This window comes from Myripristis murdjan, chromosome 4 (genome assembly GCF_902150065.1).
Source record: "Myripristis murdjan chromosome 4, fMyrMur1.1, whole genome shotgun sequence".
Lineage (NCBI taxonomy): Eukaryota > Metazoa > Chordata > Actinopteri > Holocentriformes > Holocentridae > Myripristis > Myripristis murdjan.
In genome coordinates, this window is record NC_043983.1 from 30,320,008 (window position 1) to 30,464,186 (window position 144,179).

General features: G+C 41.9%; 2 protein-coding genes across 7 annotated transcripts in view; both read left to right on the forward strand.

Annotated features, from left to right (window-relative positions):
- Window positions 1-34,893, forward strand: part of mcf2l2 (MCF.2 cell line derived transforming sequence-like 2) — a 146,561-nt gene extending 111,668 nt beyond the window's left edge. For 2 of the 5 annotated variants that reach the window (XM_030050507.1, XM_030050509.1), the window contains exons 28-31: window positions 1,307-1,402; window positions 8,530-8,628; window positions 12,959-13,068; window positions 17,720-17,839. In XM_030050507.1, the coding sequence (XP_029906367.1) occupies window positions 1,307-1,402; window positions 8,530-8,628; window positions 12,959-13,068; window positions 17,720-17,839 (425 nt within the window). Of the gene's footprint in view, window positions 1-1,306; window positions 1,403-8,529; window positions 8,629-12,958; window positions 13,069-17,719; window positions 17,840-30,947 lie in introns of those variants that run through there. The other 3 variants (XM_030050508.1, XM_030050510.1, XM_030050511.1) reach the window with 3 other exon arrangements.
- A 15,351-nt stretch (window positions 34,894-50,244) lies between these two features.
- On the forward strand, window positions 50,245-109,933 carry ect2 (epithelial cell transforming 2). Of its 2 annotated transcripts, XM_030050398.1 has the most exons (26): window positions 50,245-50,597; window positions 52,240-52,406; window positions 53,500-53,579; window positions 59,249-59,338; window positions 60,667-60,849; window positions 62,765-62,854; window positions 64,206-64,313; window positions 66,257-66,330; window positions 68,909-69,039; window positions 70,346-70,461; window positions 72,942-73,004; window positions 74,389-74,611; window positions 79,777-79,901; window positions 82,872-82,991; window positions 83,406-83,474; window positions 86,270-86,380; window positions 86,625-86,721; window positions 86,987-87,068; window positions 88,428-88,506; window positions 89,970-90,089; window positions 92,260-92,398; window positions 94,992-95,146; window positions 96,728-96,835; window positions 98,214-98,348; window positions 101,813-102,392; window positions 108,085-109,933. In XM_030050398.1, the coding sequence occupies exons 2-25, from the start codon at window positions 52,274-52,276 to the stop codon at window positions 102,353-102,355; spliced, it is 3,174 nt and encodes a 1,057-aa protein (XP_029906258.1). In that variant the 5' UTR covers window positions 50,245-50,597; window positions 52,240-52,273; the 3' UTR covers window positions 102,356-102,392; window positions 108,085-109,933. The 2 variants fall into 2 exon arrangements, with proteins under 2 accessions (XP_029906258.1, XP_029906259.1); XM_030050399.1 differs by lacking the exon at window positions 101,813-102,392.
- The last annotated feature ends 34,246 nt before the right edge of the window (window positions 109,934-144,179 follow it).

The window sequence follows — 144,179 nt, forward strand, 5'->3', positions numbered from 1 at the left end:
CACTTTCACACTCACACACTTATCCCGCCTGGTATAAGCACATTTCTCTGTTAGTGGCTCCACTCGTGCAGTTTTGACATTGATTACCTTACACGAGAGCACTTCAGCGGCGGTTGTTGACCGTGAAAAGGGTTTCTCGCCTCTCCCGTCCAGATTCCCTCACAATCGGTTCGGGGATTCAAACCTGCGCTCGCAGACGGCGGGCACTCACGGCTAACACCTCCGTTATTTAAAATGCACCGCTGTGCAGCTGCAGCGGCACGGGGACGGAGGACAGCTGCCGTTCACAGGTCCAGGCGTGGCTGCTGGCCACCACCGCCTACGCTGAGGAGTTTTAACTTCTCTGACTCACTGCCTCTCTTCAGTCAGAGTGTGTTTCCATTGTCACGGCTGCAACAGCAACAAAAATTGTGGAAGAGGTTTCTAGTCTCAGAAAACCCCAAATTGTATGATGCCTCTATGGCGGCGTACAAAGATCTAAATGACCATATGGGCCCGTCTTCCTCCTCACACCTGCTTTGGTTTTGTTGAACATGAACATGCAGATTCACACGGCAAAGCTTGGCATTGTGGCGATATGGCGCCCGGTGCATCTTCAAAGTCCAAACCCTAAAACATCCCCGCGTGGCAGAGCCTGCACGGTGCTGCCTGCCAGCCGCTGTCTGCAGACGTTTCAGACAGGGGTCCTCGGTGGTTTTCATGTGACAGGCCCCCCCCTCATAAATATACATTAAACAGAGCGACCACAAGTGTAAGAGCTTTCAAAGTCCTTTACATGATGAAACTGCCCTTTTTTCCACTTATAACAGAGCAATGTTTTATATGCTGGTGCAAGGTAAATCTACAAGCAGTCAAGTACAGGTAACTGGACTTGGACTGACCTGAGCTTTATCCTGATGATGTTTAGCTCCTCGATGGCTCTGAGGAAGCTTCTCACTCCAAGTCCAGTTGTCTTTTATGAATACTTGTAGACAAACCAGTTACGGATGCAAGTCATTTTCATTTGTGGGCCGACTGTAGGGACGATAAAACGATTGTAGTTGATTTAGCATTGAATAGCACAACTGGCATTAATAGACCATTTGTACACATCATCATGTGCTGCAACTCACTTTCCTTGGGACGTATTGGAACCATCTCCGGGGCCCCCTGGAGGTCCCCGGACCCCAGTTGGACAACGTCTGTTTTAGGCTTCTGTTCTGTAAAGCTAACACCTGCTGCTTCCTTCCTTTCTGCTTCCTCTGCTGTACTAACACTCTCTGCCTCTCTCTCTCTCTCTGTGTCTCGCCCTTCCTCTCCCTCTCAGCCGACGCTTCAGCCGGCCAATCAGGGCACTCGGCTGCTAACGCTAGGAAACGCTTCACCTTGCAGGGGCTGTCCAATAGGAGGTCTCTCCCCGCAGGTAACGGCATGACGCCACGCCCGCCGGCGCCTGCTTGAACTTGTCATCGACTTCATCATCTTCAGTGTCTTTGCACACCATTACCATAAGCTCTGTGATCACCATCATCACCATCATCATCTTCACCGTCACTATGGATATCATTGCCATCACCATCAGTGTTTTATTTGAATGATAATCATCGTCATCGTCATCATCATCATCACTGAGTCTCCCTTGTCTCGTCTTCAGCTCTCCGGTCTCTGGGATGTAATCACCGCCATCACTGCGCCCTTTTTTTTTTTTTTTCCCTCGAATATTATATACATTTTTCTGCCGGTGTCTCTCGTTGTCTTCAGGCTGATCTCTGCGTGTCCCGGCGCCGGCGGTGCCGTGGCATAATAAAGGCCACATCTCCCTCTCTTTCCGCTGCCCTCCCTTTATCTGTTCATGTCAGCATCCTCTGCCTGTCCCCCACACGGCAACGAGGAAACTGTGATTCAGGAGCGAGACGGAGGGAGGGAGGGGGCACGGAGGACGAAGGAGAGAGAGAACATCTAAAAGACAAAGATGCAGGAGGAGAGAGAGAAACAGATGGACACAAAGAAAGGGAAAGAGAGAGAGAGAGAGAGAGAGAGAGAGGGGGGAACTGAGAGAGTGTCCCGGCCATGGTGACACCGCGGCAAGGCTAAATTCTCCGGCACAGAGCTGCGCTAAATGTCAGCCTCTAATATTCAAGCCATCTTGACATTTGGAAGCGTATTAACATTTTTGAAAGAGGACAGGCCTCGGTTCCAGGTTGCACTTCCCAAGTCGCGGCGGTCCGGCCAGTCTTCGAGCCACACCGAAACTTAATGAGACGGGGCGGGAGGGAAGACAGAGAGAGGCCTCGGATACGTTTTCTGCACGTTCGATAACAACGGCCGCATTTACAACCGCACAAAAATGCGACTTTTTCCACACTGCAAAAACTCAAAATCTTACCAAGAACAATTGTCTTATTTCTAGTCAAAATATCTCATTACACTTAAAATAAGATAAGATAAAGATAAGATAAGATATTCCTTTATTAGTCCCACGGTGGGGAAATTTCACGTATTACAGCAGCAAAGTGGATAGCAAGATATGAAGCATAATTTACACTATAAACAGTATATGCAGATAATAAGTACCAAAGAGCAATATAAACATTATAAACAAGGAATGTAGAATGACATGATCACCTAAGAAATAACTTGTTTTTTGACAATTTTTACTTGTTTCAGGTGAATTTTCAATTTTTCCACTGGCAAATTTTGCCAATGAAACAAGCAAATTTTCAAGCGAAAATTCACTTGAAACAAGTGAAAATTGTCTAAAAACAAGTGACTTCTGAGGTGATCATGTCTTATTTTAAGTGTAATGAGATATTTTGACTAGAAATAAGACAAATATTCTTGGTAAGATTTTGAGTTTTTGCAGTGCAGTACACAGATTAGCACAAGGGAGGCTTTTGAACCTCGACAGCTATGCAGCACCACAATCTAATAATCTAACGCGCCGTGTAAATGACACATTAGACGCAGTAAAACCTCATCTTTGGAATAAAACAACACAATCAAATCAGTGTTGGTGTTTTCAGGTCGAAAATGTGACTTGTGCCACCCTCTGCATGGTTCGCCTCTCCTGCTAATCAGGTTTTTGTTGCACTGGCTGTTCAAACAGTAATGACAAAAAAAAAAAAAAGAAAAGAAAAGAAAAGAAATAGCTGTTTTTGTCTCATTTTTTTGTTTAGATTTTTGTTTTCACTTGTTTTAAGAAACATTTAAAGGCTGAACATGAAGCTTGGTGACCTGTAAAGATGGAATTTTTTTTATTTTTATTTTTATTTTTATTTTTTTTTTGCAGTGTAGTGTACAAGCACATTCACGGTCATTTATCTCTCTCTCTGGTTTCCACTGAGAGAGACACCATCAGCTGCTGGAGCCGCCACGTCGATACATCCAGTCTTGTTAGCATACGACCAAGGCCTCGCATTGATTAGTCATCTGGGTGAACATGAGAGGAGAGAGAGAGAGAGAGAGAGAGAGGGAGAGAGAGAGAGAGGGGAAGGAGATGAATGGCTTTGCGTACTTTATCCTCCATCCATCTCCATTATCGAGCACTTCCTTCGGTACTCTGCAGACACACACACACACACACCCACACACACACACACACACGTTTGAGTCACTAAACTTGTGAGGACCTTCCAGTGACTTCACTCTTCTCGTAATCCCAAACCTTAACCCACACATGCCTAATCTTAACCTTTAACCTAGCACTGTCATGAGTAGTACTTGAACTAATCAGTGATTCACGCCTCACTCATTAGTGTAATTACCACAAACAAGAAAGACCGTCGCTGTGTGTCATCTTTGCCTCAGGAAGTAGAGCCGAGTTTATTGGAAATCTGGTTTTATAATTTGGATAAACGCCCGGTGTCACTACCTGTTCTGCACCTCCTGCCCGATCCGTGTCTGTGTGTGTGTGTCTGTGCGTGTGTAATTTCGCACGTCGGCCTCAGGGGAAAACAAAACGGTTTGCAAGCCTCATCGGAAATAATTAACAAGAAGAATTTCATATTTTACCATGGGTTATGTCCTCCGGAGGAGTCACGGGCCTCTTTTTGAATAAATCAATCGCACACGCTGTGATGAATTTTTCAACAAAGCTGATTTACTGATATCTGACTGACTGCTGTACACGTCCGACGCCAAATAATCTCTCTCTCTCTCTCTCTGATTTTGTGAAGTATGTGCTGTGAATCCACCGCAAAGTCAAATGAATATTACGCACACTTTAAAAAAAAAAAAAATTTAATAATCTTGACTAGTCAATATTAAACACAGAGGGTTCAGGCCATACTAAATACACTGAGAAAATAATCCTCGGTCTATAATCTGGACCTCAAGGAAGCGTCACCGCCTCAGTCCACGTCTTGTGCACACATGCCGTGCAGGTACTGAACCTCAGGTGGGTGTTTGAGACTATTTGAGTTAAACTTTTAGGCGAAAGTCCGCCTACTCTGCAGAGGCACCATGCACCCCACCTCTGACTATATATACACTCCTGATCAAAATCCTAAAACCAGTTGAGAAATTACAAGAATTTACATTTTGCACTGTTGGATCTTAAGAAGGTTCTAAGTAGAGCTTCAAAATGCAAAAAGAAGAAATGGGAGTGAGACAAAAAAAAAATTGAGTAAGCAATTTATTGCAAACAACCATTAAACTGAAATAGGCTGTTCATCAGCTGATCAAAAGTTTAAGACCACTGCCTTTAAAAACCCAAATCTTGGCAAAAATGTGGATTCAGTGTCATTTTCTGTCAGGTATCCACACTGTCATGACCTCCTGATGGGAAAGGCAAAAAAGCTTTCTTGATAATCACCTCAAAAATTCGTTAAAATCTATATTATGATATATAAAACATACTTTAAATATAGACCTACTGAAAAAACTTAAACATTTGATTGCTCTCATAATGAAAATAATAATAAAATAATAGTAAATAAATAAAATAGCAATCCAAAAATGACCAAGGCACTCTGATGCAGGTCGTTCATTACGTTTGCATGCACACGAGAAACCAGATTACTGTGAATATCCGGTTTATGGCAGGAAGGTGTGTAACCTGTCCAGAGGTGCTCTCTCGTCATCGACGCTCCCTGCACTTGTGAGCGCACGCTGTCGGGATGTAAAGAGGCTTCCTCGGTAGACGGAAACAATTAGTGGCTGTTAACCTGCAGGTCGAGGCTCCAGTCCCTCAGCGGTTTAATACGTGGAGGGATTCCCTCGGTGGGACGTGATGAAGGACACCTCATCCTTGGAAGGAGCCCCCCCACCTGGATCCAGACACAGCTTCGGTCTTGCACGTGCACATCACGGATCGGGCGGTGCAAATTAGCACTTACCTCCAGCATGGTCTCATTTGTTTATGGCAGTTATTCCAAGGGGATCACGGTTAATTTTACCATGAAATATTGATGTTGGCTACACATGGTGCCCAATCCTAATCCTAATCCTAACCCTAAACTCACCCTTTAAAGTGCTCAGTTTTCCCTTCTCATCTCTCGACAAAGACAGGAGTGCAGTCTGGTGACACCCGGTCCAAAAAACCTCAGATGATTTATCCTGAGATTACCTCCTAAAGGGACAGTTCACCTGAAATACAGAAATACATTGTTTTCCCCTAATGCGTTTTATCCATGCAGGTAGTTTCTGTGTGATCTGGCGAGGGAGACAGTGATGATTATAAACCTTGCCAAATGGGTAGTTTTGGATGGCTGATAGGTTGTATTTTGTGAACCTCGAACTATATATATATATATTAAAAAAAAAAAATACTTGTGAAAAACTCAGAAACAGTTCTTTCCCAAATCAGTGACTTAATACCGACATAATCCACAGACCTCGGGGGGAAGTTGGAAATTTTTTTATTGCAGAGAAACATTGGCAGACTGGAGTGTGTATCGATCCGTCTGTGAGTTCACACTCCTACAAGGTGGACAGATGCAGTTTGACAGTGTTGCTCGGCAGAAGTTTATAATGAAATACTTCCAAAATGGATAAGGCAAATGGTCTAGACGGATGGATGGATAGAGATAGAGGATAGAGAGATAGATTGCATCAGGGTAAGTAGGACATTTTTTTTTTTTTTTTTTAGTTTTCAGGTGAACTATCCCTTTAATGTCATCAGCTGCCAAATGTTGCTGTGAGCCAAAAGTCACTGAAATTTAATAATCTCCCTTAACAAGTCATTTATTTCAGTATCGAGAGTTAAAATCAAACTTTTCTCAAAACAACAATATTTCTGTTAACTCTCGCCTCTCCTTACTTACTGTCGCTGTCGGGGTTAAACTAATTTATCTCTTTGTGGATATAACAGACCAATATCTGCCTTGAATGCAAGATATTAGCATGTCCATGTCTTCAGATAACAGATAAACAGTGACATCATCCCGCACAAGTGGGTGTAAATTTAAAATTTCAACCCGAAAAAAATTCACAAATCTTAAAACATCCTCTCTCATTCTCAAATAAAATTGCGTCTCTCTCTCTCTCTCCCAAACTGAGCTCCTGTTGGTTTTTGCTCTTGAAAATGATTATGTCCCGCCCAGCAATACATAAAATCAAGAAAATAAGAGTCCATGCAGGCTTTGAATATTTTTAAAGTTGTTTCAGCGGTTCTTTGTGTTGCATTTGCAGTATTCGGTCTTCTTCTTGATTATGTATTTGAACGTGAATGTAAAAAAAAAAAAAAATAATAATAGGTTTACTCTAGTAATAGTTTTCTTATTTATTTTTTTCAATACTAATTTTCAAATTTAATGATGTTGAATATTGGCACAAAGTGTTGGCTACCGGCAGCTTCAGTGAAAACCCCAGATGCTACTCTCTTCTTTTTTTTTTTTTTTTTGTCGTATTATGTTCTTATCGTGCAGAAAAGTGCCGCAGCAGAAGACGCTCTCCACCGCTGTCAGCGCGCCGTCTGTCGGAGGAAGAGTTTTGTCGAACGAGTGTCATGTTCATCTTTCATCCCTCATTTCATAACAGACTCTTCTCATGTGTTCAACTGATACAACTGTCATTATTAATGTAGCAGTGATATGATGTTTGGAGGTTGTAGTGCCGTGTGTGTGTGTTTGTGTGTGTGTGTGTGTGTGTGTGTGTGTGTGTGTGTGTGTGTGTGTGATAACGGATTTGGAAATCGGACGGGGGAAATTGTTCACCTCGTCTAACCTCTCACTGTTTTCTCTTTCTGTTTATCTTGCCTCCTCTTTCATTCCTTCTCCTCCTCCCTCTCTTTCTCTCTCTCCCTCTATTGTCGGCCCCTTTATTGTTTTATCGTTCAATCTATGTCTCTCTCTCTCCTTCCTTCACTCTCTCTCTCTCCTTCCCTCACTCTGTCTGTCTCTCTCTCCCTCCTTCCCTCACTCTGTCTGTCTCTCTCTCTCCTTCTCTAATTCTGTCTCTCTCTCCTTCCCTCACTCTATGTCTGTCTCTCTCTCCTTCTCTAACTCTATGTCTCTCTCCTTCCCTCACTTTATGTCCGTCTCTCTCCTTCCCTCCCTCTCTCTCTCTCTCCTTCCCTCACTTTATGTCCGTCTCTCTCCTTCCCTCCCTCTCTCTCTTTCTCCTTCCCTCACTATGTCTCTCTCTCCTTCTCTCCCTCTCTCTCTCTCTCTCTGTCTCTCCTTCCCTCACTCTGTCTCTCTCTCTCTCCTTCCCTCACTCTGTGTCTGTCTCTCTCTCTCCTTCTCTAACTCTGTCTCCCTCCTTCCCTCCCTCTCTCTCTCTCTCCTTCCCTCACTCTGTCTCTCTCTCCTTCCCTCTGTCTCTCTCCTTCCCTCACTCTGTGTCTATGTCTCTCTCTCTCCTTCCCTCTGTCTCTCTCCTTCCCTCACTCTGTCTCTCTCTCTCTCTCCTGCCCTCACTGTGTCTCTCTCTCTCCTTCCCTCACCCTGTGTCTGTCTCTCCCTCCTTCCCTCACTCTGTCTCTCTCTCCTTCCCTCTGTCTCTCTCCTTCCCTCACTCTGTGTCTATGTCTCTCTCTCTCCTTCCCTCTGTCTCTCTCCTTCCCTCACTCTGTCTCTCTCTCTCTCTCCTTCCCTCACTGTCTCTCTCTCTCTCCTTCCCTCACTCTGTGTCTGTCTCTCTCTCTCCTTCTCTAACTCTGTCTCCCTCCTTCCCTCCCTCTCTCTCTCTCTCCTTCCCTCACTCTGTCTCTCTCTCCTTCCCTCTGTCTCTCTCCTTCCCTCACTCTGTGTCTATGTCTCTCTCTCTCCTTCCCTCTGTCTCTCTCCTTCCCTCACTCTGTCTGTCTCTCCCTCCTTCCCTCACTCTGTCTCACTCTCTCTCTCTCCTTCCCTCACTCTGTCTCTCTCTCTCTCCTTCTCTCACTCTGTCTCTCTCTCTCTCCTTCCCTCACTGTGTCTCTCTCTCTCCTTCCCTCACCCTGTGTCTATGTCTCTCTCTCCTTCTCTAACTCTGTCTCCCTCCTTCCCTCTCTCTCTCTCTCTCCTTCCCTCACTCTGTCTCTCTCTCCCTCCTTCCCTCCCTCTCTCTCTACTTCCCTCACTCTGTGCCTATGTCTCTCGCCCCTCCCTCACCCCTTGCTGGCTGTAGAGCCGGCTGTTAAGGAAGCAGAGGTCCCCCGGCGCTTCTCTCTCACCTCCTCTCTCGCCTCCTCTACCTCCTCCTCCTTCGCAACGCGGCGCACAAAAGGTACCTGATTGGCTGCGGCCGGCCACGCTCTCCCTCCATTCACTTGTTTCTTTGTCTCTCTTTTTCTCTTTCTTCTTTCTTCCTTCCTTTCTTTCTTTTTTTTTTTTACTTTCAGTCACACTCATTCTCTGTATTTTCCAATGCAAACTGACACACCTACACAAACACACTCACACACACAGTGATGTTTCCTCTGTGCACTCTCTTTCTCAGCGATGTCACATGTCATATGACCCAAATTAAAGCAGGTGTGAGTCAGTAATAGACATCTACACATTCCCGGGTTTTATTTTGAAATTTGACCAGCTGCCCTGCGTCGTTCCTGTGGCACTTCAATTCCTCCCTGTCATAAGAACGAGAGCTTCGCTGGAGCTGCGCTGCTCCAAAATGAACGAAGCAGATCCAGAGCGGTAAATGACTCTGATTCTGAGCGGCGACACAAAGCCGAAAGTTTGTTTTGAAGGATGCACAACGGCACACGTCCATTTTTGGTTTCACTTTCAACACGCTTTCCACAGCACTGGCTCTGTGCCACCCTCTAGGCTCAATATGGGACCTTTATTCTGTACTATATGCAGCATAACACAGAATAAAGCATTGGCAGACCAGGGGGTTGGTGAGGATGTTTGTGCTGTGTGCAGTTCACTGGTGTTTTGGACATTAAGGGGACACTTCACCAAAAATACAAGAAAGAAAGAAAAAAAAAACACTTTTACCCTTAGTGCAGTCTATCCATCAAAATAATCTCTGGGTGATTAAGCGAGAACCACCACATACATTAAACCCTATAAATACACATACATAGAAACCATGCTGTGTTGTTTTGTGCTTTTTTTTTTATCCTTAAAGACCTCATCCTCGTGCGATTCACATCACTTTCAAATGACTCAGTATGATCTGTTCTGTGAATTTATATCATGAAGATTTATTTCCTGTTTAAAAGGTGAGGACACTGAGTTTCCTTGGTTCTACAGCATCTCTGTTTCTAATAAACTGAAAACGTTCCTGACAATATTGTTGATCACGGACAGTCCTGACAAAGCAGCCTGTTTGAATTGAATTGAATCAGCGGCGACAACGGAGCGGGGGCAGATATAAAGTCAACCTAGGCAAAGTCGAGAAAGGCCATTTTCTCATTACGCGCTCCCCATTTATTACTCTCTTGAAATTTATGAGATGCATGGAGAAAGTCAAGGCTTCGCCGGGAAACGAAACAATCTAATGAGGGGAAAAAAACCTGAAAACGAACAGAAATACCTATTCTTTTGAAAAAGCGACGGTGAGGAAATAGGAATTTTGATAAGATGACATTTGGAGCATGGGGTGACATTCAAAGTGGCAATACAAGTGCAATTTACTGTAGGAATGCAGATGAGAAGTTCATTTTCATCGGGCAGAGGGAAAAAAAGAATTACAAAAACGAGGAGTGCTATTGAAGTTTCCCTTGAACTCCTTCCATTCATTCTGCTCTCTCCTTTTATTTCTCATATTTCTCTTTCCTCCCCGCAATCAAGCCTATTTCAATAACTTATGACTGATGAGAGCAGTGCAAAGCATATTGGCTGTCAAGTGCTGAGCGAAGTCGGGAATGTGATCGTGACTTTTTGACCTCCGCTGTTTCTAAAAAATCTTCGACCTCGCTCGCCGAAGCCGAACAAAGATGAAACAGTCCATTTGCACTCCCGGCATCACCGCCGCCATTGTATGCGCCATTTGGATTGCCTGGTTTCACCCCAAAAGCACCCGACAGTTCATGAGTGCAGAGAGTTTTGATACGGTTGGAAATCAATTTTATTTTCATTTTTTTTTTATTTTGCTTGCACATATGAAATCAGACCAGTAACAAAAAGAAAGAAAGAAAGAAAAAATAATAAACTGGAGGCCTATGCAGAAGATACAAACACAATGAACATATAATAATTAAATAAACGCCAAGGTCTTTTAAAGAAAAAAAATAAATAAATAAGAGAAGAAAAATTGGACACAGACGTGAAAACGAAGAGAGAAGAGAAAAAAAATCCAGTGACAATACGGTACAACAGAGAACTCGAAAACTCCCGTAACTAGGTGTATATATGGTGTACATAGTTATACTTATCCATATGCTTAATTTCATATTTCTGCATTTATTATTGAAGGATCTTTGTAGGATTAATGCATATATTTTTACATAATGCACATTATGCACATACTTTTTTTTTTTTTTTTTTTCACAAATATCTATCTATTTCTTATTTCATTTTCTGTTTGCTTATGTCTTTATGTATATTCCTCTACTGAGAATTTGAACGACTGCAGCTGACCCAATTTCCCATCGTGGGTCAGTAAAGTATTTTGATTCTGATTCTCAATTAGGATTCAGTTTAAAGAAACCAGATCAGTTGACTAGACTTCCTGAGGTTGAGTGAGGTTTTTTATTATTATTATTTTATTTTATTTTGAAGGGATAGTGTTTTGCAGTGTTTAATATGATTGAAGACCCCAGTATTTGAGAGAAAACAGGCCATGAGTAGTATCACAATATGAAAGTACTTATGTTTGAATTAACCCCCCTGATCCCAGCCTCGTTTCCTCCACGCTTCACTGAAACTGTTCAAAATAGCGTTTGCTGTGTCTGACGTAAAGCTTTTGGGAATTCACTGTCTCTTCACATGCGCCCCCCCCCCCCCCCCCCCCCTCCCCCCTCGGCCAGGCCCCCTCTCGGCTGGCATAAAGACCAAGAGACACGAGATAAAGAGCGATCCCACTCCCTTCGGTTATGAAGGTACGCTCACCTGCAGAGGCACTAATGTGATGTAACAGGCTCCGTGCATGCTGGGCCTGCAGCCTGCTGCTTGGGAACTCAGGTCCTCCTCCCTGTTTTGGTGAAGCGACGACTGATGTTGCATGTGTTGTTCACCGAGTGTGTGTGTGTGTTTTCCTGCTTGTGCACCGACTCCTGTTTTTCCGTCTTGCCTGCCCTGTTTCGGTGTGTTGTGATTTTTATCTTTATTTTTTTGCTGTGACGTTCGGTTTAAATGTTGCACGAGCACCGAGTGAAAAGATAAAATCAGATAAAATGATTTTCTCTGGGTTTTTGTGTGTGTGTGTTTTTTTTTTTTTTAGTAAAAATGTGTTGTGGATTTCTGCATGAGTAGACCGGTGGTGCCGCTGTGTTGTGGAAGCCTGAGTCACTCTAGATACGTTTTCTTCGTGGGTTGTTTCACTCAGTTTATTGTTTTTTTTTGTTTTGTTTTTTTGATGGTTGATGATGTTGTGAGCTGGTCCTTTGACAAGTGCACATTAAAGCAGCTGGTATAAGGCGTTTGGCTTTCCACCCAGATACGTTGCGTGGTGCTATGGCCGCCGTCAGGAAACGTCAAAGCATCACTAGCACTTGTGCCACGGCGGCTGGCGGTACCTCCGCCGTCCCTCGATCCACCTCGCAACCAGGTAACAGCAGCAGAGCGGGACAGACTACAGCCACATTTTGTTTCCTTATGTCTGTGCTCTTTTTTTTTTTTTAAATATTGAGTTTCACTCTGTCTCGACTCTGATAAGCAGGTTCACTGTGTTTGGTTTGATTTTTTCGGTGTTGGGTTTTCTTGTATTTGCCTCTGTGTTTCATTGTTTCAGCGTTCACTCTGTTCCTCAGATGATCGTGTGCCTTGGAGGAATTATTTCTTAATCATCTTTTTCATGGCACATGGGATTCAGTCCTCAGTGTTTTTTTTTTTTTTTTTTTTTTTTTTTTTAAAGACACTGTTTGCCTCAAAATAACAAAATGAGTCACTGCTGTGTCACTTGAAACACTGAATTTTGTCGAGCCACCAAAAACACACATGGGCGGAAACCATTGTTCACCCCGAAATGAAAATTCAGTCACTTTATCAGCTTCTCCATCAATCAAAACTGCACTGAAGCGACTTGGACAACCGCATCGTCCCTGCAGCTCCTTCTCCAGACTGATGAGCTCAACATGGCCGTAACTTTACAGACCCAAGAAACGCATCAAATGTCCATCAAATTCCTCCAAACCGCTCATGCAGCAGAATCCAAGAGTCCTAAAGCCATATGCATTTAATTAACTATCTCTATGCTCTGTCACTAAAAACGCTTTGTAGTACAGTACAGAATTATTTAGTAATTTTTTTCATTCTGTGCTGCAAAAAATGACGAGCTATAGGAAGTGATTTTACATCCCTGCACATGGACGTTGTTTTGTTGGCTTCGAGAAAATTCACCCATTCGTACGTACCAGCAGCTGCCCGGTGGACTGGTGATATCCGTCCCTGGTCATGAGTGCATGTGCATGGTTAACACGGTGTGTGTGTGTGGTGGCTTTCCTCAGGCTGGACCCAGCGGCGTCTGCCCTCCATGGACACAGAGGACTTCGAGACGATCCCCTCCAGCGCAGAGGAACTGTCCAACTCCTCCGAAGAGGAAGGAAGCAATAAAAATGTAGGTCACGCCAAAATCCTCCTCGATATGGGGCATTTCCGGGTCGGAGGTCGAAATTTTAGTTTTTAGTTTTATTCAGGTAGGACACATAGGAAGCTTTCTTTGATGGTGCCTACTTTTGGCTGATTTTGAAGGAAGCACACAGAGCTAGATGGAATAGAAAATCCGAAAATGCCTGGCAATGTCAGCTAAGAAGTAGAAAAAAAAAAAAGATGGTGGATTGGAACGTGGAAGCCCCCCTTTAGAGAGGAAGGTTTCCCATGTATGACCTACAGTTGTGGAAAATAACACACATCTGACACTGTTAATACATTTTATATGAAAATTGTTAATACGCTATTATCATATTCATACATTTTAGTCCAGTCGCTTTTGGGAAACCGGTTGAAGTTTCCTACCGACTGGACAGAGCGTCCTGGACAATTAAAAACACAATAAATACCCACAAAAAAATAGTTGATGAGGAGACAAACAAACAGAACACGGTTAAAATGAGTTAAACCCAAGAACAAGAGCAGTTTGTAGTCATGATTTTAGACAAATTGGTACCATTGTGTTGTGTTTTAATGGTTTTTAATGTCCCGAGTGTGTGAGGCTCAAAAACTGAGACCAGTTTTCCCAAATACAGTGTTACAACTTCAAGCATTAGCCAGTCACATCATGACAAAAAAAATTAAAAAAAAAAATAAAATAAAATGAAATATGACGGCAAGTTGCCATTAAGGGCTTCATGCATCAACAAAAACCAAAGTCTATCATCAAAGCCTTACTCTTAGACTAGAGATGGCCACCCAACGTTTCAATGGTGAGGAGAATAACACCTGTAATAAATGTTGGAGGGGAGGGGTGATAAACGAGGGGAGTCGAGGGATTTAAGAACAGCAGTAATCTCACCATAATCCAAAATGGCCAAAAGGACACAATCGATTATCTGCCTCCCAGTAAGCGCTGGAAAATGTGTTCGTTTTTCCGCTCTTCTACTCTTGTGTGCTTTAACTTTTAGAGATAAGACACACATGTAGTATTCCTTGATAAGATTTTCAAATGTGAGAAATTTCATCCCGAACCGACCCAGTCCTGTCCTGCCGGGCCCCCGTCACGTTCGGCCATAAATCATTCTCCGGTATCACCTCCTCCTCCTCCTCCTCCGCCTTGACAGCTCTCCACACGTCCCACGTTTCCTCGCCGCTCATCCTTCACATTCCTCTCTTTTCTGCTAAATCCCTCCCCAATCCCCCTGAAAGAGGAACCTTCCACTGCTTAATTATTTCCCATCGCTGCGTGTCTCGTTAGCGGCGCGCGCTGACGACTTGACATTTAAGAAGCGAGGGAAGAGAGAGGGAGGAGAGGGGGGATTATAGCGGCGCAGGTCTATTGGGTATGTCAGGCTTTCCAGCTCCATTATAATCTGTATGATGTACAGTAGAGAGCTGAGGATCTCTCCATAATGGCAGGCGCACACACACACACACATATAAACACTTAGGCATGTAGTGCACACACACACACACACACACACACATACACACACACTGCTGCAGTCACATTGCAGCGGTGGCCAAACCGGATGTTCACATGAGAACCAACTCTACCTGTCCGTGCGACTTGGCGATGAAATTTGAATGAACAGTCACGCAGGCGATGATCCCTCTAAGCCGGCGGCGTCCCGGCGACCAAACAGCACAGCGGCTGATTTCAGAGATGAGTTCCTAATCTCTGGAGGAAGTCGCCGCCGATCAATGAGTTCGGCTACTGTAGCGCCGTACGTGGAAGGGTCAGAAGTCACTTTGAGGTCACGGTTCACGTTCCTTAATGCCAGTCACATTTTCCCATTGAAAATGCCCTGAAAAAACGCCCTCGTCTAATATTGGGGGTCTAAGCAAATACACATGTATTGTACTTGCATATGTTCCGTGCTTGAATACAGCACACTTCCCCCACTCTGGCACGGTTGGAAGGGGTGTGCTCCAGCACGGTACGGGCGTTCATGCACGAGCACATGCACGGTCATGCACGCAGCGGGCGAACGTGGATACAACGTAAATCATGCAACTTTCCTCCTGCCTCCGCAAAATCGATTAATGCGCAGCGCGATTACCGGCGAATGGCTGCGTCGCGCAATCAATAATCAACCATGTTGTCTGTGTCGCTGTCCATGGTGCTGCTGCAACCGTGTATAAACAAAAGTTGATCTATGATGAAAGGTATATATGGCAGTCTGTGTGCACCGAGGCACCGGCCGGTATCAGGAGGGCCGGCCGGTGTGCGCCGCCACCCGCTTGAATGTAGCGTCCAGCTGACATGCCGCTCCGGCTGTCAGTTGGACGCTTTCTGAAGTTACCTTAGAAACTGTCGAGGTAAATAAACATCCCTTAACTCCTTAACCCTGGCCATGAGTGCAATGTGAGACGGTGGCGGTCTCAGAAAGAAGAGCTAAAAAAAAAAAAATGCCCACAGCCAGAGAAGGGCTTTTCGTGGTCCACAAACTGGTCGATTCAACGAGACTGACAGGAGGGTGTGCGGTTTTGTGAATGAGAAACGTAGTGAAGGACTGCCCGTTACGAGGGCTGTGATGCAGCAGAAAGCACTTGAAGTGGCCACAGAGCTCAACATACCCCGCACTGAGTTCAAAGCTAGCATGGGCTGGTGTTGCAGAATGCAGTGGCGGATTTAAGAAATTTGGGGCCCAAGGCAAAGGCAGGCATGGGGCCCTCTGAGATGAGAGGACAACACACAAAACAGGGGCCCCGAGACACACATAATATGATAAGCATTCTGCTGGCATTTTAGCAAAAGTATTTTAATCAAAAACATAATTAATGTGCGCAAATAAGTAATAACTGTATTAACCATAAGTGTATGAGGAGTTTTATGGGGCCCTCAGGAACTTGGGGCCCTAGGCAACCGCCTAGTTTTGCCTAATGGTAAGTCCGCTCCTGGCAGAATGTCTATATAAAAAGTATTTTTCCAAAAAAGGGTCTTGAAAAAGAGGGGTCGTCTTTTATTCGGGTCAATACGGTATCTATTACAACCATATGTATACTTCAATACCATCTGTATATTTCATATTTATTACCATCTGTATATTTCACATTTCATATCTCATATTCTTAGGTTAGTCTTTATTGTATATTTTTAGTCTTTATTGTCTTTATTGTATATACTTCTGCATCTATTCTACTCTATTTAACTTTATTTTATGTTTCTATTGATGCTGCTGTAACATAAGAATTTCCCAGTTTGGGATCAGTAACAGTAAATCTATCTATCAATCTATCTATCTATCTATTAAAGGCACAATTCACATTCAAATGCTTAATTCAAATTCAAATTCAAATTCAAATACTTAAAAAAAAAAAAAAGATATTTTCCCCATTTTACCCCCTAGTGTGGAGATGCCAGAGATATCCAAATCCAGTTTATAAGCAGGCCTCAAGATGTGCAATCAGCTAAATGAGAAGTTTCTGTGATAAACTGATAAATTAATGATTAATGATAAATTATGATGAATTAAGTCATTAGAGCCAGCGCTACAAACTGCTCATCAGCTGGAGGTAAAGCTGTAACCAGCAGGATCATCGTTGCTGCACTGATTAGTTTAGCAAACCTGCTGTCAAAAAAGCGAAAGGCTGACACAATTTTACACAAAGGATAAAAAGGGTAGTTGTTTTATTTTCTTTTGGGAGATTAATGGCAAACCTATACGCTATATGTTTGTTGCATTTCTCTCTTCTGCTTTGTGTGTTTTGTCATGTGCCATCCTGCAGATTCTCATTGATTGGTCGGCTACAAATTGATTGATTTAAAATAGTAAATCAGAAAGAGGCCTACAATATCCATGTGCTGACTTGAGTCATATTGACATTAGCAAAAAAAAATAAAAATAATCCAGCCCTCGTGAAGGTCTCATTTGAATGAAGGAGACCCACTACCTAATAGGAGTCTCACACCCCTGCCCCACTGCAAAAACTCAAAATCTTACCAAGAATATTTCTTATTTCAAGTCAAAATGTCTTATTTCTAGTCAAAATATCTCATTATGCTTAAAATAAGACATGATCACCTAAGAAATAACTTGTTTTTAGACAATTTTCACTTGTTTCAAGCTAATTTTCACTTTTTTCATGTGAATTTTCATTTGAAACAAATGAAAATTGTCTAAAAACAAGTTATTTCTGAGGTGATCATGTCTTATTTTCAGCATAATGAGATATTTTGACTAGAAATAAGACATTTTGACTTGAAATAAGACAAATATTCTTGGTAAGATTTTGAGTTTTTGCAGTGATGCAGAGAGTTTCTGTGCGATTTGGCAAAGTTTCCAGTCGTCTCGTTTCACCCCAATGTAACGGGGCGGGATGGGAGCTGATTTGTGGAGCTCAAATTGTCAAGAGATTACATGTGGAAAAACTCGACAGGAAAAGCTCTTTGCAACAACAACAATTCGTAAATATCTGACAGTTGGAGCTTCACCAACGAATACCTACTCAGCTCCACGGGGACGCTGGGAGACAGGGAGGATCAGACTGGAAACCTCAACAAATCACACAAAACTGTACTGTTAGACTGCCCTCGGGGTAAGTGGGATTTTTGCTTTTGCTTTTGCGCTGTGGTGAACTGCTCCTTTAAACATGTCCGCCGTGTTCTGCAGGGTGACAGCGGTCGTTTCCGAGTGCAGCTCACCTACGAGTCCCGGGCAGCGAGGGACCTCTCCCTGGAGTCGGGAGACCTGGTCCAGTTCCTGGAGGAGGCGGAGAACGGACACTGGTGAGTTCCCATTGGCTCGCCACGGGACTTTGGGGGTGTCAGTCGGCGAGCTTGTCCCCGCCCACTCGTCGTCCTCGCATCGGCACAGCGCTGCGTTTGAGATTGTCGACTGAGCGGGTCCCCATGTGCCTGTTCAGGAACGTTTTGTTCCCAGAGAAAAGGTGAAAGTACCACATCTTTCCAGTTTGTCCCAGTGCAACAGGAACAAGCACGTCCCACAAATAAACTGACTTGGCACTTCTGCTTTATTTAGGAGGCACGTGTGGAGCGTCTCGTTCACACTGCGTGTCCTCAATAAACTATAATTGCTGTGCGAGTCGTCTGTTTCTGCTCTTATTTGTGAAACGTGCTACCGTTTCCTTTTCTGGGCTCGCCCATTTGATATTTTTGTCCGGGCGCTCGTCTGTTGTCGAGCCACATTCTCCTCCTGCCCAACAAAAGGACCACAGTCTGCCTCTGACTGATTATCATTTTTTTATTGATTTCTGCTTACTTTTTAGCTTCGGTCTCAGTCCCAGGAGTTATTGTAGCGTATCACTATGTGCTTAAGAAAAATGAAAACTCAGCCTATTAACGTCTATGTACTTTCTTTTTTTTTTTTTTTTCTTTTTTTTCCCATGGCTGGCTGTAGATAAAATATCTTGCTCATCACATTGTGGCATCAGTAATAATGAGTCAGTGGTGAGGAAGGAAGGGGGAAGGAGGCAGATGTAGGCAGGAAGTTGAAACGGTATTTAAAGCAGCATCGGACTGTTATCACGCAGGACGCATTATTCTCCTACACAGAACGCAAACTGCACTTCTGAGCATCGCTTCGAACAGAGAGAACGAGAGCTCAAGGGGCGCGAGGAGCATTACAGCTCTCTGGTTGCCATGGAGCAGCCTAAGCTTGGTAACCTGAGGTTAAAAAAAATAATAATAATGTGAAAATAACAGTCGACCAGAGAAAGTTAGAGAGAGGAGGAGGAAGACGAGGAGCTCATTGATGATCGAGGATGTAGGTAGACTTAATACTGCTCATCTGGGAAATGTGTGCACTCTGACGTTCATGCAGTACGAGCCACAGAGTATCTACATGTCCAACTTGCACAGGGCTGGGTCCCAAAACACACCATGTCCAAAATGCCAGGCTCATCATGTGCAGTGTGGAGGAGAGACACGTCTTCTTTGACCAGGCCATGTGAGACCAAGGCCTTAAGAGGCGCATTTCTATGCAAAATACTGCATTCACAATGAGTTACTCTTTGATATTTATAATTTGGATTTTCCGTTTAACTTATTATCTCATCCTAGGCAGTGTCATTCATTTAGCCGCCATGATGACCCATCTGATACAAAGTATTACAAGATAGGAATGGTTGTCAACAAATCCTGTTAATTGTATGGGCATTATGCAAAGTGACCTAGGAAAAATTGCAACACGGAGAAATGATTAACTGAAAAAAATATTGCAGGGGATTTTGTCAAAAAAAAAATAGGTCGCTTCCCACACAATTACCGGTGTCACTCATTCCAGAAATGCAGGATCCTTACAAGTTGTATCTCATTGGAAAGAGGACGAATCAGGCTTTACAACGGTATAAGATAAAACACTATTGGGTATAAATAAAGGGGAGAAATTATAGACTGAAAAAGCGGTGCAGAACTTTTTGCCTAGTTTACATAAATCATTGTTTTAACATGGCTGTCAATGGGAAATTGGGACATCACCTATTTCAGCATTTTTCAATACTTTCCACCACTGGGATTTCTTAGGACTTTTGATATGTTACAACCAACATACTTATGTGACTAAAAAGTTGAAAGAGTTTCTGTTGCAATTTTTCCTAGGTTCAGCCCCTTTTTGTTACAAAATGCCTATACAGTAAAGGGACACCCTTTTTCCAACTTTCCAGACTGAGAAAAGATGACACTTGAACCGAGCTAGGCTAACGACTCCCATAGATTTCAAGTCTTTATGCTAAGCTAACACAAAATGCTACCTGTAGGAACCAAACCACTGGATCTTGGGAAGTTGGAAAAAAGGGGGTTTTACCCAAAACGTTGGACTAATCCAGGTGGGTGCTGGTAATATGTAACAGGAAAACTGTACAAGCACTACCTCTTAAAATGAATGAATAATTACATTATCAACCTCTAAAACACTGCATTTTTGTATTCTCATGTTGATGCAGAAAATGATGCAGTATAATGCAACAGTTTTGGTGCCAACGTATTCCCACAAGGCTAAGATTTCATTGAAAGTCCAGCTCTGAGATTATTCTTTGATATTTATCATTTAGATTTTCAGTTTAACTTATTATCTCATCACAGGCGGTATCATTCATTTAGCTGGAATGGTTGTCAATAAATTCTGTTAAAGGGACAGTCCATCCAATATTTTGGGCAAAATACCCTTTTTTCCAACTTTCCAGACTGAGAAAAGATGACACTTTAACAGAGCTAGGCTAACGACTCCCATAGATTTCAAGTCTTTATGCTAAGCTAACAGGAAATGTTACCTGTAGGAACCGAACAATGGATCTGGGGAAGTCGGAAAAAAAAGGGGATTTTACCCAAAACGTTGGAATAATCTGTTAAATTCCAATAATCCAAAGGAAGGTCAGTCAACCAGGTGCTGGTGATATGTAACAGGAAAGCTGCTGAAGTACTACCTCTTAAAATGAATTAATAATTACATAATCAACCTCTAAAACACTGCATTTTTGTATTCTCATGTTGATGCAGAAAATGATGCAGTATAATGCAAGGGTGTCGGTGCCAATGTTTTCCCACAAGGCTAAGATTTCATTGAAAGTCCAGCCCTGAGAGTACATTCTGACTTCTGTTGTCAGGCATATTGTCTCCACCTCCGCAGTGGCCCCCGTCCTTTGAAGAAGAAAGGTGTGAAAGTGAAATACAGCCGGTTGTCCACTCTGATTGCTTCTCCACAGATAAATTACGCAACCCTGATTAGCTCCGTCTCCCCGCGAGAGAGTCAGGGGCCCGTTTTCACCGTTAAACAGGCGGCGGACGGCGGTACAAGTCAGTGTCGCGGGATGACAGACTTTTCACAAACGACGCTTAATTTACCGGCCGCCGCTCACTCCTTGATTGCATTTTCGAAACATGTCATCGCTTTGAATCGTGCCACTTGCAGCTCTAACGAGATTACGGCGTGTTTTCAACCTAGAAAATGTAGCTCTTACGGCATCACCAGAATAATCAGAGTAAGTTGCACGCAGTACTTTTATATCTCGGGCTCTCTTTGCTTTCCTGTGCAGGGATCTAGTTGCCTGATTCAAGGATTAAACTGCGGTTACAGTTTCCCTCTGGCACAGAAAAAGGGTTTAGGCCAGACAAAAAAAAGACCTCTGGGTTCCAGTTCCCGACCGAGTGTCCCATTTAACCCCCGAGTCAGGTTATTTTATTGGCCTCTGTGTAAAAATAAAATAAAAAAATAAAATAAAGGCACTATGCGACCGAGTGTGACCTTGTTGGCGTTGGTCAAAATTTAAGCAGGGCTTTTATTTTGATGTATGTTGCACTCGCCTTATATGTGATGTTTTCGCGTAACTTCGGAAAATAACTTCATGGAATCATGCGCCACCGACAGCACTGGCTGGAAAGAATGGACTTCCGCACGGTGTGTGTGATTTGTCCTCACAAACCACCAGCGAAAATAATCCAACTATAAGAGAAAACCTTTGCCGATGTAGTGAAAGAGGTGAAGAGAGAGCCAGAGACACCTCCCTCTGCTAGTAATAACGCTGCTCCGTCCATTAAAAAGGTGGTAACTTATGCAAATATTGAATTAATTATATTTAAGAAGCAACCCATGCATCGCTTCCGACAATAAAAAAAAAGAATAAAATAAAATAAAATCCCTACCTACCCATCCTTCCCATGAATAAATAAAATAAAATAAATCCCCCCTACCCATCCTTAAAATCCTAAATAAAATACAATAAATTCCCTACCTATTCATGCCCTTAAATGACAAGGAACCGGAACCCAAGGTATTTTTTTGTTTGGCCTTACCTGTTTTTCATGGGATGAGGGGGGGTTTGCATGTAAGATTTGTGAACTCATTTATGCCCAACGCCATGGCAGTTCAAGTGCAAAATGACTCTTCTTCCACACAGCAGAGGCTCACATGCATGTGAGCGATGAGGTGCGAGGAGGGCGATTACTAAAAACAACGGGGGTGTCTGTGTTTGCTGGCCGAACAAGTTTCACGAATGTTTGTCTGCTTGAAAATGACATATCGAACTCAAAAAGCCGTTGCAGTCATTCTGTCCCTGCACACAAAGCCCTTCTATTTGGAGTATGATTGAGCCCTAACGCAGAACAAAGAGAGGAGCTGTGGCTTGGATCTATTTTTTTCTCACTTTATTCTCTCCGTGCTGACTTAATTACGGCTTTTTATGTTTTTTTTTTTTGTTTTTTTTCCCCACTGGTGACAAAGTGTGTTAGACTTTTTCAATGGTGCCTCATGCTGTTTCAACTCTTTTGCACTTTGTTAACAGGCAAAGGATTTTCTCCAAAGGCTTTATTCGCTAGACCGAGTGGCTAAAATATTGGGAGCACCTGCTTTTTCCTGTGAAAAAAAAAAAAAAAAAAAAAGATTGATCTGGTGAATCCAGGTGGAAGCAATGACCCGTTATCGATTTCATCTGTTAAATCCACTTCAGACATGAACCGAAAATGTTTGCAAATGAGGTGAAGTCAGATAAAGCGTTTTTTTTTTTTATTTTTTTTTTTTATAAGCTTCAGGGCAGTTGACACATTGCTCAATCCGGGGTGCAATTCAATTTCACGAGGGCACACTCCATTTACATCGCATCAAAGTTTGAGTCAGCCAAGAGGAAAAGAAAGCCTTCAAACTAGTTTAAGTGGACCGCCGAATCCTTTAAGATATCCTGAGGAGGCGCAGGAGAGGCTTGAGACAGCGTTAGAGTGATACAGCCATCTCTGCTGCGAGGCAAGTGAGAATTATGTCATGAGAAGAATTATGTCAGAAATGATCAATAATACACTGATTGTCTAAGCTGAACTGTTGTAATGTGACATTTTGAGCCGTGATCACCAGCATTACACACACACAACTAATATTGAATATTAATAATGATGATAATAATAACGTCATCTTCATCATACTACTACTGCTATTTTTTTTCCCAGCTGAATCAGATTTATTATTGATTCATGTTATGTTAAGAGATTTTTTTATTTTTATTTATTTATTTTTTTTTATTATTATCATTATTCAACATAGAAAGCAGCCTCTGAACATTCAATAGCAGGAACATCTGCTCAACAACAAAATAATAAAAATCTAAATAAGGTTGGGCCACAACAATTATTACAATTATAAGTATCCATGATTATCACAGACAGACAAAGAAAAACACCTGCACTTTCATACAGCTTTTTTTTTTGTTTTTGATTTTTAACCCAGCCCAACACAACCCATCTCCAGAGATCATTCTCTAAATTTCATTATTATATTACAGAGAGGATATTTCAGTACGTTCGATTGCATAGTGAACAAAACGACTCCAAAAGACAGACAAAGCAAAACAAATCAAAACAAAACAAAACAGAAGCAACTCCTATCACAGTTCTAGCAATGCCGAGTGCTTCCTTAATAGCATTGAGTCTAACCTGGTCTGCCCGATTCATCATAGCAACAGAGAGCTCCATAGATAAAGCCTCTATTAATGAGTGATTCCACTGTTGTATAGAAACAACAACCACTACTAATAATAACAATTATGATAAAAATAATAGCAATAATCATTATATTTAATATGGTTTTAATGGCAAGTGTTGCTGTTCAAGATGAGTAAGCATGTATTCATCCACTGTGCAGCCTCCGCCTTCACCTCCTATGGAAACTGGGAAAATAGTCCCTGGTGATTCAAAACATGTGATCGATTCTGCATCTTATTTTGTTCGTCACGCTGCACAAAACCGCCCGACTCGGCCACACGTTATATAAAGATTACTCAGCACTGTCGCAAGGTCTCGTTTTCTCAATGTGGAGCCGCTGCTAATGGCCTGCCAGCACTCAGCGCTGTGGTGTGTGCTAAACTGTTAGCATGGAGCTGAATATATAAAGGGATAATTCACGCTTTTCCATCTGTTGATTGTGTCAGGTCGTGCCCACCCCCATTTACAGTAACGCTATGGGTCACAAAGCCAGGGTGTAAAATTATGGTGGTTTGAGCTGTTTTTTTTTTTTTTTTTTTTTTTTTTTTGAAGGAGAGTTAATGGGCTAAATGGGAGATGGAAACGCTTTATTTGCATAACGATGAGCCGGGGAGCGATGCCTCTGTCAGGCAGCAAACACGACGGCGGAGGAGACGCGGCGCTGCTCGGTGAAATGTTGTGATCTGCTCTGAGCAGGTGTGTGTGCCGTGGATCACCTCCCTTACATGAGTAATCAATAGCCTGTTAATTTACCACAGAACTATAAAAGAGCCACGATAATATGTTGATTTGTAATACTAACATCATTTGAATGTATGCCCCATGCAGCGGTGAAGGAGGGACGGAGTGACCAAATAAATAAATAATAATAAATAACTCTGAACTTGAACTTGGAGGCGTTCTGTGACAGGAAGCAACCAGCATGACGATTCACATAACATCGTTTTTGGAAACCCGCATTAATTCGTAATGTCTTATATCAAATATTATGAATGCGCTTAAAATATGCAGCACATTTGAGATGGAAACCCAGCCACTGTAGTGATGTTTTCAACCAATCCATCACTGTTTGTTGTTTTCACCTCTCAGAAAAAAAACTTAAACATCATAGTTACACCAGTTTCTTTCAGAGGTGTGTACACTGCCTCATAAACTTTAACATGCTTATGCCTTTGACAAATATCCTGAACCCTTTTGCGTCCGCCTTGTTTGAGTTTGAATTGCATCAAAATGACAGTTTTCAAGCTTTTTATGATGTTTAAGCAATTATCAAAATATGAGGTACCTTAAAGCAGCCAGCAGAGGGAGTACGTCTGCAGTTTTCTACTGGAGGATCTTTTGGTGTCCGTGTTCTCGTCATTTTACGAATAAACTCACCAACAGGACCAAAAAAAAAAAAAAAAAAAAAGAACGTATTCCTTTAAAAATTGATTTATTATGGTGTCTGTACTTTCATATATGGAAAGTTTTTTTTTTTTTTTCTTTCGTGCTTCCTCCCACGCTATATCTCCAATCCTCAGCCATACAGCGGCTGCCCTTGTTAAAAGCCTATCTGGAGTTTGGCCCACATTAATCAATTGAGCCTGAGGGGAGAAATGAGAATAGAGGAATAACTGCTCTCTCTCCCTCTCTCTCTCTCTCTCTCTCTCCCTCTCTCTCTCTCTCTCTTTCTCTTGCTACAAGGATTAAAGGCTCACTCCACTTCATTCTGAATTAAAATTTCATTCACTGTAACATTATCCCGATGGGGACATAAAAAAGAAAAAAAAAAAAAAACAGAAAAAAACCCCCAAAAACATGTGACTAGAATGGTCTATGGCCAAATCAGGGGAGGCAGTTGAACAACACAATGCCTTCAGATGAATAATAAATCTCTTCATTTCATTCGCCACTCCACCCCGCCATCTCGCCATTCATCCGCTTCCCTCACGTTCCTGCACAAGAAGGGTCGCTGCGCTTTCAGGAAAGAAAAAAAAAAAAAAAACAGGCTCTTGAATCCGAGGCTGAAAGGCTGTTTTGGTTTCCTGCGAACTCTCTCTCGCTGCGTTTGGTGGTGACTAATACTCCGTTAGATAAAAGCTCAACTTAAAAATGCTTTGAATGTGCTCATTTTTTTTTTTTTTTTCCATCAGCTCATGCATATTTCAGCCCCTAAAACCGTCTTCTGTCGTCTGCATCTATGGGTTTTTGGCACTAAAAGGTCTCACTCACACTCATCTCCGCTCGTCTCGGCCCGGCTCGTCTCTCTTCCTCACTCGAGGAAAATGAAGAATTCATAAGTTCTCCCTTTTTTCTTTTCCTTTCCATTTTTTTTTTTTGTTAGATGAAAGTTAATATAGAGCTGTGTAAAAGTTTACAGGGTGAGACTGTGTGTGTGTGTGCACGTGCATTCATAGGCACATGTGAATATGAAGGTGTACAGCTGGATATGACGTGTGTGTGTGTGTGTGTGTGTGTGTGAGTATGTTGAAATTAATGGGGCAAGGGTGTGTGTGTGTATATCTTTGTGTATATGTGTGTGACAACTGCTGACAGATGCATTTTCCAACACAAGTTTAGTGTGCGCTTCACACCCCGAACACACACAAACACACACACACACACTGTCCCCACCCCAGTGTGTTTGCTGTTGGCAGTGTGCACTATATTTGTATCGGGGCCGAGAACACATTAGCACATCCAATTCTGTCCTGCCAGCACACTAAATCAGAATATGAACAGAATAAAGTGGGATTTTCTTCACTCTGATGCCTAATGTCGGAGGCTGGCAGCAACCTGTTATCTCCACAAAGCCAATTTTCGCGAGGTGGGGGCGTCCTGCTGGCTCAGCCGGCCGCGGCCCGCACCACATGACCCCGGCGTCCTGGACTCGCTCCGTGTCGTCCTCCCAGCCTTTTTTTTTTTTTTTTTTTTCTGTTCTCTCTCTCTAACACGACTGTCTAATAAGGTTCAGAAACTGGCAGCGTTATTTTTATGACGGGCGGCCAGGATTCAAGAAGTAAAAAAAAAACATTCATTTTCCAAATTGCAGTATTACATGGCGGCCTGGTTTTATCATTTCTTTAAAAAGAGTATATTTATTGATTTCATAGCATCAAAGAATTAAAAAAAAATATTTACCTTCTTTTCCTATTTTCCCTCAACACCAAACACATTGTCCACACATATAAAAAAAAAAATTAAATAAAAATAAATAAAAAATCAAAAATTAAACAAAATTAAAGCACACATACAAAAGTAATAATAATAATAATAATAATAATAAAAGAACTAACCAAAACACCAAAACAGAATCAGATAGAACAAGGGTAGCCTGGCATAACAAAGGCATAGCAGCATATTATTATTGTTATTATTATTATTATTATTATTGTTAGGTCTCTTTTGAGAATGAGACCCCATGTCTCAACGAGGTTACTTGTATATAAAGGTTAAAATAATAAGAATAATAATAATAATAAAAACTAAGACCTCCATGCAAATGTACCTGCAATATAAGTGGAAAAACTTAAATGTTATGTTTTTTTTTCCCCCATGTGTGCCAGAAGTCTCATTACTCCCCAAATCCAGTGTGAAACTGTAGAGGTTTTTATAATTTCTACCACCTGGATGGGCATAACACACTTCTGGTTGGATCATCATTAAAAAAAAAAAAAAAAAAAGTCAGACATACAAGACTGTGTCCATAATAACTTTAGGTGATAAGTCAGCTATAAGCCCGAGTGTAGAAACAGCCAATCACTGAGCTTTACATTCAGCTCAGGCCGGTGAAATTGATCTGCTACTTTTGAGCAACTTTATACAGAGATGATTGACCTGTTTCAGCAACTTTGGTATATATTATCAAATGCATTAGAATATAGTTTGTGGCATTAGCTGGTGTCTCAGCCATAGTAACACTCAATGAGACACACTGCGAAGGAAAAAAAGTCATATTTATTGATCTATGACACACTTTCAATCAGCTGGCTTTGTTCCAGTTCTCTCTCTCTCTCTTTCTCTCTCTCTCTCTGTGTCTGTGCGACCTGAAACCGAGCTCGGCAGAATCAATTACGCCGCTCAGTGAAACGCCTCTGAGCATCTCTCTTGAACAAACCTCTCGCCAGAATCTTGATTTGAGACTCCTCGCCGCAGCCGCAGATGCACTTCCTCGTCCCGGTGTCAGGCTGTGCGGCGCGAGGCTGGGGCCGCACGCCGCCTCAAACAGAAGAGCTTTGCCACCTTCAGATGTCGATGTTCGCAAGTCACATGGGTGTACAGCGCGTCGGTGCCTCTCTCTCTCTTTCTTTCTTTCTTTCTTTCTTTCTTTTTTTTTTTTTTTTTTGTTGTTTGCTGTCAGGCTGTTCTATTTTCAGTGGCTGTTTGCAGAGAACAGTGACACCGAGACTTGTGCTGCCCCCCTGTTGCCATCCTGCTCCTTCAGGCTACACAGGAATATGCAATATATATTCAGTCAAGGCCTGTTTAGAGACCTCAGGATGTTTATGTGCACGGTTTAGGCTCTATAAGCTGATAGAGCAACTGTTAATATCAATTTCATGCAGGCTAGTTAACCTCCAGTCCATTATTTTTCACATTGCAGGGAAGAAATGCCTCCATCACTGCAAGACAAATAGATATCAACTTCTGTTGGAGACGCAAACAGAACTGAGAGATGCTCATCCCAGCAGGGTGTAATCCATCGTTTTAACCATCATTTGTTGCAAAATAACGAGCCACTTTGCTCACGACGGGCTTATCTCTTACCTCGGTCTTTCTCAGAAGAATGTGTAAAATGAAGGTTTTTCTTTTTTTAAAATGATTTAAAGCTGCACCATTCAGTTTTTATGTCTTATCCAAGCCTAAATCACAAAGCGGTCACTTGTGGGAAATATTCGCCGTGCATAAAAGTGATAAAGTGAAACTGGAAAATACACGTTTTACGAGTGTATAGGAAAAAAAAAAAAAAAAAAAAGATTAGAGCCTAACCGATATAGCTGGCTGATATTATTAACGATTATTGACTCATCATGAATATATTGGTGTTGGGGTGTATGTTGGCTGGTATGCAAAAAAGATCATTTAAAAACTGTTATTATTATATTGCTTGTCCAATTGACTCCTTTGTTTATAATACTTTGTATAGCAGAGCAGAGTAGACCAACATATCTTACATCAGTACATATCTTTAGTGCAACTTTTTGAATACCAAATTTCATGATTCCTTGCTACAAATGTGCTTTTCATGTGTAGAATAAATATTTATATGTCGGCCAGCATTTGCTCTATTGCCCCTTAGGCATCCTTTGATGTAAAGCAATCACAGTCTTGCTGGTTGAACATGACAAACATCACATAATGTACATGATGTCTGAGTACGTCTTCCAAACTAAAACAATCCGTTCTCGCTGCCGTTTGGGCTGCCAACATGAGAAAATTGCATAGTGCAACTTTAATGCTTAAGGTAACAGCATCATGTTATTGCCTGCCATAATGATGACGTGCAGATATCTGTGTTTTGTCCTGTGAGCGAGTGAAGAACCTCCACCTCCACCTCCTGTGTTTCATGTTCTAGGCTAGTCAAGAACCTTTTAACAGAGGAGACCGGGCTGGTCCCGGCCAGTATACTGCTCACAGCATCTGAAGGAGGTCCCTCATTAAGTAACAACACTGGTACTCCTGACTAACAACCACCAGCCGCGGCCTTGCTGCTACACACTCTCCCACTCACTCACTCCTCCCTCCCCTCCTTTGCTCCTCCGCCGGTTAGTCGCTCCCTCGCTTCCTTGCTCGCTCACATGGCGGTTGGGGCCGGGAGCCGAGGGACGGGGCGGGTCGGGTCGGGACGGGGCCGGGGCCGGGCGGGCCGCTGCTTTGGGAGAGGGCGGGACGGCTGGACGGGTTTCAGGGTGGATGGAAGGACGGAGCGGACGGGGATGGAAAAGCTTCTGGCTGTGGAGTTGAATAAGCAGAGCATGATGTCACGGATTGCAGCACGCTCCCTGTGCGACTCTCTCTCCTCCATCTCTCCCTCTCTCTCTCTCTCATGGAAGCTTAGAGTGGCTGCAGGAGCAAAAAAAAACTATATTTTGTAGGCATGAGATGGTGTTGCATGAACAGCATAGAACTCGTTCCCTCAATTTGTTCATTTTGCGTGCACAATTTACACATGAATTAATCATGTGCCCACTTTAATAAAGTAAGCATTTAATTGTCTAATGAATTTGAATGCTTTGACTGATTTGTTTATTGTGGAATGAAGATATATTCAGCCACAGCAGGCTTTTGACAAGAAACTATAATCTATGCACATTTGTTAATCAAGTTTTACCTCTGCTGAAAAAAAAAATAAAAAAAATAAAAAAATAAAAAATCATGGGATAAGCTCTCAAGGCATCACCTGTTAAAAACACTGGCATGCAAGGCGAGTCAGTGATGAGGATAGTTAGAGCTGATTGGCTCGACTGGAAGGATGCTGCAGACTTTATAAAGTGTTTTTATATGAAACTTCCAGCTCTGCAAAACCAACAACAACAACAACAACAAACACTGTGCAGTTTCACTACCTGTGCACGTTTTATATCTTTATGCAACTTGAGGGCATGTTTCCTCTCACAGTAGCGTCATATGTTCAAGTGCATAATTTTACCACAAATATATATATATTTTTTTGCCTGCAGGCCGGTCATTCTCAGGCTTTGTACTCTCCCTCCCTCTCTTTCTTTCTTTCTTTATTTCTCGGTCACACTGCTCCCGTGCCTCAGTGTTGCCTCTGTCCTCGATCCATCTCGCCTCCATCTCCTCCCTTTCACGTCGGCTTGAAGGCTGGTCCTTGACGTGTTCTAGTCCCGGCCTCGCTTGTTTTTGTTATGGAGCTCTGCACCCCCTCTTCAAGACAAGTACACCCCCCCACAACGCACACACACCTCCACCCCTCCCGCCTCACCCTCTTCCTATTCCACTCCTCACTTGACCCTCCTTAGCCACCCCCCCTTCCCTTCTCCTTTCCCTTTTTCTGTCTTGCCTCTGAGTCTCTGAGGGGTTTTCAGGCTGAAGGAGAGCAGAGCTCCATGCATTGGCAGTTGACCTGCAGTATTTTGGCTTCGTGGAACCCATTTACAAACAGCGCTCTTTTACCTGTCTGTTTTGATTGCCCTAGTCTGCCTTCCCTATAATTCTTTATGCACTCCACTGGCTGATATTGTTGTAGATATTGAACGTCTCCTTGTTTTACACTCCTATTAAAGCGGCATTGTTTGGTCTGTTATGTTTTATTGCCGTTGCAGCCAAGCTGTGCATCCCTCCTTCTCGAACGCTGTGTTTGAATGCCACACGTTTGCCCACATGCACCTCGTGCCTGTTTGCTGTGTTACATAACTTGATGCTCTCTTGAATCCAAAGTTGGCACTGACTCCTGCGCTTCTTGTTATTTTTTGCAGATATCTTCAGTGATCTGTGCAACGCGGCGCTGTCGGACTCGGACGACAACGAAGCCAGCACCTGGGGCGACGTGTCTCAGGACAGCAGATAAACATGGCCGACTAGTTTAGTTTTTCCAATGTAGTTCACCATGTTGGACTACGAACTTGGCTTCTTATTGTTATTTCCACTCCATGTTGGATCATGGACCTGGCTGACTACTGTAACTGTCTGTAGTTTTCCAAAAATGGACTATAAGTGTTACTGACTGTTGGTTTTCTACTGTCGCTCTCCATGTTGGACTGCAAACATGGCCTGTTGTTGTTTTTCAACTGGAGTTTTTCATGTCGGACTCACTTTAGCTTTTCTATGAACCCTCTGGACAAAAAAGCTGGAACCTAAACAAGCCTGAATGCCACAGTGGGAAAGCCATATAAGATCCTCGATTCAAGGAACTACAAGTAACCAGCTCTCATCCTCGGATAGCTCACGCCGCGACTGGATGGATGTGCTGCAAACAGAACTGAACATCCCACGTCTGACTAATGCCGACGATGTAGTGACAAAACTGCAAAGTCCATGTCTGAGTGCTCGATTTGGACACCTGAGAAACTCAAATCCCTTTTTCTGAGTGACTGAGTTGAATAACCCGAGGAAGGGAGAAAAAAAAAAAAAAAAAAGCAACAAATTCCATGTCCTGGTTGTGAAGTAGGCCTTGGCAAGTTGCCCTCTGTCGCTGCTAAGCTGCACTGAAGCAAAAATCGGAACATTTTCAGACCAGGTTCTGCCTCTGCCGCCCTGCTCGAGCTGCTGAAGCCTTTCAGGTTCAAACTATAGACACTTAAAAGTAGCTATAGTCTCCAGAAGAACCTAGAAGTTGACTCGCTGGCCTTTTCGGCGCCCCCGGTAGGACACCGACGTCGTGGCGTCGCATTACCTTTGACAGTATCACCTGATCTCAAACCCTGTAGACTTGCAGAATCACCTCTAAATGTTTTGAAAGGTGCGTAGTTTGTGCACAAGGGGCGAAAAAAATAACTCAGTACTCTCTACTCTGTCGGTAACTTGATTATATTCTCACAGCTGAAGGATTAAATAATGTTCAGCTGTGAGATTTTATGTCATGCCAGTAATAGTTCTGGGGAGATGGGTTATTTTGAAGTGAAACCTTCGACACGCACACACACACACACTTCAGTGACCCTGCAGTGCCTTCTAGCTGCACGTCCACTGGTTTCATGCAACTGTCGATCCAACACTGTGAGGACAGATGAGACGTCGTCCCTGAACACACATAAACGAATGTAAAACGGCACAGCAGCGTGGGTTAGAGATGTGTCGGTGACGCCCTGTCCAGCTCCATTCTGCACATACCTGAGGCCTTTTACGTGTGCTCAGGGTCGACGCCGCCGGCCTGACGCCTGGTTTCCATTAACAGCAGCGCTTAACAGTAGCAAACCAATAAAATACCATTTTCTATGGAGGAGAGTTGCTGCTACCTGCTGCAATCATCTGCAGCAAGAGAGGGAGAGAGCCTCTGGTCAGCTTGAGGGGTCAGAAATTACCGGTTAGCATATGTGGCCACGAAAAGAAAAAAAAAAAAAAAAAAGGTTATGAGAGAAAATCTAATTTGGACAGTTTTCTTCTACAAATTTGTTTTTTTGAAACAATGCTCCTAAATGATGTGTTTTTTTTTTTCCAGATTACTGTTCAGACACGCAGAGAGGAAAGCGGATGAGGGTGGCCAAATCGCTCTTGATGGAAATTAAGCGCTCTTTCAGTGCATCTCCTCTCTGAGTGAACGGCGTGGTGGTTTAAATCATGTTGCAAGATACAGACTTGTCTCTGTGACATATTATGGTATTTGGACCCATCTCCACCTAATGGGATTTTCACTAGCAAGCGCTTTGAGCATAATTCACTCTTTGATACGCTGCATGACAGTCACTATCTACGGGCGGGAAGCATTCAAGTATTCTCTTTTTGATTTGTGTGCATGTAAACACTCTACCTTATCTGCATTAGCTCCGATAAGATCCTATCCCGGCCATCGGGAACCCCAAATATGAGTTTGTCTGGATGCTGAGGCGTGCACACGGCTCATTCTGCCGGCGTTTGCAGCGTGCACAAGCTCAGTTTGCGTGATTAATACTCCGAATATTGCATTCATTCATGCACGCGGCGGCTATTTGTGATATCTCTTCATGTCCTGTTGATTTATCCCCGCACTCAGTTTTCAGCTCAGAAGGTAGCAGCGTTCAGACACACAGTCCATCACAGACCAGATTGATTGTATTCTCACCTTGAAACTCCTTGAGGGATCCGAGCGCTCGGCCGTCCCGCTGAATCCGAGGGGACGGCTCGGCCTTTTCGAGCGGCCAGTCCGGTTCACCCCGTCCTCCCAAAAGCCCTCACACCAGTGTGTTTCACCTGCTGAGATATCAGACGCCGGGGTTATGAGCATTCGTTAGCAATTCGCGAGCAACGCCAGTGCAAGTCAGCTGGACTGAAAACCATTTCTTTGACAGATCGCACTTAAGTCCTCTTTATACAGTAAAGTATGTTGTGGGGGAGAAAAAAAAAAAAAAAATCAGGGACCTGGTTGGCTGCGAGTGATTTTTCAGGGAAATGCTTTTTTTTTTTCAGCAAGCAGCACCAGGGCTGTTTTTCTAATATGGGCTTCACTCCCGAGAGGAAAATAGCTTGTTTCTAAATAAGCACCGAACTCTGAACATCAGGCTCCTTCAGAGGCGGGAGACGAACAGATTTTGTCAACTGTAAATATACATCAGTATTAGTCTAATATTGCATATTTTTTTTCTGTAACTACAATATATACTACTCATTTTCTGTATGATTGCTGTATTGCTGTATACCGTTGTACTTCTCGCAGCTTTTTGGCACGTGCCTCTCTTTGCATTTCGACTGGTTTACCCAACACACTCCAGACTGATCTACTGAGGAATCCTGTCAAACAGCAGCACCTTATTTACCAAGACACATCTTGCCATGAGAAGTAGTAGCCTGACTGTTTTCCTGTTTGCAGCGGTTTAGATCACAGCTCCGTTTATTCTGCAGTTGCACCGGAATACTTGCATTAGTAAAAATGTGAAGAAGCAAAAAAAAAAAAAAAAAAAAAAAAAAAAAAATCTACCAGTTTGCCACCAAAAGGCACCTGAACTTTACTGAATAGATGCATGTCACATTATTAGACTTAGTTACAAAAAAAAGGATTTCTGTTAGTGTCTGCAAACAACTTTAGCCTATATACATTTTAGAATATATAATATTTTGTGATGGTCTAATTAGACTTTATTTATGTAATTTAGGGAGCTGCAATTGGAGAGGTTACCTTTCAATTATCTGTATCAGAAGTCCACTAAAGGTCATATGTACTTTGATATTATTCAGTCTGACTGTAATGAAACACAAGCCTTGAATATTCTGTATATATTGTGTATTCTATCTTAAATGAAAAAAATCATATTGTACCTTTGTAAAGAAAATATTTCTACTGTACTGCATCCTGCTGCATTTCCCTTATTATAGAATGTATCAAGTGTGTATAAAGTACAATCTGTCATTGTAATGTACATATTTAAGACCTCGCCTTGCTTCATTGTGATAATATGCATTTATGGACTTTGTCATCCTGGTTTTTTGTACTTTCGACAGTGTTTTCAGACTTTAAGAAAGGCATGCGTATTTCCGATTTGATATATAAATATATATATATATAAATGGCACACTTAAAGGTGCCAGCTGTAGCAGTTTGTGTAAGGCCGCGGTTCCCATAAAGCCCTGCTGCTTCCTGTCGCACGGAGGATGTTGCCAGCTTGATGACAGTCGGTGTGTGATCTGGCCTGGCGAGCTAACCTGAAGTTGAAACTATGCTGTTATAAAATAGTGGATTTTGGAATAAAGTTCTGTATGGATTGAAAAAGTAAAAATGATTCGTAAAGAGGATCAGCATGTTGGAGGTGATTTTTTTTATTATTTTTATTTTTTTTTCCATCTGCCAGAAGCGGCCACAGGTTTTTCTTTTGCAGCGCCGTCATCGGGAGCTACGAATCAGCGTCTTTTGAAGAAATACGAACGTGATTTTTAGGCGATGGTGACGGTGAGAAGCTACAGTGCAGAAAATTGAACAATGGCTGCTGTTGAAGACGTCAGTGTTGATGCAAAAACCCTCCTCGACTGTCCCAGCTGAGTCAAAACACTTACAAATCAATCTTCATTCAGCGTTAAACACCGTTAACCATGGTGCTATCACGTATTCATAAACCATTTTCGTATTGCTGACTTTATTGTATCATTTTTTTCTCCTTTTAAGCAAAGATTTTCCTCACAAAAGCAGCAAGAATTGAATAATGACAGACAGACAAGTCAAGTCAAGTCAAGTCAAGTTTATTTCTATAGCACATATACAACAGCTTAGCTGAACCAAAGTGCTTCACAGTAAAAATAAGTGCACATTAAAAAACAGGTGTACAAGCGCGGATAAGTGCTTCACAGTAAAAACAAAAGCGCAGGCATAGGTAAAACAACAACAACAACAAAAAAAAAAAAAAAAAAAAAAAATTGCAAAAAAGTGCATTGAAAGAACCAGAATAAAATACAAGAGAAAGTCAAGGGAAATCCAGTCACCTGCCACCCCGAGTGGTTTGAAGTGAACGGAAACAAAATCTTAATCCAGCTCACTTCTCGCCAAATCCGACCCGGTGACATCCAACGCTAAGCCCAGCTGAAACGTCCTCTCAGGAGTGTTTTCTGCTGGATTATGTTTTAAACAAATTCAGCGATAACCTTTACCGTTCAGCCCGTGTGGTTTCTCAAACGCTTCTGAAGCATTCTCCACTATTATTTCTAATTAAAGCCCCATATGATGATAATTTTATCTCCTGCGTGTCCCCATGAAATCTATTTGCCGGTTCTCAAAAGTCGGGGAAGTGAAAATTAAATGAAATTATGAGCATTTGCATCTCATTTCCCTTCTATTTATTTATTGCATCGTTACCGGCTACGACATTCAAGAAAGAAACGTCTTCCAGCCAACGTGGGGCCGATCACAGAGCAGTCCCCGTACGACACCCCCGAGTTCCCAGTCAAGCTTTTTTTTTTTTTTTTTTTTTAATGTTCAGCGAATAAGAGGCAAACGCACGGATCTCACTCGGGCTGTTTGTAGCAACAAATTTAGTGCGCCTGCAAGACGGTGGGAAAACAATGTCAGTTTGCTATCTGCCGCACAAGAGATTGAACCCAAAGGATTGCCTTACACTCAGCGAGCGAAGGCCCTGAGACAGAGAGAGACAGAGACAGAGAGAGAGAAGGAGAGAGAGAGAGAGAAACTGTCGAGAATAGAGGAGATGTGATCTTTTTCCAACATCGTGCTGTGTTCTCTATCCCTCAGACAAGACTCGTGTCAAGAAAAAGCAGCGTGTTCAAACGAGACGTTATTAAAGTCTGTGCCAGCAGGCGGTGAAGTCGCTCGCCGCCCGAGCCCCGCCTCCCTCCCCCCAGCCCGGTCCCAGCTTGTTTTAGGATGATTTAAGCCTGTGCTAAAATGAAATGTAATTATTTAAATATGCGGGAGGCGGGAGAAAGAAAAACAGTAAGAGAAAGAGAAAGTGAAAGAGAAAGAAAAGGGTGGGGGGGGCGAGAAGAACATGTCTGTCCTTTCGGTGGCTTTTTCGGTGCCGCGGCCATCAAAGTGATAAGTGCAAATGACAAGTATGTGATGAAATACATGCATTCTGGCGTATTTCTGTTCTTTTGTCAGTGATCAATGGCGGCTCAGGTACGCCGGAGCAGCTCCTCTGCATCATTACGATTCTAGCCGGGCCTCCGCTGCTCCGTCAAGGGGAAGGGAACAAGCTATTAAAGCCAGACTTAAAGCATAATGTATTCTCTCTGTCTGTGACTGGCTCTGACTCTTTTTTTTTTTTTTTTTTTACCCACTGCCCCCAAATGAAATCATAATTTAGAGAGAGAGGAGATGTGTGTTATAAAGTTTTAAATGCTCCAGATTGTCGGCGTGGCCTCAGACACCGGTGACACCGAGATGAATTAGGGCTGCTTTTTCTTCCAGGACCTTATGCGTGGACACGCCGCCTGAATATTACCGCTCGCTCCTTGGTTTTCGTCGTCTCCGAAATGGATTTAGCCCACTCTTAATCCAGCCCTCACCTCTCCTGCACGTCGGCAGCGGCAACAACAAAAACATGATATTCAATTTCCCCTTTTCTGCACTGAAATTTGTTTTCATCTGGTGTTATTAACTTTCACAGAGAGACTCTTATTTACTGTCTCTAAAGGTAAATACTCGCGGGCACAACCGATACAGGATTTTCGGTTCTAATACCAACTGGAGATGAAAATCATGAATATTTGATGCGTAATACTTTATTTTCGTGGTGCATTTGTGTCCCCAAAAAATCCCTCTCTCGACCAAATCCTCAACAAGGACAAATATACGCAGGTTTTTGTCCAGAGTGGATCCTCTCAGTGATCCACTGTGTGCTAAATCAAACACCCAAAAATTAATCAGCAGTCTTTTTTTTTTTTTTTTTTTTTTTTTTTTTTGGCAGAAATCAGTTTTGCAGTGTAAAAAAAATGTAGATAGCAGTATATCTGTGAACGGCTGGTATCAACTCAGAATGTTGGAGTAAATGTTTTCCTGGAGCAGAGGAACAGATAACATGTTGAATATTTTCTGCAGATGAAGAGAAGAAAGATGCTGCTGCAGCCATTTAAGAGTGCATTTGTACTGTGGAGCATTTTTCTGCCTGAAACCTGCTCTCCACCTCACGACGGCCTCTTTTCCTAAAGATCCTGGAGCAGAAACCGAGCCGAGACGTAGGCCTGGACCTGGAGCTCAACATGCAGAGCAGAGTCGCTTATGTTAATCAGTGTGATGCTAAAATTAGGGACTGTAGATAATGAATGTAAGACAATTAGTTCATACCTTTGCCATCCTAGGAAAAAAATAGTGCAAGCCACCCGGGATCAAAATCTGACTAAAGAAAAACAGCAGTGACTCTAAAGCATTTTACCTGTTCAGACAGTTTCACATACGATACAGCTAATAATTTCACATAAAATACAGTTAAAATAATTCATTTCTTTTGATTATTTGATTGTTCACAGGTCTGGGGGAAAAAAAACTAACTAAAACTAAAGAGGGGAACTCACTTTCTCATTTGTCTGAGGACAGAGCATTTTTGTGAACGCCTCCGAAAACAGAGACTGGGACATCAAATTGATTTTTATTTAAATGCAAAAGTTAATCACTTCCATATGAGTCTGCATTAAAATGAACTCATTTATCCCTAGTCTAAATTAGACAAAATATATAGAAATCTAATTAGCTGCCGACAACCGGCATCGAAGACAGATTTACTTAAATGCATTCTTTACTATTCATGTCCACTCTTGTTTATCAAATATAAAAGTGCAGATTGGTCTTTTGGAGTCTCTGCTGCGGCAACGCCTGGTAATTTGTGCATAGCTAAAAGACATCCAGTTATTTTTGATAGAATACCTCAATATCTATGAACTGGACGGGAGGAGACATGATCATTAGTCGACCCGCTGAGGAAATTGATTTTTTTTTTTTTTTTGGTAAATACAGGTATTTATTTATTTCATTTATTTAACCAAGAAAGACTCACTGAGATTGAAACTCTCTTTTACGAGAGCATCCTGCCTAAGACAAGCAGCAGCAGCAGCACAGATATCAGGGTTGCAGACACACAAGAACATATAACAAGTTACAATAAAGTATAGGAAATAAATTACTGGTCATTAAAAATCTAAAAATTCATCAGCCATCATCACAAGTTGTCAAAGTCATGGATCATAGAGGGGAATATGAATCAGTCAAAACTGCAGCCAGATGTGCCTGCCTCCAAATCGTTAAGGATTACTTATCTAAATGTACAGGGTGTCCACAAAGTCTCTTTACAATTTAAAAAATCTATTACAAAAGCAATTGATGAGATATGTTAATCAGATTTGAAGTTTTGAATCACATTGGACATCAACGACCTGAAGCAAAAGATCATTGATGCCATTGCCACCACTGATGAGGCTCTGCTACAGCGAACATGGCAATTGTAATAATTTCCACAGATTTGTCTATTCATTTGCTTTTGTAATAAATTTGTTAAATTGTAAAGAGACTGTATGGACACCCTGTATGTAAAGAGACCGGCTCCTGAAGATTCGGGTCATTTTGCAGCTGATTCCAGCAGAGGGAGCGGCACTTAAACTCCATTTTTCCCACCAGTTCAGGACGGACTTTAAGGACAGAAAGCAGGAATGAGTTCCTGGGAGAGAAGGCAATAACTTCCCGTACTTTTCTGAAGTCTTACCTATAGATGTAGATCCATAGGTAAGATGGAAGCAAACCAAGAGTGGCCTTGTAAATAAAAATATGCCGAGCAAGTATTTGACATGATATTAATGGTGCTGAGCAACAAGTTAATTATGGATGTTATCTCATTCCTGCAGACACCCAGCAGTTGTGGGTAAAGCCAAAGCACTGCAGTCTGTCCCAGCGAATAAGAGTAGCTTTAATTTTTTCAGGTCATTTGCAAATTTAAAGAGAAATGAGGAGGATTTGTTGGTTGTGGTTTGTAAACACAACATCCAAAGTTGACCCCTCCTCCCTGGCTAAGCTCACTGCTGACAGCGATATTTGTTTCCTAGGATGGCAATGGAATCAAACGCCTGCCCAAAATATAGCATTGCTGTCCTAGGAAAAAAACTTCGGCACCTACCTATGCAAAGAATAATTGGCCAATTCCACGTCGGTCTTTATCCTCATCCTCACTCTTTCTCCACTGTCATTGTGGAATGAGCTTTATCTGCTTGTTGTTTTGTTGCACTATATTCCCTTTTTTCCTGTTGGATGCTGTGCTCGATTGGGCACCACACTGCGCTGTGATTGGCTGGGAGCTACACATCCACTGCCCAAAGGCCAACACTAAGAAGAGTCCCGAGCTCAGCCAAACAAGAAAATCCAGGCAGAGGGCGGGGACTCTGCAGACACACACACCAACACACACTTCTAGTGGCTCAGAAGTGATGATTGAAGTGATGAAGTGAGTATTATTTGTGTTTTTTTTTTTTTTTTAGGAAAACCCTACTCATCCTGCCTTTGAAGACTGGGACAACTCAGGTCTTGCGTGCTCTGTACACACCTCTGATCTCATGTCTGTGAAGAAACAGGTTGTGATTATCAGCTGAAGTGTAACCGCTGAGGGAAAAAAGCTGATTGGCCGGTGAAGCGGGACAGGAAACATTAAAGCCAGCCCAGCTCTGATGAACGAAGGTTAGGGGCAACAGGAGCGATGACTTCTGGAGGCAAAGTCTTTCTCCAGCGTCTTGAGTCTGAACGCAGAGCTGCTGGGACCTGAGAAGTTTCTCTCTACTGAACAACAACCCTCTCTCTGTCTTCCTGTGTGAGCTCAGCTGAGGAGCCATGATGTCGCTGCATGTGGCTGCATCTCTCCCTCCCACCGGGTCTCTTGCCATGCAGATCATGCCACATGGTGATTTGTCTTCATTTTCTTAATGGATAAGGTTAACAGAGCTGGATAGTTCATTATTATCATAATGTGTGACTGTTTGGGGCCAGGCCTCCCAGTCAACAATTAAACCCATCACGTCATTATATAAACAGCCACTTGGAATAATGGATGATGAATCAGTTAAATGGCATCATTGCATAATTTAAATAAGGTAAGGTAAAGTGTACCCCACTCAGTTTTGATACATTTATAAAGTTTTCTTTTTAAAGTTAATTACAATTGTGATTTTTTTTGCGTGTTGTGAAATACTTTACCTTTTGAAAAAAATGAACAGCTGTAAAGACTTTTAATTACAGCTTTAATTCTAGTGTGAAAGACAGACACTAACCAAGATTGCATGAGATGCATACATATACGCAACACAAATGGACACACACACACACACACACACACACACCTACTCACATACATATTATCTCTGTTATCAGTGCTAATCAACAGTCAAATGATGTTAAAACCTACAAAAGGATTTCAACTGAGGTTGGAGGGGTTACATGCAGCTATACAGTGACTATTTAAACAAATTACAAATGAATGAATAAAATTATTGCCTCATTGTTTCTCAGCTGTTTTGAATATAACATCTTAAACTGAAGAGAAGCTCTTCTGAATTTTCATGCCAGCTGGACTCCTGCTGCTGGAGAAGTCCTGTCACGTCAGTGGTCACTTTTTGTACTGAATAATACAGTTACTGTTAGAGATATACTGGACTTCATTTAAGCTCATTTTTTACTTCCACAATCTGCAGAAGCCCTCAAATCATGACAGAAGCTGACAAGGCAATTTGGAGCCTAATGGTGAAGATGGATGAGGAGTTCAACCTCAGCTCCTGCGACTCCAGGGGAGTGAGGTGTGGCTTGTCCTCACAGAGCTCCAGTCATCCACCAAGCTCTTGTGTGTGTGTGTGTGTGTGTGTGTGTGTGTGTGTGTGTGTGTGTGTGTGTGTGTGTGTGTGTGTGTGATGCCTTTACAATTCCACTCGGCAATCTGAATTCTGAAGCCACTCTCGGCCGCAGATGCACTGCAGGATTATGCAGTAGAGACTGAAAACCATATCAGTGAAACAACCAAACCCAAAAAGCAAAATGGTTACAATGTTTATAGACCTTTACAGTTTTTTCTGATTGCTTTGGCACTAACTTTGAAACGATAGGCTATTTTTAGCCAAAACTCTGTACACTAACCACAAAACCTTGCATCAAACCAGCAAAGCATTATACATCTCTTGCAAAAGCAAACAATTATTCAAACTCCTTTTAAAAAAAATGTATTTTTGCATCAATACAACACACAATAACCATCATTTGAATAAGCAAACACAGCAACAAGTGCACACTGATAGTATAAATTTAGAAAACTCCTTCTCCTCTTACTTCTTCACCTCCTTGTCCTCTTCCTTCTCCTCTTCCTCCTCTAGTGCTCACCCCTCTTCCTCTGTCCAACATCGGCCTCCACTGTTGCCCAAACCAAATGTTTACCTGCGGCTCAAGCTCTGATTTGTAAATTACCTCATTATTTAAAAGCATTTTCACATCTCTAAATATGGGAAGGCAAATTGGCAAAGTAGTGTAGCAATGTAGTGGACAAAATAAAAGTGTGTTATAAAATTACAAAAGTGAGTGTAAAGCAGAGAACGTGCATTCAGTTTGACTGACTCGGTAAATGCATCGGCCACAAGTGTTAATAGTTCCAGAGAAAACTGTATTAGCTCGGGTTTCATTAGTCCACATCATGGTTCATTCACAACATAGGTAATACCAACATTTAATACCAGCCTTTATGAGATTTTTTCATTATTTTTAGTACATTAACATCAGCTGTGGTCTGCCACTAGGGGGCAGCTCTCTCGGCCTCTATAAAATCCACCTATACCACCATTGCTAATGTAACAGCGGGGAGAATTTTATATTTTAATTTTATATTACAAGCCCTACAAGAAAGAGCATTACCTCCTGCTGCCATAGCTGAGGGATAATCAACCCTAAAGTGCATCTGTGCTTAAAAATCAAGGACAAGTCAAAAAGTTTCTTTCACTTTCTCTGTCGGTGTAGATTAAGAAGCTAAAAAGCATGCGTGCAAGTGTAAAAGTCTCAGGCGGTCAACGCAAAGGGCAAGCAGAAGGACGCTGACTTGTGCCGGAGTCATCAAGTGCCTCCATAGTGCAGCTAATGGCTACTTCCATCAAGACGGGCCGATCCGCTGATTGTCCTCTTTTCATATGCCGAGGTCAGACGGCTGTCCGCTGCCTCCTCTGCAGGCTGCCGCTGCCCCTTGTGTGTCCAAGCATGCAGACATGGACTGAAGGTCTCGCTCCCCAAAAATAAATTCACCGTTGCATTGCAGTCGGCCTCTATATCAGGCCCATTTCTCGCCCAAATGAGCTTTATTGGCATCAGTGGAAGAAAGTGATTCAGTGCACCACGAAGCAAACAACACTTTAAATTTACAGTAGAAAGGAATATATAACGTAATCAGTGTGTGTGTGAATAAATGTTGCAGGGTGCACAAAATTTGACGCAGGGGATATAATGAGGTGAGGAAATTAAAATACAAGCGTCGCTGATTGTCTATTTCCCCTTTTTGCCTCATGTGAACTGGTGACTGTGCACAATGTACGGGTACAAACACACACACACACACACACACACCGACGCAGACATATGGTAAAAAGGAGTGCGTCTGCAAAGTTTTGCATAAATAGAAGAGACTAGATCATTTGCGTGTCCCAAGAAAACCCCCAAAAAGCCTTTAGAGTCAACAGTTTCTAGCCAGGACGCCCTTGGCAGATGAAACCACTTTTGAAGGTCCGGCTTTCATGGGTAAATAAACGGTTTAAAGAAGCGATGAGGAAAATGTTGTTTTAGGGAGGAGACTGCAAACACGGAGTAAGTGAGAATATCTCAGCCGGTGCCCAGAGATTCCCAGCCGCGTAAAAGCTGACACTTCATTTAGTCAAGGTGGATTTTACAAGCCTGGCCCGGCCGGATGTTCAACCACCTGTTGGAAAATGTGCCGGTGAGAGCTTTAATGCGTTTTGGTGTCGTGATCAAATCCTTCCAGAGCATTTGCGAGGATTTAAATTTGGAGTTTGGATCCAGGATTGCAACAGTTGTGGAGGATGTTGCACCACATCAATGGACTCTGTCAACTGCATTTGAGACTGTTTTTTGTTTCTTCTTTTATTTAAAAGTCCAAAATATGTAGAAATAACAGACAAACACTAGTCTGAATTTCAAAATGTGTGTTCCAGATGCCGCTCTTTTCTCCAGTGTTGGTAAAATTTATTTATTGCTACAAACTCCAAAATAATGGCCTTACTTACTGTCTAAATATATAATAGCAACACAATGTCACTTAATATGAGTTTCTCACACACAGTGCAGTCTTGTATGTTTCAATTATAGCCTGTCAAGTCTTGTGATCACTGCATTTAAAGGAATCTTCCAACATTTTGGGAAAAATTGGATAAAAAATCAACTTCCTTTTTTATTTCAAAGATGTGTATTTCAAATACACATGATACATTGTGCAAATAAGACAGGTTCAGGGTTGCTGTAAGGTTTATTTTTTCACTTTGACAGAGCCAGGCTAAAACTCCCATAGACTTCAAGTCTTTATGCTAAGCTAACATGAAACGCCACCCATAGGAACTGAACCATTGGATGCACAGGGGTGAAAATGGTATTGAATATCTTGTCTCAAGCTGGGTAAGACGGATAAAGGGTATTTTGCCAAAAATGTTGGCATATTCCTTTAACAATATATTCTGCATACACTGATGCAGCAATAAATAAAAAATTAGCTAAACTCTTTTGATCATCACAAAACAAACAACTAGCAAAACAAGGAAACTTTAATCCTATTTCACTGCAGTCTTCATTTACGAGTTCCCCCCCTCATAAGAATCTATCCTCATATAAGTTACATCTGTCTGACACTATTTATGATGTTGGGTGTACTGTAACTTTACATCGTTAAGATTTACCTCAGTCAGCAAAGGTGGATCAACTCTAAGCTCCACTCCACAAATAAAAAAAGTGTGTGTAAAAGTGAATTCAGCTTGATTTACTTTCCACGACATCCCTGTGTTTCTATTCTGTGATGCTCTTCTAAGGGAAATCTAATGTAGTAACTGTTTTCTGTGTAATGAAATGCGAGTCGGTGCTGATTCCTTTCCATTCCTGCAAATAACACCAAGTAGAAGTGAGATGAATCTGATTAATTCTTGAGAAGGGGCAGCAAACTGTCACTGTCCACTTTTGTGTGTGTGTGTGCATGCGTGTGTGGGTGTGTGTGTGTGTGTGGGCAGAGACCTGAGCTGGAAATGTAAGCAAAGGTTTGAGGAAGTGTAGAGGGGGTGAAGCTGGATAGAGGGGAGATAAGGCCTTGACAAAGCTCTGCTCCACACAGTGAACCTCCTGAGGCCTGAATACAGAAAGACAGACAGATTGTGCGCCTGTGTGTGTGTGTGTGTGTATGTGTGTGTATGTGTGTGTCAGAGAGCAGGAGGAGTAGGCCGACAACCCCACGAATGCAGCGAGCATACTAAACCATCCACAGAAGTGAAAGTAGAAGAAGAAGATGAGGAAGAAAAGGAAGTGCTGGAAGTCAGTCTCCCTTCACTCTGTCCTCCAGACTGCAGCTACCTAGAGGGCCCAGGTGTGTGTGTGTGTGTGTGCATGTGTGTGTGTGTGTATCTTTTTTCACTTTGTGTCAGCCTGATTGCATCATTCTATGTGTGTATGTTTGATTGTATAGGTGTGTGTATGCCCTCCGTCCATCCCTATGAAGACCAAACACTGGCTGCTCAGAAAAACTCTGTGATGATGTTACTAGCATCTCTTTCTTTCTTTCTTTCTTTTTTGCTTTTAGTTATCAGATATCTTTATGTTATGATATGAAGACTTTGCAAACAAAATGAAAAGATCAATATTCATCTCATTGTGGCGTTAAACCTCTTCAACCCTATTGTTCTTCATCAAGAACCTGGAAAGGCTCCGATCGCCCATCAAATAATGTGATTTATATCGTTACCCTTCACTCATGCTTGTAACTTCAGTATCCTGAAGACCTATGTCATCTTATTTGGCTGCTGTCGGCAATGATTAGTAAGTTAGTGGTTAGAAACTGTGATTTCCACCGTCGATTCAGCATGCCACAGGTGATCAAGCAAAGTGATGGCACTAAATAGCCGGGTTTCCACTGTCTTCCCATTGTGAGCTGGGGCTATCTTAGGGCTAAATGGTGCTTATGGCCTCAATCTGCAAGAGCAAAAAGGATTCGCATTTCCACCGTTGCACCTATAGCCCCGAATTCCTGTGTCGGTGAAAATGCACACGCGTTGGAAGTAGAAAGTGAGCGGTTGAAGTCTGCAAAAACCAACTCCTGCAGAATGGAAGATTTTTTTCTTTCCTTTAGACGCCACTTTGTGCGTTTGCCCACCTCGCGCTGAGACCTCTTTTTTCAGTTTCTCACAAACCGGCCCCGCTGTGCATTGGATCCCCAGCGCTGCCAGCTCTCTCACTATATATTGTATAACATCCTCATTTCTCCTCATTTCAGCAACACCATCGATTTGACGTTAGGCGCTCTCCTCTCCCCAGATAGCGAGCAGAGCCCCGAATGTCCTCGTTTGACCAGGACTGTCGGTTGTTCTCCGTTTTTCTTTTCTCTGTTATTTTTGTCTGCTACAAAAGCGAGCTGCTGCGCTGACATCTGTACTTATCAGCCGCACCCGTCTCCCCGCCCAACGCCAAGTACGTCCTGCCTCTGACCTTCAACTCCACCTCAGACCTCCGTTAGCCCTGCTTGGCCCAAGGGGTATTTGGTGGGCCATTATCACCTGGGAACTGGCCCCGACAGCCCCACCGAGGCGCCATCAAAGACCGGAAGTGACAATAGGATCGCAGCTGGCCTTAGCACACACTGGCACGCCTGCATTTGGTGCAAAAGCCGGGTAATGAGTCCAGAGCTGATATCCAAGACACAATAAGCAAGCAGATTCATATTCCATCTCTGGACTGTGATTTCATCTGCAAAATCAGCAACATATTGGTGGATACTGTCTTGAAATCTGTCAAGAAGTATGAATTCAAAAACATGATTGTGAACTTAAGGCAGCAGTAAAGCTTGAATACTGTGACCGGCTGGGGACTTTATTCTGAAATCCATTTAAATTGTTCTGTTATCACCTCTTGCTATATGCATCTTTTATCATTTATTGTATCTTAATCAGTGCTTAGATGGAATAAATGTCTTTATTTAGCAGTAGATGTTTATGGTTTTAACTTAGGTGTCTTAGGTGTTTTGTAGGTTGTAAATGTTACTGTATGAGACTTTTTCACTTTTTCAAATCTAGACGTGCAGTACATGTATATTTTAAATGCTATCTGCTTAGTGTCTGGCCCCCTGTGCTCAAGCATCAGACAGCTTATTAGAGTGTCCCATTTCACATATCCCCATTATGTCTTATGTGATTGTGCTTATATTTTAACTGATTTGTGAATAAATGGATCTGAACTGAGCTGTGCGGTCGGGCTTTGCTCACTCCCACAGAACTTTATTTTAAATTCCGGTGGTGAAGATACCAAATAAGTCCTGCCGAATTTCAGGGAAATGTGTATAAACTGATGCACAGGACATATCGATGTTTTCTATTTGATGTGATGGTACAGCCATAAAACAAAGGCTCTTCTGTTTAAATATTTCGCTCAATATCAGTGGGATGCAGCTTCAATGAAGCAACCAGCAGATCCAGAATATGCATGAGACATTGTCCTACAATATGGAAAAAAAAGCTTTTTTCTAGTTTAAAGTTGCATAAGGGGAAATTTAAGGGAAAATCGGGGTTTGAGTGGTTAAGGTTAGATGAGGGCTCGGACTTCGTGTAGGGTTAAAATTAGAATTAGGTTTAGATCATCATTAGCCATGCAGTCTCATATACAAATGAAATATACGACCAAATAAGGGATTTCCATGTGTAGCATATACAGTATGTCTATATAAAATGCCAAATTATGAAATGTATTTGAATTTGGCACATTTTCATACATATATGTTTAACATAATATGTTAAACATATATTCTTCCTCAGACTGAGACAAGATGTTCGGTATCATTTTTCCACCTCTGTACGTCCAAGGGTTCGGTTACTATGGGTAGCATTTCATGTTAGCTTAGCATAAAGACTTGAAGTCTATGGGAGTCGTTAGCCTAGCTCAATCAAAATGAAAAATAAACCTTAAAGCAACTCAGAAGCTTTTTTTTTCAAACCCACATGATCCACTGTGTAAACAAGACAGCTTTAGAGATGCTGTAAGATTTATTTTTTCACTTTGACAGAGCCAGGCTAACGACTCCCATAGATTTCAAGTCTTTATGCTAAGCTAAAATGAAATGCTAACCGTCGCAACCAAACCACTGGACATACAGAGGTGAAAATAGTGTTGAACATCTTGTCTCAGTAAGTCGGAGTATTCCTTTAAAAGGACAATATGTTGTTTTCATGGATGCGGTTACACATGTATGATGGCCTATACATATATAACTATACTCAGAGGGGTGTGTGTTTGGCTGATGATTATATATGTAACAGATTTGACATTTCTTGGGTGTTTGGGGCATATATCTTCATATAATATATTTCTGTTTGGGATGGTGAGGGTTAGGCATTAGGATATGAATACATGGACCTCAGAAGTACAGTAATGCAAACCGCGTGTGTGTGTTTAACCGGTGTGTGTGTGTGTGTGTGTGTGTGTGTGTGTGTGCGGAGAGGGGGGATCAGACGCGCTAACCTCAGGCAGAAAGGCTGCTGTCTGCCTGAGAGGAATTCATCATCAATGTCTGCCCTGGAACTGACTTTTGTTTGGCGATGCTGTGGAAACAAAAGCCGGTTCACAGAGCTGCGGGCCTTTCACAGACGAAGCTTTACTCTTCCTCACAGAAGCCCCGTGGAAATGTGTTCTTCACCTCTCCTTTACTTTGAGAGGTGAGATCCAGGCACCACACACATATTTTATTATTGATGGGGTTGGTTTGCAGCTACACCCGTTTCAAGCCGGGGGTTTGAGTCACCTGCATAAACAGGGCTTGCTGTCTCAGCAGTTGCAAAGCAAAGAGAGGCATTGTTAAAAAAAAAAAAAAAAAAAAGGGCTGTGGTTATTGTGTAGTAAATTTCAGAAGGATGCTATGCAAAGATCACAATGAAACTATAAAAAAATATAACATCCTGAAGGGATATTTTAGGAATATTACAGAGATAGCACAGGAGATAAAAAAAATACCATAAAGCACAACATGGGTGCTATAAACTCACTTCTGAGTACCACAGAAACACTATAGCTCAGTCCCTGTAGGTGTATTAGAGTGAGACCACAGAAAGTTGAAAACACCATATGTAGGAATAATAAGGTCACTACAAACCAAACACTGAGTACCACAGGTGCACTATAGGAATATATAATTATGGGAATAAATTGGAATAACATACTGACTTTTCAAGGTCAGCGGTGTCACACATCGGCTCGTTGCAGAGGGGAATATGTGAGGATGCAGGAATAGCCGGGGCTAAACGAGCCACTTCTGCAGGGGAAAATGCACGGCCCATTTTGTACAAGTGTTTGCACAGCACTGATTTTGTTGCTTATGTTCAAATTAAGTGCATAATCTGGATGAAATTTAATCTTGGGTGATGAATACATTTACGAAAGAGACACTGCAACCCGTTCCATTGCTGCTAACCTGCCCAAATTCTGCAGCCTGCCTGTCATCAGAGTGCACACTCCCTTCCTGTGGTTAAACTACTACCTGATACTGTGTTTGCCCTCCTTAGTGTTGCCTTTAAGTGCTCCTCGTAAGCTCAGACTTCCTACTTCTCTAATCATAAATGGCAACTTTTGGCCTCAGATGCAACTGCTTTTGTTGGAAAGAATAAAATCAGCCTTATAAAAACTGTCTTCATAGCTGGTGTTTTTACTTTGTTGTTTTTGTTGTCGTTTTTATTGTATTTCAGCAATCAAATAACAGAGGGCTACTTTGTGCTACAGCAACTGAATGAACAGGAACAGTGAAGTCATTCGTACATGTTAATATCATATACTCTGATTATTTGAAGACATTTGCAGATTTAAAGGCAGACTATGCAGGTTCAAATGGGAGGGCACACCATGTTGTTTACTAATTTTAAGGATGAAACTGAGGAAATATAAAACCCCTAAGGTTCATGCCAGGACTAACAACCCATAGATTTTATGTCATACATTTTAAAATACCTGTCTTGATGTGACATGTTCACAAAAATCATAAACAATGTCTCAAAATTATCTTATATTTTGGGTTATGATAGGTTAAAAGAGATGTCCTGAACTTGAAACTGAGATATTTTTAAATTATAAATATATTTTTTAGGGACATTTATCATTCTTTAAGGTAGGTTGTCCTCCCATTTACAACTGCATACTGTACCCTTAACAAAAAAAAAACAAAAACAAAAAAAAACATAGTCCATATTATTCACTTTCCGTCGTATGCGTATACGGAGTAATATAAGTATTTCCGACATGCCGTGAAGGCCGCATGCCTTGGCAGCTCCGTCAGGGCGCATCGTGATTTGAATGAATCGACCAATCACCGGCCTCGCTGCACGGAAGCCACGAGCTTTACGCGCCTCTCGTCCAATCAGAGCGCGGCCGCGTTGTTTGGCTTGCTTTTTTGAATTGAGCTCTAACAGCAGGCTGACATCTTCTCTGGACTACAATGAATCAGCTGTCAACAAACTAAAACAAACTAGACGGATTTCGACAAGTTGGAGCGATAAATCGCAGCAGCGAAGCTCAACATGCATTAAATTGGTACTTATGAGTTTTTTCGGACAGATGTTATTCTCTTAGAACGGGCTTTGCGGGATTTTTCCGAAGAGTTTTTGGACCGAAACTGCCCTCCCGTCCCGTCCGTACTGCTGGCTAATTAGCTCGTTAGCTAACCTGGTTAGCAGCGGCTTCTTCAACCAGCCAGTTTACCTCGGCTATAACTTCTTTTGTCGACTTTGTATCATCTACCAACCACCAAAACCAGTCGGTAAGTTTGTTATACTCAACTGGAAGACATAACGACACCACAGTAAACACGTAGCCAAGGTTCTTTAGCTAAGTTAGGTTAGCCAAGGTGGACTCCATGCTCAACCTAACAATCCCTGCGTTCCAAATCGCATACTTATACTTTTTACTTTTAGTATGTACTGCAGCTGCCCTTACAAAGTATGTAGTTTAGTATGTATTGGGACATACTAATTCTTTTTTTCCCTACTAAATAGTATGGTAGTATGGGTATTGGAACGCAGGGAATGTCATCAACCCTCTCCTGTTATTGTCACATTCACACCAGCAAAGTTACTGAGCACAAACCAGTGCTTCTTCTTCAAACTTGCTCTGAACACTGTGAGTGTGCCTCTTTTGGTTTCCAGTGGTGCACCCTTGGACTTACTAACATTACTTCTGTTGAAATTGTTCATATTCCTATCTTTTTATAATCCTTGTTTATAGTGTCTATATTGCTTACTGCTATTTATCATGTGTATACTGTATATTTCTTCTAAATTTGCACATTGACCTACCTCTATGCACATTTTATACACCCATGCACACGGTTTTTTCTGTTTTTTTTGTTGCACATTGCTTTTTGCACACTGGGTTGTACTTAGGTTATTCTGTTGTACTCAGATCTTATTCTGCTATACTTAGATCTTATTCTTTATTTCTATTTTTTTATTTACTTAATTTGTAATCTGTGGATACTGCTGAAGAAAATGTGAATTTCCTGCGGGATGAGTAAAGTATCTACCTACCTACCTACCTACATACTTTGTATCCTCTTGGCTTTCATGTCCCAGTGTTGTTTATTTGCATATAGAGTTGTTTATTTAAAAATAGGGATACATTCCAAAATGGAAGTAACATTAGCTCAAATAAAGTTATAACAGTATATATTTTATCTATTTCTTGTTTAAATTTGAGTAGGGACAACGCAAATTTACATAGCAACACTTTTGCTGATTTACACAAGGGTGTGAAGCTGAGATTGTAGCTAGTGATAGTTTTCTATTTTCACCCCTAGATGGACTTTTTGGGTGGAGGAACATGTAAAGATCAATATTCAGATGCATCCACACACACACATTCACAGATTTGACCCTTTATTCAAGAGTATATTCCAGGATTAATGCATCACAGTGTAGAAAAATGCATGCAAATAGATTTATACAGCCTGGCTTTTAATTATTTTTTAGGTATCCTTATCTACACGCTATATTTGAGCCCAGGTGTTAGACACTGTAGTTTCACTTTTTTGTCAACTTTGGTGGGACATGATTTGTGCAGCGATTCCATGGTTTAGTCAAGTCTAAAAGAGAGGCTTTTGTCGACCTGCCCTTTTTAAAACAACCACGCAGATTCAAAGTTGCTGCATAAACTTTATCCACAGTGCCTAGTTTTGCCAAAGTTAGCACAGTTCGCAAATCCATCACATTCTTTCCAGTTGATTTGTCAGACTTTTTAGGCAGCATTTCTGTTTCAAGTCATGCCAAGTTCCTTCTCTTGCGTTTCGTTTGACAGTTGTCACCCCTCTCCTCTTCTTCCCCGTTGCTACAATTTCTTTCTCCTCTCTGCCTCGCTGTGTTCTCTCCCCGTGTCTCTCTCTGTTCGTTCCCTCTAACTTTTGATAGTTTGGACAGTTTGGTGTCTCCTTTGGTTCCTGCCATGGCTGACAGCAGCATAGTGACTTTAGGGACAGCTCGGAGTCTGCTGGTGGATTCGTCGGTCTTTGACTCGAGGCTCGCCGAAACCACCAAGGACCATGTATTTCTGGGCCTGGCATCTGAAGACGGGGAAGGTGAGCCGGCGAGGGTCATCGCCTTTTCTTTTTCCCCCTCCTCCTTCTTTCCCTCACAGTCCAAACATTATCTTCTCATCTTGTAAAAGACAGGGCAGATACAGCAAAAGTCACCTACAGCTTCAGTGTAAATGTATAATCTGTCTCCACTCCCACCCCCATATCTTTCTTTTTCAAACCACTGCCACCATCTCCTCTGTATTTTAACTCCTCTGTCTCCCATCCTTGCTCCCCCTCACTCTTTTTTCTTTCTTCTCTACCTTTTACATCCCATTTCCCCTCTCTTTGTCACCTTCATCTGTCGATATGCATAGAGAGGCAGAGCTATAAGCAGCAAATAACACGTCGCTGCTGTGCACAGCTTGTGCTGTCCTTGCCTTAGGTTCCCACCCAGACCTAGTTTTAGCTCTGTTTTATATTTTTTTTTCTGGCCTGACACAATGCAGCCTGTATCGAGCCTGAAATATCTGGCTGTCAATAGACTATAAAGCGATAAGAACTGATAACTTCATAAGGCCAGCAGGCATAATAACAGGCAGGTAGCAGCTCTGGTTAGTAAGGTGTTATGTTCAAGTAGCACCCATATGGCTCCACTCTGTTTTGAAGGGTTTGAAATTAACCTTGGCCACCTTTTTGGAGAGTTTGTTCTCTGTATTTTCTAATCTAGAGAAACCTCTTTAGTGCGAAGAAATCAAAGTGTTTAAAAGCCCCTGTAGCCAGATGCAGGAAAGTTACTTTCTTGCCTTCGCCTGTGCATTTAGCCCACCCCCCGACCCTTCGCCCTCCTCAATCTCTCTGCAACCTTTTCTCTCCCCTCCCTCTCAATCAGTGATACAGGTCTATTGGATGGCTGTAACCCCAGGCTGTCAGTCAAAATGAGAAAAAGCCTGATCTGTTCTTTTGTATGACCCGTTTTCACATTACCTCCTGAGACGGCCCGCTTCTTGATCTGTCGCCTTCCCATTTCTCTTTGTGTCTGTCTGTCTCCCTCGTTCCCTCGTTTGCCACTTTCTCTCTCCCTCTCTCTCTCTCTCTCTCTTTCTATATCTGTGTTTAATTCATTCTCTGTCTTTCTCTCTCCTCTCTGTCTCAGATATGCTGCCCAGAGTGGAGACCAGGGTGGTTCTGGTGGGAGAAGCAGGCAGAAATGGAGCGCTGGTCAAAGCGCTGCAGGTACATCATTCCTCTATTAGCCCGGGAAGGTCCGCTGTGGTCCATTGCCTTCTATTAACGTGGCAGTCCTCCGTGATCTGGGGGTTGTCAACATCACTGCTCTGGAAAAAAAAAGAACGATCCCTCTGGCTTTGAAAAGTAGGACGTTGAAAGTAGGGTTTGACCATTATAGGGTGTGAAGGCTGATACCGATGTTTTTGATTTGAAACTGCCGATAAATGATACTTAATGCTTGTACTTGGTATATGTAAAGTCAGTTTTCAAAAAAATATCACAAAATTGACACAGGTTCAGTGTTTCCCCAGTATTTTATTCTGGTCAGGGTGAAAAAGTCTGAAAGAACGTTTATGCTGTGGCATACTGAACTATCTTTTGAACCCCGGGACAATAATAGTATTACTACTAATAATGATAATAATAGTTAAATAACATGAAGTATACTTATCTCGAATCTCAATAAATTCCCATCACAATCAAGTCCAGTAAGGATTTCTGTCGCTAATAAGTATTAAGTATTAATTAATTATTCCGTACATTCAGGTCAATAAATATATAATCAATCAAACTACATCATACAACCTTGGACCATATTGAGTGGCTGCAATCTTATATTTTTGACTTAAATAAACAATTAAATGTTTTATATTTGATTTGATTAAGAACTGATTAATGAATCTCCATGTAGGAACTTTCAAGCAGAAAAACTGAAACTAAAACTCTCCTCAGCTGAGAAGCTTAAAATGAAGTAACACTGCCAAATTGTGAGGCAAGTTTTTTTTTTGGTTTTTTTTTTGATGATAAAGTATTTCAGATTTTTCTGATTATGTGTCCCCCAGCATGTGGGTGGAAATGGGCAGGCAAAATCCAGCTTCAGGCTGTGTACGTTTTCACTGATTCCTTTGTAATTTTTCTAAAAATATAAAGCCACTTTAAATTCAGCGCTTTGTCCAGAGGTGGGTAAGGGAATGAATAGTGTACGATTTGGCTCAAATTTGGCTTGGTCCTCATTTTGGTGTTTTTTATCATCGCTGCACGCAGAGGAATATATCTCTGTAAGTAGCCACTCCACAAGGATTTCTACACTTGTAGGTGTATTACCTACGAGATACTACAAAAGGAAAATATATATATTTTTTCCTTTATTATGGAGTTAGATTTTCAAGGCGTATGTGTGTGTGAGTTCAGTTTAGTTACACTCTCCCCACTCCATCTTATACACACACAGACACACACACACCTGCCTGTGTGTGGAGATAAGGCACACTAATACAGGGGTCTGGGAGTAATATTTGGCAGCCTGCAGAGCCTTCTCAGACTAGAGCATTAAATTGTAGCTTCTTCATAGAAATGAGTGGTTTCTGATTTTGTTTACAGCTGCTGGCTGTGGCTGGTGTGTTTACATCCCAGCCATTCTCTCCTCCATGACTTCCGTATTATCACTCCACCAGAGATTATCAGCTCACCCGACAGCTCCACCATGGTTAGAGGGTTTTTCATAGTATTTTTTTTTCTTTGCTTGTGTAAAAGGAGTGATTTCAAAATTGAATGGAAAAATCTGTCCGATCCGGATTTCTTGTTATCGCAGACTAGAGGGCTTTAGGAGATGTGATGAATGAGGAAATTTGTCTGTAGTTTGAGGAAAGCCATCAACCAGCTACACACTACAGGATGTACAGCAGATTTTCCCAGTCCTGACATCTGGATGGGAAATGCAGCCCCTAAATAGAGCTGCACAATTAATCAAAAACACATCGAAATCACAGCGTGGATAAGTGCAATATCCAAATCGCAGCAGCTGAGATTTTTTTTTTTTTTTAAAGGTTAAATGTGATGGTTTACTATTATAAATGAAGTGTTGTGGAGCTGCAGAGACACCCTGGCCTGAAAATCATGTTCTCCAGAAGGAAAAATAAAACATTATGGTTTGGTGCAGACTGATACAAAAATCACATCATCCTTATTTTACTACTGTTTTTCGCACTAAAATTGCAAATACTACCGCAATCAATATCTGTAAAAATAATCACAACAGAGTTTTTTTTTTTTTTTTGACTCATCGTGCAGCCGTAACCCCAAATAACTCTCGATTACAAATGAAGTTTTAAAATTAAATGGTTATTCAGTCTTAATATCACGAGAGATCACAGGCTTGGTCAGCAAAAATTATCTGCTCATATGAGAGGTTTAAAATTCAGTTTGCACAGACTAAACTGAGCTGCCTCAATAATATCAAACATGTTTGATATTTATGATTTATGTTTGATGCTCATCTGCGAGTTTCTGAGCATTGGTTTACAGACAAAATGAGAATTTGTTATGATTCTCGATCGAGTGAAATGTCTGCAAGTCACAACTTTTGGTCGATCAAATTCACACACAGTGAGGTTGCCTTGATTGGTCTGCACAAACCATGCGATACAAAAAAAAAAGTGATGCAGTGCGTCTAGGCATGAGATGATATGCTTATTTCACAATACAGTCGATAAATGATATATGCCTGTAATTTGATATAACCATGATACAGAGTAACAGAGAAAAACTCTTTTTTTTCCCCCCTGAGTCAAAAATTGCTCTAGCGATGGGTTTGACCTGCTAGAATGTAAACAGTTTAAATATGTTAGTCATGACCAAGTGCAACCCAAGTGCTACATTTTCAGGGGCAATCCATCCTTATTTGGGATTATTACAGCAGATTAATATGAGGCTAATTTCACAATTCATTTTTCTGCCCCGTGACACACACTGTAACATTTTTCTATTGTGGAATATTGAATTTAGATGTGTCGCCCCACCCCTGGCGTCTCCAAAATTGGTTGGGATTTAAAAGTCCTCCAGGGTGTCTGCAGCATTACAGCAGGTATGATATTGGAGCAGCCCTCAGTGACAGTCCATTTGGAAGTGCACTCGGTAGATAAGCGCGGCTCGTCTCACCAAACCGTCTGGACTCATACTCGGACCGATGTAAAACGGCACGAAGTAGGTGGACAGCTGTTACCGCCGAGTCTGAGCTTATTTATCCCCGCGTGTCTGCTCATCTGTCAGTGTACCAGTCTTGTTCCACTCCTCCACTGTGACTTTGAAAGGAAAGATTTGCGAGAGAGCAAAGTGTCACAACTCCATTCGAGCTCAATTTAGAGGCCCAGAGGGCTCAGCTTCGACTCGAGGAGATGAAACAGAATCGGGCTGCGGCCTGTCTGTCAGACCTCGGTGTTTCACACAGCGTGGCAGGATCCTTCGGCAGCAGGTGCTGTGTGTGAAATGTTAATTCCTCTTTTCAGTGTGTTAAAACATTGATGGACTTGATGTTGTTCTTACATTTTGCGTGTGTGTATATGCACATGTGTCTAAGTAGGTCATATTTTGACTGCCTTTCATTCAGTTTTCAGACCTGTCAGCCTGCATGTTTTTTTACGTCGCAGCTCTGCATTTTGACATCAGAGTGCACAAGGACAAGTTGATATTCTAAAACAGGCCAAAAGGGCACTGATTTTTATTTATGTTTGTTTGTTTTGTTTATTTATTTGTTTGTTTTTGATACCAAATAGCGGACAAGCGTGAAAATGAAACAATTGATGATCCCTCTTCCTCAGATTCAGTCTCAGTCTGTGGCTTGCTGGTCTTTCTCATGTAGATCATGCAGACTTAAAGGGCTAATTCACCCCTTTTTTTTTTTTTTTTTTTGAAGACCACACCTGCCTGCTCCAGCATGGTTATGCATGCATGGTACCTGCTTCTGCCAACAGCACCAATATAACGGGTCCACCATCAGCGTGCAGTCTGCCCCTACATATCCCCTCCCTCGCTGTGTCATATGTAACGTATAGCCTCAACTTTAAGGATTTGTGAAAGATTATACAAAATGCAGCCCATCACAGACATCAAAATGAGATTCATCAAATAGCCTTCAAACTATTTGATCTTTTAAGCCATTCCGCGCACTTGCCATGCTGTAGGCTTCCTGTGTGCATGGTGGAACTGGCTGGACCGGAAGTGTTCAAGAGTCAGTTATGAAGTCAAGCTACCATCATCCTCTATGTCACGGTTGTATCCCTCCATGTTGCCTTCACTGGTCAGATAAGATAAGATAAGATAAGATAAGATAAGATATTCCTTTATTAGTCCCACAGTGGGGAAATTTCAAGCATTACAGCAGCAAAGTGGATAGCAGAATATGAAGCAAATTTACATTATAAACAGATAATAAATAGTAGCAAGCAATATCAACACTATAAACAAGGAATATAGAAAAAATAGAAATATGAACAATTTAAACAGCAGAAAATAACCTAAACCTGAGGAACAACACATGACAAGCAAGCAGGCTGTTCATCAAGACAAGCTATGGCATGCAGTTGGGGAACAACTTCCAGCCTGTGACCAGCCCGCAAGAAACAACAACAACAACAAAAGTGTGCTTTACATGCCTGTGTGTGCCGGCCAGCAGTCCTCAATTAAAAATCCACAACACCCATATCTTTTGCGAGTCTCACGAGTCGACCCGCGCTGTGGAGATCGGTACCCACGAGGCCAAAAGCTCAGCATAACGGTGCACAGAAATACACACTTTTCGTGCTACCAATCGGGCAGTTGTAAGACAACAGGTAGCCTCACAATCAGTCCATTATTTTGTACAGTCTGCGATCTGTGTCAAAACAAACTCAAAATTTCTGAACCTCTGAGATAAAAAAGGGGGGAAAAAAATTACCCAGGCAGACTGGCCAAACATTGATATACAAGAAATAAATACACAGGTGAGCGTATTCATGGGCGTGTTGTTGTGTATACCATCGTGTGCGCGTGCATGTGTGTGTGTGTGTGTACACGCTCACGTACGAGGCATATTTCTGTGTCTTTGAGTATTGCCATGTGAAGGTGATTTGGAGGCGCGGCGGCAGACTAAGTGCTGCTAGGATGACTTCCTCCGCGGGTCTCCTGAGCCCCGTCACTTCTGAAGGCTTCCTGCTTAAATCATCTATTTCTCCCTGCCAATCTGCAGCGCAGCCACATCCAAAGACGTCCGCCGACAGCTCCATCAGAGCGCTCCCGATTGCCTGCCTGACCGCCCGCCGCCGTTGCTCAGTCAATCCACCGAGAAAAAAAAAAAAAAAAAAAGACAGAGAGAAAGAAATAGCCCCCCCCCTCCTCCACACACACACCTCCCCTTCCCTTCTCTTTCTCTTCTGCCTCCCGCCTCCCATACCCCCCACCCCTTCCAAAAGGGCTTTGAACTTTTAGATTAATTTTTACCAGAACTTTCTCCTCTTCCACACCCCCGCCCCCCCACCTCTCCACCCCTCGGGCGTTTGATATTTGTTTGAAGTCACTGCCTTTAGGCGTTGCAAGGACGCAGACCCCGCCTCTCCCTTCCCTCGCCTCCCCCTTCCAGCATCCCTGCACTCCGTCTGTCCTCTCCTCTGTCCTCCTGGTGGGTTAATTTGTCAGAAAAGTGTCTCCAGCTCCTCCACTTTCACTCTTTCTTTTTTTTCCCCTTCTCTTTTAGCCTCTCAACCCCTGTCTTCCTCTCTTTCTCTTCCTCTCATTTCTCTCTCTCAAACAACCATCCATCCTCCTCCCTCTCTCTTTCCTCCTCCTCCTCCTCCTCCTCCTCCTCCTCCTCCCCTCCTAGCTGCAGTGTTTGACATCCACTTCCTGCTGCTTGGTTTTTACAGGCCATCAGAGTAATGGAGGTACCGGTGGTAAAGATAAGAGGAGGCGAGCCGGGCGCCGAGGAGAAATTGATAAAATCTATAGTCAATATGGTACAGTACAGTGTCTGTCCTTCTGTGTGACTGACTGACTCGTTGACGGGGACCTTGGGGAAGTGTTGCATGAGAGCTAACTCACACTGGGTGTCCAATCATCGTGCATGGCCAATCCACACTGGTGATGAACTGATTGTTTGGTGAATACCTGATTTATAATGTAACACTTGATATGCAGAGGGAGAGACGCACTCAAACGTCAATGCCAGTGGCTTGCAGTCAGACCTCAGAGGCGAGCCGAGCTGTGGCGCCGAAGGCTTTCAGCCGCCGGCTTTTTGATTACTGAGCCTTATTATAGAAGTTACAGTTGAAGGCAGGTCTATGAAACTGGATTTACAGACGGTAAATTGTATCGGACAGGCCTCGAGATGTGATCAATAGTGAGGTCTGAAGGCAGCTAAGAAGCTTTGATTTTTGAGTGTCACCTCCCATTAACACGCAGGTGTCTAAAGCGATATGGATCCTAACGCTGTAATAATGTATGTGATTCTAACTCTGTGTGTGTCCCGGTCCGTCGATGCCTCTCAACCCCTTTTTTTCTTTTGTCCTCTGTCACCTAGTGGAACTAATTCTCCTGAGGTAATTTGTTTTACGAGCAGGTTTACAGGTAGCACGCGTAATTTCACCCCACCGGCTACAGCCAGCTCTGCCTGTATGCAGCCTGGCGCTTAGTTTGTGATTTAATTTCTGCTCTCCGTTATTGAAGTCATTGATTCAAACAGCTCTACTCTGATTCAGAGTAACGCTTTCTCTCATCAGAGAGGGCGGCACCGATCGTTTCACGCAGCATTGAACAATTTTATTGCTCCGTGGGTTTGAGTATGTCACTGTGAAGAGAGTCAGACAGAATATTGTGTATATGTGTGAGAATGAGTGAGTCTATGCTACTATAAAGTTTAAAGGCCTCTGCAGCGATATAAAGAGTAGCCCGACTTTGGCACATATGCGCTCTGAATGACATATTGTTGTGCAAAGAGAGGATCGGCATCCATTTTTCAGAGCTTTTTCAATCTTTAAATCCAGTAAACTTGGCTTAAAAAAACTAGAGTGCTGCTAAAAAGCTAGTATGAACAATGATAACTTAACTGAAAACAGAGGGAGGGTACAACAGAGCTTAGTTTTGCACAAGTATAAGCTCATCAGTGATATCATCATAAGTGTAATAATTAATCAAAGCCCCTCAGTTACCGACAATTTGCAGAGCAAGAATATGAGATTGTGATTTTTTTTTTTTAATATATTGTTGTTTGTGTGTGCATCTTTTTTTGCGTTTGTCTCTTTTACACCCACATTTCCATGACTCCTTAACGCTGATTCTTCTTCAGGACATCAATACTCCGTTCATAATGACGGACAGCGTCCAGGAGTTTGGAGACGGAGAGAACACCGATTTCGAGACGGTGTTCGTCCTGGCAGACTTCGATTCTCCCGACTACAGCTACCTCTACAAACGGGACAACCGCATCGTCGGGCCGCCCATGGTGCTGCACTGCGCCGCCAAGGAGGAGGTTAGTGACGGACTCACAGACGCTTTCCCCATAATGCAGCGCTCTCTTCAGCTGTTGCAGGCCGGATGCAAGGATGAGTGATGACTGAGCAAGTCTCAAATATGTCTACTTAAGGCAGAGCTGAACATTTATGCAAAGCAGATGCAAATGCCTTGGATTGTGCAGTATTACCCCCCCAAAAATGGGGACAGGACCAACAGTGGTGAGGGTTTTATTTACTTATGTTGAATTACGCTATTTGCACTTTATAACTGTAAACTGGACCCACATCCATGCTCAACAGGATAAAGAGACATATTTTGATCTCATTTTGAAATTATCTCCCTAAACAATAATTTTCTAATGTTCTTTATCTTGCGCTGCCCTTTTATAGTTTGAGAAATGTCATCTATTGTGTTCAACTGGAAATGAATTATTTTTGACAGTTAAATTTTTTCTTATTTCATCTTATTTTCATTTTTGGAAGGCAGTTGTAGAATTAAGACTGTTTCAAAAGTTGCATTAGTTATCATAATATTGTGATAATTTGATTGGGTCTATACGTTTTTGATAGATTGACTGACACCACTGTAATTTTCCTGTTTGTTGCCATTCAGTCAGTCAAGTCAGTCAGACTTGGTAAGTGGTTTCCTTTCTTCATTAGTAATAATGGCAGTTTTCCAGTTGGACGTGTACCACTTCTAAATAAAGAAGAAATATGGAAATTTTCCCCAAATCTGAACACAGCCCTTGAGCAAAGCAAAGAGCTTCTAAAACATTTTCATCCCGGGATCCAGATAAAGAATTCAGCGTCGCCATGAATCTCAGGCTCGGGAAAAATCTGTCAGGTGAGGAGGATCCACCAGAGAGCGGCCCGACATGAACCGAGCTTTCAGAGGCAAAGTTGCAAAATACATGATGACTGTCTGAACACATGATGATGAACAAGAGCCGCCTCTGTCTGCCGCGCTGTCTGTTTGACAGAGGCTTCAGACAGGGCGCTGATGTCTTACATGAGCAATATGCCCTGTCTGCAGCCGCTATCAACAAGACAGAGAGCGCTCTGCACATTTGTCAGCTGAATACAACACACATATTCACTTTCAGTCTGCACCGAACAGCACGATGAAGACGTATGCCTCTCGATAACAGGGGGAAAGGATGTTGAGCTGTTTTTCACTCTTTGATCCCTATCTGTTTTATTTTTTTATTTTATTTTTTTAAGCATGTGATAATTCAGGTTACTGTGGTCTTTTTTTTTTCTTATGAGTGTCTGCATGCATAAAAAAGTCGACAAGATAATAACAAAATCTGCTTAAATGTTGGAATTGTTATCTGCTGAAGATGTTTTGTCACTGCCTGTGCTCACTGAGAGCGGATTGATTGATGTGTTGTTCTGTTCTGACTGACTGTGGGCTTTGTGAGAGGCACAGATTGCATTCGTGGTGTAGGCTGCAGCTACAAAGACCCAGGAAAAAAAAACAGATGTATTTATAGTTTTTGATAGTTTATTGCCTTTCATAACATTGCGTCATTTTGAAAAGTTAACACAGCCAGCTAGCAAGTGCTAATTCAGTGGCATTGATGTTTTGCAGGTCTCTTTTCTGAGATGATCATTTTTCTAATTTCAAACAGCAGTTGCAGCTAATCTGGTCTCATTGGATAACTACTCAATTTCTCCATTTTGCACCGGCCAAGCAAAACAAAATCACATCAGCAGTAAGTTAGAGAAGTGCAGAAATCTGGTTGGCTGATGACAAGAAATGACTGCAAAAAGTTTGTCCGAGTTTCCCTGCTTCCTCAGCTCCATAGAAAACCACCGGACCTCCACTGACTTGTTAATTGAGTCGCCCGCAGTGTGAGTCACATGCTATCAGGCATTTTTTACAAAATCCTCATTTCATGCTCAGTTTTTGCTGTCCGTCTCCCTCCCCAGCCGCTGCCGTTCTCGTGTCGCCCTCTCTACTCGACCACCATGCTCAATCTGACGCTGTGTTTCACCGGCTTGAGGAACAAAGAGGAAATGGTGAGTTCACTGACTTCAGGGGATGAGATTAACAAAACAGTGCAGGCTTTGCTCGACCTGAACACACATGTCAAAGAATCATAGAGGGCATGGCCGCATTACTAGAGTATCTTGCGACTGACACAAAGATCGGTTTTGTGATGTTAGTTTCAACAGAAAACTCTTATATTAATCCTTATCATTTTATTTGTCAATAACAAACAGTGTTACACTACTATCAAATATGATAGTAGTGTAACACTGTTTGTTATGTTACTTTTGGTTAACACCCTTGAAATTGGTGATAGTGTCTTTTTACCCTCAGAAATCAGGATAATCAGTCCTTCCACCTCTATCAAAAAGTGAACTTTTCCACCACTCTTCACTAACAAGGGCGACTTGAGTTTAGCTGACAGGATGATGAATAATTTGGCTTGCATTTGTTTTTGTTTTTTTGTGGCAATTCAACTAAAATCTCATAAATAATCATCATAATTGTAATAATAAAATGATAAGCAAATGATAATGATAATAATGTCAATCAATTATATTGCACTTTTCTAAACAGTTTACTGCTTCACAATCAAGAGTCAAACATCTTTTTTTTTTTTTTTTTTAAACTTAATTCAGTTATTGAATTATTTAATTCAATACACTAGTCATTTCTGTGATTTCTTGATATTTACAGTATATAGCGCACTTCATGGTGTTCATGGTTCTTGGTAGGGATGCACGGTGTCTGAGTTTTTGCCGTTATCTGATATGCCGATATTATCCAACTCTTTTAGGCGATGCCGATACCGATACAGATATATGCAAATATTTCCTCCACCTAATTGCAGAGAACATCAAGTCTCTCCTGCAGTGGAATTAACATTTTATAATTATGCCCGCTCTTATTGTGAAGGCCAACTGTCAGATGCAGGCATAAAATACAGTGCTTTTCAAAATGTACGCATTCCACCGGTCAAAGTAAGAAAACTACTTCAACTTAGGTTATGTAAAACATGCCATATTTATTTTTATGTAACATTTTCTTTCAAGCAAAACTACTGAAACAGGTTTGGATGATGCTCTGCCTGAGGAAATCCTGACAACAGGCTCAACCAGGGCAGATTTGACCTGTTTCACAAATCAGCATTTCATATTAGCCGATAAAAAGCTGATATTGGCTGATATCGATGTCAGGCCGATATTATCCGACATCCTTTGTTCTTGGGAACCAGAGAACAGCGATACAGCGATACCCAGTGACTGAGAACAACTGGCACAGCGTGGTCATTTGAATTGATATTATTTTGAATTTTACCTGGACGTTTGAGTTTCCTGTCGTTTCTGAACTTGTCCTCGGTCTGTTTTGTTCTCCCCGCAGAAGAACTTGGTGAATCTGGTTCATCACATGGGCGGGACGATCCGTAAAGACTTCAGCACCAAGATTACTCACCTCATCGCCTACTCCACTCATGGAGAGAAATATAAGGTCGGTACATGCACCTCAGCGCTTCCTTTTATTTCTTTCTTTTTTTTTGTTGTTGTTGTTGTTGTCTTTCTTTTCTATTTCTGTTTCGTCTCACATTGCAGAGCATGTGCAACACAGCAGTACTCACAAAAAATCAAACCACACACACACACGCACACACACACACACACACACCCCTCACCCACATATCCGCCATCCACTATACTGAAACCAACCATCAGGAACGGATGATGTAAGAATGATGTTTCTTGTGATATATATATATGTCTATCTATCTATCTGAACCCACAAAATATATTTAATAGTATTGTAGGTTGTTGGTATATTTGATATTTTTTCAAATTGTCTCTAACGAGGGTTTGATAAAGTGTGTGTTAGTGTGCTGAAATGGTACAACGTGGCCTCTTGTATTAGCAAAGTAGGGGTGTTTTTACATACTGATTTTATATTATAGATCCAGGAGTCGAGCAAAATAAAACAAGTATCCGCTGTCTGTGTTTTCTGTTGCACAACTGGAGTACAAAACCGGCACAAGGACTGTCTGGGACTTGTCTGTCCGAGCACTAAATACATATTTAAATCAGCTTCAGTGTAATTTTTTGTTCCTGCGTGTGCTTCCGCATTTGAGTGGCGGCGTTAACCGGCAGGACTCATGTGGCGTTAAAGGCAAACTCCTCGATTTTGGTCATATGGAACAACATCGCCCCTAGAATCAAAACTTATTAGTAAAGTTTCATAGCTCCATAACCATCTCAGTTTTTTCAAATCAGTTCTTAAGGAGTCTATGTTTGCACACCGTCTAGCCCGAATAAAAAGACAGCCCTGATAATTACGGTTTGTCTCATATTTGGACCACTATGATAGTGTCAGTGTTCACACATGTACACCTCCAAAAACTGAGATGGATATTGAGCTGCGATGAAAAATACACCCCAGTGCTGATATCGACTCCTGTAAAACAGCTACAAAGGAAACACAGGAACACAGCAATGCCCTCATGTCATGCCATTAAACAGTTCTCTGTGATGTAGGAACGCAATTATTTTTTTTAGTAATGGTCTTGATTAGGTTTGTACATCACACTTCCTGTGTGTGTGTGTGTGTGTGTCTAAACCTCTCTGGTTGAATAAACAGGGTATATATCAGATGTTTTTCCCAACCTAGCCTGAATCCCAGTGTGTCTTGGTCTGATGTCAGAAAGTGGTAATTTCATTCCCTTGTTGGATCCTTTTTAAACCAGGTTCAATACATGTTCTTTTTTTTCCCGTAGGGGTAGATAGAGATGGATGGATGAATAGTTTGATTCTCGTTATTCTGGTGGATTCTCTCTCTGCATGGCTGAGCAGATGACTGGAGCTGTAGATCCTCCTATCATTTCTTGGCAATGATTTTCTGTTTGTTTGTTTTTGTTTTTTTTTCCACCTCTCCACTTCCCCTTTTCCTCCCTGCAAGTCTCATGGAGTGTTTTCCTCCAGCAGCAGCAGAAGAAGAAAAAAACAACAAAAAAAATATAAAGTGGTTAACGTTATGACAGGCAGTCAAAGCTGTTTTCCATTTGAAAGTATGATGCTTGCTTAAAACAGAATTGAGAATATGAGTGGTTTCAACTGACGAGTCTCTTTTTTTTTTTTTTTTCCTGTTATGCCTATGATGGAAACTGTACCTGGCTCCTTCTGTATTTGAGAGTTTCAGAGAGCGGCCAAGACTAATGGAAAGAGACTTGGAAGATTGTTATACAGTGAGCTTTGACAGCAGAACATCTTTGAATGTCTTTTCTCGTAAAATTGTATGTAGTTAAGCTTTTCTGTGCAAGAATTTCTCTTGTTGTGTCTGCCTCGCCTCATCCATCTGTTTATTTGTCTCCCTTGCTTTCTTGTTACCTTTCTCGCTTTTTTTAAAAATGTATTTATTTTTAATCTGTCTGGGTGTGTTTTCTCTCTCAGCTGGCGGTGTGCATGGGGACGCCCATCGTCACTCCATCGTGGATCCACAAGGCCTGGGAGAGGAGGGATGACATGTGAGTTCAAAGTCCATCCTGCTGAGTGGGAGGGTTCATGAAGGGCAGGTTTGCAGCGGTTTAAGGGTTGTGCACAGAGAGGACGAACTCGCATGAAAAGAACGTGACACACAACGCGACTACAGCTAAATCTAGAGCTGCAGCAATTAGTCGAATAATCGTTTACTTAATGGCCAACTGTTTTGATAATTGACTGATTGTTTGGAGTAATTTTTAAGAAGAAAATTTCCAAATTCTCTGATTCCAGCTTCTCAGTTGTGAACATTTTCTGGTTCCTCTAGTCCTCTGTAAAAGTAAATTTAATACCTTTGGGTTGTGAACTGTTGGTTGGGATAAAACTGACATTGGAGGATGTTACTTCAGGCTGTAGGAAACTGTGATCAACATTTTTTTTCACCATTTCACGGAACAAATAATGGATTTTTTATTGATTAATCGATAAAATAATCGGCAGATTAATTGATAATGAAAATAATCATTAGTTGCAGCTCTAGTTAAATCCCAGCATCGTATTAAAGCGAGGACAAAAAGGGCAGCGTTTCACTGTTGCCATGACAACACGTGACATTGTGGCCAGCTGCTTGCCAGCAGTAGGTGTACTTGCTATGGATTAATGTTCTTCCTGAAAATGAGACATTTTTTTAATCCCAGGAACTGGACATGTTTTTAAGGTATAACTTGATCTGCAGTCGTTGGTCATGTTTCAAGCAACACTAAGTGCAACAGGGAGAAATATACATAAAACTACAGGTTCTCAACCTTACCACTTAATTAATGATTTTTAAGGCGAAGGATGTTAATCAGCATTAGAATGAACATAATGTAAACTTTGCTTGCAGCTTTAACTTCACTCTAGCTGTGAGGAGTATGAAATGTGAAGTTGCTTGTGTGCAGTCTGCTGAGAACAGCCTCGTGGAAGTCATATTTGACAATTCTTCGTCCTATAAACACACAAAATTTCACTACAGCAAGTAATTTGGCCTTTTCAGAGCCATTCTACTAAGTTTAGGCAGATTCTAGCAGAAGTTGCTGGTGCGAGCCTTTTGAAATAGCCAAAACAATGTTAGATATAACAGTAAAATCGAGGATCGCTCAGAGTTAACAGAACATTTGTTTATTTTTACGTCAGCATTTCAAACATTGTGAGAGTCCGCCGTACGCCGACCTACAGCTCGTGTTGACAAACAGCCAAAACAAAGAGCAGGACGCCTAATCTCCTCTTTCCATAAACTCTCTCTTTTACCCTATATTCACATGCATGCTTTTTTGCACACACACATTCTTTCTCCTACTTGACACATACTCCTTTTTCTACTGCTGCTTTGTATACACACAGACATGCAAACATAATCTGACTCTCACACACACATGGACTCACACACAACATTTTCTTGTGATAGTGCTACAGAATACACACATGCACAGGCTTTTTCTAGCACATGCAACACAGCTGCTGCTACGTAGACATGGACATACACACACACACACACACACACACATCCTTTCTCTCACACCACACACAGCTGTTTTGAATGCCACTCACTTACCTATAATGTGAAGTAGAACAAAATTACGGCACTTTGTGTTTAATTATAAGAAGCTTTCAGTGTGTTGCACCGGCACATGCACACAGCTGTTGCATTTGTTTTAAGAAAGTAAACTTTAGGCTTACATAACTTCCAAAGATTGGCCTATTCCAATATGTTCCAAATGTTTGAAAAAAAAAAAAAGTTCCTAATAATCGCTCCACCTAATTGGATAGCTTCCTGCTGTAACTGAGTCATACGTCCCTCTGTGGCCTATGGCAGCTTTTTGATCTTAAATCGTGAGGCTGTGGATGCAGACGCTGCCGTCCTCCCACATTTTTGACCATTTGTGTGTGAATGTTTGTGCTGCCCTTTCTTTTCTTTTTTTTTTTTTTTTGATTGGTTGCCTTTTCTAAAACCAGCCATAATCAGCGATGCTGCATCTAGGTAGAAGGTGATCAGGTGCCGTTCATATACAGACAGCGACCGACTGCATTCTGTCAGAAAAACTCGAACGCCAGTCGTACTCCACGTTTTAAAAACAGCAAGACAAGTTGCAAGGTAAAAAGGAGGCAGGTAAATGTTTACATAGGGGAAACGTTGGGTCAGTGTCAGAGACCTTTCTGATTGACTCTTCAGCCTCCGTGATCACAATACTAGAGGGGAAATGGAAATCCAGTTGTGCTGATATTGTGCTAAGTGTGCAGGTTAGCAAACAGCACAGAGCTAGATGTGGTAAACAAACATTCGTCCAAAAGTATAAGACATTCAACCCGATGAGGCCAAATGAGCAGCAGGTCACAGTAGCACTGGCTTTCTTTCGACTGGTGATAGCTGATTTGGTGGTGAAAATCATCATTATATCTTTTTGTCATAATGACGATGATGATGTCTTTAATGTTGAGTAGATATTGCTGAAATCAACCATTTTGATCATTCAGTCTAATTCAGTATGTCACAATTCACTTTAAAGTACTTGGATTGTACCCACCTGTCAATATGCCGAAAAGAAATTTTGACATTGAAACTCTTTTTGTTCCTCATCCGTTCAGCTCGTTCCACGCGGGAGAGGAGGATTTTCGTACCGAGTTCAAAGTGCCTCCATTCCAGGACTGCGTCCTCAGTTTCCTGGGTTTCTCAGATGAGGAGAAGGCCAACATGGAGGAGAGGACGCTCAAACACGGTCAGCGCTGTTCCATAAAGTTTCATAGCTTCATGGTTCCTGCAAGTTTCAGCAGCATTTGTGATCGGTGGTGTCATTTTGGTTGAAGTTCCAGCTGCCATTTTTTTTTTTTTTTTTTTTTGCAGATGTCGATTCTCCAGTCTGAAAGATTTTTTGAGATTTCTGGATTGCATTTTTGGTGTGTGTGTGTGTATGAGATATATGGCCAGCATTGATATATGACATTTCCTATCTTCTCTAACAGCAGTGGCACTGTTCTACCTGTGGAAAGCCACCTCGCTGCTGAATGAATATGAGAAGTGCTCGCACGCTTTGATCCTCTGTGCAGAAGTAATTTCCAGCAGTGAAATAGAAAAGAAATTTACCCTTGTTCCATGGCCAAATGTTAACAGAGTGTAATTTGTTTATTTATCAGAATACAAGACAAGCACCATATGTGTATTCTCATTTTAGGAAAGATGTTTGAATAGGATACAGTTGCCTTGCAGTGTTGTCAAAGGAATACCTTCACATTTTGAGGTTTATTCCATCCTTTTTCTTTACCATGCACCTTATGGGGGTGTTACAGTCCTTTACCTACCCTTTTTTTTTTCTTTAAAAAAAAAAAAATCAACATTCTTCCCATTTCTCATGGAGAACATAATGAAAACCACAGGCCCACCGAGATTGCTAGTTATTGTTTGCCTCGGGATTGTGAGTAAAAATAACCTTTTTTAGTTAACTGAGGTACCAACACAGAAAACGGGGTCACCACAAAATTGACGATGAAGAGAAAACACCACGCTGTGCTATAGTCTTAAAAATGTCAACGCAGCCTTGAAGATCTCTTCCGGGCACATAAACACGGTGCGGAGTGCAAATTAAACATTAACCTTCAAGGCTTTCTTTAAACTCCACTGTTTGTGTTGACTTTTAATTTCATTTTTTTTTTTTTTTTGCACTTTCAAATTTGAAATGAAAGCACAGCACAAGGACTTTCCAGTTCCCCCTGATGCATCTTTAAGGCCTTTGCTCAAAATTGAAACATGGGAATGCTTTTTTGAGTCTTGTGCTTGTTATGTATCAACTTTTGTACCCGGCATAATGTTCTTGCGTTGATACTTAATTTTTTTAATTTCCATTTATTTATTTCACCTTTTACACCTGTGTGTGAGTATGATTGTGTGCACATGGGTCTTTTTGTCATCCATTCATGTACATATTTGTTGTTCATGAATATACAGGTTTTATTTGTCATTGTGATGGACGTGCTCACACATCTCTCTTTTGTCTGTCGTTGTCCCTGTGTGTGTCGTTGGTGTATCAGGTGGCAGTCACGTCGAGGTTGGCGATGACAAGTGCACCCACATGGTCGTGGAGGAAAACTCGGTGAAAGTGCTGCCTTTTCCTCCCCCCGAGAAACTCTTTGTGGTCAAACAGGAGGTAGGCAAAGCAGCTTCTCACTCTCCTTTTAGAGAGCCGGGAGTGTTTAAAGGCTTTTTCCCTTACTGTTAAACTCTCAAGAGGCCATTCCAAGTGTGTGTTTTTTTTTTGTGACCACTGACAGGAAATTGTAAACTGTATTGAAAGCATCCATGTATAATGTATATTCTTTGAATCTTTTCCTCACATGTGAGATTGCCAATGTAGTGCTTGTTCCTCACCTCGGGCCTCTTCTGCAAATGTGGTCCCGTCATTTTTCTTTCCTGTTCCTGAAGGAATTTATTTGGACTAGTGCTGTCTTTAAAAATGACTCAAAATACATTCATAGCAAAAGCCTTAGGGGAGGCTGCTCAGTGTCGTAGTGCTGGTCGATGCCGAGCCGTTCAGGATTCAGCGGCTTCCTCAACAAGAAAAACGACGGTAGTTTTGGAGGAGGGGGGAGTAATAACTTCCTGTAATTACCACCTCTCCGGTTGGTAGTTAGATTTCTTCAGTACTAATGCAGGGCCAGCCTCACTACCTCAGCTGCCTTTAGTGTTAGCTAGGAACAACAGGAGGTTTTGGAAATTCAGGGAATTTTGGGAAGTTTATTACTGGACATGGAAAGTCAGGGAATGAAATAAATTCTTCGGACAAGTCTTGTGATATCATGGAGTTTTGTCAGCCTCATTTTTAAAGAATAGTAACTAGTTATTCATTAAAAGCAATATTTATTTTCCCTTTTGTTTACGTTATGTGTACCTCCCACACAATATGATTTGTTCAAAATTGTGGTCAAGAAAAAAAAAGCCTCATTTTACATGCGTACGGGTCATTGAAATTAAGTGGGAACCCTGGAAAAAAAAAGCTTGAAAACAGAGGAATCCTGCATATTGAAAAGGCTCAAAGTCTTAAAATATGTAATTTGAGACTTTTTCCACCAGACAGATAACAGATAACCAGACAGAAATATTTAACTTTATTTTATTTTATGGAGATACCACTGCACGTGACAGATTTGGTGCATTATCCTGTAATTTCTTTCTACATGCCCATTTCCTTGTGTCCTTGCTGCCCATTTCACATTTTCAGTACTTTGATTAGTCAGTTTCAGTTAGCATTGGGTTGAATCTGCCAGCTTTGTTTCTTTATTTATCCGTATTTATCATTAGGTATCATTACAGATGTCTTCAATTAGTTTTTGGCTTTCTAAAACCCGCAGATGCTCTGATTGCACATGACAGGTTAAGAGTTTATTTGGTGAGGGGAAAAATGCAAACATGTTTTGTTGATACTGTGTTCTTACTCTTTTTTTTTCTCAATTTATTTGTCTCAGAAGAGGTAATAGTATTACCACTCAGTTTTACTGTAATATGAATATGGTGTCGTTGAGTTTGCTAGACAGCCTCCTCCAGTGGTTTTTGAACCAATCACTCCAGGCATCAGAAATTACTTTTTTTTTTCTTGCCATTTACCTATTTCTTTGTTTTCCTAATCACATTCTGAGACGAACAAACCAAGAGTATGTTTACTCTCTCTGGGTAAACAACATTCTTCTCAGAGTCTGGGTGGATTGATATTGAAAAGAAAATGTTAAACATCGCGAGGAGGGAAAACATGTTTGCCCCTTTACTTTGAGTAAAAGTACTTTGACAGTAAGCCGCCTGGCATCTCAGAGTACATCAACAGGCCTGTGCAGTACAAATGAAGCAGAGTTCAGCTCAGCTCCCGGTGGCAAGCAGGTTTGACACCCCCATGTTACCAGTCGAGTGCTATCTTGACATTTCAGAGTGATTGGTATACTCAAAGGTCTTGGAACAGGCAGACACAGACAGACCGGGGACCAAGAAAACATGATGAATCCTCTCATTTTTTTCCCCCTCCTAAACAGAATGCCAAATGATCATCTGATCAGGATTCCTTTTAGGTTAAACCTCAATTTATACAGTCTCTACCTTCCCTCTCTCCGTCTCCTCTGTCGGAGAGGGGGATCAATAATAGATTTTCCCTTCCAGCGGATGAGTAATTTGAACCAAGGTAGAGTGGTGGTTTAGCTGTAGTCATAACCCCACAATCAATACAGTCTTTTCTTGACTGCTGCTTTCATTGGTTGGGGGACAGCGTTCACATGGTCACACAGGTTAGAGCTGTTGATGGAGATTTTTCTGTTTCCAAAGCTTTAACTTATATCCTGGTTTAAGATCAATACACTTTTCATACTTTTGATGAACCAAGACTCATTTCTGCAAACCATAGACTTTTCTAAATTGAATCAAACTGCCACTAAATTGTTATTTCTCAAACAAAAATGGCCTCAAGGGTGTAGAAAACTGAAGTGGCCTTGTAAGCTTGACATTTTTCAAAAACTCTGATGGAAAATACATATCAATAAGGTACCAATAGATTTTTTTTTTTTTTTTTTTTTTTTTTTTTGCTTTTCTACCCAACCCTATCTTCATCTATGGATTAGTCAGAAGTGTTGTTCTCCCTTTCTGTTGCAGTGGTTCTGGGGAAGCATTCAGATGGATGCGCGAGCTGGAGAGTCCATGTATCTCTATGAGAAAGTGAGTAAGACCAATTTATGTGCACACAAACACCCAGAATACAGTACAGACAAACTTATATAAACATTGTAGCTCAGGCATTTTCATAGACACATCAGGATGAACTCATTCTCTCTCGCTTTTTAACACACTCTAAAGCACACACACTGCTTTTGGCACACTGAAGGCCTTGCGAAGTAATAGCTGGTTTGCAAAGGCATCTCCAAAAGTAAAAAGTAAAATTAGTTTGGAACCTGAAGGTTTCAGTGTCTTTAGCAAAAAAAAAAAAAAAAAAAAAAAAAAAAACTTGTCCTCACGCGCTCTCAACATTTATCTTTCTTGTCTGCAAACCCTTTTATTTCTTTCTTGCACTCATTCCTTCTTTTATTGAGTTTTTCAATGGCCAGATAATTTGAGGCAGAAGCCAAGGGCCTCATTTCGAGGAGCCAAATGTCTCTGGTTGAGGCTGCGCATGTTAGTGGATGCCCTCTCACCAGATGTGTTGTTTGGGCTTAAAGTCGCACAGTCTCTGAAACTTTTTACAGTTTGCGTCTTCCATAGCCCCTGAAGGGTGATTTGTCCCCCTTTTTTTTGTCTGTTTTTGTGCTGTTCTCCAATTTCAAAGGTGAAATAGTGCAATTTAGGAGTTTGGGTGGCAGGTCTTACTTCTATTACACCATTCTGAACATAAAAACACTGAAACTCTAAAGGTATTTGAACCCCTTGAAGAAACAGCAATCCGTGAGGCTACTGCTTATTGCAGAATTGGTCATATATCTTTTTTGATATCAGGGTTTTGAACTCGATTGGTGTTTCTAAACAGAGGAAAAACACTTTTTATCAGCAGTATTTTTTTTTAGGTTTATTTGGAGTTGAGTGTCAAGGGGTTTATTTGACATTGTAAGTGTATGCTTACATTCTTATACCCACAATTATGAATCTGACTATGGCTGCATTTCCATTCAGCTGTCAGTGAACATTATGAAAACATTGAAATGCTTAAAAAAATCAACAGGACAAACATCTTTTAAGAGTTGATTAGCATTGGGCAGGCTGTTGTTAATTGGTTTTTGGAGTCAGACAGTGTTTGTGCAGTATTTCTCCATTTTATCTGGTGAAGAAGTAGAAATGCAGTTTGCGATATTGTAGTGCACCAAATAATTGACATACAACCAAGATGGCAACATGACATTTCTCAGAGGTTTTGGTGGACAGATATTTTGGCAGACAAAATTCAGAATGTCTTAAGTCATTTTTGTTGTGTTTGCAATAACATTTAAACATTTGGATTGTTTGTGCTAAGCCTACATTTTTTTCAACAAATGCAGCTTCACTATGTATCTTTTTGCAACTCATCTTTGTTTATTTCTGTTTTTATCTGGCTATGATCTGTTGTCTGTCTCAGAATGACAGCCCAGCGATGAAGAAGGCGGTGTCCCTCCTCTCCCTCACCACACCAAACAGTAACCGAAAGCGTCGACTGAGGGACACGTTGGCTCAGCTCACGAAGGAGACAGAGATCTCTCCCTTTCCTCCGCCACGCAAAAGGCAGTCGGCAGAGCACTCCCTGTCTATGGGCTCTCTGCTGGACATCTCCAACACTCCCGAGACATGCAAGGCCCTGACAGGTATGACGGAATGAGTTTCCCAAATTTTCCCTCAATCCCTATCAGGAATGAGCACAAGAAATCAATTACTCATTCTCATTCTAATTCTCAACTTCAGTAAAGCCACATATCCCATCCAATCAAAAGCCATTTTTTTTGGCGGCAGCAGCAGCAAAAACATTTCAAGAAAGCTGATATTTGGTGATTCCACCTACCAATCTCACAGCAAGCTAGTGGTTAATAACCTCTGTATGCCCTACGCCAGAAAATTTGGATATCACGTTTCCTTCCCATAAACAGCTCCAAACTTTTAAAGCAAGGCAGTATTTTTTCATGTAATGTGCTGGTGCATTGTCTTATTTCTTTCTTCTTAAAGTAAAGTCCTTTTGTAAAATAAGCATACATGCCTTGTGCATATTTTAAGATTCTTACCATTTATTGCAACAGGTTGGTAGGTGTTTGTAGGTCATTGAAGACAACTGCATTACACATCTTCTTATGTAGAAATTGCCAGTCACTGCATGAGAGTTGTCAATTTTCATGGCGTTCCTGATGGAATATAGTTGAATACGAAGTCAAGGCTGTCTTTATTAGCTCTACACTCTTATTTTGGTGAAGCAAAGACTCAGAGCTTTCATGTTCAACTTCGGCAACTAAAATGATACTGCCAACATACTGATCACTATGTTTTTTACCACAGTCATTAAGGAGCTGCTGTTTACTTATGTGCAAAGCATCACACCTACTGGCTCGGTCAGTATTTTATAAAAAGGAGCACACCTACACTCGCATGGTAAACATGGGAATCTGTCAGCTGTCTGCTTGGCATATCAGAAATGTTGAGGGTAGCTAAGAAGAAAGAGACTGACAGACTAAGTATGATAGGAAGGGGGTGTGTGAACGAGGAGAGTCTACAGCCATGATATCACTCTTTGCTCTGCTTGACATCTCCAACACAATGGAGAACTTTGAAGGACCTGTCCAGTAAGGAGGAAGAGATGAATAAAGGTTATCACTGTCCTGGCTGAGCGTGTGCAGGTTCACGGCTTGAAATCTCCACACTTCTGAAAAAAAATGTTGAAAGCTGCGTTAGTTGAAAGAATCAGGTCAGGGGACAGAAGCATTGAAGAACAGAAGAATAACACAGAGAAACACAAAGGGGGACGCCTGATAAAGAATTGTCTTCTGTGATGGGTAAAAGAGAAAGGACACGGGAAAGATGAAAAGACTAGGTCCTCGGTGGCACTCTGATGAGCTCACTGCTTGACATCTCCAGGCAAGAGCCTTGCAAATAGGCAGTAATAGAGAGGGTGATAAAGAAACACAGAGGGGAGACTGGTAAAGAGATGCAGAAAGACAGTCTCAGTCCCGAGCAACACTGTCTGCTGGCTGACTGCTTAATGTCTTCAACACACCAGAGACACCCACGGCTCTGGCAGGTGAAAAAGCAAGAGATGTATTGAAAGACAGCCTTGGTCAATGGGGAGCTGATAGCAGCGGAGCAGACAAGGAGAGAATGAGCCAGGAAAGAACGATGAGACAAAAAAATATGGCAGAATGTCAAAGTGGATAGGGAGCCAAACACGGGGAGCTGCAGTGCATTTGGTTTCTTGAGTGCATCACAGGCGTGACGAGTGGGCTTCATTGGCATGGCTTGATGGAGAACCTAGTTAGAGACCTTGACCAGGCTACCACTGACAATCTGATGGCTGCATTAGCAGGCGGTATCTGCTGTAATCAGCCAGCTCTGTTGGGGCCACTATCGGGCACAGTGACAGGGTTCCTCACTCTTGTTAGTCTTTGGGACGAGTGAGAAATTGGATTGCCACTTACAGGGACTGATGTAAAACCGCAACGAAAAGAAAATGTTCACCTTCCAAAAAATTTGCAGAAGTCAGTTTTTTTTTTCCAAATCAAACTCCACAACTTGTACTTCCTTCAGAACTATGTATTTTTATTGGTTACTTACTGGTACATCATTAGGTGTACTCTGAAATTGCACTCATCAGATTTCCTGTGGTTCGTACTCGACTTTTATAAAACAATCAGTAAGCTGATGATGCCAGGTAAAATTATGTAACTATCCACAGGAGTTTCAATTCACAAAACGTATTTTTGGAAAATGAACTTGTAAGTGAAAGAACTCATTAGCAAGATGTGCATTAACAGCTTGCTCATATACGCCCATCCACACCATGTATTTTAAGAGCACCGTTTTTTTGATTTCCTGACACAGAACGAGTTATATTCAGTTAACAGGCTGTAAGATGCTAAAAATGAATTGACTTGTTAGAGTTTCTAATATTGAGAGGGGTGCTTTTGATTACAGTTAACATTCTCTTCTCCACAAGAGTACAGTGATAAGGTGATCTCATTTACATTCCAGATGACAGTGTAGAAAAAAGTTCAATGAGACAAAGAAGAGATGCTCGTGTCAGGAATAGGAAGATGAGACGAACGAGAGCCAGGGAGAGGAGGAGGAGGAGTAGGACAGAGTTGGAGGGAAAGAAGTTGACTAATCGGTGTACAAGCAACCTACACCAGCAAGAAGAGGAGGAGGAGGAGCAACCAGAAAGCCATACAGGTCAGGGTGCACCTAGGAAGTGTGAATATATTGACGCTATTATCAGATATCAAGTTACTCCAAAGTTATAATAGGTTGTGAAAGGATGAAAGAAATATTCAGTTGATAAAAATTAATTATATTGTCTTTTGTTCAGTGACTCCAAACACCTTGTTTGGGTTCAGAATCGGGCCATCCTCAGAATTGGATGTGGTCATAGAAAATGTTAAGAATGCATTCATCATGTTCAGATCAAACAGAGGGAATCCTCTTATCTTTGAGACAATGCTAACACTGATAATAAAAGTAATGATCGTCATTTAACAATTTGCCAGACAGGAGAATAAAAATAAGGGGTTATAAAGGGTTAAAAAGTCTGTTGTGTAGCTGGGGGCCCTAAAAGTTTTCAGGAAAATCTTAAAATCAATTCTAAAACTAGTGGGCAACCAGTGAAGAGCTGCTAAAATCTGTTATGATCCCTACTTCTTCTGATACCTTACTGCTACATTATGCACTAGATGCTGCTGGCAGAGGGAACTGTGACTCGGGTAGGTATGAGAAAAGACTGAAGAGAGGCGACCTTTTCAAGGACAGCAGACACAAAAAAATAGAAATATTTTTAACTGATAGACGACAGACTGTACAACTCTCTTAGCATCAGTGTTGCTTTTAATCTGACTGGAGTGCGTTCAGGCAAATAGAACAAACTCAGATTTATTTTCATGGGGGTCGAGGTAATTTAGTAGCATCAGTAACTCAATGTTACTCTTGTAAAAACGGTCTTTGTGTTACTTTGAGATGCTAGAATCTCATTGTTTCACTGATATGTATATGTGAGTGTCATCTGCATAACAGTGAAAGTGAACTTTATGCTTGCTGATGGTGTTTCCAGGCAGAAGCAGTGAAAGGACTAAAAATTACCCTTGGGGAATACCATATTTCAGATTAGCTGTAGAGTAAAAAGAGAAAGTTACATTTACAATATAAAGTTTCACCCAAGCCAGAACTCATCAGACTTAACATTTGTGTACATAACTTTTTTTTTTTTTTAATTAATAATTTTAATTTTTCCAGGGGGTATAATATAATAGCTACAATCAGAACCGGAGCTTTATGGCACTTGATGTTGTTGTTCTCTCCTAACTAGATCCTTGCTTGTGATGAAGAAAAATCTCAAATGTATGTTGCTTTGGATGAAAGTGTCTGGCAAATGTGAATTGTAATTAATTGTAATGATCTCATTTGTGAAAAAAAAAAATCTTGGTACAAATAAACCAATCACCTCAAGGACAGGCCATTAACTTAGTCCAGGTCATATCCCGGAAATCCCTGTTTTGTTTTGTTTTTCGCTTTAGTGAAAATAGTAAAGTAAATGTGTTTTTTTAGTAGTTTATGATAACAAAATTGAATGGGAATGTAATTTATTCAGGGCAACATGTAAAGGTGCACATATCCATTTAACAATTTTTATCCTGAAATAATTTGAGGCAATATCAGCCACATAATATCAGTACATACAATGCCAATATAACTTGTCTAAATAAGGACCATTGAAAGTGTATTTTTTTTTTCTTTTTGATGTTAACCATTCAGGCATTCTCTTAACATTTATAGATGTGCCTCTACTAGAGTATGTGCGATGGTATGACTAATTTAACATGACGTTTCCAGTCATACTGGTATTTGAGGACACTGTGCGTTTTTTTTTTTTTTTTTTGAAATGCTTTAAAATACACAGCTTGGGTGCCCTTGTTGATATGCTTTTAATTTGTTCATCATGTGATTTGTTGTGCCAGTAGGTCTGGGTGATGTTGAGAAAGTAAAATAACACAATATCTTGGCCCAAACACCTCACTATCAGTAGTGTGACAGCACTGTAAGTATAGCTGTTGGTATTTACACAAGAGGTTTTTAATAAACAGTCATTAGTTATGTGGACATGATGACCAAGCAGATAGAGGCAAATAATCGAACAGCTAGAAGAATCTAATAAGTTCAGAAAATTAGATCCCTTTACTGTAATGCAGTTCATTAAAACTAGGAAACCACCTATCTAATACCATATAGAAATTCCCAGACCATATAGTCCCATATCACAGTAGTGATATAATACTGACACATTGCACAGTTGTCAGTGTCTACAGTTTCATTATTTCTTGGAATTGTGAATTGTGGGTGTTTTAAGATGCCAACTATCTAACTATGATGTGGAATCTCTTGTAATCTTCAAAACCTGGGAGTTGAAATAAAGCTTTGCATTGGGAGTTGGTATGAATTTTCTGGGTGGCCTTGGTGCAGAATCATAATGCAGGCATTAAGTCCAAAGCCTTGTTTTAAAAGTGAAGAAATCATTAGTCGGACAAATGTGCTTCCATTACGCTTTATTACATAATGTCTTTATCAGCAAAGGTTTTGACTTCAAGCAAAGTGCACAAGCTCTTTGGGGATATTTAGAAAGCTCTATGTAAATTTTCCATTTTCATTCAGGCTTTTTTTTTTTTTCCTCCATTCTTCATAATCCATACAGATACTTGGATGGAAACCCAACTAATGCCTGTCAGTGCTTCAGTGCAATATTAACTGTGTGCCTCGCTGTCTGTCTGTCTGTGTCTTTTTCTTCCAGAGAGTTCAAAGCCGTCCAAGAGTTCGACTCCGGCATTGTCCAAGCAGTCAGCCAGGTGGCAGGTCTCCAAGGAGCTCTATCAGACTGAGAGCAACTATGTAGACATTTTAACAACCATACTACAGGTAGGTGTGTGTTTGTGTCCAACACGAACTTACCTGCCACTCCCTCACAGGTTGGCCAGTTGGTTGCCCCTGACAACACAGTGTCAGACTAAGCTACAGTCATTAAAGGTGTGTGTGTGTGTGTGTGTGTGTGTGTGTGTGTGTGTGTGTGTGTGTGTGTGTGTGTGTGTGTGTGTGTGTGTGTGTGTGTGTGTGTGTGTGTGTGTGTGTGTGTGTGTGTGTGTGTGTGTGTGTGTGTTTTCACACTCCCTCCTTGCCTGTCTTATCAGCCAGTCCCAGCGGTGAGTCAGACAGCTGACCAGTGAGGGAGAAAATGACCTGCCTGACCGTCTCTCTTCCTCTCTTCGTCTCTCCCTCCCCTACAAAATCTCCCACTCTTTTCCTCTTTCTTTGTCCGTCTCTCTTCTCGTTCTTCCTCTGATCTGCAAAATCCTCCTGTCTTTCGCGCTGCATCTGTCACTGGCTTTCTCCATTTTGTTGCTCCTTTCTGTCTCTGCACATTCTCTTGAATCCCTTTTCCTCAGTCTCAGCCACCTCCCCTCCTTCTACTTTTTCTTTTTCTTTCCCTTTCATGTGTTCCTCTGACTTCGCACATGGCACCAGCCTCCCCTGTGCTCACACAAAGCCAGGTCTTTAGCTAAATCTTCTGACGATGAAAGGCCAGCTGCTCAACCTTGGTGCAATGGGCCGCACTATCATTATGAGTGCATTGAACCCATGGGTTAGCTCACCACATGCTGCCATTAACATTCACCTTAACGTGCCCCTGCAGCACAAATAGCCTGGCATTTACCAAAGAAAAACACAGCCAAGGTCTACATCACAATCCAGACATTTAATAAGAAAGAGACATACTGGGCTTGTTGTGGTGCTGCATTGGCCCATCGTGTCTGTCTAACTAATTCATATTTCAGCTGTCTGATAAGGCAGCGGTGTCCAATTATTTGCCATGGAGGGGTAAATAAAGACCTGCAGACTGTTGGTTTTTTTTTTTTTTTTGTCTCAACCAAATACCGCAGCGGCTGATTTTACAGACAAGTGCATTTTCAGGCCAAGAGGAGTCACTAATCAGTAAATTACTCATTGAAGTGATTGGTTGGAAGGAAACCCTGCATAATCTTGGCCCTTCATAGCACATGATTGAACATCGCAGTTACAGGGCAATATGCAGTCAAAGTTAATGCCATGGTACAGTTGTTTATCAAAGGATAGGTATGGTATTTTTCAACCGAGGCCATATTAAAAAGTCTGTTGGCATTATTCATGATCGTACACAGAGCACAGCCTCACTGCTAACTCTAGTGACGGGAAATTTACCCACCTTTTTTCAAAGAAAAATTTTCCCCTAGGGGGAAAAAATAGTGTTTTCTAACAGGCTTTTTATTTATGATAACATGTTGCCTTTTATCTATTTGCACTGTTCTGCTGCTGGCGTGGCTGAGTAATTAAACATAGTAATAAACTCATTCTTAGAAATTTATTCTGAATAAATACAGAAAGTATATAGACAGACATAAATGACTGTCCTGTGAGATGATTTGCCCTCTCCTGAAAATATCAGGCACAGAAACACTGGCATAATATCAGTCTGGATTCTGTTTTGTGAGCATCAACTGTATCTCTTGCTCAAAATTGCTGTTCCCTTCCATTTTGAGTTTTCACGTTGTTTTGTTTACTTCTGCAAATTAGCAAGTAGTGCCAGCTCGTGACGCATCTGCATGACGTCCTCACTTCTCGTCGGAGCTGAGGCTTTTGTGTCTAACATCCAGCCTGATGTGTAGGAGAGTGGATTGAAATACATATTTAATCACTCATATCTTCCAGCTGTAACCAGAGATGGTCTATATAGGGAGATACTCCACCTATATCAATATTTGAACTCACCTCCAGGGGGCAACATAGATGGTTAATACTGGGTGGAGAAGTAAAATGATCAAAGGTCAAACGGGCACTGGTTAAAATGAACATTTGTTAAGAAGATACACGTCTTTATATGCTTAGATGAATGAAATCTTTTATAATTTAGGAATACAGCGCTTTTTTTCCCCTCTAGGCATGTAACCAGTCAACACCATATAGCCTCAGTGCAAGCGAAAATCTTCTGAAATTGCCATAATTTTACAACAATCAATTTCATGTCAGCTCATAATTATGGCTTCCTTGTAAATACTGGGCTGTGTAACAATGACAGTAATAGTCCAGTTATTCATAAATGTTTGGAATCGAATGCATTTTATAGCCCCATTGACCACCATATATTCTGCTCTGTTAAGTGCTCAACACTCGCCGCCCAAAAGACTGCACTGCACCCCACAAAAGCTGTGTTTTTTCCCCTCTCTCTCTCTGCATATACTGTATATATGCAGCCTTTTTGTTGTTGTTGTTGTTGTTGTTGTTGTTGTTGTTGTTGTATAAAGTTCAACCTATCAAGCTGGTCATGTAAAGCTCATTCATTTCAAGCATCTGTAGTGGAGCATGCAGGTGGGCAGAGGGGCTTGAGACCCGGGGCCCACTCCAATAGGCGCGTTCATTAATGTGTATGAATGTATTGGGCATGTATATGAAATGAATATAAGGGCCCACTCCCACTTTTTTTTTTTTTTTTTATAACGGAAACACAAACTGATAGAAGACCCATAATACACCTTGTTTTGTGTGCATATGTAAATAGAGGTAATTATGTGCTGGTGTCCTCAGGGAAAATGTTTTATTATTGAAACCCGGGCATTGAAAGTTTCATATCGAGTACAACTCACTGACTTTATTTGGTCCATGCATAAAACAACATCACCATCTGTGTTGTGGACTGAGAAGTGTGTGTGTGTGTGTGTGTGTGTGTATGTACAGTTGTATACATGCTCACAACCATGTAATACCATACCTGGATGATGCGTGTTTAGATTTTAGGATCATGTGTTGTGTGTATGTATCTCTGTTCTTTATCATCTCTATATTTTGCTGTATTTGCAGCTTTTCAAGCTCCCATTGGAAAAAGAAGGACAGGTGGGCGGGCCTATCCTGGCCCAGGAGGAAATTAAAACCATTTTTGGCAGCATCCCGGACATCTATGAGGTTCACACCAGGATAAAGGTAGCGGGTCCTCATCTGTTTTTCACCACTTTACTCTGTACAATATTCAGACCCTGTGACCAGCGCAGGTTCTTAGGCTGAAGATCATTTTGTTGTTAGTTGTGATGTTAATTTTTGAATTTTAATTGCAGTTTTGTAAGAAAGGAGTCGTTCCTCGCTTTGTTAGCCTCAATTCACCAACACGATTAAAATTTGGCAATAAATGGATGCAAACTTTAACTCAAGGTGAAAAGATAAAAAGCCAAATGCCCTCCAACAGAACGATACATGATGCATGCGTGGGAGTTTCACTTCCATATTAGTGTTTTATGAATCTCCAGCCTTGGTATTAAAATTGATGTTGTGATGTCTTAATCTTTGAAGAGGTGGTGTTGATCTGTCTCTTCTTGTGTGTTTTTTCAAAAACTGCATCAGGCTGACCTTGAGGAGCTTCTGACAGACTGGTCAGAGGACAGGAGTGTTGGAGACATCATCCTCAAATATGTGAGTACAAATAGAAATATAAAGATGTTTATCCTCTGAATTTGCTTGCATGTATTTTTTCACCATCAGGCAGTCTTGGCACATCTAACATTAAGCTGACTTGAAAGATATTTGTGTTCGTTTTTCATTGAAGCTAATGTATAGATTTGCTTCAAGCAAAAAACACACCTGGTACTGATCTCTGAGTTTGTGCAGTGTCATGGAGCTGTGAAAGTTTTATTCCAGACAAAGAAAGTCAGGGAATGTGGCGAGAATTGAGAATTGTACACATAGTTCACTTTACAGAAATATAGCAAAATTTACAGTATTTTTGCTAAATTGCTACACATTGGACTTCAATTATCAATATGTTTTTACACGTTTATTGAATTTCCCTGCTATCTGAATGTGAACTAAAACCGCACAGCGTTTATCAAATGTTGAGGCCAATTATCTGGAAATTGAGATTGTCTTTGCGTGAGTTCAGTTATCATACATTACTATAATCGCCCTGCCTGTAAAACACCATACATACAGTAGTGGTCGACTGATATGGGTTTTTCATTGGCTGATGTCGATTTTTAGAGAGGAGGGTGGCTGATATCATGTTTTTGCATCTGATAAAATACAGCAATTTAATAATAATAAATGACATACAAGGTTGCTGAACTTAAATGGACATTTATTTTACTACAAATGTTATTGTCTCCTTTATCTCTGTTTGCTTACGTAGATCTGCACTTATTTATTTATATATTGCAGTGCGCTTATTTTGAATTTTGAATCAGGCCAACTAAACAATGTCCACAGGTGATCAAAAAAGTGAACTGATGTAAACTGATGATTTGCTCGGCCACCAGGCTGGATCAGGCGCTGGGAACCCACGTTTAGCTGCCATGTTGTGCAGGAAACAGCAAGCCATTGTTGTTTTGCAGACCATCTCTGGCTTGTAGAGAAGGCTGCCTGTTTGATATGATTTACTGTGCTATTTTTGCCTGACACCATGGTCAGTATGGTCAAATTAAGTAGCGTCTTGAATTGAATTGAAAGAATAAATACTCCAGATAAAAGACAAGTCAAAGACAAGACAAAGGACAAGTTAGACGGCTGAAAAGTTTGATAAATCCCAATTTTCATCTGTAAACGTTGGTAGGAACAAAATTTGCAAAAAATAGTTCATGCTGCTTGATAAATGGCATTGGAAAAAAAATTGAGTTTTAAAAAAAAATGCAACTTGGCTGGAGAAAGTGATGGGAATATGGCAGAATTTTACATCAAGGCCACAGTATAAAGACCTTTAAGAATGTAATTTTCAGTAAATAGCATACTGTTGGAATACTTGTATATGTGCCTTTTAAAATAATTGGATTCCAGTTAAACTTATGTTGCAAGCCTTTAAACTACAAAGCTCAAGGGGTACGGTGAGTGTCGTTAATAACATCACAGCTGTTTGGCTGTGAATTCAGGCTCTATTCATGTACTGTTCTCAGCTCTTTTGTGATTCATTTTAACATACGACGTTGGGTGTTATCGCTTGACATTAGCTACCTGGCTGCAAGGCTTTTTAAGCTCTTTGGGCTTTTGTCTGGAATCACATTTACAAGACAATGTTAAAGCTACGATCGGAGTTTGCACGTGTAGAAGCTGTCATCTCTAGTGATTATTGTTTCTGTATTGGATTGAGGCATGGGAGTGTATGCAGTTTTATCCTGGCATTGTTAAAGCGCTAAACTAGTGTAAGGAGAGCTCTGGGCATGCATGAATAAAAGCATGTGTAAGTGGTTCATGAATACCTTTTGGGATAAAGTGCCTGTACTGCTGTGACGAACAACATGATTTAGTCCCCGTGAACCAGTTAAATTGCATGGATGAAAGTCACTGCTGTATAATTAAGAGTGAAACATGAATATCTTATAAACTCATGCAGCTTTCATAAATGTCTGTACCCCTATGATTTTGTTGTGTCGTTCGTCTTTAAATAATTTCTGAAGGCCTGGTGACCTTTGTTTCTTTCATGAGGCTTGTACATTTAATGCATGCTGATGGACGTGACCTCTACCCTAATTGTCCTTTCATAAGGCGGTATCAGGTGACTAGTTTTTATTCAAAGTCAAAGTACATGTGTAAAGTTCAAGTCAATGTAAAGCCAAGTGCGCCATGCTGTACCGTAGGTGCATATATTTTTAATACGGGTTGCCTGGTGACGGTCAAAGCCTTGATAATGTAGTCTTGAACACTTTTAGAAAAACGTTTTCCAGCTACAATCAGAAGAACACACTTTAATAATGAAGTTATTGTTAAAGGTGTTAGCGATAAAGTATGTTCCTCTGATTTTTGCAAGTGTTGCTGGAATATTTTAGTTTAAGTCGTCTGTTTGCCTGACCAGTCCATGCACCTTGCAAAGAAGTGAAGTCTGCCCGACCATCTACTTAGAATTTAAGACCCCAGGCTGCATTCGTGAATTACGCATAATGTGGGTCCACCAGTGTTGGCTACCTTTGCACACCCAAGTCCTCCACCTAAAGAGCTTACGCATGGAGGAGCTCAACACTCGGCTTGTGTCATCGAGTGCACAGAGCAGTGATGCACTGAGCCCTCGCAATTAATTTCCGTTCATAGCTTCATAGGTTTGTTCAGTTGTAAACTGGCAGGTTTTTCAATCTCTGCTTGTTGCTTTTGCTTTTTAAATTGACTTTGAGTTCACTCCCAGGTAGCATTAAAAAAAATTTCTTTACAAAGTGATGAAGCTGTTTTTCTGAAATCTGCTGATAAAGACTGAGCCACTCAAAATTGTTCATCTGTTCATCTGCCTGCAGTCTAAAGAGCTGGTGAAGGCCTACCCGCCGTTTGTCAACTTCTTTGAAATGAGCAAGGAGACAATCGTCCGGTGTGAGAAACAAAAGCCTCGCTTCCACGCTTTTCTCAAGGTAAGATCTGTGCGTGTGAGTGTGTGCCTGCACCCTCGCGATTGATGCTTCACATTTTGCATCATCGGATATGACCTTTTTGTCTTTGTTAGCCTTGGGAACAGGGCATGAAAGCCCTCTTTTTTTTTTTAGTCTACCAGCCACTGTGGCTTAGTGATTGGATTTGGTTTCGAATAGGTAGACGAACAGAGACACACAGACAAGCACACACAAACTGTCATCCTCTCTCTTTCACTGCGTACAGATCAACCAGGCCAAGCCGGAGTGTGGCAGACAGACACTGGTGGAGCTGCTCATCAGGCCTGTGCAGAGGCTGCCCAGTGTGGCTCTTCTACTTAATGGTAAGACACACACCTCCTTGACACAATGGTCAAGCAAACTTTGATTTCTATGCTAATTACATCCCTGTCTGTCTCTCTTCCTTACCTCTTTCCATACCTTCCCCATTTCCTTCTTGACACATCTCCTGTTAAAACCTTGTTATTCATTTCATATCGTTCTATTCTCCCCTTCCCTCTTTCCTCCGCATAATTTTCACCTGTCTCCCTCTCTCCTATCAATGTCTGTCATGCATCTTATAAATTTCCTCTCTCTCTCTCATTGCAGACATTAAGAAGCACACATCAGATGACAACCCAGACAAGATAACTCTCGAGAAAGCCATCGAGTCTCTGAAAGAAGTCATGACGTGAGTTGGCACGGCCTCATCTTTTCACCGGGCCGATCACTCAGCCGGCATTGTTAAACTAATTACCACCCCTCACCTTCTCGCTGGAGTGAATTTGTGCTCTGTCCTCACCTCACACTTTGCCTTGACATGCGCGAGTCATGTGACGTGCAATAACAGCCCAGGTAACGTTAGCTGAGTGGAGAAAATCCTTCACAGGACTCTACAGTTCAAACCGAACAGAGACATGAATTGTGCAGGATCGCTTCAAACACAAAGTACAGTAAATGTCAGCCAATTTGTCTTCATAACATTGACGCAGTGTCGTTACCGAACACTGTGAAGAGAGAGCAACAGCACGGTGCATACAAAGAAAAAAGATCAGTGAATCACAAATACAAGACTCTACCCTGCATATTACTACACATATATTTTCTTCATATGTTTATCCAAAAATAGGTGTTGTCGCAGTGTGCCGTGCATTACGGTTACAGCTATTTAGGGAATTACAGAATGAGAGTGTGAATGAATAAAATGAGTTGTGTGAAACTGTGAGCAGCCAACGCTCCTGAAGGATGAATGACAAAATTTATGACTCCGTCTCAAGCACTGCTCCTTTTTCAGAGATGATATGCGCATAAGATATTACCAATTTCAGCTGTTATTACTCCTTGGGCGCAGTAAGTGTTTTTTCCCACTATTTGTTATATTACTTAAATTTGGCAATTGCGCCCTCTCTTACTGCCACAAAATCAGGATAACTCAACTGCCTCTCCTGTGTGTGTGTCTTAAAGAATGATCAGACAACAAAATTGTGTTGAAGTCTTCCTTTCTTGTCATCCTTTAGAGTGAAAGGTTTAAAAACAAAAAGCCCGGGGAATAATAAATGCCGCGGTTGTGCATAGTGCCCGATCCTCAGTATACACTTATCTTGTTTATGTTGAGGAGGAATAAAGATTCAGTATAGGGAATGTGTTTTTGACATTTTGTTCACAAAGGGGATTTGTTCTTTAGCTCTATGAATTGAAGATCTTTCTGTAATGACACATTAGTTGTACATTATCTCATATTTATTCCTTCGTTTACTCTTCTTGCTTCCCTTCTTACACGCGACTACTGTGGTTCTTCTTGACTCTTATTTCTCCCTCGCTCTGTTCTGTATGTCTTTGTCTCTCTCTACCTCTTACTCTCTCTCTGCTCTTATCTCTACCTCCCTCTTCACTCCACCCATCTTTTTGATTTACCTCACTTTCTTCATCCCTCTCCTCATGTCTGTCCCTCTTTTTTCTCTCTGTCATTTTCACCCCCACTTCTCGCCGCCCATCTTTTCTTGATTTACTTCCTTCTTGCATTTTCTTAATCCTTTCCCTCTCCCACCAGTCACATCAACGAGGACAAGAGGAAGACCGAAGGCCAGAAGCAGATCTTCGACGTGGTTTATGAAGTCGATGGCTGTCCTGTAAGTCGGAGCTTTATATTGTTTTCTTGTCCTTTGCCCGTTCTGTAGACCATTTCCGACCAGCTGTGCAGACGTTACTGCTAAAGCTGTGATCACACCGGAGCTCCCAAAAACATGAGATGCGTCACTACACTAGTATCACTATACTCTCTGGGCTTTGGCTGCACTGATTCATCAATGCCTGCATAGAAATGTGACTGACAGTCTGATTTGTCCGCCCGTTTCTTTTGGAAATCCTGTGACGTACTGTCAGAATCAACATTTATAAGAACATGGAAAAAAAAAACTTGCAAACAATTGGCTGCTTGGTCAGTGGATGGTGACATCTCCATCAGCTTCAAAGAGGCCAGCCTCTCCGTATTTTTCTGTCCGTCAAAACCGACACACATACAACAGAGGGAGATGCGTCATCAACAAAATAACATTCCTCAATTAAAAACAGACACTGACGGACAGATGATGGATCGCTGTGGCCGCAGCTTCGCCCGCTGTTGTTGTTGTTTTGCTGCCTTTGAAAGCCCAGTCAAAGATCATCACTTGCAAATTGAAGCCTCAGACACAGTGACTTCCTCATTGCAAGTCATTTTTCGAAACAGCCATTTATAATCTGTAACCACAGAAAGCGGCGAGGAGGTGTACGTCTCTGCTCATCACTCACATTGTCACCGTTTTTAAGCACCTAACCGCTGAAGGATGGTTGGGGATAATTCACCTTTTTAATAAACTGACAGATGGGATTTGTGACTCCTTCCTGTAATAAATAGGTGTTTTATTCATCTGAATCATGGAGTCGCCTTACTTCTTCCCATTTTGGCTGGAGCTCTCCGTAAAATGCTGTCGAACATTTTGACAGGGAGCTCTGAACTTGTGCTCGGCGGACGGGACACGCGCTGAAATCAAATGAACAAAGTAATTCGGTCCGGGGTCGTGTCCTACAAGGCGTTTCGCTTAAGAACACAGAAACATCACACCGCTGCATTTCAGCGCGAGCTTTGATATGACTCGGCTCCTCCACGTAGAGAAAACAACACATATCGGGGGCCAGAGGAAAAGCCGCCACTGCAATCCGCCGAATTGAAAGTCAATTGACCCCGACTGTGTGCCGAACAATACAAGAGACAGGAACACCTCTTTCCCCTCTGCTTTTTCAATCTTTGTCTCCCCTGCATCTGTGTGTTTTGCGGCGAGTGCAAGCAACAACTTAACACTGTTTTCCTGAGCGCCGCTGTTCCAGATGCTCTTAAGGATTGTGAACCGAGCTTGCCCTCATTTCTCCTCCTCTGTCGTTCTGTTTCTTTCCCTCAACCTCCAACCTCATCTCTCTATTCTACGCCTTTTTTCCCCTCTCTGCTGTGTGTGCGCCTCTCCTTTTTTCCCCCCCTCTCCTCCTGTCTGCTTTATTCATCATCTCCTTTTGTCTGTCATGCTGATTTTCCTCCTCTGCTCGCTGTTTCTCTCTGCAGGCCAACTTGCTGTCCTCCCATCGCAGTCTGGTGTACCGGGTGGAGACCATCGCGCTGGGAGACCAGCCATGTGACCGCGGCGAGCACGTCACACTCTTCCTCTTCAACGACTGCCTTGAGGTAACACACACACACACGGACGCACACACGCTTACCTTTTACTTACCTCGCTTACAAGTCTGTACGCTTAGTTGGGAGTCTGAGTGAAACTGATACTTTTGGGTTGTTTTCTATTTGTCGCGATTCGATTTTACACCGCATTTAAGTGGACCAGGAAGAAATTCATTTGCTGAGGGGTGTGTGTGTGTGTGTGTGTGTGTGTGTGTGTGTGTGGGAAAGAAGTGGGGCTGGAAAGACATTTGCAAGAGTTTGTTTTTCATTCATTCTTCTCTGCGTGTCTGCAGGTCCTTTTAAAATACGTACACGATAATTCCAGGTATTTTTCAACCTGGGTCCACCTTTGGAGTCCGAATCTAAATAACTGATGAGGACAAATCATGAAATTGGATTATCAAGCTATATCGCTTCATTGGCCCCCGTTTGATTACACAGCAGCCCACATTTTCACACGTCAGTCTGCGTCCGCTAGTAGTGCTTGTTTTAACCGCTTAGGCTCTTTTCGTTACGCTCAGTGTCTGACAACATTATGGAAAGGATCCCTGCAGAGACAGACACGTGTACATACCACCTTAACAGACATGTGGCACAAGGAGGAGTCGCCCTTAAATCTCACATGAGGGGAGCTGTTGCAGGAGGACGACGGTGGAAACGAGAGCGAGAGCTGGAGAGAGGAGCGGCGGCCAGGGAGAGTTTGTGGTTCTTACAGAAAGTGCAGTTTAGCATTATCTAAAAGATAGATAGATAGATACTTTATTCATCCCAAAGGAAATTCGCAGTTTTTCAGCAGTATCCACGGATTACAGATTAAATAAATAAAAAATAAAGTATAAGAGACTTAAAAAAGAGACTTAAAAGACTTTAAAAAAAAGAAAAAAAAATCCCTCGTACGCAGGTGATGTGCCACATCCATGCCTGGTGTATTATTTTTGTGGGCATTTCTGGTATATTAGTCAGTGAGAAGAGAGAAGGGCAGAGAAAGAGGATGACATGCAGCAAAGGGTCTGATCCGGATTCAAACCCAGGCCGCCGCTGCTCAGTCCTCGTATTACATTTTGCACGCGGCGCCCCACCTGATGTGTTTTAAGGCTTTAAGTTTTTATCGGGGGAAGTTCCCCCCCGTCAGAAACGCCACAACACTTCCCCCGTATCTGTTGAGTTCTGTGGCGACGGCCTATTTGCATGTTTAGAGATGCAGTTAGCTTTTGCATCAGCCCCTCTGTCCTTCGCTCATTATGGAAATCTCAGCGACTCGAGATGTTTTTCAAAGTGCAAGTTCAGTGGTGAGGAGCGAGCGGGCCTGCTTGAGAGCAGCGAGAGAGTGAAAAGGTGAATAATTTATGTGTGTGCAATCTATCGTTGCTGACACAGGCTGTGTGTGTGTGTGTGTGTGTGTGTTAATTAGTGAAGGGGCAGCATAAGAACAGAGTAGGCAATCAAGGAAGAGATGGGGTGGCTGGCTGCGCTGATTCAGGAATGTCAGCGACGCTTCCTAATGAGGCGGTGTGAGAGTGTGTGTGTGTGTGTGTGTGTGTGTGGTATACAGACAAACACAAGCATCTCCGAGAGCAAGCCGTGTCGCCTCGGTGTTTATATTGAGTGGATGTTTGTATGTTTACCTTTGAGAAAGGTATGTGTGTGTGTTGTGTGTGTGTGTGTGTGTGTGTGCGCGTGTCTCATAGAAGAGGTGGAGGTTTCATTTCTAAGCCCTTACCTGCTCCCCGTCTTGATTATTCATTGATTAACTCTTGCATTCATATCATCACTCCCATCTTCCTTCATCATCCGCGCTACCAAAACAACAGTGAACCATGATGTTAATGTCCTACTTATTCTCCCCCCTCTGTCTCGCGCTCTCACACTCTCACACACACACACACACACACACACACGCATAGGCGGGATCTAATTAATGTGACAATAATGAGTTGGCTCGTTTACCTCTATGAAGGCCTCATTGATTTGTTGCCAAGTAACCGATAGCAACTCTTGCACTCGTTGCAAAACGCGCCCACACTTGATCCTGATTCGCTTGGACACACAGATTCACTCACTTAGGTGCATTGTACGAGATAATGCTTCGATTGCATCACTGGGAATTTGTTTATCTACAGAGTTTCTCTATTTGTGCGTGCGTGCGTGTGTGTGTGTGTCGGTGTGTGTGTGTCCGCAGATTGCGAGGAAGCGTCACAAGGTGATCAGTACGTTTAAGAGTCCGCTGGGGCAGACGAGGCCGCCGGCACAGCTCAAACACATCACACTGATGCCGCTGTCCCAGATACGAAGAGTCCTGGACCTGCAGGACACGGAGGGTGAGATAACAGCACCCCTACACACACACACACACACACACACATGCTGCAAACACTCTGCTGTGTAGTTACCACATGCTCACACACTCACTTTTCTGCTCACACTCACTTCCTCGCTTCCATCCACTCATACACACACACACACACAGACCCATTTCAGTTATGTAACACTTACTGCTGGACTCAGATGTTGAGACCACAAACACACACCTCCTCCCCTTCATCCCATTAGTTTCCACAGATGTTCATATTCATAAGTAAACAGGTGATGAGTTCTGTGAAATGAGGCTGTTTTTAGTTGAGACGGCGAACAGTCTGTCAGCCGCTACACCCTCTCTGACAAGGACAAAGTCTCACTGTAAAAAGGCAGTTTGGATGTGCACAGTGCTTACACACACACACACACGCGCGCGCACAAAGTGACACACACATGGCAGCAAAGACGTGAACTCACATGTAGCAAACGCAGCAGAATGAGAGTACAGTTGTCCCTCGCTATAACGCGGTTCACCTCCGCAGCCTCGCAGTTTCGCAGATTTTTTTTTTTTTAGTGCAATTTTGCATGCTTTCTTTTTTTTTTTTTTTTTACAGCGCATTGTGTTCTGCATCCTGATTGGCTAAGGGAGAGCCCGCACATTGTGTTCTGCGTCCTGATTGGCTAAGGGACTAGAGACCATTGTCGATCAATCTCCTCCGTGCCGTGTCTCCTGTACAGTACAGAATGCGTTCATTCTATAATACTGGACTTATTTTTCTACGAAGGTTTGAACTTTGAGAGTTTAAACAAGAGAGAAAAGTGAGAAAATGTTAATGCCTGTCTGAGAAAAGTGTATAAAGTGTGTAGTGAGGGGTTTTACAGCCTTAAATTAGACGGAATTAGCCAAATAAAACGGAATCTATTTTTAACGCGGAATTTGATATCATTTGAATGAAATGCTGTTTTTGTGTGGAATATGAACGTATGTCTGGGGAAAATTACATGGAGGGAAGCAAATCTGGGTGGCACCACCCCTCCAGTGGTTTCACCTGCACCTGCACCACCAAGAAAAAAACTTAGAACAACTGCACCGACACCGTACGAGTCCAATAGGCAAAGAAACTTTCCAGGCTACAGCAGCGCACTGACATGGATTGTGTAACAAAGCGAAGAGTTGCCACTCCGCTCTATTTTCACTGGCTAACAGCAGCACACTGGCTTAGCTTGTCTATTCAGAGAAGAGGTAATAATTTAACATTATGTTAAATTATTGGAGTCAAGCCCTTCCGGAGGTTTGGAAACTTGTCTCTTTTTTTGTGGTCTTGCTGTTTGCATCCCTGATGTCTGTAAGTGTTCACTTGAACATGAGATGCCAGACGGAGCTGTGAAGTGGTCATATTGTTGGGGGAGGAGTTTTGGCCGCTGAAACCGCACAATTTTTTCGGGACCATCATCTGACAAACATGCAAATTGCATCAGCAAAGACGGAAGAGCGCCGGCAAGTCAAAGCTCATTGACAGAGGCAGACGGTTAACAGGATCGCTGTCAAACACTGTGCTATAATAATAATTGGAACAACTTGTCTGTGACACACAGTTTGAGCACGAAATTGTACACTGCGAGCTTCAGAAAGCTGGAGTTTATGGCAGGTCTGCCATTCAGAAACCACTTGTGTCCGAGGTCGGCGCACACAGATGCTCAACCCGGCGTGTGAGCAGTACGATGGTTGGGGACCGCTGACGTAGATTATCAAACACGGTGCATTGTTTGGCTTTTACCCAACCCTAGTAAGCAGCACCAAATCCAAAACCTTGAGCTATGGAGGACAGATATCTTTGGTTATCTTTTCAGGATTCCCGTTAGCGCGGCTCTGTAACGGGCGGCCATCCACTGGGAGTCATTAGGTCCGCTGATCGATCGCTTTGCACGGTCGTGTTAATTCTCACCCGAAGGTGCAAACGCTGTTCCTTAATGATAATTCTATTTTCCAAGACGATGATGCTCCAATACACGCTGCTAAACAAGTCCAAAAGAGATTTTGTGAAAAGCAGGATGGAGACGAGCAAATCTGAAAATCCCTGAACCTTTATGGGATGCAGATTTCCACTCTCATCTCTCTGGTCCAGCATCCGTTCCACACAGTTTTGAGCACTTTGTGACTCCAGGATGAGGATTGAATCTGTTCTGGAGGTGCAGGTCCTTATTATCTACTTTGAAGTCTTATTTTGTTAGGAATTTTGCTTATTTGTTTTGTCCACTTCCTGTGGTCTCTTGTTGAGTACAGTGTTTAGAGACAGATGCTGTTTTTTTTTTTTTGTTTTTTTTTTTCTTCCAATCAGAGAGAACAGTAGTGATTGATGTTTGCAGAGTTTGGATGAAGCGCTGAAGTTGATTTTTCTTCCATGCTTTTTCCTCACTTCTGTCTGCTCATTCAATCTGTTTTCTCTCCCTTTCTCTCTGTCCAACATCACTCTTTTTTTATCCTACTCCATCCTCTCTCTCTCTCTCTCTCTCTGTCTCTATATCTTTTCTCTTGTGACATCTCCACCTTAATTCTCTTCATTTTATTTTTGTCCCTCTCGATAACTCTGTTCCTTGCTCCCTCCCTCTCTCCAGAGTGTGTGAATGCGTTTGCCTTGGTGGTTCGTCCTCCCACCGAACAGGAGAACCTGTTGTTCAGCTTCCAGCTGGCCGGGGAGGAAACGGTTAAAACCGCCTGGCTGCGAACACTCTGCCGCCACGTCGCCAACACCATCTGCAGGGCTGATGCGGTGAGAAGATACACACACACACACACACACACACACACACACACACACACACACACACAAACTCAAGGCTCAAACGGGTCAACAGAGCTGTGATATCTCTCAAAAGCAGTTTTACAGCAAAGAGAACAGGATGCACTTTGATCCAGGATTTTATTTTCCTCCACCTCCAAAAATGGCTTAACCTCGTCTCCATGTCCTTGGCATCTTTTGTTAATACGAAAATCAGTTAGATCATCGTGCATCCTGATTGCTGATGCTGCGTTCACATGGAATCCGGTAAACGGCAGACCGCAAAATGTATGTCATTACTGTGAAAGAGAGCAGGACGGCGAAATCAGACACCAGTAAATTATGCCGGCGACAGCAGAGGCCACTGCCGTCCAAAGTTAAACGTTGTTAACTTTTTTGCCATTCTCTGCGACGAAATTTACAACAGGGTTTTATGAAGACCATCGCAGAACAGAAAATACGGCGCATTTGGACAGTGAAAAGACAGTGAAGCGGTGATAATTCAGGTGAAACAACACCTTGGATCACATGACCGTCATCTGAAGTCCTGTGGAGATAAAAACACGTCAGTCTGTGTTAATATTGTAAATGTATAGCTATATGAATTACCAGTCTTATTGAATATAATTATATAAACTAACAAAAAACAATTTTGTACATTTTTTCTTTTTTCTTTTTTTATGTAAACAACACAACATTACCATAGCAACCTCATCGTCCCGTAGTGTTATATTGCCGTCCTTCTGGCTCCATTGCTCCGCATGTTGTTTTTTCCTGTGCAGTATTGCTGTTTACCATCTGCCTGACTCCGTGTGAACGCACCACGAGCCCGAGGCTGCACCGTTCCGAAATATTTCTCTCACACATAGCTTAATGTTTTAAAATCCCTGGGAGAGGATGAACTGCTTTGTTATCTCCACATTAACGGCTGGAAATACCTCTAAATTCAACTAGTGCCAGTCTCAGTAAATGAGTGGAGACTTGAGGGAGAGGGGATAGAGTGAGAGGGGGGGTGGAGGAGGGATGAGGATTATGAGTAGCCGTACTTGTAATGGGCTGGTTAAGCTTAGCGGTAATTGAGTGCCGTAGACAGACGTATGTATTTCTGCTCATAATTAAAGAGCAGGGTGATCATCGACTGCCAAGGAAGATCTGGAGGTGAGAGCGGCAGCTGCACTTAGCGGAGCCGGCAGCAGGGGGCGATGTTGGCCTCTGGTCCGCCTGCTGGTTCACAGCTGCATTCCTAATGATGTTTTCACTGGGTCAGCGCTGCACTGTGAATACCAACGAGTTAGAGCCCTGCTTGTTAAAAGCCAACTGCACAGTGGAGAGGAGAGGGAGGAATAAAGACTGTGTGTGTGTGTGTGTGTGTGTGTGTGTGTGTGTGTGTGTGTGTGTGTGTGTGTGTGTGTGTGTGTGTGTGTGTGAATCCTGCTATTCTCCCCCCTGTCACAACTGTTTCCGCCGTGCAACATCATGTATCAATCTGCATCAATTATGTGAATTCCCTTTTTCAGATCAAGAGTCGCTCAGTGAGTCTGAGGCTGTAATGTCTCCTCTGTTTGTAACCAGGAGGACCTGATCCAGTGCACAGACCCAGATTCACTGCAGGTCAGCACCAAGGATATGGACAGCACGCTGAGCAAAGCCTCCAGGGCCATCAAGAAGACCTCCAAGAAGGTAACACGAGGCAAATCAGCCGCTCGAGGTCAACGATACACCATCAGGGGGTTCGCCGGAATGCGAGCGTTTCTGCAAGTCTCATTTTCCGGGCATTACAAATGATGTGTTTTTACCGATTCCCCGTGCCCTCGCAGCAAAAGGGGGTCATATATGTAGAGGTCAACATGGCCCACATGACAGATGAAGCCTCCTGTGTCTACCAGATGCTGCTGTTGTAGCTAGCACTGCTGAACAGAGACTGCCGGCCCCGGCTTCTGCTGCAGTGAGGCACACCGAAGACACGCTTGAAACGCAGAGCTCGCTAATTGAAGATGAAAACATGTTTAACCTATTGCTCGCTGCGTTTCCTGTACATCAGAAACGACGACTGAATAAAAGTTCCGTTTGCAAATTGAGGTTTTCATGTGCAACGCAGTCTAATTAGTTTTCAAACAAAATCTAAAGAATCAAGAGATTTTCCTTTGATAAGTGATTCTACCGGCGCGGCAAAACAGCTTTTAGAGAGACAAAGGTTTCTGTCAAAATAATTAAAAACGTTTAAGAAAATCCACATCAAATGGAGGCAGCATCTCTTAAGTATGGATTGCAGCCACAGTCTGTTATTTCTTGCTGATGTGTTTTGACATGTCTTTGTCAAAGTGTGCATCAGTTTTCAAATATGATTGGCTGTTTGCATCCTAGCGTTTTTGTTGCCTGTCTAAGATTAGTGGATGAAACTGATTTCTTTATTTCAGTACACAATATAACTATTCAAATAGGAATTTCACCAGCCATTTTAATCTGCATCACCAAAATAGTTACAGAAATGAAGTGGTTTAATAAAACTGAATAATTTAACCGGCTCAATTGGCAGCCTTAGCAGGTTGCAGCCAATACATTAGCATTTGCTAAATTGTTAATTACAAGCCCACTCACAACTGTGCTCCCTGGGTCATGTAGAATACAGACGTTGTGTTTTATGGTGTGTTAATATTTTGACAGATTTTCCATCACAATCACAGTGCACTTGCAGATTATTCCTCTTTTTGTTAAAGAAATAATCTGCAGGACGTTCTGTTTTGTCTTTGTTTGAAATACATAGAAGAAGAAGAACTGAGTCGTTAGCCTGAGCAGTGATAGCCATCGTTTGTGACAAAAGAGCATTACCTATAGAAACTCAGTCTTTTAATAATAAATAAAAAAAAATAAAAATCCCAGGAAAAGATGTCAGAGTAGTGTTTTATTGAGAAGTAAATGCATCATTGACGTGTTAGCACCTGTGATGAGGACATAAAAGAAGACCTCAGGGACCACTACTTAAACTTTGTGTGTGTGTGTTTGTGTGTGTGTGCGCACGTCTGTGTGTTTGTGTGTGTGTCTGTGTATATGTTCCTAGGTGACAAGGGCATTTTCTTTCACCAAGACCCCTAAGCGTGTGATCCAGAGAGCGTTCATGGCCAGCAGTACTCCAGATGACAAAAGCCCAAGGCTAAGTTGTGAAAACCGCATCGGCAGCAGCTCCACGCTGGCTGTAAGTCCACCTGTTTGTTTGCCGGCCTGAATAAATCATCTGTCTGGCACTCGGAAGACAGCATGAGCTGCACAGGCAGCGGGGCCACACTAGATTAAAATGTGTTATGCCTTCCATGTATCTGCCAACTATCCACTCGTCTTTCTATCGGCCCGACTGACACAGGAAGTCAAATATTTTGTGTTAGTGTGTGATAAAATAAAACCACTAACTCAAACTGCTTCTACAGGAAAAATGTGAGAAGATGCTCTGATGGCAGAATTTATTTATTTGTTTATAGTCAAATTATACAGCAACTAATCATCAGGCTTAATCAATACAGCAATTAGTGTTCAGCTGATAGTAGTTTTTTGATGGCTAACACCAATCCATTTTCAACTGAAGCTGCTGTTACACATTGAAACCTTTGGATACCTTTTGTGGCCTATTTCTAAAGTTGACTGTTTCCATCCCAAAAAAGATTCCCATTTTTTCCCAAGAATTAATTTTTCCACAGGTTTTTAGTCATGCAGGAGTGAGAAAACCTCTGAAACAGCAGTTACTAAAACTCTCAGGTTGTTCAGCAGATCCTTAAGGCAGCGCGAGGAAGGTCTCATTTACAGCTCTACTGACTCCGATCTCCGTTTTCGGGCGATGCATGTGTTATCAAATCAGTTTGTTGCTCTGATCCTGATGGTGCTGAGCGAGCAACACAAAAACAAAGTCACCAGAAGTCATTTACTTGTTACAAAGCCGAGTAATCATGGAAAGCCTGGCCCGCGTGTGAGCCTTCAAAAAGCGATTCGGCCAAGAAAAGCTGGCCGTCGGATCCTCCAGCACCACCCACAGTCAGTCAGCATCGCACGAACCATCAACCGAGCGGCTTTTCAGAAGGTGGGCAGACAAGCGCCGTGAGTTTTCTAGTGTCCTGAATTGCCTGGCCCCACTCTCTCTCTGTTTAAACTCAGCCAGGGGATTTCATGCAGCGCGGCGTGGCAGGGCGCTACTGAACCGGTTACCTGTCTGTCCACCTTTCCTGTCTGTCCTCTTGGACGCGATATCAGCGGCATAAGGAGCAGATCAACACTGGGTGGCTGTTGGCCTTCTCTCTGTCCGTCCAGTCGTCCATCTGTCTCTTTTTTTTTCCTGTCTGTGTAGTCCATCCCTTTATTCTTTTCATGAGTCATTCAGCTATTGATCCCCCCATCAATCCATGAAGAAATCGGTTTTCATATGTTGTCAGCGGTTTTGATCTAAGTTGGTAAAAATGCAGACACAGGGTAGAAATAGAGCTGAGACAAAACTTTCAAAGTTGTACAGTCATTGTAATTATCTCCCTGGTTCTTCAACAGTGGTACCAACTGAGCTAAATCTTAGACCTTTCCCCGTTTAAATAGAAAAACAGGAAATTCTGCAGTTTTTAAATCTCTCCTTCTAGGTTACTTTATACCCATACCGCTCATTTTTAATGCCATCTTGTCTCAACATCAACCTTTAAACTTTATTTGTCCCAAATGGGCAGTTGATTTTTACAGTGTGGCACAATGACACAAGACAGTGAAAACCCACAAACTGCAAATAAAACATACAATCTCATACTAAAATATTAAATAACTGTACAGTGACCCAATAGACACATCTAAGTTAGTTATACATTTACAGAAGTCATGCATCACATTTGTCAGTTCATTAATGAAATAATCTAAACCCAATCCTGCCCCTGAAAATTAGATAACATGAACTAAATGCTAAAATACACATTCAGTGGGACAAAGGTTTACTGGAATAGCCCTTTAATCTGGACATTCCAATGCCCTAAACTAAAACAAACATACCAATCCCATGTGTTTGTCCTCATATTTGTGTGGACTTGTGGGCTAAGAGGAGTTATGTCATTTTGTTACTTATATTTTATTGGAAAGAGTCCCTTTTGAAAAGTTGGTGCTGTTTTACTTTATTGTAGGAATTGCTTAGTTTATGCCTCATGACACTGAACGACGGCCAATAATTCAATTCGTGATGATGTATTCATCTTGAACAAGTGGGTATGAAGTGGAGAGTGAATTTTGGCGATGAGCAAAAACAACAACAACAACAAAAAAAGTTCATCTAATTAGAAACTTTAAAACACTTTTCATAAATCACTCTGCCCACTGCCATTCCACATCACTTCAGAAATGCTTTGCACTTTTGGCAGAAAAGATATTGTTAACAGAGTTACTATAAAACAGCTGAAAGACAAATGTTGAGGGTTGTTTCTTTCTTAGCTGGCTGATGAATTGATTCATTAGAATTTATGTTTTAAATCAGTGCAAACCAACCAACCCCCCCCAAAAAAAACAGCTGAATTATGAAATCGAGATTTTGACTACATATATAAAACGTCAAACAAGTCACCAGTCACATGATCCACAAAGATTCCCATCAGTTAGTAGTATTAGTTATCAAAAAACAAGAAAAATGTAGGTTAAAGTCGTGAAAAGTCTGAAAAATTTTTTTTTTAAAGATTTTATTTTTTGGCCATATCGCCTACCACCCTAGTTTTCTTATAATGTGACAGAAACTGAAACGAAAACAGAGAAATATCATTTAAAATTGGAAACCGTTTCCATTCCTTGTCAACAGAGGAAGCAGTGTGTGTATGTTTTATTTCAGGAGATCCGTTTCTGTGTCGGCTTTGGCTCTTTTTTATCCAAACAGAAAAGGTGAGTCACAGCAATAAATATTTGAAGAAAATTCAGTTTTAGCGGAGTGGCAGCTGCAAACTTGGCTATTAGGGGCCCAGGATTTAAAATGCATCTTTGTATGATGGAGGACTGCACTCTCCTCTGTATCTCCTGTTTTTCTTTTTTTTTTTTTTCCCTTTGCTGAACAGATCACGTTTAACCTTATCTTATCCGACTCGTGTTAATGACTGCTGTTGCCTCTTGTCTGTAAGTCAATAGTAACAGACATTTATGTGCTCTGTAGTGTTTATTTGCTTAACTTAGTATTTTTTTTATTTACTTACATGTAAATTCATCATGGAAAATTCAGATTGAAACAGAAAAGTTAAGAATGTGGCCGTCAGAGCATATTTTCTTAACATTATCTATTAATCTGTGAGCAGGGCAACCACTTGGATCATTGTTAATGCTAATAGTAATAATAAGCCAGAGTAATTTATTTACCAACTCATTTGGTTTCATATTTGAAGTTCCAGTATTGGTCGGCCTTGGTACTTTATGTATGATCTGTAGATTTCTTTCTACAAATGTCTCTCTTTTCTTGTGCCCTTTTTTTTTTTTTAGCACTATCATCTTTTTCCGTGTTGAGACTCTATGTTTAGATTGAAATGAGTTTCTTTTTCATTTCCACTCATTTTCCCTCAGCATGTCTGTGCTTGCCCAGGTTTGACTAAATGATTTCTCCATCTCCTGTTTTGCTCTCATCACATGTATGCCTCTCTGCCTTTGTGTGTCTTGCCTCCATGTCATGCACTCCAGATGGCCCGCTCTGTCTCCACCTTCAGTTTGAGTGATTCCACCAAGGGCAGTGCTGTGGTGCAGCGCTCTAACTCCCTGGATCACCCTCCTGTCAGAGCCAGGGTCCCTGTCTGTATACGCACCCCATGCAGCCCAAACCCTGTGCCCAGCCCTGATCCAAACACTGCCCCTGCATTTAACCTTGATTGCCCAAGCAGCCTGAATCCTAAGTCCACCGTCCAAGTTTCATCATCATTGTCCCAACCACTACAACCCCGTCCCAGTATCGCCACTTCCCAACCATCTGCCTTTTCCACCACCAGCCTCCTCCCAGCTGCCCACAACTCCGCCCGCCTCAGCTCCGCCAAACTTGACCCAAAATCAACTTCTGGTCACCAAACATCCAGACAGCCAGCTCCTCTAGGGTTCCACTCCAAGGCGCCAGCTCCCCAGACTGTGAATCCCACAGGCAGACTCCTTCCTGGGTCATGCAGGGGCCCCCGGGCCCCCGTGGAGCCTTACAAGGCAGGCCTGACCAGCCCTCGCAGGGAGACTCTGCTCTAAACCACCAGCCAGTCCAAGCCTAGTCCAGCAGTCTCACGTGAGCAGCACATTATTGTGGTCCAGTCCTAACTAGGGATGCACCAATATCGTTTTTCATTGCCCGTAACAGTCTTGAATCTTAGAGGGATCTGACCATAGAAATGGAATGAGTAGAATCTGTATTGTAATGGGGATTCTACAGCTGCTTATGGGCCGACTGGCAGCCATCTCTGGGGTACTGATTGGCCTCAAAACAAGCATTATTTTAAAACATTGGTAATCACGCTGCCGACATCCTAATGCTTTAATTGGCAGCATTTGCTGTATCGTGTTACTCAGCAAAAACTGCCAACAGGGACAGTGGAATCAACCACGCTAGCTCAAGGTAACCAGGAAAACCAGCACAGTTTACCTTTAGTGATGATGTCAGATAATCCTAATCATTCTCATTATTCTTTACCAAACATAAATGTTAAATGAGCCCTATGACGGCAATAAAGCTAGTTAGCAGTGCATCAGGTTTTCACCAGCATTAAAAAAAAAAAAAAAACTCCTCTGCTGACACGGTGACATCAGTGAGTGCTACAGCTGTTGCCCTGGCAAGGCGATCCATGCGGAAATACACTGACTTGCCATGAACCAAAGGACCCTGCAGATTCTACCCAATTCTATTTCTATTTATTAGGTTTGGGTGTTGAGGAAAATCTTTGACACTTATAGTCTATTTATTATTGCGGTGCATCCCTAGTCCCAAATCAACCACGCAGAAGCTCAAACCCAGAGCCTTTGATCGCCCAAGATTAATGCAGGGTTTCTCTTAAATGTTTTTTCCCAAACCAAATGAGAAATTTATTATTTTGCCCTGCAACCTCAGGGCAAATTGAAAAATTAACTAAGATCTAGTAATGTAGGGACTTGCCAGTACCAGTGAAGCTTTTAATTGTCAGAAGTCTGTGATTAAAAGATGTGTATTGTTGGCTCCGGTCTGCCCTGTACACTCAGGCTCCTGGCTCCTAATGACTAGTGGAGATGACAGCGGATTGGGCACACTTAAGCAGTACAGGAGGAATGCTTAGTCCTATCTGTGCTTTGGAGATTTAGATTTACTTCCTCATTGTTGATAGTTCAGCCAGTTAAGATTGGCATGAGTGTAAATGGGCAGAGATTTCAAGGGTTGATTTGGGACTGCTCTACTTCTCTAAATCACCTGGCAGACTAAGTGGTGATGGTGGTGGCAGCTGGGTATTCACTAGGTAGCAGCAATTGATATTGGGCAAATTTCAAATGGGTTTAATGGAGCTGGGCTGGTATTGACCCGGGAACAGTCCCCTGTGGACTTAGCTTTGCTTTTGCCCACATTTCAGCCTTGATTCCCGCTGGGTCAAGAGGAACATTTAAAGGCATACTTTAGCATTTAGAACATTTTATTTTTTTTTGACAGGCATTTCACCACAGTGCTGTTCTGCACAGGCATTTCCCTGAACAGGAAAATGGCTTGTTAGTGGTATCATTCTTCATTTGAAAACAGTGGGAATTACTAATTGTAATCTAGCTTGCAGCGATCAGCACTCCTTCGTTTCAGTGCACATACTGTAAGTAATGTGAAGTGCCTGTTGAAGAAAATATCAAGAGGAAAATTCAAAATGTCATTGTGTGCCTTTAACAACTGAAGGATGCTGTGCTCTTTGTGTTTGGGCTCGTTTCCACACACATAAAAAGCTAAAATTGAAATGTCAATGTACTCCTTTAAGTCTGGCTGGCCTCTCACCTGGGCAATGGTTTAGGGTGGTGCTTCAACGCTGCTGTCTGTCCTACATCTTAACAACTTCTGAGGGTTTTATTTTCATGCACACTGTTCCCCATATTCACCTCAGCCATTTGACCGGTCCCCAGTGACTGAACCCTGCTTTACCACTGTGTGAAGGGAAATTCATGACTTCAGAATGGAGTTTTTTCAGGAAGACGATTTCAGATGTACCTTTTCCGCTTGTTTCATAAACGATTCTGAGCTGTACATGAGTTAGTTCACCTTCCAAGCTCACAGAGCAGCTATTGTTTATGGTAATTACCCGTTTTACACCTACCTTTCATATCCGTGCTCGTGTAAACATTAAGATGTCTGGAGGAAGGGTCATTTTACTGTGGAACTGGTGCCCATCTATTGAGTAAATCAGATGAGACTGTCTGTACAGTTCACATCTTATACACATGGATTCACTGCATAAAGAGAAAAAGGAATAACTGAAGTGACTTGACTGAGGTGACATGACTTTAAAGGAATTTGCATTAATCTCACTAGAGGAGCAGAATGCATGCAAAAAAAGAGCGCCGCTGAATGAATCCTGAAAGAGGTAGAAACTGTGGAATTATTTTCACATGGCCCTGCATATACAGACTTTATCAGCCACAGTATTCTCATTCATACATCATCGCTGATGTAATTTGGATAGATTTGATCCTCTAAGCGTTTCCCCTTCAGGCAACTGGTGATTGATCAGCCCTCAGTTGGTGTCCCAGTAAAACATTTGGTCCTCGGGGTAGTCCTTGAATCTTGTAGCCCTTTTTGTGATGGTGTTGTCTCGTGCACACCTGTCATACTCAGGGAATTGTTTGCTTGGCAGAGAAAAACTGGCCTGCAAACTCTTTGCAGCTCAGCTTGATGGCACACCTTTATGGTACCACGGAGGCACACGACTATGGCACCAATCCACAAACTTCCCATGCTTGACCTCTCCGTTCATCGGCCCCGTGTGGCCTCAAACACAACTCCCACTGTTTGCTTCTTTGCAGAAAACTCTAGTCAGAAATTTCTTCAGCCAGCCATTGTGCCATCTAGCCGACACTTTATGATGAGAATAACAGACTGTCACAACTGTTCAGACTGCTGCCTTTTTCATTACCACTCTAGTTGTTGCTTTTTTTGCTAACTGTCAGCTGCCTACACATTGCAGAAACCCGTGTCATCGACTATTTGGCTCACAAAAGAAGTGGTCTATGTCATATTGTTGCTTTGAGTTGAGTTATTCTCATCTTTAGAAAACATTTTTTGGAAAAAGACACCAGGCGCAGTATGTCATCCAAAGCAGCTGCTCTACATCCACTCGCTCCATATTGTCAATAAAGTTAAATAAATAAATAAATAAAAAGTCTGTGGCAATTTGAAAAAAAGTGCAGTTGTGTGAACATACCGTCGGGGTCGTCACTGCGGAGGTGTTTGTCGAGGTCAAGCTTCAGCCGTCTGCTTGTGCTGAACGAAGACGCCCAACTAACATCAGCTCAGCTGGCTTTGTCCCTGCTTTGATGAAAGCACTGGCCTGCTTTAATTAGTGGGGTGTGCCTTTGGTGATGGCTCTGCAGTCTTTTATAGTCTCTGGCATCTCTGTGCCAACAATAATGGGCCTTTCCCGAGGATTTTGATTTTCAGCAGCAGCAGCCGGTGCAGACCTGAGTGCCCGGTGTATTTACAAAGCTTTGAGTTGTCAGGATTGGAAAAGGAGCTTTATTGTCGTGAAGTTGATTGGATCAGCTCCAGATATAAAAAGTATCTCCCTTGACTTTTTGCCCATGTTGTCATGTTACAGTGATAGCTCATTTGTCTTTATGTATGTATTTATTTATTTATTTAACAAAAAAGAATGTAAGTCAAAGAAAAGTGAAAATGTAAAATTTGAATGTCACAAAATCTACTTTTTCTTACTTATTCACAGAAAAGATGTATTCACACTCAATTTGTCTTTATGGTTTGAGATTTTGTGTGCATTTTTCCTTCAGTCCATATTAATCAGCCTATAAGGTGTATTTTGCATCAGAGTGCCAGAGCACAGGATAGAAAACATGTCATTTATGCAGAAGATTTGGATCTATTTCATGTGATTTCAAAGGACAAAAACAAAACAATGATCCCTCCATAATTGATCACCAAAACCTCAGAGGTTGCACAATTCAATTTTTTTGTCTTATTTTTTGTCTGTTTAATTAATGTTCAATAAGAAACTGGACAAAGTACTTTGTGTAAATTAAAAAAAAAAAGTAGTTTGTGTAGATAAGATGACAAAAATGAATATATTTTGCACTAATGTTGAAGTGCAAAAATATGTGGAAAAAGTCAAGGGACATGAATACGTTTTATAATTGAAAATGACAATCAGTAGATCCGATATCAGTTCCATGAGAAGTATTATAATCTAAATAGGCTAAACTTTATACTGCTTATTGTAGTAAGTACGATCTGCAGGCCAAACAGAAAGACAACACTGGTGTCAGAAAAGAGAATAATGCTTTCAGAGTTATTCCAAAACGAACTCTTAATTTCTACTGTTGCTGTGAACCAGCTGTGCTGTGGATGTTTAGCGTGACACGAAACAGCAATTTGGCATATTGCATTTGCAGAGAAATTTAGATAACCTGTGGCGTATGTCATAATGTAAACAACATTTTTACACTTACTCATAAAATTATAATTTCCTAGGGAAAAAAAATGGCACCAAATGGCAATTTGGAACAAAGCGCACTTTGAAAAGAAACTCAGATGCTTTTTCATGGGTTTTTATCCCCCTCCTGGAGAAGTTTTTATGGTGTACCTTCCTCCTCAGATGCCATTTTTCTGCTGTTCCCAATCTCCAGTCTATCATCAGAGTGCTGATACCAGTGAGGGTCCCTCAGGTTTGATGAACAGCCTGTGGAGCTGGTAAAAGGCTGCTGTGACAGCATTGTGATCAGCCCCTCTTAATTCACTCTAATAAAACTCACATCTGGGTAGAGCTTGAGCTTTAGTGCCGAGAACAAGAATACCCCTACAGGACGCCGGCAATATATCACTGGAAGCAGAGAAAATCTGGTTAAGTTTGTGTGCGCGCTGACTCTGTGAATCTGAAATGAAGACTTGTTCATGCACACCCACACGGCCAGGGAAAAGAATCAAACGTTCATTAGCAGGCAGGCTTTGTTATGGCAGGTGTGTAATGAGGGTCAGATATGTTTGCATTCGCCCAGCGCTGCCCTTCAGCCCGCCTCCCTTTCCAGCGCAAGCAGCCCGTTAATCTGCTCATTCATTCGGCACTCGTCCTCCTCTGTTTCTGTAGCCCTTTAGCGCTGCTTGCTAACATGTAATCAAGGCCTCCATTCAGTGGTTCCCATTCATCTGCTAAAATAAGGAGGGGGGTGGGTAGGGCAAGAGAAAGACAGTGCCTCCGCTGAAGGACTCTTAGAAAGCATCTCGTGTGTGTAAATGTGCGTAAAGGCCAGGTGGGAAGCTACTGAAGTGTGATTGTGTTGGCAAAGGTTGCCTCTCTTGATTAGTTTGGTGCCAAGGTTTGGCTTGGAAAGCAGAGTGGCACTAGAAAGAGTGTTTGTCTGTGTGCGCTAGGTAATTAAAATGAGGCTGGGGCACATAAAACGACCCTTTGTCCTTCATACACACACACTCCGGACTGAAAGCTCGGCAGCCCGCATGACAATCCATCTTGTAGCACGGGGCTTTAAAAAAAAAAAAAAGTGCACCTTTTAAAGGGTCCCGGGATGCTGGCGTGGGACTCTGTCGAATGGCTGAGTGAACATTTAATACACACACACACACTTTTTGCACAGTAACACCTTGTCTTCTCGCTAACCACTGCGGTGCGGGTCAGGGATGCTTTGGAACGCAATCAGTTATTACATTTAATCACCGATTTTTCTCTCACCTTCCCCTCTCCTTCACACGCTCGTCCATCTCCCCTCTACCTCCCCCCGCCTCTCCTCTCTCTTTACAGGCGCACCATTCACCCTCCATGGTCAACCTGTCCTCCATGTTTGAGAGGAAGTACCACACGTTCAGCCGATCGACGACTCATCTCTTCTGAGCCGCCGCTGCTGCTGCTGCTGTTTGGGACCAAACCGTGTTTTCACTTTCCACGTTTGCCTCCGCCGCAGAGGACTGCCAGATGTGACGGAACAGAACAGGGTTAAATGTATTACATTAAAGTTAGCCATACCCTCAGAGTATGCCACGTTAGTATTTGTCCATACTGGACTGCTGCACAGGCCGGCCACATCTGGATTAAACGGCACAACGGCCATTTAGGCGTATTATTAGAGAAACACTTTGACACTAACCGCATGCCGGTCTGATGTGAGGCTGTATCAGATTAGGTGTCGCTGTAGACCTCAGCCGATCGGCATCGGGTCTCACAAACAGCCAAACAATTGTTGTGCGTCCGCCTGAGCCTCATCACGTGATGTGTTGGGCCGCCGCGTGTCCGAGCTCATGCTGGGAACCTGGGAGGAAACACATTCCACCGTCACTCTGGGCTTCTCCAGGCGAACTCGTGCACATTTTCTAATTTTTTTTTTTACAGCTGAGCTAAGCTTGCCACTGTTTGTGTTGCTACGAGCGAACTGCAACGGTACTGCACTGTTTTAGGGGTTAGAGGTGATGATTGGATTGCCGCTGGCTCTGGCAGAGTTTTATCCACCTTTAAAAAAAAAAAAATAATAATACTAAAAGAAAATGAAGGAAGCTCTGCTCTTTGTATGCATTTGTTAAAGGATTCTCTCGGTATATTGATTGGTTGTTTGCCAGGCTCTTGTAACATTTTGTGCTCTTACATCTGCCTGGTTTGTCGGCACCGCCTATTGAACTGAAGTGTTGCCATTAACTGCAGGCCAAGTAAACAGCACATTTCTATCCTTTTGCTTTTCAACGAGGATTCCTCGCCGTCCCGAGATGCTGTTTTTCATTTAATTGAAATGCCAATAGGTAAAACCGTCTCCCTGCTTTAACTAGAGCCCCCAAGAAGTATAATGCACTGTAATCTGGAATTTGAAATGCCGAGGTGTATCGCTTTAACAAATGAAGGACGCTCAGCTCTGTGTGTGTTTGTGTGTTTGTTTGTATTTACAACATAAAGTTACAAGTTTGTCGTCTCTCTCTTGGCATCGACTGTGTTCCTTTTTAATTCACTGACTCCAGTATACTTTGTGGAGAGAGGCCTTTATATTAACTGACATTTTATATTGTTTTATTGTAGCGGGATAGACTTAGTTTCATCTAATAATATTAATAATTATAATTAATCTATTTTCTCTGTTTGTGTTGCCTTCACTTACCTTTGAGCTTTTATAAAGCTTCTCTGTTTTAACACCGAAGGGATCAGGATCACAGTGGACAGATCTGAGCCTGTCTGCTTCTTCACTTTTTAAATGATTGTTTATGTCTCTGTGTAGTTTTTTTTTGTTTGGTCAAAGAAGGGATGCTGCATCAGACTCCGTATTTATTCTAGCTGAATAAATGTTATATCTGTTTTCCTTTTTCTCTCGCTATTTATGTTCATTTCTCTCCTGTTTCTGCGTCACACTTCTGTTTCCTGTTGTTTTCCTCGGGGTTGAATTGTCTCCTGTCGATTCATATCTGTATTCAATGCACTTACACTTGTTCATGGAGATTTAAGCTTTTTATTTCAGCTGTGTAGGATTCCGTTATCGCAACATGAACAGCAACAACAACAACAAAAAAAGACAAAAGTGTTCCTTCTGTTCATTTGTAATGAGTGGTAATTATGCCAAGTCGTTTGAAAATAAATTCATTTATTTCGTTTTAATAAAAAAAAACACCCTTCAAGATGTTGTGGTCTGTTGTACTTTGATCAGAAACTCGTGTTTGTCTGTGTGAGAGAATAAACTGAAAGGATACCATCACTTCATTAGCTTGGGCAGAAATTTGGAATTGAAATTGAAGTCTGATCAGTTGAAATTTCTCGGCTTCAGACGCTTTCAAAACAGATCAAAACACCCAGAGATCATTTTGTCTGTTTTCTTGTGATTATGTTGAATATCTGGCTGGAAGCTGGAAACACAATTCAGACACAAGCAAAGTTTTTTTTTTTTTTTTTGTCATTTCCACCTTGTAAGAACTGAAGGTTGCCCTTTACAGTTCATAATCCTGCCACAATGACCCCTAATTATGAGGAAATTTTAATGATAATCAATACTGACAATAATAATAAATAATCATTGGCCCAGTGAGATGATGCTTTGGGCCTTGTCACGTTTGATTAGGGAAACTTTCTTGAAACCTCGATTTTGAGCTGGGAATCGTCTGTGAGAGGCGTGTTTTTGATTTGCATAGCACTTTGAAGAGAACCGAGCGGCGTTCATGCGCTCTCCTCAGTGTCTGCTCTTCCTTCTCATTACGATTGATCTAGGAGTTGGTTCAGAAGTTTCTCGATCTCCCCAGACAAAGCACACATTCCCACTTCCCCCTTCTTTCCAAAAAAAAAAAAAAAAAAAAACATCAGGCTTGAAGTTTGGAGCTTTCACTTTTGAACTGAGGCGAGTTGGATCTTTGAAGTGAGCAAAGCATCAGCAGAGGAACACTGACCGGCGGGCCGGAGTGGCAGCCAGCAGGTGTTTTTGTGTGTTTTCTGTCCGGCTGGAGGTTCACGGCCTCACGGTGCCTGGAGTCAAGTGAAATGACACGAAACCTCCCACTTCAGAGGCCTCTTCTAATATTATGATCCCTCATCGATCCACACTGGCAGATTTCCTTTTGATTTGCCTTGTGAAGGGAGGACGGGGTCGGCCACAGTGCTTCTGTCTCTGAAAATTTCATGATCTTCCATGACTGTTAGTTTTTGTTTTTGTTTTTTAAATTTTTTCCTTGACTTAAAATGGTCTTATCAGATTTAATTATTGGACATAACGTGGACACAATTCCTGAGAAAAGCCGTGATATTAATTCCATGACTTGTCCTGAGAATTTAAGATAAGATAAGAGATAAGATATTCCTTTATTAGTCCCACGGTGGGGAAATTTCACGCATTACAGCAGCAAAGTGGATAGCAAAATATGAAGCATAATTTACATTATAAACAGTATAAACATAATAAATAGCAAAAAGCAATATAAACATTATAAACAAGGAATATAGAAAAAAAAATAGAAATATGAACAATTTAAACAACAGAAGAAAATAACCTAAACCTGAGGAACAACCTGTTCCGACAGAGGTTCAGAGTTAGTGTGAAACCATGAGACCAAGTGGCAGAACCTGACGCCCCGTACTGGGATTCAAGAACCGTCAGACTTGATCCAGCCTTATGGAATCACCCCTTCCCCTCCAGTCTTTACGTGTTATCTACCAGTAGTGTAGTGTGTGTGTGTGTGTGTGTGAATTTATAACAAATGATGCAACCCTGTGGTGTTTGAAAATGTTCATGTCAAAATAACATGCACTCTGTAACATTTGGGCTTATTGAGTTGACACAAAGTAACTTTAATGCCCACAATATGTATATCTAACGGTTTGTTTCATACTGAGGTTTATTATTGGCAGCAGCTGACTTATTGAGGATGTTCATTAGTTCGACCCTAAGTTACGCTCCTCGATCTCCTAAATCTTCTTTGCCCTTAATCAAACAGTTTAGCACAAAAAGCGACATAGCCTCCTGAGACCTGAGGAAAAAAAGTGTCTTCCAATTAACTTTTTTTGTGATTTCTTGTCTATTTAGAGTTAAAACAACAACTCACAATTTAGAATTTCAAAAAAATATTTTTATTTTAACTTTTACAGTACGTCCACTGTAGTGGATTTTACTGTAAAAAAAACATAATTTTCAAATAACCACAGATAATCAATTACGGACAATCAATGCTATTAACAAGAAAATATATAATTTTCATAAGTAAAAACCAATAGCTAAACAATATTTGACTTCCTGTTTCTTTTTTCACGACGTGCGTTTTTCTGCAGCTGCCATTTTGGCTCAATAGAAAGTGGGTGTTCCCCTCATCCCACCTTATCACATGAGATATCATTGGAAAGGCCTGGATCTCCTCTGTACACCAGGACTTGATAGGGTAGCTCAAATGAGTAAAAGGATATAGACGATCAATTGCTGTCCACTACAGAGGACATAATTGAACGCTGTGATGCTGATTCGGACTGAGATAATCATACATTGAGAGGCTGAAGGAAATAAGCGTCAGAAATCACATGATTGCCTGAGGTGCGCTTAAATTCCCTGTTCCCTGTGTGGAAAGTCGGGGAATTCCACAATTTTCCCGAACTGTGGAATGCTGTTCATCCTGTGCGACGTCATTTCTCAGTTCAAATGAGGAATTCTGGACCTCACCCTCTGCAACGCCACCCAACACTAATATTGACTCATTTTGACTCATGCATTTTGTGCATGTGTGTGTGTGCATGTGTGTGTGTGTGTGTGTGTGTGTGTGTGTGTGTGTGTGTGGAGGTTAATTCCAGTGGGCTTCAAACGCTGCAGCGGGGAAAATAAAATAATTGCTAGCCACACTTAGCCCTGGCCTTCCAGCGTTTATGTGCCTTTTCAAAGCAAGGGTGACGCAACATCTGCAACATGGTCGTTAGCAAAATATTTATCCACGTATTTCAAATTGGAGTGTGCATTAAATATGTAATAACCTCATTATATGTCATTTCTGCTGACAGGATTTCCCCCCCTTTCAAAAACAAGATGAAAAAGAGGACTTAAAGGGCGATTTTCTACAACGAGCGTCCGTCAAGGGCCTGAAGTGGAAGCTGGGCACACACACACACACACACGTTCACACACTCAAATCCTCATTTATTCCGGCGTACTGTGCAAAGCATTGATCAAACTGCTCTTACTGCTCCTCTTTCTTCAGTCATGTCCATTTATTCGGTCATTTTGAACAATATGGACACTAATAATCTCTCAGGGGATGATGCTGATTTATGTCATTTTCAAATTTACACTAACTGGCCTGAGGGGAGCACTACAATTACAGATTAAAATTCAAAACTGTAATAACGGCCTGAATCTAATTATTACAGATATGGAATGTTTTTTCTACCATTTTGTGTTTCTGGAGAAATCCCTCGAAGATACCCAATGTGGTTTTTGACCAATAGTGGTGCTAAAATTCACAAAAAGAAAACAAAATCTCAAACCTAAATATACATGGACACCTACTTTCTGATGCTTATGTATATTTTTCTGTGTAATCTTGTGTTTTATGTTAATTCTGCATTTAATTATCATGACGTTCACTGGGTGATCCGATTTCCTCTTGCTGGTTGTTGGCGCTGAAAGCCTCCATGTTGGCTTTTTAATGATTTAGCCTCTACGATAAATGCTTTTTAATATTTCCTTCCCTGTTGTCACTTTTCCTGATATTTGGAGCGTCTGGATCGCCTGTTTTCTCCGTATCACCTGCCCTCCCAGCACGACGTGAACATGGAGTGGCCAATACACATGTCGATTTAGACGGCACAGTGTTGAAAATGTTACAAAATGAGGTTTTTGAAGTGGGAAATGCATTCAACATCTTGATTATAGGCCTCGAGGACACGCATGAGGTGTTTTGGTGGAGAAAATAAAGTTTAAAGTGTATCTGTAAAGACAAATTAAAACTCAAATCTCGGTGCCCCGGTCTTTGGTGGCAGAGATTTGGGTCGAGTTAGTCTTTCAGGGCTTTTCCTTTTATTTGCTGATTATAATTTGGACGATCAAACAATGTGGGAGCACAAATGCAGGAAAAAGAAGACGAAAATTTTTTAAAAAAGGTCAGCAGAGAGGGCAAACAGTGCTGCAAAAATGTCTTTGCATTAGGGGAGAGTGGGGTAATTTGTGCCAAGGGGCAAGTAGTGCCACCCCTGTTATCTAGAAAACCATAGAAGAAGTTGGTCATGTGACCACATGTTTTTGAAGAGGCATCCATTTCACTCACCCTGCAAAGAAGGGAGACACATGGCTTGAGAGGTAAGCACATTTCAGTTCAAAAAGCATTTTTTTGCCCTCCAAAGTAAAATTTCAATGATCAAGGTTTTTTGATTGCTGTGTTTGAACAATTACAGAAAACTTTGAAAACAGTTCACACAGGTTTTAATACTTTAGTAAGCCACACCATGAGTCTATACAGTTAGCATGATGTTAGCTCAAAACAGCTGGGGGATGCATTTTTTTCAAAATGGTGGGCTTGGGGTAATTTGTGCCAAAGGGCCTGGGGTAAGTTGTGCCAGTGGCACAACTTGTGATTATATACTATATATTACTTTATTGTATTTTATTGTTATTGTACATTGTCTTCTTACCTTTGATCACTAAAACTATTCAGATTCAGATGAAGATGATTTGCAGGTGCTCATTTTGGATTTTTTATTTTGTTCTGGGTATGTGTTCATGTGGCGCTAGGCCTCGTTATAGAAAAGTGGCCTGTGATCTTGTTAAAATAATAAATAAATGTTAAATAAATAATTTTGTATTGAATTTGTTTTGCTTTAATATAGCATTATCATTTGTGAGATTAAAATGATCTGTTTTACTTCAATTATCAATGGCACAATTTACCCCAGTGTATTCTCTCTAATGGCCCCGCACCGGGGGCAAGTTGTGCCACAAAACCACTTTTTTTTCGAAAGCTATATTTCTCAAACAGTTTATATGAGATCCAAAGTGATTGTTCCCAGGGATGCACAACATCCTAAACTATATGTGCATATTTTAGTTGAAGGCATTACTGTAATCCCCTCGCTTTAAAGGCACTTTAAGTAAAAATTGGCACTATTTACCCCACTCTCCCCTATTCCATAGCCAACTTGAAATTTTGACCTTTTTCACATGAGAGTGGTGAGTGTTGCCTTTCGTTAATGGTGCCGTCTCTTAAATCGGGCATCAGTCAAGAGGAGAGGATCAAACAAATCAAGGATTTTTAAGCGCTGGAGCAGCTGGAATGCGAGTCGAGTAAAACCTGCGGTACAACTGTGATTAATTAGGATGTATTGTCTTGTCCTGTGAGTGTGCGCACCCCTCCCGTGCAGCCGGACCCCCGCCTGAACGTCCTCTCGCCCTTAGCTTAAACAATAATCACGTTAGCTCTCCCCGCGATGGACGCCTCACTCACACCGAGTCAAGGTGTGTTTTGAATGGTGTGCTTTTCATTTTAGCCGCATTAGTATTTGTGTCATGGCGGCTGGCTGGGAATAGAGGCGCTCCTGTTTTGTCCTCTTCACATGCAACCTCTTCAAAGCACTAGAAGATAATCTCTCTCTGTCTCCTGGATAAAGCATGGACGTGCCAGGCAGCCGGCGAGCGCCTGGCGGTAGAGTGCCATGCAGGCCCGAGGCGAGGGGAGGCTGGGGAATAGCCACAATGAAAAGGCACCTCTTCACGGAGGACACTCGCTCTTTTCATATTTGCCTTTGCCTTCACTTCAAAGTGGCTCTGACCGGCCGTTTAGGGGTGAAATGAAAAGGGAGACGGGCTGAAAGGCGGAGGCAGGGGGCCTGCTGCTGGAGTGAGGAAAGGTCCGCCGACTCCAAAGAGCACCGGCGCTGAAGACGACGCTAAAGGGCCGCTGTGATCCAGGGCGTTTAATGAAGACGCTGTTGACGATGTGATTTTTGGTCGAGTGGCCGCATTCAGAAAGGCGGGACGGGCTCGCAGCAAGAGGGATGCAGGTTTGACTCTGACAACCTTGACTTCGCTTTGCCTCCGCAGTCCAAACACACGGCGAGAGCGGACGTTGCCCCTCACTGATGAATAAGCAGTCGTGTCTCTCCGGGGTTTTGTGAAACAGTTTCATGGTGTCTTAGAAAGAAAATGATGCAATCTGCGTATGAAGAGCGAGATAAACACAACAACAAAAGGATTACACGGAGGCGACGGGGCGACAAACACATTGCAGTTTGACATTGAGCTTCCTCAACAGAGAGCGGAGGACGGACTCCAGTTCACCTCCCATCTTTTGGTTTTATTTTCACCTGGTGAGTCCTTACTGCAGGGTCACGGGTTCGATTCCAGCCCGGGCCATTTGCTGCATGTCATCCCCTCTCTCTGCCTCTCTCTCTCTCTCTCTCTCTCTCTACTGTCACAATCAAATTAAGCAGGAATGCCAAAAAAATCATCTTAAAAAACCATGACGAAAACCTTACTCTGATTTTAACCAAACTCTTTTAGTTGCCTCATCTTCTACTTTCCTGTTTTTTTGGGGTTTTTTTTCGTTCATGGGAGTTTAGTCATTTTCCTCCTCGCCTCATGAAATGCAGATGGGCGTCAGTGAAAGCATCGCAGGGTTCATTTTCACACTAATACGATCAGCCCTCCATTCACAATGCAAGCCATATCTGCTGAAATTTGTTTACGGTCGATTTTAAATTGATGAGCAAAAAAATATTACGGACACAGTTTGACGCAGTTCAGTTCAGTCTCCCTCTACAGCAATCACACACTGTGGGGGCCAGACTTTTAAACAACATTTAAGTTCATTTAGGCCTAATTAGCCTCTTACTGTGTAATAGTTTCACTTTCTTACAAAGTTAATGTAAGTTTTATTAGCCTGCGTCAGTGTGAACAGACTCCAGAGCTCCACCTGAGGAGGCGGCTTCGGTCCTGACTGGCAAGAAAAAATGAATAAACTTTAACCGGTTGTGACGCTGTTATGCAGTGTCCTGATTGGTGGAAAATGTCCCCACGCTTGCATGAAGATACGATGTGAGCAGCATGCCCTTCATACAAGACTCAGACTGGCAGCCTACATCATTTTCAGTAGTAACAACATAGCTTAAGAAAAGTAATGAACAGTTTAGTTTCAACCCAATTTATAATCATTAATAAATGGAAAATTGATCATTACTAAGATGAAGAGATATTTTTCAGTGAACAGTCAAATGATTTTTATTTATTACACAGTAAACTATTTATTAAAGTTTGCTGCTGCACATATTGCAACATCTTTATGTCAGCTTTGATTATTTTTTTTTTGACCAAATTTTTTGTTTTTATTTGTTTTTCTTTTACAACGCCCAGTGTAAAATGATTAAAATGAATATCCTGCCTAGAGTGAATTTTATTACTTCGATTTTGGGATAGATTGAACCAAGCCGTTATTTGTTATATTTGGAATGGCAAAAGATCACGGGTCAAACTTATGAATCTGCAAAGAGGGAGAGAGTTTGGTGGCCTGTCATTTCCTGATTTTAGATCCTATTATTTGGCTTTTATTTTATGTAATTTGGCTAATTGGTTTTCTCCTGGCATCTCTAACCCCCCTATCGACATTGAGAGAAGTATCGCTGTGCCTATCCCATTAGACCAGTTAATGTTCACTAATCTCACCAATCGGCAATGTCGAGCTACTTTTGGACCAATTATTAGTTGTGCAATTCTTATATGGCGGAAGGTGCTGAAACTATAGCTTTGATTTTTTTTTTATTATTCAGATGGATTTTATAAAGTCACAGCTACTGCTTATAATAATCAGTTAATGACACAGACTGTTGGAAGCTGAACGCTTCAGCTGCTTAATTAAAAATATATGCTCATAGATGCACTACAAAGTATTTATTAACCATTTAGCAAGTGTTATTAAAATCAGATGCAACTTTATAATAGTCAAAATAATCTTTATATCAGTTCTCAAACCAGTTATTACCCAGAAACGAAGACTTACAAAAATCTGGTGCATTTAATTATGTAATGATTGTAGATGTTTTATAAATTTTTCTTAAAGGCTTACAAATCGTCTGGTGATCATTTCAAACATGTTCATTAAATGTGAATAATGTGTGCAACAATAAGCCGTTAATAAGCCCTTTGCTATTTAAACATTACTAATTACTAATTTCATTGTTTGTCATCTGTATAAAGTTTAATTAACTATCAATTCACCATGTATTAGTGACGGTGCGAAGATATTTAGTCGAGACCAATCACAGTGTGCTCTTTAGATTAGGAAGTTGTCAGCCTCAGGAAAAAGAATAAAAAAAGTTGAAGGAGCCTCTGTTTAAACAAGATCAGGCATCAACCTTGACTGTCAGCCTGTTCCATTCCTGCAAACCTTTATCAGCCTGGAAACTTTGGAGAAAGAGCAAATTTACAAAGACAAGATAACGAAGGCGAAGCCCCGCTGGAATATAAAACGATTAGCTGAAAAGAAATGACTTATTGAATAAAGGAATGTCTCATGTTGTCCTAAGAGTGCGTGTGTGTGTGTGTGTGTGTGTGTGTGTGTGTGTGTGTGTGTCAGCATGGCTCTCCCTGTGGATTGTGGCTGACCTCCAGCGGATCGATAGACTCTATAGGGAACTGGTGAATATTGACTAACAATGATCTGTCTCCCATCACTTTTTCTTCTCTCGCCTTTCACAACCAATCTCTCTCCCTTCGTTAATTGGTTCAATCAGCTCCTCCCCTCAGCGGCGATCACCACCGGCCATTTATCACTGCAGGAGGTTGCCTTCAAGTGCTGCTGGAAATATCGTTATTACAAGTGGAGCTCACATGAACCAACAACAAAAAAAAAAAAAAAAACCAAACAAAACAAAAAAAACTAGTGAACAAGATTAGGAATTGATCTATGATCGCCCTGTTGCTGCCATGTGATGTCTTTCCTCTCTCTCTCTCTCTCTCTCTCTCTCTCTCTCTCTCTCTCTCTCTCTCTGTCCATCTCTAAACCCTTCCAGTCAAGGCAGATGGCCGGCCACCCAGTGCCATTTTTTCCTCGTCACTGTCGCCCTGTCCTGCTCTTTGGGGACATTTTGGTCCATGGATTTGGCCGATATCTGTTGGGTTTCTGTAGAGCGCCTTGAGATAACTTCTGTTATGGTGAAGGTGATATATTTTGTCATTACATATGGCAATGTGTTTTATTAATTACCTTCCTCATGCAGATTTTGGTGCAGAATCTGTAATGAAGAGCACAAACAGCAGTGTCGAGGCGAGTTGGAGGACACCCCACACGGCCAACTTTGTAGAGACTACACGAAAGTGGGCGTGGCTTGCGAGGAAGTGGGTGTGGCATTTTGTTATGCCACGCCCACTAACACGCCCTGTTTGACTGAACCGCCTGAGAAGCTGATCAGGTCTTCTGCAGCCCAGGACATAGCTGGTCAAACTTTTGTGACGACATGTGAATCCGTTCAGAAACAATAGGCCGTAATGTGATAAGCCACGCCCACTGCCACGCCCACTTTTGGCAGAGGCGTGGCAAACATTTGCCACTTCTTCCACGGCCCACGATCAGCCTTCCCACTGAATTTGGTGGAAGTTGAAGCGCGAAAATGAAACAAGAACTGCCAAAAACTACCGTCACAAAGTCCATTTTGTTTTTATTTATGACCAAATGCTCTTGAATGTTCAGCAAATGTCATTTCGGAGTCAGCAGATTGCACAAGGCTCTGCTTAGGCAACAGCAGGCAGCCTTGGCTCCCATCAGAAACCTGTGGCATCTCAATATTTTGTTATATAATATAACATTTTTACATAAATCCAGGGCAGTAAACATAAGGTACAGAATACATAACAGGTCAGCGACCATAGCACAGCGAGCCTAAATAAACACATGAATAAATAACGTGATAAAAGTAAAGTGTCTGCATTATTTAGTGTCAGGTGTCTCGGTATAGTTAAGATATCAAGCCGTGGATCTGCTGGCAGGTGACTTTGAGGGGGGAAGGTATTTTTAAATCCTCCAGTGATCGAGTTTGAACTCTCTGGAGCTGAATTTGGTTTTTTAAGCTGCATTAGCAATGAGAGCGCAGACTGGAGACTGGAGAGGAGAAGGAGAGGGATTAAAAAACATTACAGTCAAACACGAGACATCCGCTTGCAGAATCTCACCGATTGTCGACGTCACAATTCTCAACATCTCAAACTCCATCGAAAAGCGGGGGAAAGACGCCACAGTCCCGCCCACAGTTTGATTGACAGGTGATCTCTGGGAGGTGCAGTGCAGAAACACCACAGAGATGGCGACATTTACACGCACGACAGGATGTAAGCAGGTTATTAAATGAATTAAAATGAATTTCTCCCGAGCGCGGTACAGTGTGTGTTTACTGTGTCAGTTCCCTTATCTGCTCTCTTCTCTTGCACAGACACGCTTGCAAAATAAATGAATTAAATAATTAATAGAACATAAAAACCCTTTAGAGATCTGAGGGCTTAAACGGTCAGTAATCATGTTTCCACAGCAGACATGTACCTGTGTTAACTGGCTTTCTCTTAAGCCCTTCACTGGATTTTGGAAACCTGGTGTAGCTGCTGTGTGTGGGAATAACCTGGTCATGTGAGTGCAGAGTGACACTTTGCACCAAACATATCATGGGTCACCACTGCAGGTGCTTGTGTGCTTGGTAAGGCCTGTGTCGGGGAGCCTGCTCTGTAAACGTGGCTTTGGGTCGGTCTGTGAGCCTGCAGGCTGATCCGCCTCCCCTGCGGACAGGCAGACCCCCGGACTCGTTTGGCTTCCAGCTTCTGTTGATCCTTCCTTTTTGTTTAATTGCTGTTTCATCCCTCGGATGCCGACAATAACTCCTCAACACACCTGTCAGTTGTTTGGGTGGCATTTGCAAAGTGAATTCCCCTCAAACGGCAAAGCGTTTTCTCAACAAAGCCACGGCTCCGAAATCAATTAATGGATTCCTTGTGGTAGCAGCCGCCAGGTTCCTCCCAGGACTGAGGGGGTTATTGTCTGTCTGGGTGCCTCTAACGAGGCCCAGATGAATTAACATGGATGAGAACTTAATTAGGACACACTCCTATTTTTCTCGCTCTCTGTCATTCTTTCTCCAAGCACCTCAGTTTTTTTTTCTCTCCCCAGCTCTCTCTCTCTCTCTCTCTCTCTCTCTCTCTCTCTCTCTCTCTCTCTGCCTGCTTTTCTCTGTCACCATGCCTTTCTTTTACAGTTTCATCATCGCATTGAACAAATCCTCTGCCTGTAGTGACGTGCGAAGAAAAATGACAAAGTGCTGGCTGGTGGATTCGGAGGGAGGAGAGAAAGCGGAGAGACGGGACGGCGGAGACGCTGACCGAGCGGGGGGACGGAGGCAGGGAGGGAAAGACACAGAGAGAGAGAGAGAGATATTAGCACATGGTTTTGGATCAATGTCTCAAATGAAGAAAAATGGCTGCATGGCACCGGGGGCTTCCTGCTACTTAGGGGCTCCTAAACAGGTGAGAAGTGCTATCGACGTCTCGCTAAGCCGACTGTTTACTTACAACAGAGGACATCAAAGGCAGAGCGAGGCGAAGGTTATTTACATGTTTTACCATAGTAATGATAGGGCGAGGGCATTCTGCTCCACTTCTCAGCACTCGCACATTTTCATATGTACCGTGACTGTGTATGTGTGTGTGTGTGTGTGCGTATATGCGTGTGTGCATATAAACTTTGTTGTTCTTGCATGTTCTTCACGATAAGCTCGGTGCTCAGGGGAGATGACAACACACAACACATTCCCCTCGGTTCAACAATGCATCACTCTTTTAAGTTTGCTGCAAACAGAGGGCAAAATTAATTACCGGCAAAATGCAAATTCCCGCTCTGTGTTTTTTTTTTTTTTTTTCGACTCTATATCTCCACTCTGGAACACATGTAGCTCAGCTGGAACAACTGGCGCTGCAAAACGGCATATCATCTCTTTTCCGCCTCGGCGTCATGTATGTGACATTAATTTTGCAGCGCGCACACATGCATGTTTGTCTCAAGGAATAAACCGGGAGGAGGGAGGAGGGGATGGAAGGATGCGGGATGAAGGGCTGCATCCCCCTCGAGGTGACGCTGTGCCCAACGCCGAGCTAACCAGATGTCTATTTACATAAACTCGCTGCACCGAGTGAATGAGCCACATGCTGTGTAAGCCGGGATGCTGGCTGGGTATTTACTGCAGGTTATGGGACCTTAAGCTGCTCAACTCTGTGATTTCAATGAGCGTCCCCACTCCAGAAAATGACTGAAAATTCACCGGGGATTTCCGCTTCAAGAAAGGAGAGCAACAGCTTAACAGGGTTAAGTTAATTATAATGATAATGGCGTTTTATTTACGTGGCGCCTTTTCTCCCCCCAAAACGGCCTTACAAAGTGCACCGCTTCAAATCACTGTAATTACATCTGAGGAAGCAGGGAGAGAGATATTAACACGGCAAAATGACATATATTTTTTAATCCGTCTGATCGCTGCGGTAAGTGGATTCACAATTTCACCAGTCACCGCGATTGCTTGGCGACTAAAGGAGATTTTTGAGGAGAAATGATTGATTTGAGTTGACAATTTTGCTAGGAAGGGTGAAAAGAATTCATTTCTAATTCATGTTGCTTTAATACACACATTCACAAATGGCTAGCAGAGTCTTAAAGTGATAGTTTGGGTGTTTTTTGCGGCTTCAAGTGTAATACATCCAACAAACCTGGACCGTTAACCCCCTTCTTGTCTTAAAAAAAAAAAAAAAGTAGATCCAGAGCACCAAAACGTGATTTTGAGAGCTGAAAAACTGTTTTGAAGGATGCACAACAACACATTCTCTGCCAGTGCTATGATAGAAAATACTTCTACCATTTTTGGAGGCCAGGAGACGGGAAACAGCATTAAAAGTGAAACCAAATCAAGTGTGTGTCGTCGTGCATCCTTCAAAACAACTTTTCAGCTCAAGAACGTGTCGTTTTCTGGTCTGTTGCTGATCTTCACGGCAAAAACTCAAAATCTTACCATGAATATTTGTCTTATTTCAAGTCAAAATGTCTTATTTCTAGTCAAAATATCTCATTAAACTTAAAATAAGACATGATCACCTGAGAAGTAACTTGTTTTTAGACAATTTTGAGACAATTTGCTTGTTTCATTGGCAAAATTTGCCAGTGGAAAAAGTGAAAATTTGCTTGCAACAAGTGAAAATTGACTAAAAACAAGTTATTTCTTAGGTGATCATGTGAAGAGTTCATTTGCAAAAACAGATAAAAGCCATTCTTAAATTGAATACACCTTTTTCACGGATACTGCTTGGAGTACACACACACATATACACACACACACACACACACACACACACACACAAAGTATGATTTAGGATAATAAACATTATGCCAGGCTAAATAAACATATAAAAAATAAAAATAAATATAAAGTAAATTTTAATAAAATTCAAAAAAGTTTAAAGGTTTAATAAATTCAAATGGAGATATCTGTTTTTGCAAATGAGCTCTTCATGTCTTATTTTATGTGTAATGAGATATTTTGACTAGAAATAAGACATTTTGGCTTGAAATAAGATAAATATTCTTGGTAAGATTTTGAGTTTTTGCAGTGTTCATGGACCAGACTTGGTGGATGCATTACAGCCGCATGGAGCAGCAAACACCACAATATGGGTCAGAATCTGCACTGTGATCTGGATATGTTCCCTCCCTCCTGACTCAAACCGTGAGCTTTTCCTTTCATTGTTGCCCTTTAGTCAAACCAGCAGTGCAGAATAAATCCTGTTTGTCCTGTTGACCTCAGTTGGCCTCTTCGTGCTTCGAGCTCTTTTCCTGTTTCTGAGTGTTTGAACTGATCTGTTTCCCTCACGCTGAACAAAAGGAGAGCACAGACGTTTTCCCTCAGTCTTTTAGCTTTAGTTAATTACATGTGAAAAGTGGCTACTCATCTCGCAGAGTCGCTGCTCATTCCCTCATATGTTCCCTTTTGCCTCACTTGAACCTCAATGTGTTATCAGACACTTTCAAGTTACATTTTCACAGGAACAGAAATTTGGATTTTTGGCACGTCGAGGCCACCCAAAGGCTGAGTCATACTCCAGAAAAAAAAAAAAATCTGTGTAATAAAATCTTTGTCATCTTCTTGAGCATGTTGATGTTGGCTTTACTTACTCTCTCTTTTATTTTTGGGTTAGGGTTCAGACCAAAATTCGGAAATTATGTTCAGGTTTGCGTCGGGTTTGGTCACTTTGGCTCTCAAAAATAAAAATATGCAACAAAAAATACAAAGCAAAAACAAAAAAGTGGCCTGATCTGCACTCTAATTATAAAGCACTAATCCAGGTTTGAAGTTTACTATTCTATTCTATTCTATTTTATCTTTATTTTTATTTTATTTTATTTTATTTTTTTATTATTATTATCGTTATTATTATTATTATTATTATTTTTTTTTACTTGCACAGTGCTGGAGTTGTTGCAATTACATTTCACTGCTGCTGTACCTGTACATTCATGCATGTGACGAATAAATATTGAATCTTGAATCTATTCTATCCTAATCTATTCTATTCTATTCTATTCTATTCTAGTCTGTTCTGTTCTGTGTGATTTCCCATTCTCAGTTTTACTCATCAGATGGTTTTTGTGGACTGAATATTGTCTGAATATTCTTTCAACATGTCAATCAGTGACGGAGAGCAGCAAAAACACAACATTTACTCGGATTAAAACATTAAAACACAGATTATTGTGGATTATTCATCCGCTGCGATCTGCTGTGCCTGTTTAAAACCACAGAAGAAGAACTGACTGATCAAACGAGGCTCTCCCAAAACTCTCTGGGTCGACTTCAAGGTTATACCCTTGTCATCCATCCCAGAATGCACTTTATTCCCTGCAGTGTTTCTCACGTTAGAAGCACTGAGCTGATGCAATACACACACCTACACACACACACACACACACACACACACACACACTGCAGCATCTGAAGACGGGACCGTCAACCTGATCAAGAGGACCAAGATTCGAGTCGAGGTGAGAGCGAGACGAGGGTGACGCATGTGACTGACACACAGGGAGTGTGTGTGCCGGTGTGAGCTGTTTGAGTCGGACTATATTTTTGTGATGTGAAGAGTGTGTGTGTGTGTGTGTGTGTGTGTGTGTGAGTGTGTGAGTGTACACATGCGAGCGCTTTTGTGCTGTCAACCCAAGAGTGATACGCTCTTTGAGTCCTGAATGTGTTTGCTTTGATGATGAGTCATGCATTACCATTCACTGCAAGGGCCCACACACACACACACACACACACACAAACACACACACACACACACACACACATTCTTACATGTTTGTTCCGTCAACCCCCCAATAAAGTATTGTTCAGCTTTACCTGAATCTGTAAACACACACACACACACACACACACACACACACACACACACACACACACAAAATATGTTTTTCTTTCACTTTTACTTTTGTGCAGCCAAACACACACACACACACACATTCTCTGTAGTTTCCACTTCCTTTCCTCATGCACAATCCCCAACACACACCAGCGTCACGACAAATTCACATTTTCTCTCTCTTTGACCGGCTCTGCACACACACACACACACACACACACACACACACACACACACACACAGTCATGTCCACACACACACACACACACACACACACACACACAGAGCCGTGCTCCTGGGCTGTGGTGGAGGAGTGAGGAAAGGTCAGCGCTCTGAGGAAGCGGTGCTGCTGATGATGAAGGTGGGGAGGCGGCAGATGAATTGACCTGTCAGCGGCTCCAGATGAGCTCTAAGTGACGGGGCGTCGCTCCTCATGCTGCTGTTTGTCTGCACGGCCTCCTCCACCACTTCTTACTTTGTTTTTTTTTTACTTTATTATTATTATTATTATTATTATTTTTTTTTTTTGCTGAACGATGTATCTCTGTGTCGGCCCGGTGCTGGTCTTCCCCTCCAAACCTGACCTGGTCGATTCTACTGCTTCACATCGGGCCGCCCTCTGTCTTTCCCTCAGTGTCTGATACCTGCATGTCCGTGTGTTCCCTCGGCAACATGAACGAGGTCATTCTCCAGCTCTTTTTCAGAGATTCTTATTTTTTTTTTTTTAAATATTGGTTTGAATGTCTCATCTTTTCATTTTTCATTGCAAAATGAAAAACAGCAAACCTGGACTCTCTCTTGAGAAGGAGTAGAGACACATGGAGTTAATAAGGTTAAGTAAATTATAGTGTGTGTGTGTGTATATGTGTGTGTATTATGTATACAAACACACACATATACACACACACACACACACAACACACAAATACATATATAGATGTAGATATACATTTTTGTCTCGTTTATTTTGTTCAATCAAACCTTGATTCAAAACGAGAGTAATCATTTCCTTATTTATTTGTTTATTTGCTTGTTTATTTATTCATTTATTTATTGAAAGGTATTCAATATTGGCACAAAATATCGCTCTCTCTCTTCTCTTAAAAGAAGCCAAGTCTGTCAAACTCCGGTTGATATGATGAATATGATCCAGCTGGTTTGATTACATGCAGTTTGTATTAAAGCTCAACCACAACTGGACTTTTATTTTTATTTTATTTTATTTTTTTTGTATGTTGGGAAGATTTTCTTTAACACATAAAAACAGACAAATTTGTCACAAGAGATCATCAGATTTGGTGATCAAATTGCTGTAATAAAGCTACAGACTGCAGGCTTGATATTTTACAGTTGGACAGTAAATTTCTCAGCAGCGTCTGTTCGGCCGCTCACTGCTCGACAAACTCCTGTCAACAACGGACATACAACACATTAAAATTACATCAGATGTTTTTTTTTTTCCTTTTTAACCTCAGTATAATCTGCCTTTTTCAGCACATTGGACAACATACAAGAGGTGATCCAGTCGAGTTAATTTAACGTCGTCAAGGGACGCTCGCTCCCTAAGTGTGTGTACACCCAAACGGAGGAAAATGGAGGCTGGGCAGTTTTCTTCGTTGAGCGGCCACATCTGACCGGATGGATGGAAGTTGATTTTTTTGGGGTGTGTGGATGAGTCGATCGAGTCATAAATCAAAACAGGCTACAAAACAGGCAGGTGGATCTCAAAAAAAGCAGCGGTCAGGTGTCACTGTGCATGATCCACGAGGCCACATCCCAAACGGTGCTCCCAAAACTCATCCTAACATGATGATGATGATGATGATGATGATGATGATGATGATGATGACTGTACCTGCCGCTGTGTCATCTTATGCAACATTCACTTTACAGTCTTGCAAATTTAACGTTTAATTTATATTTTTTTTCTATTATATTGCCTAAACCGGGGTGGCCAGGTCTGTGTTTAGGGTGGCAGCTGCCAGCCCATGCCACCACGATAGATCCGCCCCTGCTTTCATAACCTTAGCCCTGACCTTTTCCCAACCTGAACCTTTTTCCTGACCCTCACCAGGTGTTTTTACTGCCATGCTGGCCTTCTAGTCAACAAACCAGGTCGTAGTTTGTCGCTCAGGAAATGCTTTTTCAGGTCGTATTAGAGGGCTGCAACAACTTTGGAGGACTTGCTGTAAAAGTCATAATCGCACAGCTGTAGGATTGTGACTGACTGTGTGTGTGTGTGTGTGTGTGTGTGTGTGTGTGTTTGTCTTCTCTGTGCATACATGTCAACAAATTTTAAGTTTGGATTTGTCTCCTTCATTTGACTCCGGAGCCTCTCCTCTCTCCGTTCGCGGCTCCACCATAAAGAGGTAGGGCGTTAATAATGATATTTTACAGTCATTTTCTGATTGTGTCTCATCAAAAGGCTCGAGAGTCCTTCATCACAATGCCTGCCTCTGTGTAAGTGTGTGTGTGTTGGTGTGTGTGTGTGTGTTGTGTGATGAAACATAAGGATGCTAATGTCTTATTGATGATGTAATCCTGGAGGGGTCTATTGAAGATTTATGCCTCACCACAGGGGGTGTGGGAGCTTGAGTGTGTTGTATGTGTGTGTGTGTGTGTTGGGGGATGGGAAGTAGAGACTTGGAGAGTGAAAAAGAGAGTTTAACCTTGATGTGATAATGAGTCTGGACAAGAGCGAGGAGGACGGGGGGAAAAATGAGACCTGATTTCTTAAAAGTGCTGCCGGGTTACAGCTTCATCATGCAGCTGCTGGAAACGAGGCTCCGCAGCTCCATTTATTTAATCATGACCTGTTAGCAGCGCTCACTTTGCACCACACACAATAACAAATAATAAATAAAAAAAAAACAACAACTCCATCTTACACCACAAGTCATTTAGTCTCATATTTTGTGTTGAAGTCTTGTTCTTAAATTAAATTAAGTGGAGAAAAAAAAAATGCCAGTGGGATGAGATAATCCCTCGTTTTCAATGCAGTTTGAATCGTTTCAGGATTTGTTCTGGGAACAAGAATAAATGTGTTGAAACAAGGCAGAGTGAGGCAGATCCGCTCACTGGAATCAAGAAAACGACTCTCGATTCAAGACAATTCTGGAAACAAGTTGATTAGTAAGTTGATTAGTGTATGAAACAGGTGGGATTATCTTTTTTTTTTTTAACCTCGTTTGAAGAAAAACAAGATTTCAACCTTAAGTATCAGACTAAATGGCTTGATCAGATTTATTTATTCATTTATTTTGCTAACAGAACTTTTTTTTCCAGTGTAAAAGACATGCATTAGGCCAACCATTCAATATGCAATTTTGCTCCATTTTTCCCACATCTGGGAAATCTCATTTTAGATTTGATTTAGAAGAATTTAATCAGTGCGGGAGGAAAAGAAAGCAGAGCTCTGAACTAAAGCGAAACGTCCCTGGAGAAACTTAAAAAAAAGCAGTTCAAACCGTTTTGTGTGAAATGAGAAGTCACATAAATCAAAATCACTGCGAATTGACCGAGCAAAAATGAATATAAAGTGTTTTTATTGTTGAAATCAAGTGAGGTAACGTCAAATCTGGTCAAAACCAAATAAGCTGCATTTATGACTGCTCGTTCATAATGTAAATTATGTGTTGGATGTGTCACTGCAACATTTAGGCGACCCTCAGTCTGCACCTAAACACAAAGCCGACGTTATTTGGCTTCCTGACAGGATGAATTTTATTGTTACCGACAAAAAACAGCTGTTAGTTACACTGAACTCCACCTCAAAAAAAGAGCAAGGGACTCAAGAAACACTGCAAATATCTGCTGCTGCAAAGTTTACAACAAACAAACAGGACAACACGCCGTAACTGAACCCTCACAGCACGCGAGAACTCAGTTAACTTACTCACTGAGTCCGTCCTGCACAGCTGAGCTACGGGAGCTGCTTCGGCCTAAAACATACGGCGCCTCCTGCTGGTTGGTTTGACTCTCGGCTGGTTCATACGGCAAAGAAATCGCCCCAGAGGTTGTTTGTAAAAAAATCCTGACCTTAAAAACAGGTTGAATCTTCACTGATGCTCGTCTCTGGTCTCGAAGATGCACACGATATGGGATTTGAAAATAATGGCGCAATTAAACTATAAGAACCAGGGAGAAATATGAAATACAAAAATATGTGTCTTATAATTTTATAAGTATGTGCATTATGTATAAGTTGTACCAAAATTATTTGCATTATGTGCATTAAATCTCAATATGTGCATTAATCGTGCAAAAATATTGCAACAATAAATACAGAAATAAGAAAATGTAAAAAAAAAAGAAAAAAAAAATTCTCTCTCTCTGTGTGTGTGTGTGTGTGTGTGTGTGTGTGTGTGTGTGTGTATGGGTCATGAAAAAATAACATTGTGAATAATAGCAGATGGGTTGCGGGTGGGTGAAAAAAATTCTCATCTGACTCTATTAAATCGTTGCGCTGATCCCCTGCAGCTGAGACGATAAGTCTCCCCATTAAGAGAGAGAGAGAGAGAGGCCGTGTGTGTTTAGACACGAGGCTCAGCGGCCGACCTGTGGATGATTCATGCGGGAAACGCAGATCCAGATCCAGTCAGAGCCGATCTGTGCATCGCTACTTGAAAGACACGTTTTATTGGGAAATTAATGTTCTCGCCACGTGTCGACGGGCCTTTCCTGCGTCTCAGCTGTCCAACAAATCCTAAATATCAAAGATGTTGGAAAATAATCTGGGTGGCCCCGATGAGCGTTGGTGCAGGTGGGAGGTGTAAGATTGTAAACGTTATCAGATAATCTGGGCCGAACATTGGGACCGACTGAAGTGTCAGGACGGGTGAATCGAGGTTAAATCGGCCTAAAAAAAAAATGCTCACTGCTGGTTTCACACCTGCTCAAGTGAACCAGATCAAGGCAGTAAACGCACCAGAGTTAGATTCAGGGAGTCAACCTGGCCATCAGCTGCTGAACTGTAATTCACTGACTCGTACTTGGCAGTCCTTGTGCAGGCATGAAGCCGCAAACGGATTTGTGATGCGTTTGAGAACATCTGAAAAGCAAAAAATTTTAAATCTGAAAAGTGAGTTAGCAAATGTCCTGCTAAGTCCTGCTTTAACGCCGCTCAGTTTGTGCACGGCTCCGTCTCTGAGAAGCAGCGAGGCACCGATTTCTGTGTCACGAGCCGTCGGCTTGTTTACTACTGACTGAGGAGCTGGAAAGTGAGCAATTTTTCCAAGTTGCATTTGGCTCTCCGTCAAACCGAGTTTTGTTTGGAGGGGCTCTCGTCGAGGCGCTCCGTTAAGTCACCCGGAAAAGCCGAGCCAGGCAGCCACTTTTCCTCCTGTGCAGCTGCACCTCTCTGAGGAATGTCACGTCTTCAATTTGAGAAAGGTCACATGTCAAATCAAACACACATGCCTCCTCTTACACCCTGTGCACCCGCGCCGCACGCCGGCGAGAGCGCTTTCATTTGGCTCGTGTCGGAGGTGCTGGAGCCTGCCACTGTTCAACACACACAGCAACGTGGATGTTAATTAGGTGTGGCATAATGAGTGCACTTAAAATCTTAAAATGCAGCGGATGTGGGTGCCTCCTGCCAGCGCATGAGCACAACAGAAATCCCTTCAGATCGACGTGCACAATGCGAAAGGAACTTTTTGAATTTGAGATTTTCATACTTTCCATTAGACCGTGACAGAGAGGGGAGATGGACACACAGGAGCCACGACACATAAAGCATTTATTGTAAAGTCAAACATGTTAACAGAAACAACGTAATAGTGTGGAAGGAGCGGAGTCCAACGGCCAGATGCAAAAAAACCGTTTGGATTCAGGACTGAAACTGTGTGGAGGCACAAACATGCAGACGCTTTCTTTCCATCAGATTTATAAAGTGGTGCGTACGCGTGCTTCTGTTTTTAGAAAACTCAGTCTTCGTGTGACTGTTCGCACGTGCACAAATCTCATGCCCGCTCCTCCAATCAGCCCTAATTGGAGGAGATAATTGGACACGCCCCTAATTAGCTCATTTCCATAGAAACACCTGTTGCTGCTCCTTCATTTTTTTTTTTTTTTAAGATATGGCAACTAAAAGCACAACAAGGTCCTTTAACAGCACCATCGCTGTCATTACGCACGGCTCCGACTTTTACTTGATCACACTTGTGCCACTAAATAAATCCACTAATATATAAAAAAGATGAATAGGCTTGGACAAAATCATGCACACACAATCAAACTGGTTATTAAGGACAGTTGGTATATTGAAATAATAAAGTTAGTGTTGCATAAATTCCAACTTTCATCTTATTTTCCACCACTTCTCCATCAGCCTGCAGCCAAAACTCTGTGTGAAGTGTAGGGGAAGGTGTGAATGTTTATAGCACATGTTCTTTTTTATAAATACTAATTTTTGTGTAGAAAACAGCGGCTGCATGTTTCAGTTTATGCACGTGGCCCCAGGGACCACAGGGCTCAGGGGTCCCAGTTCGGCCAACGCCCAGCTCCACCTGCCAGGTAGGCACGCCTGCAGAAAGAGACACACACGCTGCCTGCAGAAAGAGACACACACACACTGCCTTCAGAGAGACACACACACTGCCAGGCAGAGCAGGGCTGTGACACTGTGACCAAGTTAATGGAAACGAATGGCTGCCTGGCAGGTGGGAAAAAGTGTAGTGTCTCTGAAAAATAATTTTGTAGTGTAACACAAACAACCAAAGTTGAAACTGTCTTATTTATGTCAGCGACGCTCACCAGTGGCTCAGAGTTTGTGCCAAATTTAAGAAAATCTGAGCGTGGGCAGCTCGGGGCTGGTTCTTCCTCCAAGCCAGTGGTCCAAAGCCACACCATCTGCAGCCATGTAGGCATGAAGTTAAGTTGTTTATCACACTCACCAAATTAAAAAAAAAAAAAAAAAAAAAAAAAAAAAAAGAAATTAAGTCAATTTATTGGTGGCATCTGATAATATAATAACTAATGAGTAAATCAACAGCCTGTCAAAATGGGTTGAAAATGACAGAAAAACCTGTTTATGTCAGGAACTGTGAGATCATGCAACATCACATTGGCAATTAATGATTATTGCTCTCAACTGGTGTAATATATTTTTCCGATGATGTAATAATTATGTTGCCTAATGAGGCAATAACTTCTCCTTCCCAGATGTCACATGATTAGTAAATGTTATTATTGCTTAAACATTTAAAAATACGCGACTCTGCTCATGAGGTCATCACTACCAGGTGATGCAATAATGTGATAAAAAAAAAAAAATTAATGAGAAAGAAAAAGATTAAAATAAAAAAAATAATAATGTCCCCACTAGGGGGGGTGGTGGATGGGAAAAAAAAATAAATAATAATGTGGTTAATGTGTTATCGCTACATCATTGGATAAATTGTCGAATTCATGACCTTAAATAATTTTATTACATTCAGCCTAGTTACAGTAGAGGGTCATTTCTATTATATTTTGGCAAGCCAGCGCATTTTCACATTTTCAGCTGCTGCAAAATGACTTCACGGTGCAAACGAGGCTAATATTCATTTTGATCTTGATTTCCGCTGATCTTAAAAACTTGCTGAATTGCGTTTCTGCTATTTCAGTTCCACCTCTCTGATGTCTCTTGGTCTTTGCGGTGGGGGGCAGCAGCTGTTCACTGTTGTTGTTGTTTTTCTGTCGTTGTATATTTTATGTTTCAGTTTGTTTTGTCGTGAATTCGATTTTCTCGGTGGCGACATATTTATGCGATAATTACAGTGCAGACTTACTGAGGGTTCACTTTGTCGTCGGGTACAAAGCCTTGGATTACGGGGGGGAAACGCCTCCCACGGCTGGCATATAATTCCAGCTCATTATGTTTCCGTCAGACCCCGAAGAAGACTGACAGTCGATACGCGTCGGTCTGTTTAGTTGCCTTGCTCAAGGAATAAATAATTATTTTGCTTCGTTCAAAGACGGAGCATCTCGGCTTCTTTTCCCCCATGGTTGTCTGCATCACTTAAAGATTAATATCAAGCATGATTTCCCGGGTTTTTGTCTGTTGGTGTTGTTTATTTGCTCATGTTTCGGTGTCAAACGTGCCCGCACGGAGGCAGGGTGGTGATGTGGGTTAGTCGGAGTTGCCGTGTTGTTTTATTGTTGTTGTGCTTTTGAAGAAAATAAATAAAAATTTGATTACGGCAACAACCAAAAAAAAAAAAAAAGGCTTTGGAAGTTTTAATGATGAATGTGATTAGATGCAGAGCCACAGCTCCAGTACGTTAAAGGCAGCGAAGGCGGCTCTTTAGCTTTCGGCATGATTAATAAAGTTTATTTTCATGGTATTCGTATTTTACTGGGCACAATTCATGCGCGAGAGGCAGAGAGGGAGGCGCAGATGAACGTCCCGGGCCTGGTGAAGCCTCCGTGAAGCCGCGGCCCTCGTCAACGCGGCGAGGACAAATATGCAGTCAAGAGCCGCAATTGAACGCGGATGTGATCTCTGTACAAACAGGAGGGGAAGGTAATGACTGCAGCGATTTGTTTGTCTAAATAAAGATGGTCGGTGAGCTGATTACACACAGAGAGAGAGAGAGAGAGAGAGAGAGAGAGAGAGAGAGAGGGAGGGCTGGGAATTCGAGCACGAGGCCTCTACCTGAGCCATGAATATGTGATTCCCTCTATTGTTCAGGAAAAAATATTCATGAAATCAGGAGAGCTCCAATTGAGCAGCCTCGCCTCTTCCCTCTCCTCTTCCCTAACTTTCCCTCTTTCTCTCTCTCTCTCTCTCTCCTCACCCGTCTCTCTTCCCACCTCTCCTCTCCTCCTCCCTCTTTTCGTATTGGCTTCACATCTTGGCCCGGCTCCAATCTCCCCTCCGGTAATTGCCTCCTCCAAAAAACTTTCCGGAGAGGAGCGCGGGAGCTTTGTGTGCTCTTTTGTGTACCGGCGACACCGATTGTCCACAAATGAGCTGGAAACATATTCATTCAGCCTGGAGGTGATAAGGAGGTGCTGTCGGGGGGTGCAGGAGGACGACAGGAGATAGGGACGAGAGGAGAGGAAGAGAGAGAGAGGAGATAGGAGATGGCGGCGAGGAAATGTAGGGAGAAAGTCAAAAGGGAAGGGCAGGAAAAAGCCAAAAGAGGGCTTACTTTCAGGAAGATGGGAAATAATCAAGGCCGAGTCTCCCAGCAGCACCAATAAGAAACTGTTTTAGTAAAAAAAAAAAAAAAAGTCTGTGAGCGATGAGTGTTCCCAGGCCCTTCGCTTGCTAAACGCTGTCATGTTGATCCGTCTGTTTTAATGACAACAGATTACAGCGACGGCAGGAATGAAGTCGGGAATCCCTCAAGTGTCACTTCGCTGCGTTTTGGGCTGCAGCAGCCAAACCATGACGAAATGCCACCCGACCTAAGTGGTTTTTAATCTTAATGCTTTGTCAAATGGTTTCCAAGAGCGGGCTGCATTTCGCCCCCCGGTCATATTTCACCTGTAAAACATCTGAAATCTCACTTCATCCCTTTTGAGTTGTTGCTTTTTCCTCGCGGCCTGTGGCGTGCTCGCCGTGCGGCTGCACTGATCTGGTTTGAATGCACACTCGTCCCGTTAAATGTGTGTTATATTTATGTCGGAATACAAAACAATTCAGCAGCGCAGGACAAAAATACATGTGTCCCCCCCTCCCAGCATCCTCTGCAAGGCTTTGGGCCGTGTTTTCATTCTTTTAGCGAGCTGTGATTAACAGCATACGGAGTCACACAGAGGACAAACTCTTTGTGCGAGGCTGCACTGCGAAGGTGACGAGCTCGGCAAAGGACTTTAATCATTTCCTTTACGTATTTTAATTAAAGTCAACAGTGACCATGATCCCCCTCACAACTGGGGCACCCCGCGAACAATGGTTTGAATGAATGAATGAATGAATGAATGAATGATGAATGAATGTGTTTATTTTCGATCACAGCAGCACAACAAATGAAACATAATTAAAGAATTAAAGAGAATGAATATGGCTGGTCGAAAAGGGTTTTCGGCTGAAGCAAAAGCTTATGGCGGCCGAACCCTTGCAATCAATTTCATTTCTGTTTCATCCCGAAATCCTTAATAACAATAAGCAAACAAAACACAGATAAGATAATAATTCTACTGTTTACCTATACATACATGCATAAGTGTGTACCTGAGTGCACATATATACATACAGTACATGCTAGCTATCATACAAGAAGCATACATACCGACATACATACTCTTTTTTTTGTTTTTTTTGTTATGCAACCAGTATCCAAAACACTCACTAAACAAAAGGCCAAAACTCTCATTTTTTTCAAAGAATAAATTATAAGGCATCTGTAATTTTTTCTTTGTATGTGTGTTTCTTTCTTTGTGTGTGTGTGTGAGGATCCTGGTTATGATTGAGTTTTTTAAATATCCCGTTTCTGTGTTTGCACACGTAAACATCATATCCTAATTTCAGAAACCTGGCTAAGCTCCTGCCTTTTGCCTACCTACGCAGGCAAAATTTTTCCTTCTCCCGTCATTTCCCGTCCCTCTCTCCTCCTGTTGCTGCCGATAAGGTGAACAAGCCAAATCCGCAACGCGATTCTGGCTTTTAATAGTCCTAAGCCCGCTAAAAGCCAAAGTGGTCTGATTTTCAGTCGCCACAGTCCAGTTAATTTAAGGCAAACGGTTACAGAGGAACATCAGATTTACGTTTTCAGCATGCAGTGATCAGTAACTGTGATTCTGGTATTTACCATGTATACAGGGATATGAAAAAAAGATTTCTATGTAAACACCACATCCCGAATATGATCAAAAGCGGGATAAGCCTCATAACGGCGATACTCAAGTCCATGTAAACCCCAGTCTTTGTCTTAAAACACTGACTGGGAACCTTCAAAAGAGCTTCCTCTGTAAAATTGTAAATTTAATTGACATTACTAGCAGCACAGTGAGAAAATTTCACTCAAAATATCTTCAAATGAGCTTGAATAGTCTGGAAACGAGATAAAACCCTTTGTCAAGATCAAGTTTTTTTTTTTTTTTTTTTTTTTTTTTGCAGCAGGGAACACAGTGCCTTTGTTTTTTTTAACCCCATCAGCACGATCTGATCTAAAAACAGGACGAGGACGAGTGCTTTGGAACAATATTTCACAAAGATAATTGAACTTGCGGCACGATAAGAGTTGTGAAATCCATCCGTTTGGAGCAGGAGACAAATACAAACCTGTCCTGCCTTTTTTTTTATACCTCACCTTTAGAGGAGCATTTTCAGTTCCCAACACAGACATTTTCCAAATTCAGGAGCAGTCGCACCTCTTAAAATGAAGTGCCCCGGGACTCGCAGCCACCCGCCGCATTCAGGCTTTTATTCACCGAGCCTTCAAAACTGATTATTGGCATAACGACTTCTTGAGAGGTGTGACCCCCGGATCCGGAGTGCACTCGCATTAGCTTGCTCTACTTTGCCTCGTCTGAATAAGTGCTCAAAGTAGGCTACAAGTTTCCAGCCCGGGCTTTCAAAATAAAGGCGCGCGGCTCTGATTACAAGTCTCCGGGGGAACAGATGTTCGCGGCTGGCTGATCGTGAACTCCCTCGGTGGCTGTGTGCGCTCGTGTTGGAGTTTAAATCTATTATTCCCGTGGCTGAAGGCAACCTCCTCTTACACAATTCACCACGCGCGCCTTGAGTCACAAACAAGAGAAACACTCCTGATTTAAGGCTCTACAGTGAATACATCAGAGCCGGGAAACAGAGGAAATGTGACCGTGACTGTGGCTCATGGTGATGCATGGGGAGTGGACGTCATTCATCAGTTTACACACTTTCTAAGGTATCGTATAGAAGTTTAAATGCGCAATATGAGTCTTTGTAGTACAATATCGCATTGCATATTCATAATGTGCTGTGCAGTGAACGGTATGAGCCTCAGGAAAGTGCAACAAATATGCTTTATTCAAGCGGTTATGGCCGTCAGCTAAAGTTGTGCGAGCGCTGAATTTATCCTGAATGCACATTTGATGAAACTGAATGTCAGACTCTTTTGTGTGAAATACGTTTCTCTCTACAACGTTGATTGTGTGTATTTAAAGCCTTCAACCCAGTGCCACATCTCACCGATACGGAGTGAAATATTCAAAAGGCAAGATGTCATGGTTTCACAGCCGCGGCGTCACGTCAAATAGAAAATACTTTCATGTCTTGTGCATCATTATATACAGATTTCCCTGGAATTCAGCAGCACATGTTTGGTGTCTTTGGAAACCTTGAAATCGCCATCGTGCTTCCAGTTTCTGTTTTTATGCCTAAACCGAACCACGTGACACGGACAGGCGATAAAAGCCAGAAAGCCCGATCACAATCAGAAATCAGAATCATAATGACTTTAGTGAGCCTTATGATGTAGTTAATACTTTATTGAACTTATGATGGCGTATTAGGGCCATTATAAGGAAAAAAAAATATGGAGCCAGGGGAGGAGGGGGGAACTCACAAATTTTTGAGAATTTTTTTTTTTTTTTTAAATCTGAGCTTATAAACCCACATATTTATGAGAAAAAAGTCAGAAAATTTGTTTTTGTTTTTTGCTTTTTTTTTTTTTTTTGATGATCAAGGAACCACATGGCTTTACTTTGCAAGAAAGGATCAGCCACAAACTGTATCAGGCCTGCAGGTGATTTTATTAATTCTTCTTTGCAGTCGGTATCAATGTGTTTTTTTTTTTTCGGCCCAAATCATGGCAACGTCTCTATGCTGATGATAATGTTGTGATTCTACTAAAATCACAAATATTTTCTTGTTACTGTTGTTAATTCTGAGGGTTTTTTTCTTGAAAATATTACCCCCCTCCCTCCCCTGGCTCCATAATTATTTTTGTTTTCTCCCAACAATGGCACTAAAACACCATCATAGAATCTGGGTCAGCTGCAGTTGGTCAAATTCTCAAGAGAAGAATATACAGTACATAAGAAGAAGTGGAAATGTAAGAAATAGAGAATGCAATATGTGCATTAAAAAGCTGTAAAACAGTATGTGAATTTTGTTGAAATATGTGCATGAATCCTCCTTTGTGTATGAATGCTAGTTAAAAATGATGTGCATTACGTCTAAATATGTGCACTAATCCTACAAAAATATTACAACAATAAATACAGAGATGAGAAATTGAGAATATGCAAAACCTATGCCTATATACACCATATACACACAGGGGTATTGCACTGCTGAATTATCGTAAAGTCCTACAGGTATAAGATATTGCTCAGTTAAATCACAACCAGGGAATGAGAATGTGTTGTTTATTTATGGTGCAATTATTAGTTGAAAAACAGAAATATAATTCAACATTTAAAATAAACCCACAAGATGAAATCCCTTGGTTAAACTGGCCATTTTGCACGGCGAAATCTCAGACTGCCATTACCTTTTAACTAAAATTCACACGCTAGCGATTTCAAGCCCCAGGGCAGACTTTTAGAAGTTTCTTTTTTTTTTTTTTTGTTCCCCTTAGTGGAGCTGACAGTTTCCGTGCTACTGGAGACGAATCAAATTACCATTATCGGTTTCCCTGCCTGAGCCTCTCCCTCCACGTCTGAGCGGAGAAAGGCAGGACGTTTAGCGAGGTGTCTCTACACTAAGACGTCTGCTCGGAGCAACCTTTCAAAAGCTGCTTGAGGCGCTGTGTAACATCAACTTACAAGCAGCTGACTTCCTCCCCTCCTTTGTGTTCAAGAATGATTATAAAGTATAATTTTACTTTTTTCTCTTTCCCTGCCTGACATTTGACAGGCGCACACACACACACACACACACACATGCACACACACTCAAGGTGCTGCTCTTAGAGGTGGGTTCAAAAGATCTAAAGTAAAAATGGAAGCTTAAGGTGCTGATGAAAGTGAGCTCTCCACTGCGATTATTAAATATGTGTGCATGCTGTTTCTCGGTGTGCCTCCGAGCCAAAATAAAGCGTCAGTTTCCATCATCATAATAAATCTAGAGGTAGTAAGTCAAGAGGAGGCAGCCAAAGGTTAGACGGAAAGTCCGGCTGCATTTGACTCACCTTTGTCTTTGTCTTAGCAAGATTTTATCCAGCAGAAAACCGCAGCCGTTGAAAATCCACATAAATACAGCACCAAAATGAATCGGCGTTATCGTCCTGATATCATTTCTAAATGGTTGACAAAGCTGTGGCCAGAGCTGCACGTTTCCATAAGTGTGCATTATCTTTCTCCTGGATAAATAAACAGTACTACAGAATTATGATTATGTGACAAGGACACATACAGAGAGACGTAGGACTCCGGTTTTAGCAGCAGAGAGTGGGTTTGCAAAGCCACAATAGTAAACTATAGTATCACAATGATACAGGTTGCATCACACACTTATATTTCTGCCTTTGTGGTCCTATTCTTTGCTTGAACAGACATTCAGAACCTCACTGAATAAACAATCATCTATAACCTCAGTGCATATTCTTGGTATTTGGTTCCCAAAGCCTTACCGGCCCAGTTGTGGAACTAGAGAAGTGCAGGATAGGCCTTCTCCACTTTGCAGCAGCCTAATCTACCAGTTTGAGGGGCGGCCAAACATCACACATCACACTGGATAAGACAAATATGAGTATTTGTGCTCACCTGTGCTTAGCTCCCAGTGGATCTAATGGACTGCAGCAAGTGGAGAACGACAGCGTCTTGATTACGTCAAGGATGTTTGAAATTCAGTATGATCCAGTGTCATGGCTCATTTATACTCAACATTAAATACATATATGTGTAAGGACGCAGCCTTTTGTCCATACTCTGTGTTCATTTTGTCTGTATTTGTGCACGTTTTCAGAAAGTATACGGATACGGACGAAACGAAGCAGCGCAAGACCGGCCTATGAGACACGAAGAAGGAATTTTAAAAACTGATGATATTAGAGAACAGATCTCTCCATCCTCCTGCGGTGATGTGTTTAATGACCTCACAGACCACCGACATCTACAACGCCGTCTCTGCTCTCAGAAACTTTTAAGGGTTGCCCTCTCGTGGATTTACTGCTTAACGTCCACACCAATGAAAAGGCTGCATGGAAGTCTGTGGGCAGTGACGGTTACATCATTTGAACCGGACGTATTTGTTTTTGTGATGGTATATTTTGGTATATTTTGGTGTCGGGTATCCTGACACAGAGATGCTGACATGCTGATGTAATCAAGCGCAGTGCTGCCAACCATACAGGCTGTAATCTGCCAAATTTGCTCTAGCAATTGAGCCAACAATCAAAGTCAAAGAAGCAGGAGATAACAAAGACCTTTGGTGAGTGTGTGGTGCAGCGCTGTGGCCCGAGTCAGAGTGACAGCCACTGCTCTGAGCTGTGGGGCGGCTGCTGTCCGTGGTGCTGAAGCCCCTCAGCAGCAGGAGCAGAGGCCCGTCCACATGTGAGAGTTTCCTAAAAAAAAAAAAAAAAAATACAGACTCATACAAAAATAATCATTCTCAGTCTTCACTTGTGAACCACTTGTGTGTTGGTGTGTGTGTGTGTGCAGAGACTAGACTTGAGTACCGAAACGCGGTGCCAATAGGGCACTGGTTCTGACATAAACGGTAGTAACGAGCCCGAATAAGAACCAAAATTTCGGTGCCTCATTTTGGTGCCGCCCCCTTTGGTGTTCCGGCGTCAAGTTGCGGTTGCTGAACGTGACGTCAGCGCCGCTACTCAGCACACTTGTTGATCAGAACTGATAGTGAGAGGATCAATAAAGATGCCGAAGGCAAAACGCTCTAAGGTTTGGCTACATTTCACGTCTAAGGAGGATCCAGACTCAGCGACGTGCAACAGACGCCTTAAAGCCACGTCATGCAAGGGAGGAAACACGTTGAATTTAATGAAACATCTGGCGACACATGGAGTTTATTTAAAAGCCGCACAATGCACCGTGTTTGATAATCTACGTGACGCAAGGCCAAGCACTTCAACAGCAGCAGCCAGTGTCAGCCTCCCCCGACAAATGAAGAGAGTCCCAGCCCATGATGATGACAGCAGCCTTTCCTCTTCGGGCAAGTCTAGTAATTTAATGCCAACCGCAAATCTTACATATCAAGAAGGCTAGCAAACACCATTGCCATTCAGCAGTGTATGTGACAATGTGTGCTATGTCCAATCCACTCAATACACTGAGTTTATTATTACCATGTTACTTGTATTTATATTGTTTAAAGATTTAAGTTAATATTGTGTTCAATTTGGCCCTGGAAATAAAAGGGTATTGTTTTTTTGACAAAGTGTGTGCATTTTCGTTTTTTTAAGTACCGGTTCGAGAACCGTTTAACCACCAGAACCGTTTAAAAAATACCGAGTAAGCACCGGTGTCAGATAAAACCCAACCGATACCCAACCCTAGCAGAGACTCCGCCCTCTGCCTGGATTTTTTTAGTTTTGCTGAACTCAGGACTCTTCTGGGTGTCGGCCATTGGGCAGCAGGTGTGTAGCTCACAGCCAATGAGAGCAGGAGGTGCCACATGGTTAGCTCAACATCCAATAGGAAGCTATGAAAATCGTGGACCACGGAAAAAAGGAAATCTAGCAGGTAAAAATTCCACAACTAGAAGAAATCTGGGGATGAAGAGCGACACAGTGTTGGCCTGTTTTCTGTTGGACAGGTAGGAGTCGGCGGGGCAATGTTTTTTTTTTTTTTTCCAATTGCCATCTTAGGAATCAAAAGCTCACTTCCGTTAGTTAGCTTTGCCAGAGAGGAGGAGCCGACTCTGAAAGTTGGGTTTTCAAATCGCAACCGACAAACCCTCGTCTTTCTGCCTTCAGGGTATGTCTGGATATGTGCTCAGATCCAGGTTGCTGCGTGTTGGAAACGTCTCTCCTGCTTCACATCTTCACATGTCAAGAGTCAAGTCGAGCCTGTGGATTCTCCTCACTGGAGAGTTTTGAGTTTTATTCTTTAGTTTTGTAGCCTGCTCACTGACAGTAGTGTTTATTATTTTCTCTGTGTTTGTTCGATCAAGTTCAAGTCTGACACAGAGACTGAAACCAGATCTGCCCTCACCTCCTTTCATTCTGCTCTCCGTTGTCTAAGACAGAGATGCTGACATGCTGATGTAATCATGTACGTGTGTTTCTCCACGCTGGCTGCATGTCCCTGTCTGAATATGGCCTTAATGCACCTTGGCATTAATTATCTACAAGTGCCCGGAAGTCGACTTGTGGGATGAAGCGCCGCTCCTCCACTCAAACCCCATTATTGCGGCGAATAAGCTCTTGCATCAGTGGAGGTGTTTTCTTGTGCGCCACACACTCATGTGCGTCTTAACAACGGGGTGACGGGTGATTCATCTGACCATGTGACCATGTTTTCCAATGTATTAGCACAAACCTTCCTGTGTTCTTGGCATTACATCACTCACTTCAGAGCATTTTCTTGTGTAAGAAGGGCTTTGTGCACCAACCCGACCATATAATCCCTGTCTGTGGAGTTCTTGACTCACTGTTCTGGTGACTCAGACAATTGCAGGGAAATGATTGTTTAGGAAAATACCCCCCCTCATCCCAACATCCTGCAGTTGTCCCTCATTGATGCAGTTCCTCCCTCAGCCTTCATGCCAACATCTCACTGATCTTTATGAAGCAGCAGCAGACCGAACCGTTCTCCTCATTCAAACACCGGCCAAATTCCTCAGACAGTGAGCCTAGTGGACAGGAACGTGCTTTTAATGTGACTTCTGTTGTTTATTTACTAAAGAGTATGATTTATTTAGGCTTTTATTTGTATATGGGTGGCCAGCTGCTCCATGGAGAGGTGGAGTGACACAGTGCAATCAAAGCCAATGAAGAGAAAAGGCTGAACAGTGGTCAATGAGTGGAAACAAAAAAAAATAAATAAAAAAAATAGAGCAGTAAGGTGTTTGGGGCAATGATCACTACATTTGATTCCAAATACTGAGCAGAAACTGCACTATTACTGTCATTGATTCAAAGATTTTAAGCTGACGTGAAACTGAAGGACATTTCAGAAAATGTCCACGAGCATTGAGGCGATGTGGTGTTGACTGGTTGCATAACCAGAGGGAAGAAAACATTTTTTTTTTAAAGACGAAATGGTTAGATTAGAAAAAATTAGATTATTATTAGAAAAAAAAGTTCTAATTTAACACTCCTGTCCTGTTGTCAGGCATTCATCTAACCCAGTTTTAGCGCTCTGCATCGCCCCCTGGAGGTGGCCTGTCAATACTGTTTTCAGTGTGGTCATCCAACTTTCATAACTTGATATGTTTCTAAAATTCATCAACTTATATTTAAGTCAGTAAACTTTTCCAAAAGTTCACAGTCCAGCCCACAAACTGGTGCTGGCCTCGTGCCGAGCCAAGTGTTAATATTTGCATTTCAAATATATCTGATGCTTGTATACATTTCATGATACTACTCAATACATAATATGAGGCTCACAATTCAATTTAATGAATAAAATAAATACCTAAAAAAACAAAATAAAAACACTCTAGCAGCAACATCGGCTTGCTAGAATATGAGTAGATTTTAAACTTCTGTCGTTACAAAGTGCAAATAAAATGATTTTGATGGGCAGCTTGTGAAATTGTGAGAGCTACAGCAGAAAAAAATAACAATATCAGAATTAATTTTTTCTACTCCATGACATGTTTTGTCCCATTTTGTATCCCATTATACTGGAAATGAATTTTGATATATTTTCCCATCCCTAATTCCAAACTGCCCAATTCACAATGGGCTGCCCTTGCTTGGGGACACCCAGTGATTTTTAATAAGTGCACAGATCGCCTGTGACCATAACCTCATGCAAATGTAGCATTCCTGCAATTTGTAAAGTTGAAATTCCCGCAGTGTTCTGGTGAATAGCAACATTCCCATTTAATAATACCAATCCTGAACTCTCAGGAATCCCACTTTTTATTTTACTCTTCTTCTTCCTCTTTTCCTCTTCTTCTTCTTCTTCTCCTCCAAGGCTTGTGATTTCTATCTTCTTC

What these genes read in the sequence shown, in the direction of transcription:
- ect2 (XM_030050398.1), top strand. Translation starts at nt 52,274, where the DNA reads ATGGCTGACAGCAGCATAGTGACTTTAGGGACAGCTCGGAGTCTGCTG. An exon ending in TTTTAACAACCATACTACAG is followed by an intron (nt 79,902 to 82,871) that starts GTAGGTGTGTGT and finishes CTGTATTTGCAG; the next exon opens with CTTTTCAAGCTCCCATTGGA. An exon ending in GGACCTGCAGGACACGGAGG is followed by an intron (nt 92,399 to 94,991) that starts GTGAGATAACAG and finishes CCCTCTCTCCAG; the next exon opens with AGTGTGTGAATGCGTTTGCC.